This window comes from Solanum stenotomum, chromosome 1 (genome assembly GCF_019186545.1).
Source record: "Solanum stenotomum isolate F172 chromosome 1, ASM1918654v1, whole genome shotgun sequence".
Classification (NCBI taxonomy): Eukaryota; Viridiplantae; Streptophyta; class Magnoliopsida; order Solanales; family Solanaceae; genus Solanum; species Solanum stenotomum.
The window spans coordinates 13,771,526-13,902,895 of NC_064282.1; the positions used below are offsets into that span (position 1 = coordinate 13,771,526).

At 32.7% G+C, this 131,370-nt stretch overlaps 11 protein-coding genes and 1 non-coding gene across 22 annotated transcripts; 5 read left to right on the forward strand and 7 right to left on the reverse strand.

The window, feature by feature from the left end:
* Positions 1-4,336: 4,336 nt before the first annotated feature.
* LOC125851569 (U-box domain-containing protein 11) lies at positions 4,337-5,637 on the reverse strand. The gene has a single exon (XM_049531347.1). It carries the CDS (start codon positions 5,449-5,451, stop codon positions 4,516-4,518), a length of 936 nt encoding a protein of 311 aa, XP_049387304.1. The 5' UTR covers positions 5,452-5,637; the 3' UTR covers positions 4,337-4,515.
* A 3,369-nt stretch (positions 5,638-9,006) lies between these two features.
* LOC125872375 (aspartyl protease AED3-like) lies at positions 9,007-12,554 on the reverse strand. The gene is made up of 3 exons (XM_049553091.1): positions 12,021-12,554; positions 9,748-10,222; positions 9,007-9,657 (listed from the first exon to the last, which is right to left on the reverse strand). Exons 1-3 carry the CDS (start codon positions 12,510-12,512, stop codon positions 9,296-9,298), a joined length of 1,329 nt encoding a protein of 442 aa, XP_049409048.1. The 5' UTR covers positions 12,513-12,554; the 3' UTR covers positions 9,007-9,295.
* Positions 12,555-25,000: 12,446 nt separating this feature from the next.
* LOC125853448 (pentatricopeptide repeat-containing protein At2g13600-like) lies at positions 25,001-34,229 on the forward strand. 3 transcript variants are annotated; one of them, XM_049533137.1, is made up of 3 exons: positions 25,001-27,172; positions 32,842-32,955; positions 33,785-34,229. In XM_049533137.1, exon 1 carries the CDS (start codon positions 25,149-25,151, stop codon positions 26,871-26,873), a length of 1,725 nt encoding a protein of 574 aa, XP_049389094.1. In that variant the 5' UTR covers positions 25,001-25,148; the 3' UTR covers positions 26,874-27,172; positions 32,842-32,955; positions 33,785-34,229. The 3 variants fall into 3 exon arrangements, with proteins under 3 accessions (XP_049389094.1, XP_049389096.1, XP_049389095.1); XM_049533139.1 differs by having other exon boundaries at positions 33,795-34,229; XM_049533138.1 differs by having other exon boundaries at positions 25,001-27,149.
* Positions 34,230-34,798: 569 nt separating this feature from the next.
* On the forward strand, positions 34,799-37,033 carry LOC125853307 (NAD(P)H:quinone oxidoreductase). The gene is made up of 3 exons (XM_049532978.1): positions 34,799-35,055; positions 35,166-35,357; positions 36,664-37,033. Exons 1-3 carry the CDS (start codon positions 34,956-34,958, stop codon positions 36,969-36,971), a joined length of 600 nt encoding a protein of 199 aa, XP_049388935.1. The 5' UTR covers positions 34,799-34,955; the 3' UTR covers positions 36,972-37,033.
* A 1,680-nt stretch (positions 37,034-38,713) lies between these two features.
* Positions 38,714-39,765, reverse strand: LOC125853639 (NAD(P)H:quinone oxidoreductase-like). The gene is made up of 3 exons (XM_049533365.1): positions 39,607-39,765; positions 39,129-39,320; positions 38,714-39,028 (listed from the first exon to the last, which is right to left on the reverse strand). The coding sequence occupies exons 1-3, from the start codon at positions 39,689-39,691 to the stop codon at positions 38,724-38,726; spliced, it is 582 nt and encodes a 193-aa protein (XP_049389322.1). The 5' UTR covers positions 39,692-39,765; the 3' UTR covers positions 38,714-38,723.
* Positions 39,766-51,264: 11,499 nt separating this feature from the next.
* LOC125866443 (phosphatidylinositol 4-phosphate 5-kinase 6-like) lies at positions 51,265-56,006 on the forward strand. Its single transcript, XM_049546811.1, has 8 exons — positions 51,265-52,954; positions 53,327-53,494; positions 53,729-53,894; positions 54,245-54,361; positions 54,477-54,670; positions 54,882-55,027; positions 55,098-55,176; positions 55,265-56,006. Exons 1-8 carry the CDS (start codon positions 51,771-51,773, stop codon positions 55,551-55,553), a joined length of 2,343 nt encoding a protein of 780 aa, XP_049402768.1. The 5' UTR covers positions 51,265-51,770; the 3' UTR covers positions 55,554-56,006.
* A 1,469-nt stretch (positions 56,007-57,475) lies between these two features.
* Positions 57,476-63,982, reverse strand: LOC125866459 (uncharacterized). 3 transcript variants are annotated; one of them, XM_049546814.1, is made up of 8 exons: positions 63,687-63,982; positions 63,239-63,523; positions 62,064-62,123; positions 61,772-61,981; positions 60,926-61,044; positions 60,700-60,797; positions 57,940-58,026; positions 57,476-57,863 (listed from the first exon to the last, which is right to left on the reverse strand). In XM_049546814.1, the coding sequence occupies exons 1-7, from the start codon at positions 63,915-63,917 to the stop codon at positions 57,980-57,982; spliced, it is 1,050 nt and encodes a 349-aa protein (XP_049402771.1). In that variant the 5' UTR covers positions 63,918-63,982; the 3' UTR covers positions 57,476-57,863; positions 57,940-57,979. The 3 variants fall into 3 exon arrangements, with proteins under 3 accessions (XP_049402771.1, XP_049402769.1, XP_049402770.1); XM_049546812.1 differs by having other exon boundaries at positions 57,940-58,064; XM_049546813.1 differs by lacking the exon at positions 62,064-62,123 and having other exon boundaries at positions 57,940-58,064; positions 63,687-63,974.
* Positions 63,983-64,613: 631 nt separating this feature from the next.
* On the reverse strand, positions 64,614-88,457 carry LOC125853868 (DNA-directed RNA polymerase V subunit 1). 7 transcript variants are annotated; one of them, XM_049533622.1, is made up of 21 exons: positions 88,198-88,457; positions 87,302-87,399; positions 86,848-86,974; positions 86,485-86,600; positions 86,195-86,248; positions 83,834-83,998; positions 82,672-82,830; positions 82,425-82,580; positions 79,251-80,984; positions 78,980-79,155; positions 77,848-77,923; positions 77,605-77,729; positions 74,755-74,912; positions 72,899-73,173; positions 72,312-72,485; positions 72,056-72,196; positions 69,594-70,073; positions 69,348-69,419; positions 68,146-69,275; positions 67,228-67,342; positions 64,614-65,096 (listed from the first exon to the last, which is right to left on the reverse strand). In XM_049533622.1, exons 2-21 carry the CDS (start codon positions 87,380-87,382, stop codon positions 64,884-64,886), a joined length of 5,727 nt encoding a protein of 1,908 aa, XP_049389579.1. In that variant the 5' UTR covers positions 87,383-87,399; positions 88,198-88,457; the 3' UTR covers positions 64,614-64,883. The 7 variants fall into 7 exon arrangements, with proteins under 7 accessions (XP_049389579.1, XP_049389578.1, XP_049389577.1 ...); XM_049533621.1 differs by having other exon boundaries at positions 69,312-69,419; XM_049533620.1 differs by having other exon boundaries at positions 68,146-69,419.
* Positions 88,458-99,764: 11,307 nt separating this feature from the next.
* Positions 99,765-100,884, forward strand: LOC125841226 (uncharacterized). The gene has a single exon (XM_049520310.1). It carries the CDS (start codon positions 99,811-99,813, stop codon positions 100,762-100,764), a length of 954 nt encoding a protein of 317 aa, XP_049376267.1. The 5' UTR covers positions 99,765-99,810; the 3' UTR covers positions 100,765-100,884.
* Positions 100,885-110,214: 9,330 nt separating this feature from the next.
* Positions 110,215-111,666, reverse strand: LOC125852994 (transcription factor MYC1-like). Its single transcript, XM_049532688.1, has one exon. It carries the CDS (start codon positions 111,598-111,600, stop codon positions 110,227-110,229), a length of 1,374 nt encoding a protein of 457 aa, XP_049388645.1. The 5' UTR covers positions 111,601-111,666; the 3' UTR covers positions 110,215-110,226.
* A 6,428-nt stretch (positions 111,667-118,094) lies between these two features.
* LOC125878366 (rho GTPase-activating protein 5) lies at positions 118,095-121,766 on the reverse strand. Its single transcript, XM_049559610.1, has 5 exons — positions 121,048-121,766; positions 120,378-120,498; positions 120,162-120,284; positions 119,026-119,256; positions 118,095-118,832 (listed from the first exon to the last, which is right to left on the reverse strand). The coding sequence occupies exons 1-5, from the start codon at positions 121,497-121,499 to the stop codon at positions 118,263-118,265; spliced, it is 1,497 nt and encodes a 498-aa protein (XP_049415567.1). The 5' UTR covers positions 121,500-121,766; the 3' UTR covers positions 118,095-118,262.
* A 6,920-nt stretch (positions 121,767-128,686) lies between these two features.
* On the forward strand, positions 128,687-128,788 carry LOC125853985 (U6 spliceosomal RNA). The gene has a single exon (XR_007445285.1). It is a non-coding gene; the product is annotated as a U6 spliceosomal RNA (small nuclear RNA).
* The last annotated feature ends 2,582 nt before the right edge of the window (positions 128,789-131,370 follow it).

Below are 131,370 nucleotides of genomic sequence, written 5' to 3' on the forward strand. Positions count from 1 at the left end.
AGATGTGAATATAAGATGTACAAATGCCCTCGTGAGGAAACGTGAAAGGTTGGTTATGTGGGTTTGAAGTTTGGAGAGAGGTAATCAAACAAGACATAATACACTTGTAGCTTACTAAGGACATGATCATAGAAGGATGTAAAGGTTGAGGATTAGGATAGAAGGTTAGTTGATAATCAAGAATCATATAGTTTCTCTTTTCAGTATTATTATTATTACATTTTTATATTTCTTATTATGTATTGTTTCCTACGTTTCGATTATCGTATTATGTGTTGTTCCTTTGCTTTGATTACCGTATTATTTGTTGTTGTTACTGTTCACTTCTCCTTAATTTTTAGTACGGTTTCTTCAATACTATATTTCCCTTCCATACTTGTTTTTATATGTTTTACTTGAGTCAGGTTCTATATGTCTGCCTTCACAAGATAAGGGTAAAATTGTATACGCACCACTCTTTCCATATCTATTTGTGGGACTACATCACTACTTTGAGCATGTTATTATTTTTGTATGTGATGAGAATTCACATTAATCGAATTAGTATATAACATACGAAATAATAATACCAAAAAAATATTGGACCAGTAAAATAAACAAGTACCGAATATAACCTGTCGTTGTTTTTCTTTTTAAATTTTTTTGTGAAATGAGATATCTCACTTTATAGTATTGGAGTATCAATGAGCACTTGACAAAGCATATTATCATCCACTTAAGAGATGCAAAGATTTATTAACTTTGCAAAAGCATTGGTAACTATTTCAGATACGTGTCGTTTGGATTTAAAATTAACTGTTGAAAAGTATAGTTATTTTCTACCTTGAATATTGTTATGGCAAAGATGAAATATACTACTGCATAAACCTGTAGACTGAAGTGCTACAGTAATACTAAAAAAGAAAGTTGGTATCCAATGCACTAATCTCTGAGAAAACTTTTGAAGATTATTACTTATCTAATGAGAGTTTGATATCCCTTTTTCTTTCTTTCTTTTTTGTTTTGTTTTGTTTTATGATGGATTTTCTCTTGTTTTGCCCACTAGAGAATGCACTATCGTCATTCCAACTTATTTAGCTGCTCACTTTTATTCCAACTTATTTAGCTGCTCACTTTTAGGCTTTTCCACTCACTCACCTTTTCCCCTATTCTCCACATATATTGCCGACTTTTCACGTACACGTGAGGACTGACGATCAACCCAAAGATATTATGTGGGCGGAGGAGATCTTTTCTCCATCAAAAGCTTGCCTTATTATAGTGCTTGTCTGATTAGGTTTATAGTCTGGACAAAAGAGTAGAAGAAACTAAAATGAAGTTTTGATAAGTTGGAAGGGGAAGGGATCAGTCAAAGTCTTCCCTTACCTAAAAACATCTTATTCTATGAATAAGAAATAGAATCATCTAGCTGAGTAGGTGGATCAAGCACCGAGGACTGTCAAGTAAGGGTTATTTGGATGGTATCTAAACCCATGCCTTACACTACAGTTAGTCCTTACGTAGCGTAAAATAATCAAAACTGGAGGAAGCTATTATGTGGACTCAATTAGTCTAGCGTCAAAAACTAGTATAGCAAACTCATTATTACTCATTTCAATAGGACTTTTTTGCACCTGAATCAGAAAACAGAAACAATTAGAGGAAAGTCTTGATGCTTCTGATGAACTCCTTTTTAGCAAGAGGATTGAGTGACAATAACTCGTAAAATTACTCAAATAACATGCAAAAGCAGACACGGCTCCAACATTAGATGCACCAAAGAGTATTTCTTCAAGGTTACGAGGTACAAATGCATTATAAATTACCTCTGTAGCTAAGGTTACGAGGTACAAATGCATTATAAATTACCTCTGTAGCTGCAAGTCTTAAAAAAGTAAATTGTGAATAATCTGCAAAATATGTGTGAATTGTATAGAAAACTAGCCCCAGATATAAAGTACTGAGTCTACATACAACTTACCCCTATGTACACTTATCATGTCAAATCAGTTTTGTGTCAATATAGAACTGTCTCTTGTTATGTATGTGTTAAGACTGTAGAATGAACTGGAAACCCAGACCAGTGTGAACTCAAATGGAAGGAAAGGTATAGGGATGTTCATTCAACAACACACACACTCCGTCTCTCTCATAGGAGCAAACAAGAAAAGGATTGCTAAGAAGGAACAATAAGTGGAGTTTAGTTTTTAAAAATGCAGAAACCAACCAAATCTAACCACAATATATGCAAGCATGATGAATCAGCTCAGGTGTCGTTAAATTAGTCAAAGTTGGCATATGATCAATCAATTATAAAGCAAGTTACAAATCAATCTACTCTAACTGTAACATATGCAAACACAAATCAACTCAGATGGTTTTCCCCGAATTAATCTAGTTGGTATGAGATTACTCAACTACAACCTGGTAGCAGGACAATAAGGCAGAATAAATCTAATCAACCACACTTTTTTTTTGGATCAAGTTCTTGACAAATCAACTCATATACTTTTATTCTTTAATTAGTCTAGTTGGTATGTACTTAATCATTTGTAAAGCAGTAGCATTGGCCACAAGAATTCTCTTACTCCAGGGAAACCACTGAGTCAACCCAGTTTAGATTCTCAGAATTGAATGTCATCTACTATGACAGTTGATTTCATTGAACCTTTCTTGAGTATGCGTCATTTTTTTATAAGGTGGGATTTTTTGGGTAAGCAGTACTCAGGAGTCATTATCGAGCAATTCTGTCTCCTTTCCTTTTCACCTTCTATTTCCCTCTTGTCCCCTTCTAAACCGTATAAATCTTTGTTGTACCATATATTACACATGAAAAAGAATCTAGAAATAACCCCCACAAAGCCGGCCTTTTATGCTTTAAATTCAATTTTATAATTGAAAGACGAGTTTTTGGAATATGTATGAGATGGGAACGATATAGTGAGAGTACCACGGCCCTTCGGAAGAGAGAAAAATCTGATATCCATGTTCTTCTCTTCAGCAAGACCTACATTGGTTTATAAAGGTAAAATAGGCACTTTAATAGGGTAAGTATTCTTCTATGATTCTTAATCTTTCTCCAACTCCAATTCATATCCTTCCAAACTTTTAAGGTTACCACATTTTTTCCTAATTTGCCCAGTTGTATCTATTACATCTTTAGCTGACAACAATGTGAGCAGGAGCCTTGCATATGGAGATTGTAGCCATGTCACGGGCTGCACAACCCACACACTGGAAGGCTAATGCTTTGCAGTATCACCCCACAGGCTTAGCTATTCCTTGCAGCAGCGAGCAGGGGGGGGAGGTGTTCTGTGCATGTATGCATCTAACAGGATAGTCCTGCTACAACTAAGCACCTTTCTACCAGGATACAAAGGGTTCTTTCTCCTGTGGAGTTACCAGGAAACAACCGGATATAATTTAAGCTTAACAAAGATATAAAACGAGAAGAAGAAAATAAGTCTATCTCCTATGTATTTAAAATGAAAGGAAAAGTTTAATTGATATGCTAGGCTAAGTGAACATTGGTGTAAGTTGTAACACTCATGAGGAGAGAAACAAGGAAATGGAGAAGGGGAAGTCTTCTGGAAATAGTCCATTGCTTTGAGCTAACTGTATGTCAAAGTAACAGAGAATAATCAATCTTAACTTCGTCAAAATATCTAACTTCATAAAATTGGATTTGTGCAAAGTCCAACATTTATTGTGTGGCCATGTTGCAGAGAGAGGAGATAACGTTTTGTAATTGTCTGTACATTCTTATCTGCTCTAACCTACTACTTTTCAAGTTGTAACAAGTCCAAAAATATGTTCCCATTCGTAAACATAATGTGTGAATTGTCCCAAAACAATGTGGAATCACTGCCCCATCCCAAAAGGTTAAGTTTTGTTCATCTGAAGCGCCAAACTGGTTGAAGGGAAAAAATGAAAAATCGACAAATTGAACAACTAACTATTTTGAAATAAGCATGACCACATATTTGAAAAGCTAAAGAGAAAGGGAGGTTGTTTGAATCTATTGTATTTTGTGTTGTGCATAATAAATCATGAGTTAAATCTATTAAAGTTACATATCAATGAACCAAACTACTGCTATTAGTTATGAAGGATAGTAAAATGGCACACATAAGAACGGGCAAACCATATTGTATTTACAATTATTCAGGTCCTACTCTCTGGGTTTTCACCCACGGGTAATAACTACATCATCAAACAGGTAATGCAATGGCCCTTTTAACAATATCTAGCCACTGCAATACATTTCTTAATAGTCTACTAATACAAATTTCTTAAGAAACACCTAAAATCTGTCCGAAATGTTGCATCCACAAATTAGAAACAGGAAAAGCGAGGATTTAAATCAAGTGGTTATTCAATTTGTTTTAGTTAGTATTCAATCCAAACTAATTCTTACAACCACATTAACGCATTTTCACACCCCATTCACTGTTATAATACCACAAAGAGTACAAACACAAAATCTAAACGAACGGTATCTATACAAGCATAACCAAAAAGATATATTTGACATACTCATAATGAGTGGTTTGATAAGTAGTCCATATGCTCCTCTTGAAACGTACAAGAACTCACATCAAGTATCTTCAACAACGCCATTGCCTTGCTCCTCCCTTTATCCGTTCCATTTTCTGCCACTTCATTTATGCCATCCACTGCCCCTAAAACTATGCCACGAATACTATTGACTGTCTCTTCTCCGCCACATTGCACCAAATTGAGCAACGCTGAAATTGCGTTCTCTTTAGTTCGATTGCTTGATCCAGTAGAACTATCCAACATATCCACCAATACCCCAACCCCTGATATCTTCCTAAACGCTTCCCAGCTCTCCTCACAACCAGCAATTTGAGCAATCACCGCAGTAACATCCTCCAATATCCCTGCTCTACCATCATTACACAGCAACGAAAACAACGGAGGTACAGCCCCAAGCTCAACAATATGAGCACGATTCATCGGGTAAAGCGCAATACCAAAAAGAGCTTTGAGCGCATCTTTTACCGTTCTAGAATGCGAATTAGGGTTTTTTATTATGTCTATAAGACCAAAAAGGATATCACGTTTGTGCCCAATGATTGACCGATAAGACTCGACAGTCAATAAGCTGAAAATGGTGCCAGCGGCGCACTGAGCGACGGAAGGAGAAGACGGATTCCGGAGAGCGTGAGAAAGAGCATCAAGGAGCCCCCGCGTCGACATCAGCAAGTCTTTGTGAGAAATTGAGAGATTATGCAACGTCGCAGTTGCGTTCTCCTGAGACAATTTATTCGACGAGTACAGCGATTCCGATAAATACGGAACCGCACCGGCGTCGGCGATCAACGGTCTACTATCGGGATCATTCTTCGAAATCAATCTCAGCTCACAAATTGCTTCTGTTCGTGTTTGCTCCGATACAGAACTCAGCTTCGTAACGAGATTCTTCACCGCCCTTCGTTTGACCTCCATTTCCGATGATTTTTTTCTAGGGTAAATTCAGCATTACTATTCGTTGAACTAATCAGAAATTCATTTTATATAGTGGATATACATAGACATCAACAATATAAATACACCATTGTTGACTTTTGTGTTGGAGAGTTTGGTGTGCCGTGGTTTGTGTACAGACATCTTTTACAAATTAAAACATTTAAAAGATTGAAAATTGCTACCATTTGGACTTTTTAAAACCTTTTAAATGAAAATTGTGACACTTGGTAGAATTGGTAAACTTTATGATGAAGTAACAAGCAATAGCCAATAAGGTAAATTGTCACACTCAATATCGTTGTAGTAATATCTCTTTGTATATTATTTACAGAATGTAATATCAAACCATTAATCTGTGACAAGAGAAAATTGTCTGAATGGTAAGCATTATTTAACTTTCAACATGGAACAAGTCGGAGAAGGTGGATGTCTAGATGGACTAGTGGGTCATGGTGGCTGGGCAAAGAAATAATATGGGACATTGGGAATTATGGAGAGGGACAAGGAAGATATGGTCATGAAACTAGAAGGGAAAATTATTGGAGGGAGCAAATATATGTTATGTATTTATTATACATAGTTATATTTTAAACACATTACATTTTATAATTATAGTTCACCTTTCTTACCTCTTTCTGTTCTCTTTTTGAATCTCTCTCGCCCCTGTTCTTTTCCCCTCGGAATGAGCAACAACGAAATGAAAAAATAATATCAGAAATCTTTTTTGTTTGTGTGGAGACCGAAACCCCCCTGCCCCCCTCGGTTATCTTTTGTTCGCCTTTCTCCCTCTAGCTTTTTTCTCCCTTTCTTGTTCTCCTCTCTCTGTATTGTGTTATCAATTTGCATTATTCTAATGGTTGTATTAATATGCAATTTTGTATTAATCTATATCAGTTTATATGCATCAATACATTTAATATTTCATGTATTCTTGTATTGCGGATGAATATAAGTAATACAAAACCCTATAAATACAAGTAATACAATTGATGGGTGGAATAAAGAATAATTTATATATTGCATATAAAAATAGGATAGATAATCTTTCCAAGGTATAGAAATACTTGATTGGTGGAATAAAGGATAATAATATCAAAATTAAAAGGTATAGCAATAATAATAATATATTAGTACAATCTCACAAATAAAATATGAGAAAAATATAATATGATTAATTCTGATAAATCTTTGAACCGAAACTAAATGTATGATTATTTTATTTCACGTTTGATAGGATTTTGAAATTCTAAGATTGTTTGTAGAGAACTATTTTCTCAAAAAGTCACTCAACTTTGATTTTTAACTCAAAAGTCTCTCAAAATTAAGAATTTTTTTCTCAGAAAGTCACTCAACTATAGATTTTTTTTCTCATAAAGTCACTAAACTTTGAATTTTAACACAAAAGTCATTCAAGAGTGTTTTACTTACAAAGTCACTCAACCATGAGTAGGGCTGCGTATTGGTTAGTTCGGTTCGGTTTGGAAGTATACCAGTTTGACTTATTGGTTATCAATTTGTAGAGATGCAAAACCATTATAGAACCATTAAGATATTGGTTATTGGTTTATCGGTTTTTTATCGTTATTGGTTCGGTTATCGGTTTAACCGTTAAGATTTGACACAAAAATAAATTAATAAAAAATTACTTAAAAACAAGGTAACAAATTGAATGAATCATGTACATGAGTTCACAAGTTGCATCTTGTTCAAAAACAAATACTTTTACATTGTAGAATAACCAAGATTATGAGATAGCCAGAAATAAAAGTAGGAAACTAAACTCTAAGTCAAAGACTTTATATACACAATGGTATAAATAAAATTATTTAATTTACTATTGGGTTATCAGTTAACCCATTAAGAAAAAATCTCAAATCGTTAAGAACCGCGATAACCTGATAACAAAAAAAATCAAAATTGTTATCTAAATGGTTAAATCAATAACTCATTACTGATAAACCAATAACTTTTTTTGGTTTGAGTTATTGATTTTGGTTCGATTTTGAACAGCCCTAATCATGAGTGTTTTATTTACAAAGTCACTTAACCCTCAATTAATTTTTTAATTAAAATTTACTTTAATGAAATTTTTATCCCTAAGAAAAAAAAAGTATACTGTCAATTATACTTTGCTTAAAAAATATCCAATTTCATCGTCAATATACTATGCTTAATTTTTTTTTCAAACTGGAATGACGTTCCTATAAACACATATTAAACGGTGTAGAAAAAAAATCATAAAACACACGGAATGTAAAGGTTCTTAAAATAATAAATCTTAACTATTATATTTGGGAGGAAAAGGTAAAATAAAATGATCACTATTATATTTTTAGCGGATGAGTCAAGTAGGTGGGTCATCTTTTTAAAATTTTAGTTAGAAATAAAAATTTCAAGTAAATTTTAATTTTTTAAAAAAATTAATTGAATATGTTGAGTGACTTTATGAAAAAAGAATTCATAGTTGAATAACTTTCTGAGAAAAAAAAATCATAGTTGAGTNAAGTCAAAGACTTTATATACAAAATGGTATAAATATAATTATTTAATTTACTATTGGGTTATTGGTTAACCCATTAAGAAAAAATCTCAAATTGTTAAGAACCGTGATAACCTGATAACAAAAAAAAATCAAAATTGTTATCTAAATGGTTAAATCAATAACTCATTATGTTATTGATAAACCAATAACTTTTTTTGGTTTGAGTTATTGATTTTGATTCGATTTTGAACAGCCCTAATCATGAATGTTTTACTTACAAAGTCACTTAACCCTCAATTAATTTTTTAATTAAAATTTACTTTAATGAAATTTTTATCCCTGAGAAAAAAAAAGTACTGTCAATTATACTTTGCTTAAAAAATATCCAATTTCATCGTCAATATACTATGCTTAATTTTTTTTTCAAACTGGAATGACGTTCCTATAAACACATATTAAACGGTGTAGAAAAAAAATCATAAAACACACGGAATGCAAAGGTTCTTAAAATAATAAATCTTAACTATTATATTTGGAAGGAAAAGGTAAAATAAAATGGTCGCTATTATATTTTAGCGGATGAGTCAAGTAGGTGGGTCATCTTTTTAAAATTTTAATTAGAAATAAAAATTTCAAGTAAATTTTAATTTTAAAAAAAAATAATTGAATATGTTGAGTGACTTTATGAAAAAAGAACTCATAGTTGAATAACTTTCTGAGAAAAAAAAATCATAGTTGAATAACTTTTGAGTTAAAAATCAAAACTAAGTGACTTTATGGATAAAGAATTGATAGTTGAATGAACATTTAAGAAAATTAAAGCTTTTCTCAGAGTCTGTTAAAAATTAGAACTGATTTCAAACAAGTGCATATTTTGTATTAAAATCTTTAATCCAACTAACTAATCATCTACTATAAAAAATATATTCATTAAATAATATCATTATTATTTGGTACGGATTTGTTCACCAATCAAACTAACAGTAAACAGTAAATATAACCATGAGTCCTGACCAATAAATAATAAATATTTAGCAGGATTGGAATGAAGGGACCAGTAATCATTTTATTTTTTCCATTTGAAGGTAGGAAACTATAATAAACAACAAGTATCTGCAAACAGGGAAGTATTAATTTCAACCCGTGAACACATAAACATCCAAAAGAAAAAAACACGAAAATGCACCGACGACAATATTAAAGTGCCAAACCTCTAATAATAATTCATTCCCCAAACTAAAAAAATAAAACATAAAAATAAAAATAAGGTCCCATCAAATGATGATATTGATTAACTTAATTAAGAAAAATCCAAAACCCAAGTAAGTAGCCTCCATTTGTTTAGCTACAGGTTTCACGAGCAACCCCAACTCTAGAATTTGGTACATCAAAGAGAATCCGATGATTCTGTTGCTGCCAGCTGGCGATTACGTTGAGTACAGAGTTCACTGGATCGGCAGGAGAAGCAGCCATTGCTAAGCAAGTGGTGCTGCTTGAGCTGCTTTTAATCAGGAAGTTGTCTTGCGGCAGCGTCACGTTCATTCCGGCGAACATCAATGTTATTGTTGGAATTGTTATGGGGACGGTGTAGCAGGTGTCGAATCCGCCAAGTGACGTCACCGTCGTGTTCCTCCCCATTCTCCTCCTGAACTCATTCCTCACCGCCGTGTAAGCTGGCTCAACCAGTCTGGTAAACACCGTGCCTAACAATTCCACAAAAAAATGGAAATTAGTACTAGTTTTGATTGATTCACTATTAGTTTTACAAGTAATAATTTAAAATTTGATGATACCGGAATCGATTATTGTGCCGGCGCCGGTGTTAGAGTTGAAAGTGAATGCACTGGGAGGGATATCGACGATTCGTTTTCCGACTTTAACTCCGACCAAATTGACATAGTAAAACGATGATCTCCTTGGGTTTCTTAGCAATGGAGTGGTTTTAATCTTTTGGGGCTGGCCATTTGGGCCTAACCTAAGTGTGCCAGAAAAGTTGGGAGATTTGTAACTGGGCAAACAATAGGAAAATGTGGACTTGTAGAGGCTTTCAGATTGGGATATAAATGATAATAAACCACGGCCCAAAGCTAATAGACCCTGAGGTGGAGTGTTGCTGCCGGAGATTTTTTTAACACAACCAAAGAGGAATTCGGGTATCGGATCGGTGGCGAGTGCCAATGTTTCAGATGAGAGGGTTCCACCTACGCTCGAACCACCGTAGGTTAGGTTAAAGGTGCAAGTGGCCGCATCGCAGTCCCGTCTTGGTACCTGAATAAATATTTACATTGATCGATTATCTAAACTTTTACGCTATTAATAGATATTCGATTCATATCGAATCCTAATTAAGAAAAAAATAAAAATAAAAAATAATGTGTTGATCAACTCATGTGACGAAAGTCACGGGCCGGATAACACTGCGGCTGATTGCATTGTTACCGACAATGCCAGGAAGCAAGGAATAATTTCCAGGCCTCACGCGCCGTATCAAGCGCGTTACCTATTTCACCAATAATTACAAGTCTAACAGGATCTTAAAGGAATGATTAGCTTAATCTAATTTCTACCTAATTTTTCGGATATTGCTCTTTCATCGAGTAACATGGAAGCATTTCTAAAATCATACTCCCTCCGTCTCATTTTATGCACCATTTCCTTTTTGGTCAGTTTCAAAAAGAATATCACATTTTCTTATATGGTAAGTATTTAAAGGTATAATTCTTCTCTTACCCTTGTTGATTCCACTTAATTTTAAAATAGTACTCCAATACATTTATGAGGAGAGAGAAAAGTGAGTCTACTTTTTAAAGGGCAATTTGGTAAACATTTCAAAGTCTTCATTATTTCTTAAACTTCGTGCCCGGTCAAATGTTGCCACATAAAATGGGACGGAGGGAGTATTGTTTTTAATTCTGAATCAATTAATGTTAACACACAATTTAAACCCTATTTTTTAAATAAAAAAATCAATGTATTTATTGTAAAACAAAGTATGAACGGATCTAGCTAAGCTCTTATTTGACTCGAATATTATCTTTTTACGAGTCATATCTAAGAAAATTTCATCGTACACTAACGTTGCCTCTGTCATTAACTCGATTTTTTTTTAAATAGCGGTGGATCACCAAATTTAAAACGGAGAAAGGCAAGTTTTTCATCATATGGATATCAACTTATCCAAAAATAATAAATATGTGGTTAATATTCCATCGTAGAAGAAATGTATCTACAATATTAAAAGTTACAACTACTAAATCCACTCATTCTGATACTACTATAATTTATGTCTCCCATTTTAGTCTTATTTCAAAAAATGTCATTTTCAACCTGTTTACTCTGTTACAGTTTATGTCTTTTCTTTAGTCTTTCAAAATAAATGTCATTTCTATGTAATAACTTTTTAATTCCAACATACCATGACATACTTAAAATCATAAATTAAAAGTTTTTGTTAATTTTCTTGCTAAGTTAAATTAAAACACAAAGTAATCCTGTATATGTTGTATAAATGCTACTCTTGTTGACACTTTTTCTGTTTAATTTGTTGTGACAAGAATGATACATCTCAATACTTTATTAAATAATAACCTTTATATTTTAACTCAAGCTCTTATAGTTATCAATGTCATCACGTGCATCTTTATGAATAAAAACACTTTTGATGAGATCTCCACTTTTGATAAACCCAAAAGTCTCTGGTTCTTTAAACTTGGAAATGAGAAGAAGAGGATAAAATGTACTCCATATCCTTTTAATTTTTCATGAGACATGTAAAAAACGCATTTTAATACATTCTATATATCTTAAATTTCTAATCGAAGGAGTCAAATTTCTTTTTTTACTTTCTTAAATTCATCGTCAATCAAACAAATTAAAACAGCTAGAGTAGTAAGAGAGTATAATAATCTCATTTTCTCCATTTCAATTTGTTTGTATTACTTTCTTTCTCTATTCTATTCTGAAAGAAAACAACTCCTAAAATTTCAACTTTACCCCTGACATGTTTAACCGTATTAAATCAAACAAACAAATTAAAACGACGAGAGAATAGTACAAAAATAATTACCAGGCTACATGAGGCACGTTCACAGCTAACATTGCTGAAAGTGGTAGACTTGTCATAGGAAAAAACATTAGAAGAGCAACCAACACATCCACCACAAGGGAACCAAGAAAAATCATTACTATTATCCAAAGCCACCAACAAAGGTTGAGGTGGTGTCCCAATTTTAGCCCTCACAATATAAGTTGGTGTTTGTAGAATTTGTCTACCAGAAGCTATAGGGACAAAAGATCTGCCAGCAACAAGGCTAGCCAAAAATTGTAGCCTATTTGTGTCCTTATTTTGCATTTGGAGAACACTATCCACCCATGATAATGAGTGTGCATTTTGTTGTTTAAGAGGAGAACAAGGGCTGTCTACATGAATGACTTGTAGTGTTGATGAGTCTTTGTTATCTTGGTGAAACTTGGCACAATTGGGGTTTGTTAGTCCCCCTTGTGCTAGGCTCAAAATTAAGAGAAGGGATAATGAGAGAATGTTGATAGAGCCCTCCATTTGGCTTTTTTGTGTTGGGTTTTGGTGTGGTTTAAGGGTGTTTACCTACCTCTATATATAATGGAGGAGGGATGGTGTGTACTTCACTTTTTTGATTAATTTTGAGTTTGATCTTCTATGATTTTTAAATTATTTAAAATTTACAATTTTAGTCCTTCTATTTTGATGATGTTATGGTTTCTCACATATATGCATTGCACAACTTTGTAATAAGCTCTTATGTTTTTCTTTGATTACTTCTTTGAATTGCTTGAGCTAGAGGACTTTCAGAAACAATCTCTCTACCTCATAAAGACATTGATAAGGTCTGCGTATACTTACTCTTCCCATATCTCACTTTGTGCAATTTCACTAAGTTTACTATTGTTGTAATCCTTCTACTTTTGAATCTTCACAAATTTAATTGATACTAATGATCTTGTAGTATGTTAGATTTTGTATTTCTTAGTATTAGGGAGTAGAATTCTAAAATTAAGCTAAATATAACATATACATATTAAGGGATCAAAAATACATTTTAAAAAATTAATTCAAGGTTAAATGTACTTTATGAAATATTACTAGGACCAAAATTATAAGAGTGTACATAATTGAAGGGTCAAAAGTGTAATTACCCATATTTTTGGGAAAAATATCAAGATGGAGGATTTCTTTTTTTAAAAATAAAGCAAAATAGGAATCATACCATGAAGCACATACAATTGCATTAGAGTAAAAAATTCAATATTTCCTAATAGAGAGAGTACTAAAATCTCCATTTGGTAATTCTGAAAACATTTTCCTTTATATTAAGTAGGCATTTGGCTATTAAAATCAAATATTATTCATTTAATTTAAAAAATTTAAAATTGAAATTGCGTTTAATTATATTGTTTATAAAAAAATATTTATAATTTAATTTTTCTTTCTTTATTTAGTAAGAGTGAAGTGCAGGGTAGTGTGTGATGTCTAGTTTGATACAGACTGTATTCCATTTACCATCTAATACCCCTCACCTCTCTGTTCTCCACATAAAATAAAATAAATAAATATTAATTTCTTATTCAATTTCTATTGTCTTCTATTGAGGACCAATGGAATATGAAACTATGGACATACATTAAGCAACAAGCTTAGTAAACAGTAGTTAATTTTTGATAACATTCTATCTAATTTGTTTATTTCCTACAAACATCTAATCAAGTTCTTATAGTGCTATGCATAAATTAATAACACCACTTGTATGTTGGTCAAAATCAGATTTGCTTTTGGCCAGATCCAGTTTTTTTGTCTTAAATATATTGCAATTAGTGCTAACGCCTTGTTATTGGACGCTAGAGCGTTTGCTAGAATGTATAAGAATATGTATATTACTGACAGTTTAATACATTCTATTATTCTTATATACCATATCCAATGACCCCTACGAAAGAAGAAATATTTAAACAAAAAAAAAACTTGTTCTCTTAAGGGCAGTGTCATTTGGTTTAAAAGTAAAAATTAGGCAAAAATTAGTAAAAAATTTTTTGTTTTTTACGTGGTGTCTGGTATTTATATTGGAGTTTGACTAGATTTAAAATCGTATCGAAAAGTTTCACATTGAAGGTAAAGTTTCAAAGGCAGTTATGTACCGAAGAGAACTCGAACCCGAAATCTTTAGCTATAAATAAAGAAATACTTATCAGTCTACCACAATCCTTATGGGTAATCGTAAAGGTATTGTTACGTACTACCTCCGTCCACTTTAATTGTCATAGTTTCTCTTTTTAGAGTCAAACAATAAAAACTTTGACTAACATTTTACGATGCTTTTTTTTCATCATATTGATATGCAAGAAAATTGCAATTTATAGTACTTTTCATATAGTTTTTGAATATCTAATTTTTTTGTTTAAAATATCGAATTGATGTAATCTAATTTAACTTTAAAAATTAGTCAAATTGACTTTTAAAAAATACAATATGACAAATAAAAATGGGCAAAAGGAGTAGATCATAAAGAAGGATTGTTATTTGTTATACATGAATTACTTACTCTAATGAGTTATGTGGATCATTGATTTTTTAATATTACTCCTTCCGTCCCATTTTATGTGAGGTAGTTTGACTCGACACAAAATTTAAGAAAAAAAGGAGGACTTTAAACTTGTGGTCTAAAATAAATGATAGAAATTTGTGTGGCTGTAAATTATTTTATTAATGGTAAAATAGACATTTTATAGTCAAATCGTTACTTATTATAGAAATGTGTCATTCTTTTTAAGACGGACTATAAATGAAAGTAAGTCACATAAATTGGAACAAAGAGAGTACTATTTATAACCGATAAAAACGAGGAATTATTAACTATATTATTAATTGTTAGAACATTTTCTTCATCTATACATATCTCTTGCAGTCTTGCTGCAAGTACAAGTAACTAAATACTAAGAAAATGAAAATAAGTTGCATATATAATAAAGTTCCAAGAACACCAGCCCTAGCTAATTAATTAATTACTATATTATTGTCTAGCTTTCTAATCTAAAGCATATATATTATTATTCAATGCAATTAATTTTTTTTGGGTTAAAAATGAAACATGGAATGAATAATGATGATTCACTCCATGTCAAATGTTTCAACGTTTATTTCCCGTTGAACAGTACACATTAAATTTAGAGTACCGTTGTAAGTAAATAGATTTTTTTATACATATTATTATAACTATTTATAAGTTTGACTCTCTATAAAGACAGTGACATTTAACGTATATTTTTTTTTCTTGTCACTTTCTACTATGCAGATAGTCCCAACTTGACTAATTTAACTGATAACATACGATTAAATTTACTCTAGTAATATCTCAAAATCGATACATAATGTGATGGAATAGATTTCATATACGAGCTACTACATATTATTATTAAAAAAAATTACTTTATTCGAAATATTAAAGTTAGAGTTGAAATGGAGTTATGTTTGGTTATAATTTTTGTAAATAATATTTTATTGTTTGAATTTATTTTTTCCTAAAAAAACATATAGTAATATAATTTAAATGAAGTATTTTTTATAAATATAAAAAATATAGGTAAAATTTGAACAAGGAAAATATCTAATAAAAGTAAAATAAGATTTCGGGGGTTTTTCAAATTTCAAATTATAATAATTAAAAAAAAAGTGAACGAATATTGAGAATTTTTTTTTCTTATAACCAAATGGATCCCTAAAATCACACTTTATAATCCCTTTGCGAATTAATCATATGAGGCAATAGAGTAGTACATTGGGACATAGATTATGGATTTAACCCCAACAACAACAAAAATGAAAAAGCAAAAGGCAACAAGGGAGAGACCCACTCAAATAATTCGATTTATTATTCGTTTCGTTTTAATTTATCATGTAGTATTATTTGATTAGACACATACAAAAATAAGATTTTTGAATTTTATAGTCTGAATAAACCTTAAATATTTGGGTGATCATAAATCATTCCATTAAAGATTAAAAAAGAATTTTAGAATTAAGTTCTTTCTAATTATAATAATGTAACATTCTTTTTGAACAAAGACTAAATGGAAAAATGAGCGCATAAATTGAGGCAAAGAACATTTTACTTTAGAGAGTAGTGGAACCAAGTAGTATCAAAGGGATTTAATTAAAATCCTTTTGCTAAAAAATCATACTACTATATACACAAATAGTGTTATTTTTTTTTTGGTTATATAGAAGTTATTGAATCTCTGTGAAATGAAGAAAAATATCAAATGTAGCAATAATGGGGTTCAAAAATATTGATTAAGGTCATATATATGTTAAAATTACAATAATGATATCATAGAATCTTTTTTGAATTTCTTCTATAAATTTCTGATTCCGCCTGTGATTTTGAGACATGGCATCTATATAGCGGAAACATTTTTTGCGTGTGATATATCATTTGCTATTTGGATTTAACGTACCATTTGGAGAATATAACTAGTATGTAATTTAGTGAACATAGCACATGCAATGAGGAAAATAAAGACTGTCAGTCCTCAGAATGATTGAGATATTCTATCACTAATAGACAAATTAAGCGTAGGGACACTTAGAACAATAAACGAAGATTAATTATAGTAATTATTCAAATGTGGTAATTAAGATCTCGATCTGATAGACTGATACCATACTCTATGTAAAAAAGGAGAAAAAAAAAAGATCACTTAAACCCTAGAGATCAAGTGTTTAATTACATTTAATACATAATTGACTTTTAAGAATCAACAAAATTAAAATGAAAACAATGCATAGTATTACTTAGTCATGTTAAGTGTTGAAAAATGTATATGTAAATTGTACGTATATGTTTTACATTGATTGATTTGGTGTGAATACTCGATGTATTTATCCGTGCTTTTAAAGTTTATAGTTAAAGGATATATATGGTAGTTAGGAAAGATCAATATAATAATAATAATGAAGCATTAAACTAATTGAGATATATATCTTAGATAATTTTCTATAAATTCTTCAGAGGAATTATAACAGTGCAATTTCAATTATTTCTCCTTACCTTTAAGCAACTTAGAGAAGACATGCAAGTTTTCTGAATTTGGTGGAAGCTTCCTTAACAGTTTTGCCTTGAAAGATTCTTTCATAAATTAATTATTGGATTTACTACCTCTCTCGTTGATAAGTGCAAGCAAGGCTCGAATCCACAATTTCATTCTTTAGCTCTAAATTCCCACATTGAAAAAACTTAGATTTCTTAAGGAAGAAACACATTTATTTTTTGTTACTATGTATTAACTATTAGTATGTTATTATGGTGGGGTAGTAAGTTATTCCTTCATTATTAACTAGAGGTATTTGGTTTGAGTTCCCTTGGATATGGAGTCGTCTTTGTTAAGGAGCGCTTTAAAATTTTTTGACGTGAATATAAATTTAATCGAATTTCAATATAGATACCTAACACCGGGTGGAAACCAAAAATATAACTACTAATATGTTGTTATTATATCATTTGGACGTACACTTGATGGATTATTTTTATTTATAAAAAAAGAACGCCAATTGGCTTTTCCTATATCAAGTCAGGGGAAAACACAGAGGCTCATTAAGTACCCCACAATAAAAGGAATAATCTCGTAATTTTTGGTCTAAATATTATTGAGACACATTTGATGGCATTTCTCATAATGATAACGCGTATTAACCATATTTCAACTTAATTAGTTCAATATAAAATATATTTATAATCATAAAATCAACTCGATCAATCGTTAAATTATAATTTGCTGATTACCTTAGCTCGAAAAACCAAACCAAATAAAGCCAAAGGAGTTATTGAGTGTCGGTGAGGAATATGCTTTACCTTCTTCTGCATCTTTTGAGCATTGGCAATAAATATGAGTAATACACAAAAAAAAAGTTAAGAAAAGAGAGACAACAAAAATAGACAATGCCTTGACTGTGCAGTTTAGCTCATCGAGATATTTCAACTGCTCAGTTTTGTCAGTTACAGAAAATGGCGAAGTGTTGCCATGTGACTGTACTTCTTATTTTGACAGAGATAGAGAAAACAACTGCCCAGTTCATGACTAGTTCGTTTTTTTTTTCGAAAAATAAGGTGACATTTTTAAATTTTATTAGGCCAAAGTCATTTACATGTTTCTAAAATTGTTGTTTTATTTGTCAATTCATTATGTGCAGTAATTTATACACAGAAAAAAGGGTAAAAATCTATATGTACATTTAGATTGAACTAGCAAAATTGTTGCTCAAGAGTCAAGATAAACAATAAATTAATCATTATACTCAAGGGATGTGATTAAATAATAAAAGTGTGGTTTATTTTTAATAAATTTAAGCTTTTAAAATAGATGTTTACACACTTCAACTTCAATATGATATCAGAACAAACAGAAATTTCGAGATCAAATCTAAATATCATCCATATTTTGAATTTTTTTTTTACGTATTTGACTTATGAAAAAAAAATCAAATACTTAATAGTAGGAAATTTCTTTTACCGACAAAAAATATCATAGTACCATATGAGACTCGAACAGTTAAAAGGGGGGGAAACAACCAGTAAACTATAAAGGGGAAAAGGAATGGAAGGTAAAAGAAGTGAAATTGAGACATGAACTTTGACCAAAAAAAGAAGAAGAAATTGAGACATGAACAGAACGCCGGATGGAGCAACAAAAGGGGTCGATTAGAGTAGAGTCCATGCATTAATTTGTGTGCCTATTAGTACTCTCTCCGTCTTATTTTGTATGAGGTAGTTTGACTAGTACGGAGATTAAGAAAAAAACGAAGATTTTTAAAATTTATGGTCCAAAATGAATGATATAAATTAGTGTGATTATAGATCATTTCATGAAGGGTAAAATCGATATTTTATAGTTAACTTGTTACTTAATATAGAATATAGAAATGTGTCGTTCTTTTAAGGACTGACTAAAAAGAAAAATAAGTCACTTGGGACAGAAAGAGTAGTATCTTATTTGATATTTTTCCCCTTTTTATTTACTTGTCTAATATTTTTTAATTTGATGTCTCTTTTTACTTGTCATTTTTGACAAATAAAAAAAGAATTTTTTTTTTCTTTTATACCCTAAATTTACAAATATTGAATTAATGTTTTTGAAAAATATTGTGAATAAATATATTTGGGATCCTATCAATTAAGAAAAGTAAAATGGTAAACTCACTAGTCACTATATCAATTAATATTTTCTTAATAGGTGTGTCAAATCAAAATTTGACAGGTAAAAGGGGACATATAGAATATATTTATTTAGTCTATATGTATTAAGGTGTGCATTACTAATATAAACGGAAATCCATAATATTGGTAATGCAAAGAGTTTTAATGCATTTATTATAATGGTGAAGGACCAAATTGTCTCTCAAAACCCTTTTTACATCTTTTCCATCATTGTAGATGATATTTTTAGTTTCATACATAAGCTATTGAGAGTGTGAGTTTTATACATAAACAGTAAACATATCTAATTGTTTCTCAAACTAATAAGTGATAATTTAGGTATGAAACTCACATTCTCAATAATAAGGTATAAAACACACACAAAAAAAAATATATAGTTTAAGTGTATTATGATATTTATCTCAAATTTATGATACATATATACTATTTTTAATATAATAAACCAAACCGTGTATAAAAAATAGTATATTACTCTACAATTAATACTTTGTTTAACATTATTCTAGATGTTTCAGAATAGACTTCTACGAGTGAAAGGCAGATTTAAACAAAAAAGACGGGGCATTTATTAAACAATCTATTTGTGATAGTCCCCATTATATGGGGTCACTATAGGTGTCTCTATTTTCCAATCATGAATAAAGAAAAAAGAAGTAGAAATGAAAAAAGGCCATTTTCTTTATGAATTATGAATGAATAGCACGCAATATGTTTCTGGTGAGTTAGCAGCTTTTTCACATTGTGCTTTACCTGTTCACTTTTCTCCCCACTTATTTAATGGGGCAGCACCTTTCTAATTTCTTAAGTTCACGAGAAATACCCCTACTCATCTGCCGACACACTCACACCACCATTTTTTCATTATAAATAATACTCCTTCTTCCGTTTAAAAAAGAGTGGTCTAATATGATTTGATACGGAATTTAAGAAAATAAAGAAAACTTTTGAATTTTCTGGTCCTAAATTAAGTTATGTCAAATGTACAAAATTATCTTTTAATCTTGTGGCCTTAAACATGTCACGTGAAAAATTGAAATTAAAATGTTACAAAAAAAGAAAAAATGATCATTTTTTTTAAACAGACTAAAAAGGAAAGTGGTCATTTTTTTTTAAACAGACTAAAAAGTAATGTACTACTAAGCTAGTATCATAATATTCAACTATATATAGCTTCATTTTTCTTTGCTATTAAATAAAGAACGAAGAGAGAACCTTCCTTTGGAGTTTCATCGATGATCACTCAATTTTTATTTTATTGTACTATTTTCGCTAAATTATTGTGTATTTATAATTGTAAGTGCATAGGTATACATTAATTTATATGTGGGTTTTGCTTGAGTTGACTACACAATTTGAAAAATGCCTCCAATATTCCGGTTAGTGCCTTTCTTATTTCTCGTTTAGAATATAAGAAAGATCACTTTACTTTGCCTATGCAAAAATCACTCAATTTTGCCTACGTATCATATATATATAAAGCCATTATGAGAAAACAAAGGAGACATTACTTCCATCAAAGTTAAGCAACTTTTTGGATATAACTAAAATTGTTAAAGTGTTTAAATTTCTAAGAAATTTTGATAAAACTAAGTGAATTTTTTTAACTACAACAAATAGTGTAATGATCTTATATATATATATGATATCTAAATAAAGTTTGAATAATTTATTTTATAAAAAACAATAATTAATAACTTGAATTAAATAAAATAAAATAAAAGTTGACTGACCGTGAATGAAGTTATTCTTTGTGAAATTTTCGCATATTGCTACTCAAAAATAACTTAATTATGCTCTATATCTATAGTTTGTTAATTACGATTCGTAGCTACATGTTAGAAGGAGGAGAGAGGCGAGCGAGAGAGGGCAAAGAGTGGAAAGAGGCAAATTGTATATGTATATCTGTCAAATAATTATATATATGTAACTGATATACATATGTATTTGTGACGAGCGAGATTGGGAGAGGGAGGAGAGAGGAAAGCGAGATTGGGAGGGAGAGGAGAGAGGGAAGAGAGTGGAGAGGAGCGAATTATATATATATATATATATTTGTATATCTGACGAGCGAGATTGGGAAAGAGATGAGAGAAGCGAATGAGAAAGGACAGAGACTGGAGAGAGGCTAATTGTATTTGTATATCTGTCATATAATTGTATATATATATGTGTATAATTTGTATTTGTATATATATAAAAGAGGACAAGCGACATAATTTAAGCAAAAATTAAGTTGCGAGCCGTAATTAATTTAAACTATAGTTATATTAGCTAATTAACTAGTTTATGTTTGCTTTTCCGCGTAATTTTTCCTTCTTTATATTATATTAGAGAATAAAAGAGAGAAATTAAGATGATACAATTAGACATTAATATTAAGGTCAATCATCAGTACTACTCTATTATACGAATCACGATTCTATATATATATATATATACATATTCTAGTTCGATGAACTATGATATATCAATGATATAAATTAATGAATAATCGTTTTAAATCTATTGATGGAGACTTCCACTTAATGTGTTCACCTAAAACGAATGTTCTGACATAACGTATTTAAGAACTTCACATTTTTTAAAAGATTATTGGAAAGGATTTCTTTATACTTTCAACTTAAATTTTGAAAAGCATTAAAACAAGTCCTTAAAAGCACAAAGCACTTTTTTAGTTTATTCAAACATTACAAAGTCGTTTAAAGTTATTTTGAGTAAAAAACATCTAAAATAAATTAATCCAAATAAGCTCAAAGAGTAGAAACTAGTTTCAAATAAGATTTTGACTATTCTTTTTTTTTTTTTTACTTGACATAGAAATAAAGATGCTGATTTTGTATTTAACTTTAATATTTAAAGTAAAGTATTTTATTTTATCAAGAAGAAGAAGTGGGTTACATATGAAGTGTAGTTGAATATGTAAAATTAAATAATTTATGAGAGTAATGATATAATATATAAATGTGTAATGTGTCATTTAATTTAGCTTCAGTCGACATCTATATCCTCAAATTTTGAGTGTTACTACTTACTAATAGGTATTTAAACTTTTTAAAAATTGAATAAATAAATATGTGCGTCTTATATGACATAATATGAATACCATGTTAAACGTTAATTACGACGTAAGATGCCTTAAAATATATATTTATACAGTATGCCTTAACATTTTTGACAACCCACTAAAACATAACTTTATGTCTTCATCACAAAGATATTTTATTTTGGATGAAGAAACATTTCAAACTCATGGGGCCAATAGATTCTTCTTTAAAATGGCTGCCTAACCTTGGCATTGATGATGGAAGGCCAGCCCAAAAGTTCTCAATATTTTGTATGCATTTACTAATTAATCTTTGAGTTTGTGTTACATACATACTGATTTTTTTATTTTTTTTTACATTATTACATCGTCCAAATAATACTTGTAGCCTGTAGGTTAGCTGTCTTAAAATGTGCTTTATAATTTACAAATTTGAATATGTTACCTATTACAACAAATTAAAATAATCGATCATTTTTGGTTATTGGATTTAGAATGTTAAAGTTGCTTCAAAAGAAAAAGGCCCAATATTGGCAGAGTTATAATCTCACTCTTCCATTTCTCTCATCCCCAATTTTCTTCTCATTTTGTTTTAAAAAAAGGTTTATGATCATTTTTTTAGTCTATTTAAAATTTTAAAAAGTAAACAATTTCATTCTAAACTTTTCATTTACTCTAATGAAATATTTGTATAGCTATTTAATGTTATACTCCCTCCATCCCTATGTGACACCCTTTCCTTTCTAGTTTATCTAAAAAAGAATATCACCTTATTATAACTACAAACAATTAAACTTTAAAATTCATCTAAGAAATATTTTTTTAAAATAAACTATTTTTATACATAAGGTATCTTCATTTTTTTTTTCACATAATAAATTTGAAAAAAAATCATTTCTTTCCAGTCAAATTATAAAGGTGTAAGAGATATCATTTCAATTTTTAAAAAAAGTATCCTAACCACGAACGCATAATTATTTAAAATGCATATTTCAAAATTATTTATTTTTATGTTAAATTTTCATATTAAATAGAATCAGGTAAAATGAAATGAAGAATTACCAAACAACTTCTTATACATTTACTAAGAAGTTATCAAAATCAGTTTATAATTAACCTAAATTATTTTAAAATCAATTGATTTCCAAATCAAATCGACCTGTCCCAAATCAAACTCCAATCAAAAAAAATTCTACCTTCACAGCCATGATTACCTCAGCACCGGCCATTGTTATTTAATAGGGAGAATTCTACACTCCAATTGAAGTAGCCAGCAAATATATCATACAATTTTTGAATTATTTGATACATTTTATGTACAGGTGTAAAAATATTGTTTATTTAGAATAATTTTTCTTTTAATATGTTGATTTTCAAGAATAATAGAATAGTAAATTTGCATAAAAACTACGGATCAATATGACATTTTTTTCTTCTTCTTAAAATGTCTTTGATGTAGGTGATTGCTAGTGTCAAAAATCAAGATACCTCATCTATGTTATTATTGGTTGTTTATTGATAGAAAAACTTTTTCTTTTTTCTTCTTGTGAATTTCATGTTACGGGCGGTTGGAGTTCAAACAAAAACAAACAATTCAAAGCTGTTCCTTTTTTCAGAAATGAGTGGATTTTTGGGTTAGTTTAAATTAATTATGGGTTGACTATTGGATGAGCATCACTCACTGATTAATTTATTAATTGGATCTAAATTAGAGGTTGCTACAAAATAAGGATAATATAAGACATAAGAGGTATTTGGGGGCAAATAGATTAGCGAGGAATAATTTTGTACCATTCTTTTAAATAAAATATTATAAATTTAAAAGTTTTCTTTATACTTATTGCGGAATAAAACTAAGAGGAAAATTTTAATTAAGGGTGACAAAAGAGACAATGTGAACGTGGATAATCGAGTTTTTGGCTAAAATCATCTCTGAAGTATGACTTAGACCTGTGTATTTAAGTGAACAAAAAACATCCTTGTACTATCCAAAAGGTTGCAAGATTCATCCTTCTGTCTTTTTTTTTAAGAAACTCACGCTACCAACAAAAAGTTTGTCAAGTCGAATGAATATATGTACACGTAGTTAACCTAGTCAAGTTGGGTGAGTTTTCTAATTTTTAGAAATTCAGGGTTTAAATCATATTCAGACAAAATATATTCAAATTCTAAATATTCTTTGTAAAAAGTATGGCCAAATACAACTCCAACTTCAAAAATTCCAAATAAAGTAATTTTTTTTTTATTTTCATAACTAAACACCTACGTAATTTCATTAAATTTCCAATATTTCTGTACATTTTATAAAAGGTGAATTGCAGTGTCTATAATGTACATACGTACTAAATATTTTATTAAAGAAAATCTCTAAATAGTTGAACGTAATATTTTTAAAATGATTTTTTTACCTAATTTTTGTAAACATCGGAACCTAGTGTATAAATATTTCAAGACTTATGTATTGTTGCAAGTTAATTTAGTTGATGAAGTCAAAAACATATAAACTAACAACATACAAAATTTAAATTTAAATGAAAGATTCATTTCCTATCCACATCTTTATTCTTTTTAGATAACTTTGATCTTCTCGATGTGGCTAAAACATGATAAATTAAAAAATATTTTTTTTTTGGTTCAATTAGTTTGTTAACAAAAATAGACTGAAGATGATTCTTGTTATTTTTTGAATGTACATTATATTTGATTTATAGTTGACGGATCTGTATAATCCAACGGCCTGTTTTCAATTTATGGAGGGAACAAGCTCAAAACTCGGGGTGAATTAAGCTTGATCAAATATTGATGGCGAGTTTCAGCTTTGTTAGGTATTACTTAATTGGTAATTCTCTTGAGTTTCTAACAAAATCTATCCAATTTCTTTCTTAATTGGAGTTTATTGCTGTTTGCTCTAATGCAACCAATTGAAGCGATATCTTCAGACACTTCCCATAACTTGGCGAACCTCCTTTCAAAATGCATTCGAACTAATGATCTCAAGCTGGGGAGACTCATCCATTCACGGCTGATAAAGACAGCATTAAACTTTAACACATTCCTCGCCAATCGGTTGATTGACATGTATGCTAAATGTAGCTCTGTAGAATATGCGCAACAGGCATTTAATGAAGTATCAAACAAGAATGCACAATCTTGGAACACAATACTCTCAGCTTATTGTAAAAAGGGTCTTTTTGGGGAAACCTTCCAGGTGCTCGATGTAATGCCTGAACCAAATGTTGTGAGCTATAACTCGGTTATATCTAGCTTAACTCATCATGGGTTTCCAGGAAAAGCTATGGGCTTTTTCAAAAGAACGCAAAGACAATGTGGGGATGAGTTCTTGATTGACGAGTTTACAGTTGTTGGTGTGGTAAATGCTTGCGCATGTTTGGGTGTGTTGAGGTTGTTGCGCGAATTGCATGGGTTTGCGACTGTGATTGGTGTGAGGTTTAATCTTGTGGTTTGCAATGCACTGATTGATGCTTATGGGAAATGTGGCAAACCTGAGTACTCATATTCTGTTTTCTGTCAAATGCACGAGACTGATGTATTCTCCTGGACTTCGATGTTGGTTGCTTATATACGTGCATCTAGATTGGAAGATGCGTGCTCACTTTTTGATAACATGCCAGTCAGAAATGTGGTGGCTTGGACTGCTTTGATCATGGGGTTTGCTCAGAATGGAGAAGGAGAGAAGGCTTTGTGTATTTTTAAGGAAATGCTGGAAGAAGGTATTGTGCCCAGTGCATCCACTTATGTTAGTGTTCTAAGTGCTTGTGCAGACATACCTATTATAGAAAAAGGGAAGCAGGTTCATGGACACATTTTTAGATATACGTGTTTAATTGATTTGCATAATGTGTTTATAGTTAATGCTTTGATTGACATGTATTGTAAATGTGGAGACATGATATCTGCTATGACATTGTTTGGGAGGTTAGATGGGAAGGATCGAGTTACTTGGAACTCAATAATAATTGGGTTCGCTCAAAATGGGAATGGAGAGATGTCATTGATCATGTTTGACAAATTGATTGAAGCAGGTACAAAACCAAATCATGTAACTTTTCTTGGGGTTTTATCTGCCTGTAGCCACTGTGGTTTACTATCTGAAGGATTCCACTATCTTCATTCCATGGAGAGGGAATACGGTATAGTGCCCCAATTAGATCACTATGGGATCTTGATTGATTTACTTGGACGGAAGAATAGACTTTGGGAAGCTGCGGAATTAATCAAGGGAGCTCCTTGGGGAACAAACAATATTGGAATGTGGGGCGCGCTTCTGGGTGCTTGCAGGGTACATGGGAACTTAAAACTTGCTAGAAGGGCAGCAGAAGCTCTATTTGAGCTGGAACCTGATAATGCTGCCAGGTATATTATGTTATCCAACATCTATGCAGCAGCAGGAAGGTGGGATGATGCCCGCAGTCTGCGAAGGTACATGGATAACAGAGGATTGGTGAAAGAAGCAGCTTATAGTTGGATTGAGATAAAAAACATCAGACATAAGTTTGTCAGTAAAGACCAGTCCCACAGTCGGTCAGAAGAAATAAAAGAATTGCTAACTAAACTCATCGATCCAATGAAGGATGTTGGATACGTATTTCAAACTGAAAGCTCAATACTTTCTTGAAGATGATGCATTTTCTTGATATGATTGAAAGAGGTTGTAACCATGTACAAAGCTTTCTACTTTTAACGACTATGAGCTTTGGTGCAAACCAGTCCTGCTGAAATTTTGGGAAAGAAAAAGCGAGGCAGAATTTTTGTCTTTCCAGATATTATCACTTATCTTAAAGGTAAGAAACATGACCATCAGATGCTAGGCACTATAATACAGTCCTTGCTGCTTGAAGTTTCAGAGATGTTGATGTTATGAGCAGTAGATGGATCCATCATTAACGTGCAGGTATCCACCTATTTGGTGCACAGGTAATGTTTCTGTGCCTTGATTTAATGTTTTTCATTTTTGTGATAAGGTTGTGATTGTTCTTTCACATGGACCTGTTAGCTATCACAACCGTTCAGTTTTTTATGAACCACTGGCTTCAGGTTTGAAGATCCCATTTCCAGCATCCAAATGTTTCTCTAGGGTGAAGTGGTGTTGATGACATGCCTATTACGTCTCCTAAATCACGAGCTAGTTAAATTTCTTAATGTTGTTATTGTTGAATTCCTATTTTCTGTTATTACTGTATACAGTTGGTTATTGCTGGTTAGAAGTAGTTAGTATGGGATTAATCAGTTAGTGGGTTAAAAGGGTAATTAGCTGTAATTGGATAGGGAATCAAAGTTAGTTAGAGAATGTATTTCTGGTGGATTGAATCTGAAATGTAAGTATATAAAAAAGGCACAATTGTAACACTGATCAGATGATGAAATAAAACGATTCTTCTTCCTCTTTTCTAATTCAGTTTTCTTCCAGAACCTTCAATGGTGAAATGAGGTCTTTAGCTTAGAATTTTCACATGGTATCAGAGTAGGTTATGCTTGCTATCTAGTAGATCAGAGTATTGTTTCAATACAACAAAATTGCGAAGAAGACGACAATGGCGAACGTGAGAATAGATCAGAATCATCCTCTCTATATAGGTCCATCAGATGCTTCAGGTGCATCTTTGATTCCTATCAAACTCACTGGTCCTGAGAACTATGGAATTTGGAGTAGGTCAATGCGAATTGCTCTGTTAGGGAAGAGGAAATATGGATTTGTAACGGGAGCTTGCAGTAGATCTTTGTATTGAGAAGAATTGCATGAACAATGGGATACCTGTAATGCAATAGTTCTATCGTGGTTGATGAGTGCAGTTAGTGAAGATCTTCTGAGTGGAATAGTTTATGCTACCAGGGCATATACGGGTAGACTTGAAGGAGAGGTTTGATAAGGTAAATCGAATGAGGATTTATCAACTGCATAGGGAGATCAACACATTATCACAAGGTACAGACTCTGTCTCGACTTACTATACTAAATTGAAGAATCTCTGGGGTGAATTTGATGCACTTGTGCCTTCACCTAGTTGTGCTTGTCCAAAATCAAAGGAATATGCAGATCGTCTCTGTCAGCTTAGATTGATTCAGTTTCTCAGTGGTTTGAATGAGTCTTATGAGCAGGCTAGGAGACAGATTTTGTTGAAAGGTGTTACTCCATCCATTAATCAAGCTTATGCTATGATTATAGAGGATGAGATTCAGCAACAAAATACTTGTGTGGTAACTGCTAATGCAATGCCAGAAACAATTGCTATGAATGTTAACAGAGGACAAAGCTATAATCAGGGAAATCAGAATTACAAAGGATGAAGATGTGAATATTGTCACTACACTGGACATACTAAGGAGAACTGTTACAAGCTAATTGGCTATCCAGCTGACTAGAAAAACAGGAAGAAATCTGGTTTTAACAACTCAAAGGCAAGTCCATTCAATTCTCATTCTGGAGGACATGAAAATCATGGATATGGCAACTTTGGAGATCAAACAGGAAATCACCTAGCAAACAACATTTCAAAAGATCATCCAGATCAAACTCAAGTGGCATCTACCAGTCATGAAGTGAATAATGCCTTTGTCACTAAAGGACATACATTCACTGATGGAGAATACAAGCAAATAATGAATATGCTGGGCAAAGACAACAAGGACATGAAGCAGGCCAAGTTGACAGGTATGGCTAATTGTTTTTCAACAAATGCTAGCTCACATAGATGGATAATAGATTCTGGAGCTTCTCATCATATAACAGCAGATAAACACTTGTTAACAAACAGTAGATGCACAACTGATCCTCATCATGACAAGGTGAATTTGCCTACTGGTGATAAGGCCACTATATCACACATAGGAGAGATATTTCTGTTTGACAATGAAACTGTCAAAGATGTGCTATGTGTTCCTGATTTTAAGTTTAACTTACTATCAGTGTCACAGATAACCAGGGAACTTTTCATGCTTTGTTTCCTTTTACCCTGACTTCTGTGTCTTCCAGGACCTTTACAGCGGCAGGGTGAAGGGGATTGGTAGGGAGGAAGGAAGTTTATACATACTCAGAGATGAACCTGACTTACAGAACACTTGTGGAACTCAAAGTAATCAGAAAATAGTTGCAGGAGTATCACTGCAGGACTGTGATCTGTGGAGTAGAAGACTTGGCCACCCTTCTTCTCATATTTTGAAATGCTTAGATTTACTGCATAGTAATAAGGATGTTGAACTACTGAATAGTTGTTTAGTCTGCCCTCTAGCTAGGCACACTAGATTATCATTTCCTATTAGTAATTCCAAAACATCTATGTCATTTGAACTTGTACACATGGATCTATGGGGACCATATAAGATTCCTACATTTGATAAGAAACATTACTTCTTGACAATTGTTGATGATTATAGCAGATATACATGGATTCATTTACTGCAGCTTAAATCTGAAACTATTGTTGCCATAAAGAATTTCTTATTAATGATTAAGAACCAATTTAGTCACACCATAAAGACAGTAAGATCAGACAATGGGACTGAGTTCTTCAACTCTCAGTGCAAGGAGTTATTCCTGAATTTGGGTATCTCACATCAGAGTAGTTGTCCTCACACACCACAGCAAAATGGTGTGGTAGAAAGGAAACATAGGCATATTTTGAATGTAGCTAGGGCAATCAGATTTCAGGCCTGCATGCCCCTCAGATATTGGGGTCTTTGTGTCAAAGCAGCAGTATATCTCATCAACAGATTACCAACATCAGAACTTAATGGTGGCAAGAGTCCTTATGAGATGATGTTCTCAAAATCCCCTAACCTTGGTCATTTAAGAGTCATAGGATGTCTTGGCTATGCATCAGTTATTCCAAGGAATGACAAGTTATCAGAAAGGGCAAAGTCTGTTGTTCTGATGGGGTATTCAGAAACTCAAAAAGGGATATTTGTTATTGGACTTACACACAAACAAGCTTCTGGTCAGTAGAGATGTTGTTTTTCAAGAACAGATATTTCCATTTGCTTCTCCACAACTTCCTAAAGAACCTGTGAAAGTTTAGATACTGGAAAAGTATATTTTATTCATAGTGTTTCTACAGTATTTATAAGAGAACAAGTAAAGACCAAATAAACTAATCAATCCCTAATTCTTAGGAAATCCTTGAATCAAGGGATTTCCTCTAAACTATTTTCCTAGAATAATATATTCTAATCCCATATTCACAGGAGCAGATTCTAATTAAATCTGCCAGCTTTATTTGTGGAGCAGATTATAATCAAATCTGCCAGCTCAATGGTGGAGCAGATTATGACTAAATCTGCCTACTCATTCAACAGCCTGTTACAAGTGTGTCACCTTAATGTTTGAAGATCCTGCCTATCTGGAAGTGGTAGTACCAGAGGATTGCCCACCTGTTGTTCCTGTGGTTGCAGAGATTGGTGATGAGCCTGCAGAGATATTACCCAACATTGACAACTCAGTTGACACAGCTGAGTCAATAGATGCCCAACCACCTGAAACTTCTATTAGGAGGTCTACCAGGACAACTAGACCACCTATATGGATGACAGATTACTCAGCTCCTACAAAGGGACATAGTAGCAGGTATCCCATTGCTAATCATCTCAGTTATACTCATGTGTCATCAAAGTATCACAGCTATCTTGCCAAGTTTTCAACCTTAACTGAGCCTCAGACCTTTAAACAAGCTAGTACTGATGATAGATGGATTGATGCTATGAAACTTGAAATCAAGGCACTTGAAGACAACAAAACCTGGATGGTAGTTGATTTGCCTAAAGACAAACATGTAGTTGGTTCTAAGTGGATCTATAAGATAAAATATCAAGCTAATGGTGAGGTGGAAAGGTTCAAGGCCAGACTTGTAGCCAAGGGCTATAGTCAACAGGAGGGAATAGACTACCGCGACACTTTTTCTCTAGTTGCAAAAATGGTTACTGTTAGATGTGTCATTGCTTTAGCTGTTTAAAAAGGCTGGTCTCTTTATCAAATGGATGTATACAATGCATTTTTACAAGGTGACCTGGATGAGGGGGTTTATATGGAGATGCCTGAAGGTTTTAGAACTCAAGGGACCACGCAAGTTGATCATGTCCTTGTATGGCCTTAAGCAGGCCTCTAGACAGTGGAACATCAAGCTCACCAACACTTTATTATCAGCAGGCTTCATTCAAAGTTCTCATGACTACTCCTTGTTCACCTTGAAGAAGCCAGAGGGGATGGTTATTATTTTGATATATGTTAATGACTTACTCATTACTGGGGACAATGAGGCACTGATCAAAGAAGCAAAGGAGACATTGCATAAACAATTCAAACTTAAAGATTTTGGAGAGCTTAAATATTTCTTGGGAATTGAGGTGTTAAGATCCAAGAATGGCATCATTCTGAATCAAAGGAAGTACATGTTAGAGCTGATTTCTGATATTGGTTTAAGTGGTGCAAAAACAACAGCTACTCCATTAGAATCCAATTTGAGATTGACCTCAGTGGAATTTGACAAGGCTACTGGATTACATGGAGATGATGTATTAACAGATTGCTCAGCTTATCAAAGGCTGGTAGGCAAGTTAATGTATGCCAGAATTACTAGACCTGACATCAGTTATGCTGTTCAGACACTTGGTCAATTTATGCAACATTCGAAAAGGTCCCATTGGGAAGCAGCTGTCAGGGTGGTGAAGTATCTGAAAGGAACAGTTGGCCAAGGTATTTGGTTGAAGGCTCAACCTACCACAACATTGACATGTTGGTGTGATTCAGATTGGGCTGCTTCCCCTAAAACTAGAAGATCAGTTACAGGGTATATTGTAAAGTTTGGAGAGTCTATAGTGTCATGGAAATCAAAGAAGCAACAGACAGTATCTAGAAGCTCAGCTGAAGCTGAGTATAGAAGCATGACTTCAGCTGTAGCAGAAGTAACTTGGTTGATAGGGCTGTTCAAAGAGCTTAATGTGTCTATTCAGATGCCAATCACAATATTGAGTGATAGCAAGTCTGCCATTCAGCTAGCAGCAAACCCTGTGTTTCATGAAAGGACCAAACACATTGAAATCGATTGCCACTTCATTCGAGACAAAGTCAAGGCTGGTGTAATCCAAACAGTGTATGTGCACACACAACAACAAATAGCTGATTTGTTAACAAAAGGGTTGAATCATACTCAACACTTGCATTTGTTAGGCAAGCTAGGTGTGCTTAACATTCTGCACCCTTCAGCTTGAGGGGAGTGTTGAATTCCCATTTTCTGTTATTACTGTACACAGTTGGTTATAACTGTTTAGACGTAGTTAGTATGGACTTAATCAGTTAGTGGGTTAAAAGGGTAATTAGCTGTAATTGGATAGGGAATCAAAGTTAGTTAGAGAATGTATTTCTGGTGGATTGAATCTGAAATGTAAGTATATAAATAAGGCACAATTGTAACACTGATCAGATGATGAAATAAAACGATTCTTCTTCCTCTTTTCTAATTCAATTTTCTTCCAGAACCTTCAATGGTGAAATGAGGTCTTTAGCTTAGAATTTTCACAGTTATTCCTTAAATATGACAATTCCTATAGGTACCACGATTTACTAATTTTGTCTCTGCTGTTGCTATTGATCGCAGGTTATATCTGCATTCTTTGACTTAAGCACAAAACCAGTCTGCTCATAGTTCACTACAGCAGTATGAAGAAGCTGGGATAGGCCAACAGCCAAATATAAAGTCAACAGCTCTGAGGTATACTGCTCTCTCTATTTGAATTTTTACTATGGCAGTTTCTGAAACTCTGGTTGGTGTACCACTTGTACCTTATTAAAATTCAGCTCTTCTAATCCTGATCCATCTTGCCTCTAGCCTTTGCATTTAATTTTGACAGGGAATATCTATTGTGTTGGTTCACTTGCTTTTATAACACTTATATTAACTTACCTTTGAGACATGAAATTGACAAGCACTCTTTAATAATCATTCTTCAAATGTGAAAAATAATGGACTGATAAGTTCTCTTTAAGCAAGGTTAATTTGGTTCTTAGAGATTTGATATGAGGATTCTGTAATAGATAAGGGACAATTTGTTGAAGCTTAAGCAATTTAAAACTACTAGTTTACTTCTAGACACTCCAGTGGTTTAGGAATTTGGTTTCATTTGAAATGGCAGCGTTACTCAGAAACTTTCTGAGTATTAACATATTCTTCACAAGACACTCCAATGGTTTTGGAATTTGGTGTAGCTTTACTCAGAAACGTCCTGAGCATTAATATATTCTTCACAAGACACTCCAGTAGTTTAGGAATTTGGTTTGTTTTGAAATAGTAGCTTGTGAAAAAGTTTGAGTATTCAAGTCAAAATCCGAAGAACAATCAGTGAAGTAGCTCGTGAATATTTTAAATCTTGTGGAAGCTTTTACACTATCTATGTTGGATATCGTATATTTCTAACATAACCTCGCTCTAGGTTAAATAAGTATTCATTTTTTTCTTTTCTTTTTTATTGATTTTTATTTTTGTTTCTCATCTGCTTGATTTTACTGTATATGTTGTTGTTGCTCATCTGCTTGATTCTAAGGAACCCGCAGTTGCTCAGCAAGCTGAAGGTTGTCTTGGAGAGAGTAAAGCAAGAAGCTCAATGTGCATCATTGAAAGAGAGAGCCCCGGAGCGACGTAATAGGCAGAGATTATACACAAGTGGCTAAAATTGGAGAGCAAACAGTTGTGGGAACAGACTTATGGGTGAAGGAACGAGCTAAGAAACGTTTGGCTTGTGACTTACAAACGAGAAAATAAGCTTGCAAAAGTTTATCTCTGATACCATGAAAAAAATCGAGCATCCTCATCAAAATTTAAGGCTATAGGTGGAGTAGTCCGCGAGTAAAATAAATCTATTTTGGTTAACCTTTATACATCTTGGTGTGATGTTTTAATCTTAACACATCTTTTTTTTTTCTTTTTTCACATCTCATTCTAATGAATCTTAATTTTCTTAATAGCTCCTCCCGTTGTTTAAGAGTTAATGGAGTTGTTTTTCTTTATTTTCCGGCTGATTGGATTTAATTTTAACTTTAACATATGTCATGATGACATATTCTTTGATGGCATGATTGATGCCTTGATATCCTTTGAAAAAAAATCCCCAATACTATATGAAAATTTGAAAACAACAACAATAGTATAATGAACGCAATAAGCAGCCATGACTTTTAAATTTGGACTTGGACAAACAAAGTGGCGGGTGACAGACAACCTCTAGATTAGTTAAATGCGGTTCTCTATATTTGAAATTTTAGTATCACTTATTAAAAATTAAACTTATCTTTATTTGTTACAAATACTCCATTACAACACTATTCCGATAAAGACTCGTTATCATGGTTTGTTTAAAATAGTAAAATGTATTGGAATCTCTTTTTTAACTAACTTTATGTCAAAATTGACAGCTAAACCAAAATTATGTAATGATTATTAGAAGACAAAATGAAAAGAATAGAAGATAATTTATTTTTTTAATTAATTAAATTTAAATTTTTGTAATAAGTTAAAATCAGACAAATAAATTTAAACGGAGTTAAAAAATATCTGTATCGGCACAAAAAAGGTGTTAATTAAGATGACAGGATAAAAGGTTCGTCATCGCGTCCGTCAGGTCCGGCTTTCCTAATTTCAGTATATATATCTTTGTGCTGAAAACGAACAAGAAGACAGAAAAATAAAAAGAAAAAAATATATATATACTCAGGGGAATGCAAGCAGCGGCGATGGCGGCTCAACCAGTAATCAAGGTAGCTGGGCTTTGTGGTTCCCTCCGTAAAGGTTCCTACAATCGCGGTCTCCTCAATGCCGGTATACTTTTTATTTTTCCTGTTTATTTTTAAAAGTTATTGATTCAGTATATGCATTTGGTGCTTCCGTGCTTGTAATTGCAACTCATGTTGTGTGATTGTTGGGCTTAGCGATGGAGATATGCAAGGATTCTATAACGGGAATGGAGATCGAGTACGTCGACATATCGCCGTTGCCGTTTCTGAACACGGATCTTGAGGTGAACGGGACTTATCCCCCGGTCGTCGAGGCTTTTCGTAAGAAAATTGAAGAAGCTGATTGTTTCCTTTTTGCTTCTCCAGAGTACAATTACTCCATCACAGGTATCCAACTTTTTTACCTTTTTTTCATTTTTCTCTAATTGATGCTCCTTAGCTACCTTAGAGTTAATTAGACTTAAAATGATTGTTGATTTTGGAGATCTTACTGTTAGTCTAAATTTAGAATAGTTTGAAAGGTTTCTCGAATCAAAATTTTTTTGGTTATGGAGAAGGAGGATAAGAACATGACAACTATGAATTGTCATTTCCAATTTATGGTCTGAGATTTGATTACTCTAGTGCTATTTCGACTTCTATGCACGGAGAATCTGAATACTTGTTATCATGCATGATAATCTATGGTGAGCCACAGAGCTTGTTATATGAAAAAGGAACAAAGGAATTCAGGCCCATGGTCACTGCTAATTAAACACACATATTTATTTGGTGCAACTTTAGCTTTTATTTGATGGAGTTTGAACCAGGGAGATGTTTCAAATGGAAATGGTTCTTTTGTAAAAAAGGATGGCATACATAAGCTGTACTTGAAACTGTTATTGCTAAATAAAAAGTTCTGCGTTAGCACAAAATGATGATATGAAAATATATTTATTATCTGTGATATTTATCTCATTCAGGCTATTTGTAAGATGAGCTTCTTTAGAAGATCAATGAGTGCAAAATAAGAACTTGATAGGATGCCCTTTCTATATATTTTTAGAAAAAGAACTTGATAGGGATACCTAAATGTATTTGGCCGTAAATCTGTGAATAAATGAATGTGGTAACTAGCTGGAACTTAGTCCAACATCTGTAGACAGCTGAAATACTCACAAAGTGTTAAAAAGTCCCACATCGGTAGAGGGATGGGAATTTGGTCTCCTTATATGGACTTGGACAAACCTCCCCTCATGAGCTAGCTTTTGGGGTTGAGTTAGGCCCAGGTACTATATCTTTACACAAAGACTGTTCAAGTTAAGGTGCGGGAGAGATGTCTTCTCAGCTTGTCTTTCAGGTTGATATGATGAATAGTTAGTATATCTTCTCTTATGGGTTAACTTGGTTCATCTGATCTCTTATGGGTTAACTTGGTTCATCTGATTGGACGAGCGAGCTTTAAATGTTTTGTATCTGTTACTACAATGGGTGTGACCACTAGAGTTGAGATAATCATAGTCTGTACATCTTAATACAAACAGAGAATTTGGTCCCCTAGTTTAAATCAAAACAATTATAATCTGAAAGTATGGTAGATTAGGTTATGTATATGCAAGTATCTATAGGTTGCTAGACTAGTGTTGATGGATTTTTACTTCTTCTGATGACACTCTTGGTACTGATGACTATCATTTTCATGCTCCTTGGGTAGGACCATTGAAGAATGCAATTGATTGGGCCTCCCGACCTCCAAATGTTTGGGCTGATAAAGCAGCAGCAATGGTGAGTGCTGGAGGTGGCTTTGGTGGAGGACGGTCTCAATATCACCTCCGACAGATAGGAGTCTTCCTTGATCTTCATTTCATTAACAAACCTGAATTTTTCCTGAACGTGTTCCAGCAACCACCAAAGTTTGACAGTGATGGTGTGCTGACAGATGAAGAAACCAAGCAGAGACTCAGAGCAGTTCTTTTGGCTTTACAAGCACTTGCCTTGAAACTCAAAGGCAAGTGTGAATAGTTTCTACCAGTAAATGTGGTCCATTTCTTCATCCAATGTGGATGGTAAAGAATTGACATTTCACTTCACATGGGAAAAAATATCTACTTATAGATTTTTGAAACATCTGTTCAGTTGATTGAGCGTGTTAGCAGGATTTAAATTGTATTCAAAGTTTCATGGTGATTGATGTAATGGCTCCAACATGTTTCTGTGTCTTTCGTTTCTGTTCTGTGAGCAACACATTTGTTTTACAAAATATCATCAATACATATACTTCGAATAGCCTAGTGGTCCAACATGTGTTCATACCCAAGTTCAGCTCACCCCTTGATACTTTTCATGGAAAAAGAAGAAAAATGACAACTTTTACAACTGTTTTTTTTAGAAGTAAGTCACAGTGTCAAAACTAATCGAGTTTGAAATCATTTTTCATGAAAATTTTTTTATTGTGCATATTTTCTAATGTTAAGGATATAATTGGAAATAATTCTCAGCTTAAATTTTGAATTCCTTTAATAAAATAACAATTATTTTGAAATAATTTTTTTAAAACTAAAATGACAATTAGGATGGAATGAAAGGACTATACTTTTGGTATTAATAAACATGAGATGACTTGCAAGGCACGTAGCGCTTTGCGATGAACGAGTACTCCCTTTATTGCTTGACTCAAGCACGTTGATTTGACCAAATTTTTATGAAATATTTACTTATGTTGTGGAATTCTAAATTTGACTACTTCTACTTTATGTAGTTATTTAATACTATTTGAATTTAAATTTAAGCTTAATATATTAATAACTCCTTAAATTTTTGAGAAATTTTATTTAAATACTCGAATTAGGATGTTTGTTAATTGATCACCTAAATAAATGACTAAGTGTACTCATTTGAACTTTCAAGAGAAAAAAAATATTTAGTGTGTGTTTCAAGTGGCATTACGTAGATAAGTTAACCACTTAAATATGTTATTTCTTTTAATTATACACGTTTGCCTCAATAAACTGTAAAATCTCAAACATGTTTCAGTTGATGCTGATGTATATACAATTAAGGGATATGAGTGATGACATGTTTTATGTGGTTAACTTATCAACGTATTAATGGATACTTGAAAATACGTACAAACTTTTTTTTTTCAAAATTTAAATAAAAAAAAATATTTTAGCATGTGTTCACTTACTTACGTGGAATAAGTCGTAATTCGTGTTAATTTTAACCTCAGTCACGACTCATGATATACTCTATCATTGCATGTCATTTAATCAGACATGTTTACTTTGAATAGTGCAAGGTCTAAGGACAACTATATTTACTTATATATGTTGTATGGGTGTAAATTTATTTTTGATCCTTTATATACAGTGCTACACATAAAAAGTCCTTCATGTTTCAAAAAGTGGACACTTTTAGTCCTAATTAAGCTAAACATAAAACCTATAATTAACTAACCTAAAAAGGAATATTATACTGTATTTTGTATGATAGAAGAGACAAAGAGTGGAAAAACAGTCAACATTCACTGAGCTTCGTAGAATCATATCTTACGTAAAAAAGATTTCATAATTTAAAAACAACAATATAGAATAATAAACGCAGCAGCCATGACCTTTCTTTGTTTGGACAAAACAAGTGGGTGGAGATAATAACCTTTTTTTTCTTTAATCCAAAACCCTGAAAATGTTGAACAACAATCATACTACTACTAATAATAATAATAATAACTACGCTTCAATTCCAAACAGGACAATTTTCACCGGTAGAAGCTATTCAGACTTGCCTTTTGAGTCTCAAGGCAAATGCCTGTAAAGCCAAAAGGACTGCTTTGAGTTTGTGCTTGGTTTCTTCATGTATCAGCACACCGTTGCTGTCAAACTTTGGTGGTGACTCAAATGCAAACACAAAAAGTTCAGGCTTGTTAATGAAATGAAGATCAATGTAGATTCCAATTTGTCGAAGGTGATAGTGTGCTCGTCCTCCACCAAAGTTACCTCCCGCACTCACAATTGCTGCTGATTTATCCGCCCAAACATTAGGAGGTCGAGATGCCCAATCAATTGCATTTTTCAACGGTGCTAAATAAAAAAAACAGAGTAAAGAGTTAACTATATTGTTCAAATTTTGTATTCATAAATTCAAAATTCTAGCTCCGACACTAGGAAATTGACATAGTACCTGTGACGGAGTAATTGTACTCGGGAGAAGCAAAGAGGAAACAATCAGCTTCTTCAATTTTTTTACGAAAAAACTCTACATCATCTGGATAAGTTCCGTTCACCTCAAGGTCCTCGTTTGTAAACGGCAACGACGATATATCGATGTACTCAATCTCCATTCCCTTTATAGAATCCTTGCATATCTCCATTGCTATGCGCAATTACAAATCATCAATCACACAATATCATTAGAAGGTTTTATTTCTTAATTGTTTTGCTTAGAAATGTGGTGCAGTATTTATTCCTTCCTTAATTAAAATTCGAGCCTTAGCTATAAAAAAATTCTTGATTTCCGCATTACCCCTAATGAAGCCCTATTCGGCGTGAATCTAGATTAACTGGGCTCAAATATGAATACTAAACACCAGATGGAAAATAAATAAATAAAAAAAAACAGTTCTTAAAAAGAGAAACAGAGGAGGGAAAAAAAAGTGTACCGGCATTGAGGAGACCGCGATTATAGGAGGCTTCACGGAGGGAACCACAGAGTGCTACTACCTTGATTACTGCTTCAGTCGCCATCGCCACTTTGGTTATTTTTATTTTTTCTTTCTTTTTTTAGTCTTCTTCTTCTTCTCTTGTAGTAATTAATTATTTTTTAGCAGCACAAATTTATATACACGAATTAGGAAGACCTGACGGATGCCATGACGAACAGAGAAGATTTTTCCTGTCTTCTTATGAATACTTTTCATTTGTATTCATCAATCATTTGGTTGGACTAATGTATGGATTAATCACCAAGATATTTGTATATTATTTTATACCGTGATTAGTTATCCATCTTTTATCATGCTAAAATAATAAATAGAATCTCTCAATAATGTATTAATTTTAGGGAAATGAGTCTGAAAATACTTCAACTTTGATCGAAATTGTTGTTACGATATCAAACTTTATAGAGGACCTTTTATTCCTGCACTATTCAATAGTGTTTTTTAAAGGTATATATGTGTCCACGACTTCACGTGGACACGTTACTATTTATAATGATGCAATATTTATGATGTCCACGTAGACACATATATGCCTTTAAAATACCCTATTAAATAGTGCCGGTGCAAAATGTCATTTCCAATGTTCGGTATTGTTACAACAATTTCGGTTAAAGTTCAGATATATTTCAGACTTTTTCCCCTTAATTTTATAGGTTTCTTAATAGTAGGTCAAATACAATACTAATTTTATACTTGAATAATTTACTCTTAATGACTCCCTATGTCCCTAATTACTTGTCCACTTTGAATTGACACACCTATTAAGAAAATAATGATTGACATAGTGAATTTATCATTTTACTCCTATTAATTATGAAGTAGATGAATTAAAAACTTAAGATTTTCAAGAAGTGTTACCTTTTTCAAAGTAATTACAATTGAGTATATAATAGTTAAAAAAAATTGTCCTTTCTTAATTTGTCAAAATGGACAAGTAATTAGGGATAACTAAAAAAGAAAAAGGACAAGTAATTAGAAACAAAGGAAATAGTTATCAAAATTCAATCATAGGAGTAATATTAAGAATTTAATATCTGCCTAACTCATATCTACACGTGTTACCAACGACCCTTTAGTTTTCCTTTTAGCTCTCTACTCTTTTGAATTGAAATCAGGAGGGCTTTAATATTGTCATACTTTTTCATTATCCTTAGCTGGAAATATTTTGTTTGACCAAATTACATATTAATCGGAATGCGTATACAAATAGAGGTAAGATATGTCAGTTTTTTTTCCCCCTTGAATCATTAATATAGCAATTTTTCAATATAGAGAATCCCCACTCTTGACTCCCCTATAATTATAAATGTTCAATATTAATTTCAAAACGTGTTTAATAATATATTTGAAAAGTAGTCTTCTCCTTCAGCAGCAGGAACAACAACAAAACCCTTCCTCCAGGTTTGAGCGTCCAAGACCTTTGAAGATGGAAGAGTTTATGTGTCCCCTCCCCCTAGATTGATTAGAAGATACTCCAGAATTCGAAGAACTTTTGTGTTCCTTCACCATTTTCTTATCCTGTTGAATATTTTAAGTTTTGTTCATTCTAGATATTGTGTTGCTTTTTCAATTATTTTTAAAAAAAAATATATTTGAAAAGTATGTCACATGAATTATATTTATAAGCTCTAAAAATTATAAAAGTAACCAATTGAACTGAATAAACATATTTGTTAATTTCAAATCATGTAGAATCTTTATTAATGACATTCATTATCAGTATCACAAATCATAATCTGATGTATAGATAAGTTTGACACAAATTATCATTTTCAATAAAGAATGAATATTATCTTAAAGACTTTAGTCAGACACTTAAAGTTGTTCGCATAATTCACTTACATATCTTAATTAGGTATTAACACTTAAAGTTGTTCGCATAATTAACTTATATATCTTAATTAGGAATAATACCTATTGAACACTTTTATTATTCAAAACATATATTTATTAGACACTTTTCGTTAACATGACAAAGAATGGTGCAATACACCCATATTGAGCGCGTGAAAGGGGTATTTTTAGCTTTGTTTAATTATATTTTTGTAATCTCTTTCTTTCGTAACCATAACTTCTTCCACCACCAGTTCACCGCCTCCATTTCCGTCATTGCCACTGTCATCGTCCCCACCACCATCGACCCATCTCCTCCCTCTTTTTCTTCAGTCGCCTCTCCCTTTCCCAGTCTTCCTTATCAGTCGTTTTCATATGGAAAACATAATTCCCAGTCATTTTTTTTCAGATTTGTTATTATGGCAGCCAATACATCCAGTTCTTCCTCTTCTATTAAGCAATAACTACCATCACCTCTGCCATTTACATCGATAATTGGTCGTGTTTATATTTTTCATCAACGCTATATCCCTTTTCTTCTTATTATTATTTCTACCGTCACTTTACCTCCTCTATCACCATTGAATCTATATCTGCCATCAGAGACGTATCTAAGGGGGTCAACGGGTTCACGTGAACCCATGGTCCCCTCCTAAGATCATATATAGTAGTGTTATAATTTAAAAAAAATATTGAAATATAGATGCGTGAACCTATACTTCAAGTATCAAATAATGCAATTATGATTGGGTGCATCTCTCTCCGCGAGGTTAGAAAATTAAATTTTATATTTATCTTGTTTTATTTTTCTTTCTAAAATTAGATAACACTTCTCTAAGTGGTAATTGGTATATAAGAATTAATTTTAGACCTATAATTTTAAAATTTTAACGGTTTTCAATAGTAAAAACCTAAATATCGAACCGATCAAATTTATATCATAGATCAACCTTTATATAACAATGCGCCCATCATTTTAAAATCTTGGATACGCCTCTGTCTGCCATTGTTGATTTAGAAGATTGTAGTGTTCTGATAGGTAGTAGGAAAGAATTTGGGTGGGTATTGGTAATTATTAAAGTTTTTTTTTTAAAAGAAAAAAATAAAATCTGATCGATCTGCCATTGTTAATCTATGATAAAAAACCGAAAACAAAAAGAGAAAGAGCCCGTGGGGAGCTGATTCTTATGGGTTGCAGGGAAAGGTTTGGTGGGTGGGGGAATTGTGCAAATTACAAAATTTTATTTTATTTTTTATTATTTAAAATATTTTTTTCACTCATATTGAATTATATTTTTTAATAATTTTTTGGATTCACATGTCATAACTTTATTCGTCATAGTGTCATGTCATAGCGAATGTGTCTCACACACTTAATATTTTGGGCTAACCCATCAGTGGCCCCCTAAACTTGGTATGATCTTTCACTTAGACATCTTAACTAGGCTTTGTTCATTTTAGACACCTCATGTCACGCCCAACTGTGTCAATTTGACACTTTCTGCTGAGATGGCATAGCAAGTGTGATACACTACTAGACGCGCGTGAGAGCCTCATTTTACCAAATTTTAATTTTTTTTCTTCTTCTTCTTCCCCATTTTTTGGCTACCATTTTCCAAGCTTAAACTCTTTCCATGGTGAAATAAATTTGACGATGTCACAAACAAAAAGTGAATTCTAGCGCCCATAAATTTTAAGCTTAAATACTTTCACTTATTTTATTGTCCTTCTTCCTCCTCAAAATAATTTGAGAAAATCAACATAAATTTCAAGAAGAAAAAAAAACTCAGAAATGGCAAGAAATCATATTTTCAATTATCAAATCCTACATTTGGTGGGGGAGGGTCGAGGGTGGTGGTGGGTGGAGTGGGTAGTAGAGAAGACAATTTGGGGGTGGTGTGGGTATAATTTTCTTTTTATTAAAAGTGTTTTTTTTAAAAAATTATTTAGTTAAAGAAATGCCACATGTCAATGAGTCATTGGTAGTTTTTTCCTACTCAAGATTCATCATTTAATAATTTTTTTAAATATATATATGCCATGTGTCTTTATTTAATTCGTCATTTTGACACGCCATCAGCGAGTGTTTTACACACACCTTACAAATTTGGCAGATTGTCGAAAAAGTGTCAAATTGACACAGTTGGGCGTGACATGAGGTGTCTAAAATGAACAAAGCCTAGTTAAGGTGTCTAAGTGAAAGATCGTGCCAAGTTTAGGGGGCCACCGATGGATTAGCCCTAATATTTTTGGTTGATTGTCCAAAAAATGTCAAATAGGTGTCAATCCTAAGTATTAGAAGTGTTCAATAGGTACAAGACTTAGTTAAGGTATTCAGGTGAAATATGCGGACAACTTTAAGGAATTGTGTATGACTTAAGCCTGTCTTAAAAATTGCAATACGATATTTTAATAAGAACTGATATTGTCCAATTAAGTCATGGATATAATTCACATCCATAAACTGGCTCAAGGAAGATGAGTGTTCAGATTTTATTAAGAGCCCATGATTCTCATCCTATAGACCTATACCGATGTAAGATTCATTCTATTCATCCCCCTTCACATCAAGCTTGACACACACATTCTTTATCTAGAATTTTACTGCCTACCACAATTTGTCAAATTACAGTTAGTTACGAATATCTATCAGTACAAAAAAATAATTAACGGTGGTAGTTATCTATTGTTAAATATTATTTTTTTCACATAGATAGGGATTTTCTATTAAAAAATAATATAAACTTTGGGGCAAGTTTTAAACTGGGTCAAATACCAATATATACCGGCAACAAAGAAAGAAATTCAACAAAATGGTCATATTTATATGAAATGTAATGTATTAATATTGTATAAATAGTATATACCGTGTGTATATGATGTATAATTGTGTGTTAAAGACATATATACATACATATACATTATCTATACAATATTTATATAGTACATCCGTTCATTTTTCTCAATCGACAATTATATAATTTTGAATTTTGTGTTTAATTTAACATTGTCACAAAAAAGAGGAGAAAAGGAGTAATATTCCATAATAATGAAATATTATAATCAAAATAATTAGAAAAGGGATCAATAAATATTAGAATCAAAAGAAGAAAAGGAAGAAGGAAAAATCAACGAGATGGGCCGAATGCACTTCGGCAGAGATAATTCGTTCTCCTGGCAATCAGGGCCCAGCCCATTGTCAACAATTTTGAATTTGATAATGGACAAATTATTGGGGGAAGTGTGCAAATTCCTTTTTTTGAAATCGTTATTTAATTTGTATTTGTTTTTTTTTTTTGGTGGTGTAATTTTATCTCTTTTGATAACAACTTCAAACATATGCGATTGGAATCGAAAATTTATTTCAATTTTTAGATTGTCTGAAATGTGGCTCTTGTGAAGGCCAAACATCAAATATTTTTGCCTAAAATGTGGTATGACTTACTAATATCAACTTCAGATATTATTTATTGAATTTATAGACTTGACAAGATCAAACTTCGAAAATCTTTTACTAAAATTTTACCTGATTAACCAAAACTTAACTTTAAACATTTTTTAATGAAATGATAACCTTATCAAAATCAAATTTCAAACATTTTTTTAAAAAAAATAGCCAACTTTTTCATTACTCACCCCATCCACAATCAGCTTTAATCTAAAAAAATTACTACTGATAACCTTCAAGCATAACTACAATCTAATTGACAATGTAAATAACACCTAGAGACTGACAACATTACAATAGCCAAGATTAAACTAAAGCTTAAACACCTGGGTGGTGCGCGAACATAACATGAGTAATCAATAAGTACTTCTTATGATCCTATTCAAATTAGTCATGATATTATGTCAATATATAAATATCTTTTTGATAAAATTTTACATTTTATATTTTTTTTGGGATTGTAATAATTTAATCTTTAACTTTAACTATACTAATAACTTATTTAATTTTTATTAAGGTGAAATGTTTTGTCCAAGCATGCACATGATGTAATAATTTTATTAAATAAAAGAGGGTGTATTACACACACTATGAAATTCACACTCCCAATAATTTAGATATGAATAGTTTAAATGTGTTTTTAACACTTGTCTTTTATTGTAAACTTTGTTGGATTATATTTTTTCCGTTCACTTTTATTTATTTACTTTGACTTTGCATTTCCTTTAAGATCTGATTAATATGAGTATTTTATCATAATATTCATAATAATTATTGTATAATCTTATATTTTGAAAAAACAACTACTTAATATCAAAGGTAAAACATAAAAAAAATAAATAAATAAATAAATTATCTTGATATACTAAAATAAAAATATAAAAAATAAAATTATATTTTTAATATCATGAACAAATAAAAGTGAAGTGAGGAGGAGACAAGATGGTATTTGACAAAGGTGGAAATCCAGCTACGGACGAGACATTGTTAATAAATGGGGGAAGATCTTATTGAGACAAAATTGAGCAAAACATAGAGACAATTGTAAGTTGAAGTGAAGTTGCTATTCCAAATTATACAGATTCGTATTGCCTCTCGACAATGCCAGCCCCAATGTTCTTTTCATCACATGTTACTATCTTTCTTCAATTCTCTTTTATTTTATCTTTTGGTTTTCCATTCGGTCTATATTGAAGCTTCCATTAAATTTGGATCGCGCACTGCAGAGCCTATTCGGGGTGGCGCTTCCAACAAGATTTTTTTCATACTCAGGGCTCGAAATCAAAATCTATGGTAAAGGGTGAAACACTCTCACCAATGCACCACAACCCATGTTAATTTCAATTGTCTTTTAATGTAATTACACATATCTAACTTTCCTCCTCATATTGGATATTAGTTTCATTTCATGGTTCTACAAACAATCATATAACATCTTATAGGAAAAAAAGAAAAAGGAAGACACTTTAACATCCTAATTTAGAATAAAAAATCTAACATTAGCAAAATACAGAAGAGATGTTAATTTACATTCTAGTAATATATTTTATAATTGAGTGTGTCTCAGCTCAAAGCGAACGATATTACTAGTAGATTGAGCCGTCATAAAAATAAATTTGAATTATTATTTTTTCTTTTTTACGTTGTGCTATTTACTCTTGAGAGAATAATAAATTCGTTCATTAGTCCTGCATGTTTGCCATTGACTGATCAAATAAGCTCCACGTCAAAGAGCGTATTACCACAAAAGTTTTATCTATAAGAATAACTTATTACTAGTAATAATTATTAATCAAAAAATACATCATTAGCCAAAAAAAAATGCCTTTAACACAAGTGTTATCTTAAGAATTAAAGACAAAAAATAGGTATATTTTTCCAACTATACTTTATATTCCATCTTCTTATTAATAGTTTTCCATTTTCCAAAGATTTTTATGAAATAGGGATAATTTAGTAAATTATCCATTGTATTTTTGATTTCTTAATGAATAATTTTTTTTTACTAAAATAACACTTATTTTGTAACGAAAGAAATAATTATAAATTCTTGATATTAACTTGTCACACACACCAATCGCCAATATTAATATTTACCAATATATTCCCCCTTGTGTGTTGGACATCAACAATATAAACATTTGCCTAATATTATCAAAAATCGGGTATCAAGTTTCATAGGGAAATTATTTATGCAATTTTTTTGTTTAGATTACTATTAATTAGTTAATCGGACTTTAATATAAATATCGGACATTGGATTAGATTTTTTTTTAGTTAGCCTAATAAGTTGAGCTTGAGGTTTTATAACACGTGATTAAAAAAAAAGGTTCTACAACACGTCTTAATATCTTTGAAATTAATGTGGATTTAGCAAAAAATAGGATAAAATGCAAAGAAGAAGAAGATATCACATTGGCAATATATATATATACATTCGTTAGAGTTTTTCTGGTCTTGTTAGAGATTTTACATAAATATTCTCTGTACTAATATGTTGTCACTTTTCCCCCCGCCCTCCAAAAGAAAAGTTATTTCTTAAAAATTGAAAATAATTTAATTTTAATTTTTTTTATCCTTAATAAAATGATTTATAGTCATACAAATGGTCAAAAAGTGATTAAATCACAAATTTTAAAAAAAAATTATTTATTTTTTAAGAGTGAAAAGTCAAAAGCGCACTTAATGTATCCCAAAAAAAATTAATTTTATATCTAAACTATCACTATTATTGAGTGAAACACACTTAGAATATTTGATGGTCCGTGTACTGCAATCTCTTTGTTCGTCTAGTCCGGATCTAGTGTGTTTTGCCGGATCAAGTGTGTTTTACTAAACAATCAATGATCATTCAAGTATGAAACTCATACTCCTAATAGTTTGAATATAAAATTAAAAAAATTAAAAAAAAGTAACTTTCACATATAGCAAACATAAAAATCATACTGTAAATATATATTTTTCTACCTTTCACTCTTTTTAAAAATTTGTACCAAGTCAAACGATCCCTCATCAATTGATAATTGAGACCGAGGAAGTAATTATTAGTATTATTGTGTGTGTTTTGAATCTAAGGCTATACTATTATTATTTTTTGTTTATAATATTAACACAATCAACATTATTATATGTTATTGTTATTATAATTAGGTGGCTCTTGGAGAAGGCATTTACAGCAAATGAAAACTTTGAAGGGAGTCAATTGTAATGTGTATTTGGACAAGGGTAGATGGAGTAAAATAAATTGTTTGTCTTAATCATCAATTAATCGTTAATAAGTGACCTGTCTCCTCAAAAGGACAATGGTTGGGTCCTGACGATTATGATTAATAAAGGGCCGCACGTTGGAGGGACCAATTACGAAACATTAATTCAAATAATTTTATTCTTGTTTACTTCTTCTTTCATCGTAATTAGTACGACGAGCAAGGCCAAATATATAGGCTAAATTAATCGGCCTGTGAAACTTGTAACTTCTTCGTAAAATCAGATATTTTATAAATAATTTTTTTGTAATTTAGAGGTTGAGATTTTATAGGAACACTAAATGGTGCAGATTATTGGGATTAATTTTCACTAAATACATCTTCTTCTTTTTAATACTCCCTTATCATCTATTTTTCCAATATAGTTTTTCATTTTTTACTTGGCACTTTTGACATATAAAAAAGGATAATTTTTTTCATATTTACCCTAAGCATTAAATATTTATCCGGTAAAACATTTTCCAAGACTTAATCCTAACATCATGTTATAGGGATAGTTTGGTAGAATAACTTAATCAATAATTATTCTCGGGTAATGCTAAATGGCCAAAAAAGTTGGCCAGAAATTTAAAAAATCTGAAATATCCTTTTTACTTTAAAATAAACTGATCTTTTTTCTATTTTTTAATTAAAGGGTATTAATGTTAAATAGGTAAAAATGTTCAAAGAGGTAAAATAACAGTGTGAATTATGTTATTTTACCATTTTGGCCAAAAGGATTTTTCCAATTATTTTCTTAATGGGTGTGTAAAGATCAAATATTGACAAGTAAAAATGAACGGAAACAGTAACATATTCATATTTTAAAAAATTTAAATTCGCTAATTTGAGAAGCATCGATTGTCATTTGTCGGTAATGACTGGTCACTAATAATTTTGCACGACCTTTTTAATTCACTTTAAAGTTTGATTAACTACCAACTAACTTTTTTAATTGTGATTCATCAAAGATTAATGACCAACCACAACAAAATGTCAAGTATAAAAGATTAGATGAAAGCATTATTTCAACAATTCAACTCTCATTTATTATAATTTCTAATCAATCTAAGGTGCAAGTTTGTTGGGTAGTTTATAACTTAAAATTTTTTAGTTTATGAGCTTTTAAATTAAATTAATAAAAGGCAGCTTCCTAGATTACAAATGTAAGGTCTAGATCAAATTTACGAGGTTCTACCGAATTGATAAGTAAAATTATAGCTTTACCCCTGAATTTCACAATAATCAGTCAACTTCTATTTTATTGCATCAAAGCGCATAAATTATTTTTTATAACAAAAAAAAATCACTTAATTTTTTCCTTAATATCATAGAGTGTCACTAAAATCACTTATATTGTTAATTGTTGTAGACTAGTGCCGATGACCACAACCTGCGTTGCATTTCTTCATAACAAAATGAAGAACTTCACTTTAATTAAATCCAATAGATTATTAAATGAGTAGGAGACGATACTATTAATATTATTATATAATAACAAATAACGTATATTATATTCACGGTAAAACGTGGGGAAGGGAGGACAAAACTGCTTCACCACTCACTCTTCAATACAAAAATAAATAAAAATAAAAAATAGACTTATGTTGTTATCTACTAGTAATATACTATATGCTTTCATTCTGAAAATAAAATATAATACTAACATATATATGAATTGACGTAGGTTGAATTAGATTCTTAATCTTAATTAATTAAATTTCTTGATATTTTCAGTTAACCACCACATATATAGCATCTAATAGTTGCAGCCTATGTTTCAAATTAATAAGGGTTTCATGTTAAAACACTTGAAATAGAGACTTAATTTGATTTATCGCGAAAATATTGGTTTGAAAAGACAATCTTTAAACATATTTAAAATGTACTAGGATTTGAAAATGATCATTATAGACGAAGGACTATCGAAAATAACACTCAACTCATATTAACATGCACTAGTTGGCAATAGTGTATAGGTTCCCTTTGGGCATTTCAAATATTTGTCTGGTTATGAATATTTGAAAGAAAAAAAAAGTTATTTTGTATATGCAAATACTAAATCTTAATTTTTGAACTTCCAAGTAAAATATTAATTTAAAGTAAGTGAATGATCTCCACTCACGGATCTTTCCAAAAAATTATTTTTTCCAAATGAAAGTTGATGTTTAAACAAAACTTATTTATAATGTCCAAAACAAATGTTGTCCAAATAGTTGCAGAAATACTTAGAAATTACAGAAAACGATAAACCAGAACACCTTTTCAATATTATGGTAAAAAGGTCGACAAGATAATTAGGAGTTGTTTGGTTACCGGGATTTGATATAATATATATTTGGTCCTAATTACGATATAAAATATTAAAAATTACATTTATTTAATATATATTTTCTTAATTTTAATTTGTTTGCCCTATTTTAACTTCACAAAGAATTTTAAAAAGTAAAGAAGAATTTTAAATCTCGTAGTTTAAATTAAAGATGTACCAAATTTATCAAATTGTCTTTAATCTTATGGTCTTAATTATATCTCATGAAAAACTAAAATTAAAGAGTTTACCAAATTTTTTTTTTAAATAGACTGAAAAAAAATACAAGCCTCGACTAAATTCGAATTATGCACGGTAGAATGTATTGCTCCTAACAAAATTTTCTCCAAATTCATAATTCTAATTCAAATTCAAAACTTTTGATTAAGGATGAAGTAGCCTCACAACTACCTCGCAAGACAGTCGGTTACCCCAAAATCTTAATATTATCTATCCTGTATTATATGTGGGGTCCGAAGGCCCTAATTAAAACCGGAAAATAATTTGGGCAACACATAATGCCTAACATGTCTTTCATTCATCCAATTGTCAGGTGTTTTAGTGGATTTAGGAGCCAATTTCGGAGACAAAGAAGACCCTGCTGTTCACCCTTTAGTTGACAAGTTGAAAATTCATATCCAATCACAAATATACAAAATTTATTATTATTATTTTTAATTTTTTTAAAGTAAAAGAACAAGGAGAGATATTAATTTTCTTTTTTTCTTTCTTCCTTTTAATTTAAACACATAAAAAAGAAAAGAGCTTTAGCTAAATAAAAAAACAGTCATTGATTTGTTCTGCTCTTTTGCTATTCCATCAACCTAACAACTTCTGTTTCAAAGTATTCCCAATACACCAAATTCCTGAAAAGCTGAAAAAAGGAACAAAAAGATAAATCAAGTTCAGCAAATCAATCTCAGAAACATAGAGAAAAAAATGTTCTTTTATTTTTTTTAATGTGAATTTGCAAAGGCACCCTTTTTTATTTTTTCCAATACAACAGCTAGCTTCTCCATCAATTTGGTAACCAAAGAAAATCCAGACCCTTTTCAAGAAATGAGCCAAAAACATGATATAACAATAAAGATTGGATTTTTTTGTGTTTTTTGATCTTGGGTAGTTATAGAAATGATTGTTGATGTTCATGTGAAACTCACATTGGTGATTCAAATGAAGATTGATTTGGGGTAAAGGAGGAAGGAAAGGGGTTATTGGTGGAATTCAAAAGGGAAAGGAGAATTTTTAAAGGGATTACTGTTGAGAGATGAACAAAGAATTTAGTGGCATTTTGAAAGCCTGTAGGGATTTCACAGTAAAGAAAGCAACTGCAAAGAAAAGAGCCAAAAACATCATTTTTACAACAATGTCAGTGGCACATGTTGATGATGACCTTGATGCCCCTGGTGAGGTTTATTATGCAGAGAAAGTATTGAACAATGGGGATATTTATACGGGGAAATGGAGCGATAACTGCCCCAATGGACAGGGGAAGTATTTGTGGTCAGATGGTTGTATGTATGTTGGTGATTGGGTTAAAGGGAAGACAATGGGGAAGGGAAAGTTCAGTTGGCCTTCTGGTGCAACCTATGAAGGCAAGTTCAAGAATGGTTATATGGATGGTGAAGGGACTTATACAGGGTGCTCGAATGATACGTACAGAGGTTCTTGGGTGATCAATATGAAACATGGTAAAGGAACAAGGGATTATGTGAATGGAGATCATTATGAAGGAGAATGGCGTCGTGGGCAGCCAGATGGGCAAGGGAGATATCAATGGATCAATGGGAATCAATATATTGGACAATGGAGAAATGGGAAAATGAATGGTAATGGTACAATGATTTGGGCTAGTGGGAATAGGTATGATGGTTCTTGGGAAGATGGATTTCCTAAAGGGAATGGCACGTTTCGATGGGCAGATGGGAGTTTTTATGTTGGTATTTGGAGTAAGGATTCTAGGGAGCAGAGTGGGACTTATTATCCTTCAGGTTCACGAACAGGTACTTTCGATTGGGATCCTCAGGATGTGTATTCAAATGATCTACTAGGATGTCAGATTAGTCCAGGTGAAAGAATATCAGCTTACCCTTCCCAAAAGATGGTTACTTGGCCATGTGAAGGGGAATTTCTGCAGAAGTTGCCAATAGCAAAGACTCCAAAAGCAAATAATGCAAGGCCTAAGCGAAATTCTGTGGATGGGAGGTTGAGCAATGGAGATGGCAGCTACAGTTGGGGTTCAGAAACTGATGCAGCTTCAAACAGTGTATATTCAGAACAACCAAGAGAGTCAAGTGAAGAATCCAGAAGCATTCGAACTGATGATTCAGATAATTCAAGAGGATTTCAACCACATTGCATCAAAATTCAACCCAACAAGAAGCCAGGAACAACAATATCGAAAGGGCATAAAAACTATGACCTCATGCTTAATTTGCAGCTGGGAATAAGGTATTCATTTGAATTGAATAAAACCATTTTATTTTATTTTTTGGTCTAAAGTAGTTGATTTTATTGCTAACCACTGTTGTTCTTGTGGCTCTTAATCCTAATCTTCATTGTATTTGGGAAAATAAATAAGGAATAAAAGATCAAGTTGGTTAAATCTCTATTGATGGTTTTGGACCGTTACACACGAATTCCTTTTTGGGATCTTTACCTTATACTATTATTTTTGGTAGCAAGGATTCTTTACTGGATGCACAAATATAAGTTTCGAGTATCTAAGAAGGACAACTTGCATTTTCCATAGCAGTGCTTTTAGATCTTTATATCCTTTTTCAATATCTTGCTGCTTGTAGCTCATTTATGGTGCCATCTCAGACATTCTGTAGGAAGGCCTGCTCCAGCTACATCACTTGATCTCAGAGCTACAGCTTTTGACACGAAAGAAAAGGTGTGGACAAAGTTCCCTACAGAAGGATCCAAGCATACTCCTCCACACCAGTCGTGTGAGTTCAAGTGGAAGGATTACTGCCCGTTAGTTTTCAGGTTTAGTTTATACACTTTACTCTCATATATATGGACTATTTTGAATGCTCCATTAACATATCTTAATTCAAAAATGCATAACTGAGGCGAAGTTTGAGTACTTCTCAGAATGTGTTGTTGCAGGTACATTGCATTGCACATGCACAGTCAATTGACACATCAGAATAGCTTGGAGAATATTTCAACATTATAACATCAGTTGAACTTAATCTGAAAATATAACTATGTTTTCAGGACCCTTAGGAAACTGTTTAAAGTGGATCCAGCTGATTACATGATATCTATATGTGGAAATGATGCACTTCGAGAGCTCTCATCCCCGGGAAAAAGTGGAAGCTTTTTTTACTTGACCAACGATGACAAGTACATGATCAAGACCTTAAAGAAGGCAGAAGTAAAAGTAAGTAAAATTTCTGCTTGTCGATTGTTAGAATGAAAATCTTTGCTGTCTGAATCCTTTTCTCCTTTCACCTTTATACTGAATACTTATGTAGAATGCTCAGTATCATTGCTAAGCCTCTGTACTGATGCCTAGTTCTTAGTAATCAAATTTCATTTCCAGTATCTTTGTGAATTTTCTAAACATAGTTGTCATCAAAACTACAGTCTAGAACCAGACATTGTTGTCTTTCAAGTAATCAATCTAGCCAATAATCTCTTGCAAAGCATGGTGGAATCATATCTCACATATTTTCTCTGTTTACTTAAACATTTCTACGATTTAATGGGGCTTCGTTCACACAACTGCAGGTTCTTTTAGGAATGCTTCCAGCTTATTACAATCATGTTCGAGCATTTGAGAACACTCTAGTTACTAAATTTTTTGGCCTTCATTGTGTGAAATTGACTGGACCTGCCCAGAAGAAGGTATATGAGACAACTAGAACTATGTGTTTTGACGAGTTCATGCTTTTGTTGCATCGAGTTTGTCTGTCCTTTTTTTTATTAATCGAGTTTGTCCTTAATAACAACTGATGAGCAGGTTCGCTTTGTCATAATGGGGAACTTGTTCTGTACTGAGTATGCCATTCACAGACGTTTTGACTTGAAAGGTTCTTCCCATGGCCGCGTCACTGAGAAATCTGAATCTCAAATTGACTCCACTACTACTCTCAAGGACCTGGATCTCAATTTTATATTCAGGCTTCAGAAAGTTTGGTTCCAAGAGTTCTGCAGGTGGCTTTTTCTTCGCTTTCTCTGTTATTTAAAAGAATGTTTTTTCTACAATGGTGACAGACATCATAAATCTTCCCAGAAGAGCTTTATGCTTTGATGTTCGGTCATAGACATGTAGCCATTGTAGCTTAAGCCAGTGTAAACCTGAACTCCAAATTTTACCTTCAGTTTTGCTCCTTTTACAAAGTATGCTGAACATTCTATTCCACAGGCAAGTGGACCGCGACTGTGACTTCCTTGAACAGGAGAGAATTATGGACTACAGTCTTTTGGTTGGAGTTCACTTTCGAGAAGTTTCAGGTTCTGGTGAACCAGTCACAACTGAGACGCGTAATTCTGGAGTTCGGACTCCTACTGGTATACATGTCTTTCCACACTCGTTTCATGATAAATGAAGGAGGATTTTCATTTCTTCTTTCTGTTTCAGCTAATGCAGACCAGAGTGGTGATGTATCAACTCCTCGAATTTCCAGGGCTGACATGGATCTTCTTTTTGATCCTTCAGGGTAAACTACACTCATGAGGATATCATTTGTCAATTTTTTCAATGGATTTTGACTGGACAACCTATTTTTCTCCCTTGGGTGTTGGCAGGTGGGCTTCCATTAGATTGGGTATCAACATGCCAGCAAAGGCTGAATTAACAGTAAGAAGAAGCGATTTTGAGGCACAGCTAGTGGGAGAGCCTACAGGGCAGTATTATGATGTCATCGTATTCTTTAGTATAATCGATATACTACAGAATTATGACATTAGCAAGAAGCTGGAACATGCATATAAAGCATTTCAATATGATCCAACCTCAATCTCCGCAGTTGATCCCAAGCAGTATTCAAAACGTTTTCGGGACTTCATATTACAAGTTTTTGCAGAAGACACCTGAGATTTCAGAAAAGCTAGTATGCCTTCCACGGTATTCGCTGAGGTAACCATGCTAACCACACAACAGTGATGAGAACTATGAAAGCTCGGACACTTGCTCCTGGAATGAGGGGTTCTGGCTATGTGCCCCATCAAGACAAGCAGCCATGGCAAAAGAAGGGCACTGAACTTTCTTTTTCCTTTATTTTTCTATATAGTTACATGCATATAATCCATAACTCAGAAAGGCATAGATTAGTTCTGTGAGTAAATGTCCAGCCATGTAATTTTTAAGCCTGCCTGACCCAATTGTACATGAAAATAGAAGGGTGAAGCTGAGGTAGGGTGGATTTTTCTTGCAAACCAATTTTTTTTATCTAGAGTGACGAGTCTCTGGAAATCTACTTATGGAATAACCATGTATAGCGCGTCAAAGGGGAAAAAGAGGAAATTGGAAGTCTTTAATTTGGGCAAAATGTTACACTTCTCTACAATAATTGTAACAAGTCTTAAACCACCCAATCTTCATCTATCGGGTCAGGGCCTCATGCTAGCATACTTGTGTGTGAGCATGCTCGTTTAACAAATTTCTCTAGGAAAACACGAGAAAATTGTTCCCAAGTCAAAGGAGGAGACCCTGCTGGTCTGATCCGATATAAGTTCTCCACCACTGCCTGGCTGACCCAAACATCTGGAAGGCAGTGTAGTCAACTCCATGTGACTCGACTTGGAGTAATGGAGGACGACAATTTTGGATAACAATACATAGCAAGTTAGGTACGAGCCGTTTTCCACTTTCTTGATTGCAATTGTAAGATCAAGATAAAAAAACACTCTTTATCTCGAGGACATATAAAGATTACCAATTCAAGGGAAAGGTCCTTGTTTTTAACTATAGAGGGATGCACAAATGAATCTTATTTTAAGCGCTCATACTTAGCTTGGATAATGCTCTCTTACGGGGCAGCAAAAGTATGATAAGAGTATGAGCACTCCACTGAGTATTAGTCTGGCCAACTCGATTTACTTGGATGTCAATAGAGTCTTCAGAAAATGAATATAACAGATGATCTGTTGCAAGATTTTGAATAGGAAATGTTAAGTCTTGACTGAGGAGAAATTGGCCGACTTCCAAGTTTGAAATTGTCTTATATTGGTTTATAAAAATACTGATTCTATGAACATGTGTGCACGCCATATAGCTATGAATCGGTAGTGGGAGAGTGGATTACATTGAACTCTCATACTATCAATTTGATATGTTAGAAAAAGCTCTCTTAATAAAAAAGTTGACTAAACCTTGTCAAGAAGAAATTTTTTCAAATCAAAACATGAGCGAGCACAAAGTTAGCAAGCCTTGAAGTGGAGGACCACGAAAGGTTGTGGTGGGGGTATAGACTGTAGAGGCCTTGATTTCAAAACCTAAAAACAAAAAGGGGCGGTTTATCTCCAAATTTTGAAAAAAAATAATTCAACAAAATAAATACATTAGAGATAGTTTTTTCAATTATATTATAAAATCTGTAAATCAAACAAAAATCAGATACGAATCTCATATCCTGTTGTGAACCCTCTACTCTTTATAATAATTGAATATTGTAAATTATATAGTGATTTGATGCAAAGTTTGATTGATTGCAAGTCTTAATTGCTCACATGTGCTCTAGTTAATAGTACTACTGCCGACAAGCTCGATCTCTCAAGAAATTGGAACAAAGACATTTGTTTGTTGTCTTAATTCCTAATATTTTGACAGCTACATAATATATAAATCCCTAAAAATTACCAGAGCCAATAAAAAAGAGAGAAAATAGAAGAGGGCTATCAGATCAATTAGAAATAGGTGACACGACCCCTTACAGGAAAGTTAAAATTGTTAAAATTCAATCAAAGAAGAGCTAAGTAGAGTTTCGGCTTGATTTTTTTGTCATTACAGACATATTATGCCACGAATCATTTTATTATTCCATTGGTTAATTGGAATCGTTAATCATAATTTTATTAGTTACAGGACTAGCATTTCCTATACACATGACACTGAATTTTGTGTTACATTTAATCTATTCTTTGATACATTAGTTACAGTATCCTACAAAGGTTTTGTCCATTTTTAGATCCTTCGGAGGGGTAGATTCCACAAGTGAATACTTAAAATACACCCGAACCTGCTTATCATGAAGTGTTACCAGGGCTCAGAGTTGTTGCGCAGGAAACTTTTGTTATCTGTGGGGGGAGACCAACCTTCCTCCATCAAGATAAGGTTAAGGCGAATCATTAATTTCTCCAGAGCTTCTTCTTCCTCCACATTATCAATCAAATCAAGCGATTCCTTCTGCATTATGCAATTTTCCAAAGTTAGTCAATGATAAAACTGAAGACGAAACAGTCACCTAAGCAGAGAAAACTACCTGACCATCCTGGTATACTGTGAGGTACTGGAGCGCTTCCTTATAAAATCCACAATGGTAGAGTAGAGCGCCATAATCCCTCAATTCCTTTGGATCAGTTTGCAAGAGGATAAGACGTTCACATGCTGACAAGAGAACAATGATCATAACAGGCAAAGATAGACCAGACTAATTGTGAAGTTCTGACGACAAGACAACTTAGTAATAAAAAGGCTCTGGGATATCACAAGAAAACACGTTAGAACTTCAAACTGAATTGATATAGCCATACTGGGAAACATTTTGATCACTTTGAAGGAGTAATCTAAACATCCCTCAGTTCTTTAGATTAGTTTGGAAAAACATATCAACCATCAAAAAAAGGCTGAATTTGGTTTCCGGTCAGCTCACCATAATTTCTTATCAGCGGAAATATTAAAATGGAAGTGAAACATGAAGAAGTAATCGTCTTCCAGCCTATTTTTGGACCATATGAGCTGCCTTAATACACTGTCGATGGCTGCCCTAATACCCCCTCCTACCACCCTTTTTAGAAGAAATAAAATACAAAAAAAGGTGGGTGTCTTTTCCATGCAGGGAAAGTTCATCTGTATTTCTCCTCAAAAACCTTTGATCTTTCTTATCTAACATAGTCATTGAATTTAATAGGTCGGGTGGGATCAAAATACAAATGAGCTGAATTCCCTAAGGAATATCACTCATTAAACAGAACCAAAGTTTTTGCTTTTTCAGTAAGTTTTTAAACAAGATCCGGGTATGCATCCTTTTAGAGCAGTATAAGTCCAAAATAATCACCATCGGAGATTAGGATAAAGCCTGCTCCACTGGAGTCATGAAGAAGAAACTTGACAGCAGGCATAAATATACCTTCAACTATGCAATGTGGAATTTGACAGATGATCATGCACCGTGGAGGGAGGTGAAAGCGGAAAAATTTGGAATCATGGAAAAGGTTGAAGGAGTGATCCTGACAGCTGAAAATTTGAGCAAATGAAGAACTAGTTATGTTAGTTGGTGTTTTATGTGCAAAAATTCAGGCAAAGACGTGAACAACCTACTTCTGTCTTGCCGACTAGCTATGTACTTCTGGTGTGAGGGAGGTCTTGAGATGGTTCAGAACACAATGAACAATGTCAGGTACTGATCTTTCTTTTTTCAGATTCATTTACCTTTATGGGAATGCAAGCTCTTCTTCTACTTCTGGTAGGGGTTCAAAATCTTAGACCCCTTTCCCTTTAGCTTATTCTATATGGAACACTAAAGTTCCTCAAAGAAGGTTTTCCCATCCTCCTCAATTTCTAAGAACTAAGTAACTCGTCACAATGACTTCAGACTTGCAGGTTCAAATATAATAGAGTGGTTCTCTCAGTTATTGTTTGCATGCGCAGTGATATTGACGAAAATTGTGTGCATATCCTTTTGCATTGCTCATTTACTTAGGACTGCAGAAGAGATTGTTTGGAGTATCATATGAAGCAGTTGTATGCTTCCTTGTTAAACTAATGTGCTACTCAGAAGTCACTTGAAAAGGCTGATGATATGCTCATGTCACCGCCAATAAACGGCAGATATACCAGAATACATGTCACACCGGAGTCCAGGACAAACCATTGTAACAGAGTGAAGGATCAAGGAAGAGAAATGCAGGTATATTTTTACAACATCATGCTCTTTTGGCTATAACATGGTTTGTTTATTCAAAGGAAATGCACGACTACTTCAATAAAAATGTTCGCTTCACTTGGCATGGCATGTGGTCCTAGAACAATGTTATTTTTGGAGTGACATACTGGTAGAGTTGCAACACATTTGGAAGGCTCTGGTATTAGATTATCTAGTTTAATTTGCTAGTACTTTCTGTTTGCTTCAGGTGCAGCCTACTCTCCAAACAATAAATTTTATTTTTAGAAATAACAAAGATTAGCATATCTTCTCTCCAAACAATAGATTTTATTTTTTGAAATAACAAAGATTAGCATACCTTCTCTTGATGTTGTGCCGCCAAATATGGCACATAAGTACACCTGAACCTACTCCTAACTACTGTATCCCTATTCTCATCAGATAGAAATCAATACTGCAACAAAAAAAAAAAGAAATTCCAATAGTAACTATTTACAGAACATACTAAGCTGCCTTATTTTTAGCAACAAACATGTTCTTGAAAAACTCACCCCTCATATCTACAGAGTGCTATAGAAATTTACAAAGATAATATAAACGGCTAGATTTATTGGAGTGTCATCCAAGGGTGTGTTTGGTATGGAGGAAACATTTTCAATTTTCACATGTTCAGCTGGCCAAAAAAAATTCGGCAACAATTTCTCTAGGAAAATAATTCCTTAAAAATGAGGAAAATGACTTCCCTAATGGAAGTAGGCAAAACAAGTTCTACAACTGGCATCCACATTGATTGTATCCTGCTCACCCTCCAACACACCGCATCTTCAACTCCAGCCTCACTACCCTACACCCCCACCTCCCATAGTGTTTATCTAGATTATACACAAATATTTTTAGGATAATATTTTTTGCTTACATACCAAAAACAAGAAAATAAGTAAGAAACCAACTTATTTTCCTAGAAAACACTTTCCATGGAAAACATTTTCCTTCGTACCGAACACACCCCAAATGTACAACTATTACTTATCGAAATTGAAGCGTACAATGGTTATGCCTTAATGGAGCCGATAACAATTCTTAAAAATATAACACTACTTTTTCATGGGAAAGAGGGAAAAACTTGAATGCACATACCAGAGAGTGCACGTCTCATGTCCCCAAAACGAACACTGGTCCAAACACCACGCTCTAGCCGATGCAGAGCAGCCTTGACAGATGCAAGCTCGAATGCACTGCATGGAGAATGATATAAGAAGGATGGGTTGCAAAATAAGAAATGATATAAAAAGATGGGCAAACAAGTGTAGTCTTATAGTATAAGAAGGGAATTTAGGGATGGGTTTTGCAACTTCTGAAACACCTTTCATCGGAATCATTGGTACTTTCTGAACAGTTGGCAGCTCGTGCTGCTCTCAGGAAAGGACTCTTAGTATGATCAAGCTGAAATGGCCAGAAAGCATCCTTCAAATCTTTCAGCATCTGTATACGGACATGGAGCAACTATTAGAAGAATTAAACAAATGGAAGCACATACGATTTTAAGTCTATTGGAAATAGCCTCTCTACCTCACCTCTAAGGTAGAGGGAAGGTTTGCGTACACTCTACCCTCCCCAGACCTCACCCCGTGGGAATACACCAGGTATGTTGTTGTTGACAATTAGATGGAGAGCTTTTCGAAATATGACAGCAAGAAAATGCAATTACATTGAAGGCACATTGTGAAATGAAGCTTAGCTATATTGTCCAAAAGTAGTTTTACCAGGTTTCTCTTAGAATATCTTCTCAGTCGTGGAAACGGAACGAGCAGTAACAGTATACCCTTACGTAAGTAAATCAACTGTCCCAAACGACCCCAGAAAAAGGTGCCAGCGACATAAAAGCGAAGCAACCAAAAGATAACTCAGCTAATAAGGGTAGGATAAAGTAAAAGCGGTATCTAACTCTTTCAATCAGTTACAAAATCAGGTCAAATAACTATATAATGAATTTGTTGAATTGATATGTGGAACAATTAGCCATCTCTAATGAAAAATATTGACTGAAGTGTATTAGAAAACCACAAACAGCTTTGAAACATCTTCTCCTTCTCATATAAAAGGAAACAAAATTCTTTGGAAACATTAGAACACACATCTAATAAATGATAAGTCAGTGAAAGAAAATCAAATGGAAGTACATTCAATCACACTCTTCAGGGAAATTTACCTCCTCTAGCAATGATTGTGTAGTCATGACATGTGATTGATCAGATTCTTTAGTTTTTTGTTTGCAGTAGCCTCGAGGTGTGCTCGAAGAATCATGAGGGAAGAAAACCTCAATATCAAAACTTAAAAATCCCCACAAGCGCAGCATCTTCAATATCTCTGAGTATAAAAGGGAAAGTAGTGAAGCAGAACCACTGCGATGAGTTAAAACCTGAAGTAAAGCAAAAATTGTTGGTTTAACATGAAGGCTATAGTTTGTATACACAATAAATAGAAGCGGGAAAGGGGCATACTGAGTGAAGATAAAGAGCACGTGGCTCTGATTGATTTGTCGCACCAGTCCTTCGGAAACCCTGTGAATTGAACCATATCAGGATTTTGAAAGATAGTGTCAATCAACAGAGGAAGTAAGACAAACCATAAACTTCAATCAACCAAACAGTATCTCCTACCGACAAATTAAGGAAAAACATGCTAGCAAGAAGATACAATATCTAGTTGAAATATTCAACAGGTTTCCGACAACAGAATTAAAAATACAATCAAGTTCATGTTGCTCTCATGAAATATTGCACCACAATCAGATTAAATAATATTTTTGCCATAGTCATGAAAATGGATCTTCTTTAGTGTGTAACTATTTTGCAGTCTTATCTAGTTGAATGGTATAGACAGGTTATTTGTATCTGATCCCCATAGGATTCTTGTGCAAGACTTTTTCAAGTAAAATGCAAAAAATCAAAGTTCCCCTGATTCTTGTTCAAAATTGCATCCTCCCTTTGCCTAGCTGTAACTCTTTCCAGTATGTATGTCTTCTAGTTTAGGGTATATATGTCCCCTTCCCATTGACTAAAAGCAAACTGTGGAAAAAGAAGGTAATTCCCAGGAGAGCCATCTTTCAATATTTGAAGTATTTCACAAATGGTCCACCTTTCCAGCTTTATATAATAATGGGAAAGGGTGAAGTGGTGAACATAGTATCAAATTCAACCGGATAAGGTTCAGACAAAGATCACAATTGATATGTGCAGTTTCAATTGAATATTGCTTGCAACTCCAACTAACTTCTTACTCCTCACCTCTCTTATAAGAAACATCCAAGTGATGAATCGGGTCTTGAATCACTGCTGTAAATGACAAGTTCACTTAACTCAGAAATAATGGTCATTCATGGCAGTACGGAACAGAATGTTGAAGTAGAAACTTTGTACAAGATTGGAAAAAATCTGTCAAGTGCCATGCTTCTTACGCTAAAAAAAAACTCTATTAATCTCCCACTTGATGGTACCGTTCAATGAAGCAGGTAAGCTTCTTTCTTCCTATCAAATATACAATATAAGGCGGTGAAGCAGTTAACAATTGATCAATAAGCATACATTTCCTAACAGATACAGGGAACTTAACAAATCACTAAAACAGATTAACTTGATTCGAAGCAACATGATGGAAATCAAATAAACTAAATTACCTTATTAACGTACAAATACTTTTCTAAACAGTGAATGAAGTGTTCCGGAGAGGATGTAAAAGAAGAGCTATATCGCGAGCAGTATCCCATTGAAAGATGATCCAATCTCTCCAAGAAATCATCAACAGGGAGCGGAACAGAGGAATGCGAAACTAGGGAATCATCCTCAGCTGCTATATGAAGAGCAGCTTTTCCTAAATCAACCCCTCTATTTATGCAAATACTGGTTTCTCTCTCAATATTTGATAATTTTCGAACTTGTGAGCAGAAGCCTTCTCTCGCTATCTGTTAATGATCACACATTCATATAAAACTAAGTAAATCAAACAAGATATGAATCACTCGAATGTCCTTTTGACGCAAAAAAAAAAAAAAAAAAAANAAAAAAAAAAAAAAAAAAACAAGATATGAATCTAATGGAAAATTGATCGAAAACAAAAATACATACACGGGAATGGGTAGTATTGACACCAGACGCATCGAGAGCATCATGAAGAACAAATTTGAGATCATTTTTCGAGGATCCGGGGCCGAGTCCGGGAGTAAATTGAGAATTGCTGCAATATATCGTGAAGCCAGCAAGGGAGGAGGTGCTAGTGTTGGAAGATGAGAGATTGAAGAATCTTCCAGAAGGATAGACATAGGCTCCACAAAGCCATTGACAAGACAAACTACTCATAGCTTCCCACTTTCTCTGTTAGGAAGAAACTCTTCTTCTAGAAATAGAATGAATTTTGCATATCCTCTTTTTAGTCAGAAAAACAAAATGATAGATATCCAGGTAGGAGAAATATCTGCTATATGGCGGCCCTCATGCTTTTCTCGTTTAACATTATAAACAAATTTATTAAAAAATATTTTATTTAGACAATGAATTTAGCCCTATTTCAATTAAACAATTCGTAAAAATTTCATTCTGAGAGAAATGTCCACAATTAAAAGGTATGACATATTTTATGTTTGAACTTGCCAACTACAAATGAAAACACACATTAAATTATTTAAGAGGGTAACAAAAATACTCAATTAAGAGTTAAATTGTTCAATCGAAAATGGCGCTTGGTTACAAATTTAAGACTATGTATTAAGCTCTCTACTTTTTTCAGAGGCTAGTGTTTTTTTCTGAAGAGATGGAATAAAAAGTTGGGGTTAGGATTATGTTGGTCTTATTATATGTATAACTATGAATACAAAAGTCCTCCATGAAAGATTATCAGACTCGTATTTTTCATTAAGAAAAATAATGAACTGAGGTATTCACTAGATTGTTTTTCTCCATTTCTGAGAGCTGGGAAAGGTAAATGCTAGTTATGTTCTTTCTTCCCTGCCATCAACTAACCAAAGGAAAATGAGCAAACAATAAGACACAGAAATGGAAATAGTAACAAAATAGAGAAAAAGAAGAAGTTATCAATCGTCATCAATGCCAGTAGCGGTGGATTACTAGGGCTCTTCTGGGCTAAGCCTCCGTTGCCAAACAGCCTTGAAAGGGACTTTGTTGAAAATTCTAGTATAAGTTAAGGACTAAACTATATACACAAGAACCTTTCTAACTGCCAATTTGTCAACATGCACATTTTGTTTTACCATAAGTTAACACAAGGCGGCCAAGTTAACTATACAACTATCCAAACTAAGGAGAAGATCAACCAACTGATGGTGCTGGAGAAGCAATCTTGGGGACACGAGGTGGAGGCGGCTTCTTGAAGTACTTTTCATTGAAACTCTCAGCCTTATCAGGATATTTTGATCTGACAAAGTTCTCCAGACATTTCCGGGTGGAGAAATCTTGCTTGGCACCATCAGTAGAGACGACGTAGAAGCATCTAGTATCCTGGAAGTTTGTATGTTTGCTCACCTGTTTACACAGATTAAATCTTAGGTCATAGAAACTTGAAACTTAAAAGTCATAAAATGCTCAAATTAACTTTGACACATGTAAGATAAAACCGCAACTAAGATCATGCTAGCAACAAGATTAAAAATAAAGTTCCCATAGATGCAGAAGATAATGTGATTAAACACTTCCACTGAAATTTCAATGGAATACACTGTGCATTAGAAGCAAATGACATAGCAGGGGAGCACTGGGCAAGTAGGGACCAATGCATTTGACCTGGAGAGTAAAAGGAAGAAGCAAAAGAAGTAACCATCCAAATCTGAACACAATGACAACAATCATTTTCTTAGCGAATGAGACCTGTCCTCCGGAAAAAAAGATTCGCACAGGGAGGAGGAACTTGGACAAGACTAGATCCACAAAGAACATAATGTGTACTGTGGGCACACACACATGCAATAGTTCTTAGAAAAGAATACAACAGAATAATAACCTAAAATGCAAAATATGCTCATTGACTTTGCATATGAGACCTAACGGTTTGAAGTTCCTAAATTATGATGATTTTTTTTTCACCGATTTGGATGGGAAAACTCAGAAGATCTCTAACAAACCACCTGTAGCTCAGTGGATGGAGTGAGCGTCTGTTTCCTAAGCAGAAGGCATAGATTCGACCCCTAACTGTGATACATCTTATTATTTTTATGCTCAAGATGTAGGAAGGACTCAGAGAACAACATTCTTATCTTTTTTATAGTGAAATCAGTCATCACCTGTGCAAGCTTTTTCTAAACATGAAAGGAATCAAATAGACAATGCCAAGATCAACTGGGGAGCTGTTGGAATAGTCTGGGTAGCATCATGTCAAAGAAGAAGACATGGAAAATAGTTCCTGCTTGCATACGGTGTACCATATGGAAGGAAAGAAATTCAAAATGTATCGAGGACAACTACAGTTCTTTTCAGAAGATTAAAATGTTATGCTGCTTCTTTTTCTTTTTATGGGTTTGTACGTACGGCATCTAGCACTGCCTTTGTACTAATGATATATTGACAAAAATCATTGTCTTCCTCAATAACTCGGAAGATATCTATGTGATAAGTTAGAAATTTCGGTTTCGTGTAGGACCTACTTGCAACTCCCACCAACCCCAAAATTATAAAAAGTACCACATCCATTTCAAGAGGAAAGAATTTAGGTGAAAATGTTAGAACTTAGAATTAGGCGAGACAACTGTGAAAGACAAAAAAGTTGGATGAAAACATGAGAAAGTGGGTTCCAATGTATTTTTTGCTAGAGTGTTATCTGTTGATTTATATTTATGAGAGTGGGCATTACTTTGAGAACGACTATAGAAAAAGGAAGGTGGACATTCACTTGAAGACTAAATAAAACAAGTTCAGCATCCAAGTCTGTCTTTTCTACATCCCCAAAATTGTTTGTGTTACTAGTTCTCTGAACATAGCTTTTTATGAACTACTTGGTGCCTTCCACACTCTGACTGTTACTGCTTTGACGGCTAAAAGTTGTATAGATTGATGAAATGATTTACTTCCGTGAATTTGAATCCTTGAAGAGAAGTTCTCCAATAATGGAAGTGGGCAGACTCAAATTGGATAAGTAGAACATAACTGAATAACAAAAGTTACTCAAGCAAGTACTGACTAACCAAAAGCTCAAGTCTAATGGCAACCAGGAAAAAACTTAATTCTAAAGGCATAGCTAACACAAGGTTTTCAGTCTCTTCAGACCAATTGGTACAACTTCCAGTACTGAAAGCAGCAAATTCTGCAAACATGAGCAAATATACTGACGTTGCATTATTCACTTGGCCGAAACATTCTATCATGTCACAAATGCTCATACGATCAATTGGAATATGATGAGCTGACAACCACTGGTATCAATACTAATGTACAACTTGAAGAAAGCTGTACAGAAAACAATTATATCATATGCTCACACAATCCCTTTCCTGACATATTTGAGTCCACACTTTGCTGTACAATTAAAGAACTTTAACAAGTGAAGAAAATTGCTCAAAACCTTGGTACTAACAATCTGAGTAGAATATGGTCAAGAGTAAGAAAATATCTTGAAGGCACTATAAAATGCTGTAAATTTTTTTTTATAAAAAGTGTCACTTACCGTAATATAATCAAGACCGGCTCCCATCTTGACAGCTTTATCCGGGTGGTAATTGAGAACCGTGTCAATAATATATGACTGGTCATCAGCAGATAAGGGGTCACCATCATTGATCCTTCATAAAGAAAATATAACCAGAAAATGTTATCGCCGTTGGGAGAAAAAAGACCATCTAACCAGAACAGAGATGAGCGGAAGGAAAAGGAGTACTACTAGTTTTTCATTATTGATTGGCAGGGCAAATAATGGACACCATCTTTTGTGAAAACTTAAATATGTGCCTAGTCTATTTTTAATGCTACATCTTTTTCGGCATTAACAAAAGCTCCATACAAGAGGTCTAATTTCTATCTGATTTGCCCCACTTTTGGATGGAAGGAAATTGATCTTTTCTCTTTATTCATGACTTTCACCTTTCCTATCTCACTAGATGACTATAACTAATCCCCTTTCGAATGACCTTTTGCTCATACCACCACCTCTCTTTTCCGTACTCTCTTCCTATCCAAAACATCTGTCAACCTCTTTTTTTCTGTAATCCCAAAACTTGACCCTAACGAGGGAAGCTGTGATCCCTTGTTTTTCACCAACACTAAGGAGACTAACCAAGAAAATATAATGCGGGCAAAACATTTGCAGACAGAAAAGAATTGTTCAAATACTTCAGTCTGTCACAAATCTATAGATGCTGAGTACTTTCTTTGTTTTTTTTTGTGTTTTTTTGGGTTAAGAGCAGTAAAGTGCTGAGTACTTAATATGCAGACCACAAACAAATTATAACTCATGTAGCAGATAGTTTTCAGCAGAAAGAATTAAGCAGGAAACAAGACTCAATTTCTCTGCTGGAATTAATTTTTTCTTCATGTAGCTGTATCACCAAATATGTATACAGTAAATTCAGTGATGCATACTACTTACCCTGTCCCATGCATTATCTTTCTGACTTTCAGCATGATAGGATCAACATCTGAAAGTATTTCTTGTTCCTCTGCTGTGAAAAGATCAATCTTTTGCCTTGTTGCTGTAAAATGTACACCTCTATTGGAGTCATCAGCTGATCTTACAGGCCGGTTGTTCTTCCACTCTCCACCACTAGCAGAGCCCCAACCTCGCGAATTTTCCTTAAAATCTCCTTTTGCATTACGTCTGCGCTGACCCCATTGAGGTTGCTTATCGCTCTCTTCAACGCCAACCTTCTGAGAGTCCCAACCACCAACGGTTGAAGAATTCCAACCACCATTTTTTGTAGAGTCGTCATGTGTTGATTCATTTAACTGTCCATCTCTACTTACACTAGAGCTCCAATCATTAACTGACTGGTCAAGCCTTTTATTGCCTTCATCAGTCGCTGAACCTAACCCATCGCCATTAGGAGCTTTTCCCCAAGACGACTCAGAATTTGACTGTTTAGGCCCATCGCAAGAACCAGCATCTTTTTCCACCTTCTTCCCCCATGAGGACCAAGATCCTGACTGCTCTCCACTCCCAGACTGGTGCGTGTTACTCTCAGGTTCATCAACCTTTTTCCCCCAAGAAGACCCACCATCTTTTTCCACCTTTTTCCCCCATGAGGACAAAGATCCTGACTGCTCTACTTTCCCAGATAGTTGAGGGGTATTCTCAGTTTCAATTGTTTTTCCCCAAGAACCACCATCTTTATCCACCTTTTTCCCCCACGAACTAGAGTCTTTATCCACCTTTTTCCCCCAAGAAGAACCACCATCTGTTTCCACTTTTTTTCCCCATGAGGATAAAGATCCTGACTCCTCTCCCTTCCCAGATTGGTGACTCTCAATCTTTTTACCCCAAGACCCACCATCTTTTTCCACCTTCCCCCATGAGGATAAAGAACCTGACTGCTCTCCATTCCCAGACTGGTGCAGGTTTTTCTCAGGTTCATCAATCTTTTTCCCCCAAGAAGACCCACCATCTTTTTCCACCTGTTTCCCCCATGAGGACCGAGATCCTGACTGCTCTTCTTTCCCAGATAGTTGAGGGCTATTCTCAGTTTCAACCTTTTTCCCCCAAGAACCACCATCTTTATCCACCTTTTTCCCCCAAGAAGAACCACCATCTTTATCCACCTTTTTCCCCCAAGAAGAACCACCATCTTTATCCACCTTTTTCCCCCAAGAAGAACCACCATCTGTTTCCCCCTTTTTCCCCCAAGAAGAACCACCATCTGTTTCCCCCTTTTTCGCCCAGGAGGATAAAGATCCTGACTCCTCTTCCTTCCCAGATTGGTGAGTCTCAACCTTTTTACCCCAAGAACCACCGTCTTTTTCCACATTTTTACCCCAGGAGGACAAAGATCCTGACTGCACCTCGTTCCCAGATTGGCAAAGGCTTTTCCCAGCGTCATCAACCTTTTGCCCCCAAGAAGAACCACCATCTCTTTCCGATTTTTTCCCCCATGCTGACGATGATTCTGACTGCTCTGTAACCCCAGATTGCTGAGGATTACTTTCATCAACCTTTTTACCCCAAGCAGACCAGGAATCTGACTGATTGACACCCTTTTCAGCGCCATTTTGGGTTTTGCCAGCAATGTCCCAGCTACCACCAGATTTGACACTCTCAGATGAGGCCTTCTCCCATGCAGAGCCACTTGGCTTTCCTTCATCTAAGTTTTCATTATAATCAAATTCAGCTCTATCTTCAAAAGTGGGCATTTCAGAACCAGAGTCCCGATTGGGAGACAAGTATAACCCCATATCTTCATCTTCCTCTAGTTCATCAACTTCTGCACCAAGACAACTGGTACCTTCAACTTCTTGAGCAGAGGTGCTCCTCACCAAGTGTAGGAAGCTATAAACATCACGTGTATCTGGTATATTCCATTCAACCTTGCACAGAAAAGACTTTCACATGTTAGTTTCAGTCTAGACCCTTAATCAAGAAAATATGCAACTACGACGAATAAATATTCAGTTGCTTATCAGACAAAATAACCAAAGTGCACTAGACCATTAAAGTAGGAAGGATGTGATAGAAGCAAACACACATGCTAGTTGTAGCTGGTTCAAAGTTCAACTTAATTGTAAAGGTCAAGAAAGTCATTTATGATAACTACAGAACTTCCAACCAAGTAAAATGTTGTCAACCTGCTTGAAACACAAATTTGCGTCTAATGGCCATAGAGGATCCAGCAATTATAACTTCAATTTCAACATAATTGCTCATGGTCTACCAAAAAAGTGCAATGACCTTGCTCATAATTTTACAGTATTTTGGTTAATTTTTCCGGATTTTAACATAGTATTTCTTTCCCAATTTAATCATAGTATTTCACTTTTAAAATTACATCATAATCTGTATAGAAGAGTCAACTAATTCAATGAAGATTACATGTTTCATTAAATATCTTATTCCACAAATTGTCTAGACATGAGAAACTAAGCTTCTTATGCAGCGTTTGCATGCATGACACACTTTTTTGCATTTGTACATGCATACGATACACTTGGTCATTATATTTTTATTGATCATTGAAGTGTCTACTTTACTTTGGGTATAAGACAGAATGTGTTTGCCTCCACTTCAAGGAGACAAGAAGCAACTTTCAAGTCTACTGCAATATACTGCCGCAGGAAGCAAACTTAGCCAATGACAGAGATTAGATAACAGTCTCAGAACCCTCCAGGTGTTTGAGGCACATTAATCCCTATTTTTTAAAATTAAAAAAAAAAAAAACAAGAAAAATGCATCCATGTTTCCAGGTCCTGAGGAAAGTTGATTCAAACAGTTGTCCAACTTTTTCCATTTTACTCGTGTTTATACCTTAATAAACCACCTTTGCATGAAATAGGAAAATCATATTCCTCAACTAATCTACTGCTCCACGCATTTCTTTTGCACACATTACATGGTTGTTTATGTCTTCTTTTCCTTAAGGTTACATAGTTTGTCACATATTATTTTTATAGAAGTGTTTCAAGATGTGAATCTTCTATCATTATATAAACCTAAGATCTCAATATCTAGAAAATCAGATTTATTTCTTTGGCATGAAGTTTAAAGAAATATAGACCTTTTTAAAAGTCAACAAATTGTTATCATGGATGTATGGATAACGGGCACAGGTTACACTTGTGATACATAATACATTGGTAATTTTGAATTTTAATTTATACAGTCACATGAACACATTTAAACAAGCCAATCATTAAAAGGAAGGTCAACAGAACACTTTTGTGCATCCTTTGATCACAATTTTGGTTCTCACAGTGTATTATCTCAAAAGGACCATAGTAGAGGGCTGTAAACATCAAAGCATAATTTAATTATCCTAAAAGAAAAGACATAAATGTTGAACTAATCTCTAGCTAGATACTCTCTCCATTACATTTGTGCTAGTTTGACCGGCTCAGGAGTACATGTATTGAAACTAGTAAAATTGGGTCCCTCACGACTTTAAAAGTTACAATTTAGAAGTGGGCACCATTTTGGGACTGATAGAAAAGGAAAATAGGCCATATTTGGGATTGAAGGAAACAGGTAGAGCTATTACTGTAGAAGTGGAAAACAGGTGCTCCAAAACATAACATGCAAACACAATAGAGCAATCATGACAGAGAAATGACGTCACACAACTACAAAATTATTTTGAGCATGCAATGATTTGTAATTTGATTGAACTCTGTTTGGCCAATTAATGAATGAACGAGACATAAATAGAGATTGTTGTATGTGAAAAGCAGTTATCAGCCAGTGGCATGACACAATCAAATCAAAAATCAATACCGCACTCCAATACCAACTAAATATATTTTTTATTTTAAAGACAATACCAAGTAAATATTAAAAGGTGTTAAAGCAAAACACATACATTTCTTGTGTTCAAGAGGACTTCAAATCGAGATCCCGTACCAACTGCCACATGCTTTCCCCAGGAGCAAGAAGCCACAATGCTTGACAAAGAATCAACATGGCACTTTTCAGCAGCCCTCTCAAAGCATTTTCTTGGGGTCTAAGAAAGATAAAAAATAAATAAATAAATAGGACTCTGATTAAAAAGATAGCTCACCGGAGGAGTTGTCAAAATGAAGTGTTGTACAGAACAGAAGAAAATTTATGTGGCTTACAAATAGTGTTGCTTCTGTAAATGGTATCTGCACATTTAATGATCGAGATAATGCTTTTATTCCACCAGCATTGAAACCAACCAGATTTCCTGCACATGTCATGCTATTAGCCAATAGAACTAGGTGGTCTTTGAGAACACCCTTTGTGACCATTGTAACTGACGTTGATAGGCGCTGCAAAAGAAACCATATTGTAAGTACTTTGAGATTAAGAATTTAAAGGAACTCCTTTGGGTAATATTTCTTGCTTTGCACATATAAGGTTGTCAAGTACACACTAGGTAGAAAAAGTTGGTCATCAAGATGATTAAGGAAAAGAATGCAGCTGAATCAATCACCATAGTAATCTCAGGAAGGTCCACAGATATATGGATAGATCAGATTTACAATTACTATTAGAAATCTTATGCCTCATGGAAAGATGTCGTTCAACCTCCAAGTTTCAGCAAGTGGCTTTACAGATAGGTTCAGTTTTCAAGAGAGGAGATGCTGAGAGAGCCGGGATGTTTGTTCATGACAATGTTTCAGGGTGTGTCCCACAGAGCATTACCACGCAAAAGAAAGAAAGTCAAGGCATTTAATGGTACCTTAACAGCTTGCTCAAAGGCACAAGAAATTCCAATCAGTTCTTGGACTTGCTTTATTGCATATGGGATGGAACGCGTAGTGTCTATCAGATGGATGACAGGAAGACAGGAATCCATGAGAATCCTCCAAGCATCTCCCCTTTGCTTAACAGCTTCTTTCTCAAGAACAATATCCAGAGCTAATTCACCTCTTTGACTCTTGGAAGGGCTCCTAATCCAAGACATTGTGTCAGGAGAAATCCACGCTATATTTGCACTTGAAACCCTTGGATCACCTGTACATTACGGGTGTAATATATTAGAATCAAGTATTCATTTCCAAGAAAAAGTGCAGTATAACGTTCTTACAATTCTTCGTAAACTCTAGTTGTCCCAGGAAGCCATAACAGAAAATACAAATTTGTGCATTGTACTTGAATGTATATGCTTTGACACCCTAAGATGACACCAACAAGAATACAGAATCTCTTCAAAACGTTTTACCTTATTTATGACAAAACAACCATCAACTTTTTGACCTTGGCAAGGACAGACAAAATGGGAAGCTTATTAGCGTAATCTTAATTCTCAGACAGTACTAACTATTAATAACACTTGTTAGCAGTTCTTAACTACCATATTTTCTGCTTCTCCAACTTGGGTTGTTAACATTCAAAAGAGAAACCTTGAAAATCAATAACATTTACCTTCTTTTCATGATACAGAAGCCATCCAATTTTCATTTTAACTGATAAACCAGCTTCTAGACCTTTCAAGTTTCAGCACTCAATAGAAATAGATTTGGAACGTAAGTTCAGATCAAGGACAAACAAAATGGGAGGCTCACAAGTGTAATCTTCTTTCTCAGAATGTATGAACAGTGGGAATTAATTGGATGATGCCAAGGTCAAACAATGGAACTACTGCAAAGCTGGAGCTTTAAAGGGATAGGAAAGGCAAGGCTGAAAACATGGAACTCAATTAATCCAGCACTCTGGTGGGTCATCTAGAAGGAAAAGAATGCAAGAAATATTTAGAGCAACTGAATCTGTAATTAGCATTAAGTACAGCTGTATTTCTTTACTGTTTTTTGGGTACAACGTGGCTGTTGCAAATGATATAGAGGTCATGATAGAGTTTTTAGTAGTTCCAGTATTACTTCTCCTTTCTTCAACCTCTCTGTGTCTTCTGCAAACTCACAAACCCAACTAAGCACTGTAACATCCCTCGAACACTTGGCTCTTTTTCACACCAACACCATTTTCCAATGTTTCGCATGCTAAAGTAGTATGACAGAGCTTCTGCTTTAGCATGCGTTTGGGACATCAACTACGCTCTTGAGACGTGGAAATTTTAGAGGTTCCTTCCGAAACAAAACATCAAAAACACAGAGTCCTAGCCACTTCTCCCATAAGAGTGCTCTTTCAAGCCAAATTATTGTAAATTTGATACAGCATAATCAAATAACGTGACTCAATAAAAGAAAGGGAGCTCCTTCAGGTCACTATTCAGTTATCTGAGTCATGGTAACACCATCCTTATGATACCAAATCAAACCACAAAGCAGGCAAATTATCACTCCAAAATCTAGAGACCTAACCAGAGAACTTTCAGCAAAGCTGTGTTTATCAAACAGCAATGAAAGATAGGGGACACTTAGAAGAGGGACATACTCAATTAACTACAAGCTCAAAGTAGAAATTCGACATATACTATCAACCTCCTCCTTTGTCTATCTACCACAATCCCAATTTAAGGAGAAATTTAACAGTACAGTAGATGTAAAATCTGCGAAGAATTTAACTCGAAATGACCGCAAGCACACTCTTAATATTGTAACCGTAAAAATGACCACAAATACAGAGGAACAAAACTACCTTTGATAACTGTATCCAACAATATTGGACATATCATATCAGCAAGAATATGAGAAACCCTCTCCAAGTGATCATCACTCGCATCTGGCCAAGAGAACCTCAAACATGGTGCATTCAAACACTTACTTCCAGAATTGTGGCAAAACGAACAAAATTCACTGCATAAAATAAAAATTCACAATGATGTAAATGTGCAATAAGATTTATTTTCCACAGAAAATAATAATTAGGCATCCTTGGGATGTGGTTCATACAGATGGTACAAACTAACATGCAAGGGATACGAGATTGATGTCAATTTATCTTTAAATGGTTCATTCAATGGAAGAATCACCTTTTTAGTCAAAAGTATAGGCGATAAGCATGAGATCTAGAGAACCTCTAGTTTTAGAGAATCGCTAATTTGCCGAATAAATTAGAGGCAAAGTAATATTGAAATGACTTGAACTACAATGACCTAAAAGAGCAAAATGGTTTCAGAGGATTCATTTAGCCATATGCTAACATTATTTGGGCTCGAGTTTAGTTATTGATTGATACTAACACATCAAAGATAAATCGTCTTCTAGGACATGTAAATACATGAATTTAGTCCCCAAGTCCACGGATAAAAAGCCACCATCTACCTAACATGTAGAAATAGATATGAAATGAAATAGATCAGAAGAGAGCAGACTGCATATAAAGATTCATACAGCCGAAGCTGACAAGTTTCGGAATGAGGCACAGTTGATTGCTTGACATAGGTGTGGACTACTACACCTTTAAAATATTTTTTGATAAAGTAATAAAATGTTAATAATAAATGGGCAAGAAGAGACCATATATTAGTATAGGGAAAGGTAGAAAAACTACAAAAAGAGGTGGTTTTCTACAAACAACACCCAATCTTCATACACAAACAACACCCATATATCGTGGAGATCCTGCAGTATGCTATATGTATGGAGCAAGTCAATCAAATTTTAAAGCTGTCACCTTCCAATCTTGTAGATACCTATTAAAGCTACTTCTCCACTTTGACACCTTAAGGTTTGATCATTGATGTGCTGTCATATCATTTTGGCTTGAAATTTTGTATAGGTATGGGAATGTATTTCTAAAGGTATTGTACCTGCATCACCTATGTCCCAGAATTTTACTCTCCTCCCATCCCCTACCTATTTTTGTTAAGGCAAGTACAAGCAGTATACCAAAAGAAGAGAACCTACATCAAAATATGGTTCTCAACAAAAGAAATATGGTTCTCAACAAAAGAAATATGGTTCTCAACAAAAGAAGAAATCCAATCCTCTATACAAATAGGGACCTCGTAAAAACACCAAAAAGCAACTAGAGACAAAACACTACTTTGCATTTTTACAAAATCTTGTTCGAGCCCTTCAAAATCCCTCCTATTATGCGCTTTCCAAATGACCCACATGATTGCTAAAGGGGCAACTCTCCATGCCCTTGGGATTCTCTTTCCCGTCCTATGAGACCAACTTTGCAATGCCTCCTTCACTATGTCTGGCATCACCCATTGCATCCCAAACATCTTGAGAGCCACCCTCCATAACCAATTAGCCACCTTGAAGTGCAACAGAGATAGTCTGCATTTTCACCTGCACTTATGCACATAAAGCACCAACTAACGTAGTTGATCCTCCTCATCCTAAAATTTTCCATTGTTAAGATTGCACCCCTTGCCACCAACCAAATAAAGATACACACCTTCCTCGGTGCTCTAGGAATCCAAATGGAGTCGGGGGGGAAGTAAATTCCTCTCGTACTACTAGCCTCTTATAATAAGAGTTAACATTGAATAATCCATCTCCACTCTCCCCCATCTCCATACATCCGAAGAGTTGTTCAGTGTAACTAACCCATACAATAACTCAACCAAATTGTGAAATTCTTATCTCCCAACCTTGAAGATTCCTTCTGAAACTTAAGTCCCAAGTCCCGGTGAATAACCTCCTCGTGAGACTAGCAAATTGGTTGGACTGTTAACTCTTTGGACGGACACACGATAAAAATTAGGGAAGACTTCCCTCAACTCGTTCTCCCCACACCCAAAAACTAATCCAATCCCATAAAACACAAATCGCTTCTAAAATCTTCCCATCCCTTTGATATATTCCTCCATAATACAAACCCAAAAAGATAATGACAACTTTAGTCCTCCATTCCCCTTCTAAAACTCCATATTTTTCCGCTATCACCTCTCTCCAAAGAGTACGTACCTTGGACCCAAATCTCCAAAACCACTTTCCTGATAAAGCCTTATTGAAGACTCTTGGATCTTTAACCCCAAAACCACCCCAACGCTTCGAAATCATAACAGTCTCCAAAGCACCTAGTGAAGCTCCCCCACCCCTAGTGGAATCTCATAGAAAGTTTCTTTGGAGTCTCCAATTTTATTGTAACAATGGCTGCAGACAGAAACAGATACAAGGAATATGTGGGTATGCTAGAAAGAATACTCTTAATTAACACTTTCTTTCCTCTTCTGGACAAATATCTTTTTTTGCCACCCCGCTAGCCTCTTCTCTAAATTGATAAGAGTCATATCCAGGTAAGTAGGATGACTTGAAAAAAAGGTGCATGCCATGTTTACAGTTTCACAGATGTGGGATCTGTAGTGCTAACACAAATAAAGAGCTTCTAAGATTTCCTCCTCTAGAGATGCATACACACACAACAATATTTACATACTCTCATTAAAATTAAACTGTCTACTTAACCATATGGTGCATTCAGAATCTGGTTGTTGTGATGCTAAATTAACTTAAAATTTTGAACATACTGACTGATGAAATAGCAAGTTAAGTGATATATCAAAGCAATAAGTGAAAGATAGTGTTTCACCTCACTGACAAAACTATTCTCTTGAAAAGATTGCCAATTTTCTTTTTCTTCTGGAATGAACTGATATTTTCTTGGCATCTTTCATGAACCTCAAGAACACTGATTCCCAAATTTTCCAGCTGCCCCTGTCAACCCAAGCAGAAGTATCAATGACACAATACAACAATAACTACCCAGTATCAGTGACACAAAAGTTCACAAAAAATTACTCCAAAGCTTATAAGTTTGAAAAATAGGTAAAACCTGGTTGAGACGAATATGACCAATGAGGCCTGTCCCTGTTTCAGAATTCTCATATCCTGCTTGTTGGCCTGCGTATCTACAAGACAGAAACAATAAGATCACCAACTAAAGCTAATTAGATTATTTTCATTTTTCCTCTCACAGAGTTGGCTACTGTATCACACAGTTTATTGGATATGTAAAATCTAAAGTCTAAATTGAGATATAATAATGCAAACTTAAATTCCAAATTTGAGCAACAATCAATAGGTTTAGCATGACACTTGAGAAGTAAAAGTTTCAGTATCTTTGTAATGGAAAGGAATGAACTATATGTGCAAGAGGTGGTGCTATTAAATTGAAGAAAAAAAATACTACAAAGTCAAAATTACGATAATGGAACTAATGTACTTGATAGATTATGAACGGAATATATAAGCTGTTCATGTCTGATACATCTGGGGAGAACTGGCCAGATCTTTATCATGAGAAGAATAAATACTCGAAAAATAACAGTAATCGTCATTCAAATTCCGAAGAGTGTCTCCACCATCCGGTAGCTGATTCAACGCCCTTCGCTTTCAGGGAGTGAAAAAGTCTTGTTCGTATTAGAGGAACTTTTTTGGTCTTTCATACTTTTAGAGCACCTTCGATATTTCAGTAAGTAGAAACGATGGGTTCTATGTGCAGATATTCATGTTTTCTATGACGCTTTTCTACTTTGAGGATAAATCTTATACCCCGACTTCCCCAGTTTAATCAACAACATTTGTTACTTTATCCCAAATTTAAAGATTTGGAAAGAAAAGAAAAAAACTCTGCTCTGCAAGTAGTTCCAGAAATACCACTTGGCCAGCATAACAAAATGGACTTCTAAAATCTAAAAATAACAAAAGACAATTGCAGGCCTCAGCGAATTGCAGCAAAAGTTCGACTGACAATTATCAGAACCAAGCGAATTGCTAGGGCAGTCTAATGAAATAACTTTTTAACAGGCAATCCAATTCCATTAGACCAAGCAAAATATGTTTGATGCAGTAACTACGTTGGTGACAATCTGGTCATAGTATGCTCACATTACAGGTTAGCAGGTGCACACACTTTAGTAGACAAGAAAGTGGCAGCAGAAAAATTGAAAGAATAGCATGCTTACTCTATCAAGAACTCGTCAGCAGCATCCTTAAGACATACTTTACTCAAATGATTCTTGACAACGTACGCCGCTTTTTCTCTGCAGTACCCTCTACGGCATCCACAATCATTCAGATAAAGGATTACTCGACGGTCAGAAACATCATTCTTGAAGCTCACTCCACAAAGCAGTATCTCCTGAAATAAGAAAAAGGGATTGCGGAAAACAGTTAGATGAGTGCATAGCTGGTCAGAACTAAGTGTCAGACAAAAAACTTGTTTCCAAGCACTACCTTCATCATCTCCCAGGAGGAATTACTGCTTGGAGATGAATCAAGAACTGCCTTGTATGCAGGATTGGACATAGCAGTTGCAGCCAACACTCCAACTGGATCACCAGCACAAAATTCACTTGGTAAATTTGACCCACCGCTAGCCCCATATTCAAACTGAATAATTGAGTTGCTGGAAACGTTCCTAACAGTCCCGTCATAACAAATGACTACATCGCGGAGAATGGCCATCAAATTCTTGAACAATGTCCCAGGTTCGGTTAATCCCCTGGTTGAGCGGACAATCACTTCTCTACTGGAGATCGAATGAATCATCTCCTGGTAAGGGTCCAACCCGTAGAACAGACAACTTCTAACCAACCCAAATTCCTCGGAAGGGTTAGTACCAACAGAAGGATACTTCTTCTGAAACAGTCGAGCCATGTCATACACCAGTGTCTTTGTGTAAAATTTGCCCCTATCTGATATTTGCAAGCCTAAGAAACCAATTTGCTGAACCACCTTATTAAAGGCAGATTCACTCTTGGAATCAATTAGAACACCCATGCCAGACGACTTGAGCACAAAGTCAATAACTGGAAGTTTCTCGTTACGCAAGTGATGCTCCAATTGTACTTCTACGGACTCATTATAGGATGACCGCAAATTATGTAGCAACTTGGACATGCACTGAATTCTTTCCTGGATACCATCCCTAACAGCCTTTGACATGTAGAAATCTCGGAGACTAATACTAAAACCTTCTGTGCACAAATTTTCCATTAAAAGAGGCTGTAAAGAATTAAAGAACTTCAATACATCATTAGGACCCTTCATAAAATAGATAGATGTGATAACATCATTCAGAATTGATGAAATCAAGTCTCTGTTGTAATCTATTCCAAGGAACTGACTTTTTCCAATCGTGTGCGTCTCCCCACAACTATCAAAGCCATCCGGTAAAGCAGCCCCCAAGATCTGCAAGGTCGTCCACATGGCACCAGATTTACGAACATCTACTACAGCAGAATCAGGTAAGGCCATCGGAAGAAACATTGCTAACTGTTGGGCAGCTGCTTTATCAAAGAAGTAATTTGAGAACATTAACTTCAACGACAGCAATGAGTCGGTGGCAAGCTGCAAATTGAAGTTACCGGTGTGAGAACTCAGTAACTGTTTCCCTACGGCAAAAAGCTCCACAACCTCTGCTTTGGCAGAAAGGGACTGAGGGTAAAACAAATGAATGCAGTCCCCATCAAAATCAGCACTAAGGGGGCCGCACATAAGTGGGTTGATCTTCACAGTGTGATCATCATGGACATACACTGATAAGGCTTGGAGGGAGTGCTTATGTGTTGTGGGTGGCCTGTTAATGAAAACAATATCACCATCCATTATCCTCCTATGCACTATTTGCCCAGGTCGTAGAAATGTATGCCCCTTTGACCCTTCTCTCAAAGAATAAGTACTTGACCCATCTTTATAGGTTAAACAAAGCTTTTCATCTACCAATTTCTGTAAGTATGCCATATTGTGCTGACTTACTCTCTCCTCAAAAGTGATTTTCTGAGCAATTTCACATGGCAAACCAATCTCACCCACCCCTTTGTATGGGTCACCAGTTATGACACTTCGAGATGAGAAACCAGACCCCTTTCTGATAAACAAGGTCTTCATCTTCTCTAGCCAGGCTTTAGTGGTGGTATCAACTGCTTCCTTGTGTATTCCAAAACGTTTATCAACATCACGAGATGCCTAGTATTGAGAATGAAATAGACAATGAGACCATCTTCATTGCATGGATACAAAAGTATCAGTGGAAGAACATTAATTATTAATAAACTAATATCAAAGAACTAAAGTTTCGAATCAAACCCAGAAATTCTCTTTTTCCTACATTACCTGATTTGCAGAAAAACACACTTTCAGAAAGTAAATTTTTCATCCTAGATTAGGTACTTCTTAGAACATTACCCAATTTTTCAGTAACAGTTGAAATCACATAAAAGCTACATTCCTGTTCTCCACAGCAAAACAAGATCACGGCCATTCACTTGAAGCAGTGATGAATCTATCACTGGTCCCCCACCTCCACCCACCCAATTTTTTTAAAAAAAGCCCCCTATCGGCCTCTCTGAATAGGCAAGGCAATTGATATCAACCTCAGCAAGGCTGTTAGAATGCACTGTGCAGTTTAGGGTGACCAACCATCTTCGTCTTCCTTCTATGTTACATGGAACCAACAATTTTGGGAGTACAGTATAATGAGGAACTTATTTGAGCAGACGAGCTATTTCTTAAATTGTTTGGTAAAAAAAAGATACTCCCTAGCTAAAACAAATAAACACTCAATAAACTACAAAAGAAAACAGATAAACAGAAGGATCTATGATTTCTTCAGATATGAGACAGAACAGTTCGAAGTCACTACCTGAACTATGGCATCATTGACTTTCTGTTTGTTTAAAACTGTAAATTAGCCAAGTCTCATAAGTGCAGACACTTGACATATACTCAGGAATTAAAAAAGAAATAGAAAACTGTCGAAAACTCAAAAAACCAAAACTAGTCTTGCCAAGGAGACTATGCAAAAGCACAAAGTGGTGCGGTAACTAATTATTAGAAATTGCAAGTGCTACAAACTACTTCCATGATATGAAGTGACATAATATTGGAAGACTGAAACAATAAAATCACAAGCCACTCCAAGCAGATGGGAAAAGTTGATCATTGTTCAAATTCAAGTTTTAACAATAAAAGCAGACTCAGATATGGTATATGTTTCAAAGCATTATTCAAGATCCTTGGGTGGTGCCTGAGCATACTGCTGACCTACTAAACTGTTGGATGAGAAGAGGGGGCAGTAAAACACAGAAAAAATGGTGGAATCTAGTTCCATCTTGCATATGGTGGTCAATTTGGAAGGAAAGAAACAATAGGTGCTTTAAGAATATTACTAACCCAATGCAGAAAGTTAAAGAAAACTGCATTAATACTCTATATTTTTGGTGTAAAGAAGAGGGTATATATGAAGTAGATCAGTTAGTAGATTTCCAAGGCTCTTTGTAATCATGACTACTTCGCCTTGGAACTTTTTTTTGTTTGGTTGCCAGCATACCCTCATTGCTGATGAATACAACTTTACCATTCTCTAAAAAAAAAAAAAAAAAAAAAAAAAAAAAGCAGACTCAGTACCTTGCCTGTCCCCCTAAATTGGAGATACTGGACAATTGCTGCTTGTAAATCATTTGCCTCCACTTCATGAGCCTCAAAATTAGGTGTACCAGATCTTGAACTTTTAATTATGTCAATTTGCCTCAGCACCTTCCTGAGCATTGTTATAGAGTGATCCTGAAAAAGCAACATGAAATTATGAAAACTTGCAACTTGACATACACAAGTGAATGCCAATAATATATGAGATTCAATTTAAGTGTCTTACCGAAGACATGATGTTATTCCCATCAGATATATCAGGCACAGACAAACAGTTAGGAGGTACAGGTAAGTATTGCAGGATGTATCCCTCCTGTGGGAAATAGCCTTTAGCTGATAGCTTTTTTCTCGTATCTTCCCGAATTCTTCTCAAAATAGCAAGAACCTAAAGTCGTGTGTGATAACAAAAACAAGAGAAAGCAAATTGAACTGAGATATCTTTTAGCCAGAACACAAAATTGAATTTTGGCAATGAAAAATTATCAATTCAAAGAAAACTGATTGACGAACCAGAAAGGAAACTCCGGAACATTTTATAATAGGTACAACTGCCAAGAAATTGATCAAGGGGAATGATCCAATAAATCAAATCCCCAATATCATCAAAAGTTCAAATACATTATACAAGATTAACATTTCATAAAATCCCAACTTAAACATTGTCACTAGCAGAAAATACTGATTTCCAGTGAAAGAGAAATCAACCTAGTCATTCCCACTCTCCTTCTAGGGGGGTCAACTGCACTACTACAGAAAAAAAAATTGAACAAGCATAATATTAGTATCACTATCAGTTATTTTCCCCTCTTTGTTGGTTCCCCTAAAGAATATCTTTACGCTGTATGTTGTAGTGCATTTCTCAGCTGGTCTTTCTATAAGATATCTATATCTATAAAATGAGTTCAATTGTCGGGAAGGCCAGAATTCATAAATAATAGAGATCGCATCAGTATACTCTTCTGACCCAGGTCCCAGTGGCAGAATCGTGAGGCATGAACCAAAGGGCAAGGGTTATCACCTTTTTGTAATGCAGTCACACTTTTCCGAGCTGCCAATCATTTTAGTTTGCCAGGAAATGCCAAAGCTGTGACTTCACAAGCAATGGATTTGCATGGACGTCTAAGTGATCAGTGATGGAATCATGAGGCTTTGATATCAGAAGGGCAGCATAGGAAACGCAGCCAAAATCAAATACATTAACCACTAGAAATAGATCAAGAAGCACCAGAAATGTCTACTTACTTTTATGAGCAACTCAACGAGTAGAACAAATACATTTTGATCCAATTCAATTCAGCTCATTACAGAATTTAACTATTTATAAGCAGCTTTTCTTCAGTTCCTATTTTTAAGCTGTGGAGTGATTCTACAGAGACTGAGAAACTAACCTCGGAAGGAAGCAAAGGTCGAGAATAACCGTCACCGTAGCGGTAGCCATATTTCTCCAAGAAGTTCCACTCTTGAAGTTTTGCAGCATTTTTTGGTACTTTCAACTCCAAATAGGAAGCACCATCTGAGGTTTTGCCCTCATTTACTGAGACTTGTGCGACATCCTACATTACATAAGAATATATTAAACCCCTAAATCACATTACTCAAGAAGAAAGTTCAGCTTCTGGTTATAAATTCAATAAGAAAAATTACTACAAATTTAAACAGACTCCAGCTTTAAAACATTCATAGTCAAATAAAGAGCTCAATATCTTTCAGTTTAGGATTATGGCTAGGGAACAAGCCATGAACTCCTTTTCTTTTAGCTCCTACATGGAGTCTCTTCTTAACAGTCGTCGTAAGACAACAATGTTCAGATAAACACTTAAAATACATATCCCAACAAACAGATTAGCAGATAGGTGAATGTGAATGTCCAAAAGAAGGCAAATCCCTTCAAGAAGTCATGAACTAAACATAGTGATTGCTTCACCACATAAAACACCAAGGGGTCGCTTGGTACAAACATTGATAACGCAGGGATTATTTCATGTAATTGAGTCAAGGTAGATAACCGCCAGACAATATTATTCTTTTGTAGGATTTTCTATTACATTTAACTAGTTAAGTTGAATATATATATATATATATACCACTAAGGAGATCCATGATGGCACGGTGTATTTCTAATTTTTTGTTGGTCAAATATATCTTAAACTTAACATAGATTTAAGACTACTTATATTGTTCAATACCTAAAGCTTATTAAAAAAAATAGTTCAAGTGGTTAATCAATGTACTACATTGAATAAAAAAAATTCAAAAAAAAAAGGAGAAATTTTTTTTAGTGAAATCATTAAATTACACTAAACAAATTTGGAGAACTAAAAAGAACATTTATCATTATTTCAATATAAATAAAAAGAAAATCAAATTACAAAAAGAAATTTAGGAAAATGAATAAAGGGATAGTTTTGTCATTTAGGGGTCTTATCCAAGGTTTGTTAAACCTTGGATTAGTTATCCCTCCATTTTCTAGGGATAAAATAAGACCACATATGGTGTATAAGCAATTCATGGATTAAATAAAATAAAGTAACCAAACAATGTATTAGATGGACTAAATTTTAATCCATGGACTATTCTATTTAATACCGCCTACCAAACGGGTCCTAAGTACATGTATACTCCTACACGTGTTGAATTATGGGATTTAAATATGACGTTCCAATTTTAGGGCATTGACCTACTTAATCTAACCTCATTCGGAAACGGCCTCTCTACCTCCACGAGGTTGGGGTAAGGTATGTGTGCACTCTACCTTCCAATATTTTACTAGGTATGTCGTTGTTGTTGACCTACTTAATCTTACCAAATTATAAAAGACAGCATGAAATGATGCCAATTGATAGTCAAAATGATGTATCACGAAAATTTAGAAGTGTACTCTATGCCCCCAATAATACAACTTCATTGCCTCGTTGAAAGAAGTGAAGAACTAGATCATACTCAGATATGCAATCTCATATTTCAAAAGAATGTGAATATATTTCTGTATGTTTAAATATCTACACAGATGTGTACAGCAATCTCAACTCTGCACATACTGTTTCTATGACTCATTTACTTATATAGAATGCAACACATAAATTTCAAGGACAGAGACTCTTCCACAAGAAGTCAAAGAACTTAATAAAAACTAAAAGAACCATCACTATCAACATGCCCTTAGTCACTCTTAAATAGAAAAGGCACTATTTCATACAGAGGCTAACAATACTTGCATTACTAGCTAAGAGGCAGAGGGACAAGCAAAAAGGGTTGGGTAAAATCACACACTATTAGTCGAGGTGCACGCAAGCTGGCCCGGCCTCACTGTTAACAAAAAAAATGCACACTATTTATATGAAGTATAAAAGAAAATGGACACTAGCTAGAGGGAACAAAAAATAGTGATACACCCCAAAGAAGTGATGAAGGGTCTTATTAAACCTCTATGTAGTTCATATAATAATTACTATCACATCCCTGTCAATTAAATTGCTTTAAATTGCAACTTTTGGTTGGTGTCTCAGTATTTGCAATAGAAAAAATACAGAAAGAATTACATACATATAAAACGGAAACCATGCAAATCATCATACAGACAAGGAAAAGATTAAAACCTGACCTTGCTTGTTTAATATACCAATAAGAATAACTGTGTTTACACCAAATAAGAAACTCTGAACAATTTGGAGACACATAAATGCTGATACCCAACCACAATATTTTGCTTGTTAGTATGAACACAATTACATGGGTTGCTAGATACTCACCTCACAACATGAGGACAACATTCGTTCAAGAACACCAGCATTCTTGACCTGAAACTGAGTATTGTCTCAACAAGGTTAGAAGATCGCACAGATTGCTTTCACAACAAATTTGAATAATTTTACACCTATGCAGGAATCAAGAGAAACACCATGCACAAAGCACCTTCCAAATACAAGTCCATAAAATTCATCAATTTTACTGATCTTAAACTTCGTCCTGTAGAATCTTTGTAGAAACGAAAATAATTTATTTATTATGTTAAAAAGGAGGAATTAATGAGATCTAATACCTTTCTGTTTTTCATCTTTAAGCACTTCAAGCAAAGCAGGCTTAGCATCTTTTTCAACTCACTGACATGGTCAGGGTGATAAATAGGAATGGGCAACTCAATGTATCCAAAATGACCTGAAACAGACAAATTGGGGTTACTTGAGCCTTCTGAAGAAGAACACAACAATCGCATATAATTTCAACAATGCTTGAAGCCAGTATTTAATCCCTGTCAACTTCTCAACTTCAATGATCTATTGATATACGCATACCATATCAATAAGTGGAATTATTCTTGCATATACACTTCACTTGCAGCTTAGCATTACCCCTATCTCTATTAGAAACAATAAAAGTGAAATAGATGAAAATGTCTTAGTACCTTCACACTGGCCAGGCTCCGCAGTACCACAGGATTCACATCTGCCAGCTTCGAGAGGCAGACCAAGGAAAGGATTTAAAAGTAGGCTCGGATGGGTAATCGGGCAATCGCTAATAGAGGATTTACACTGCCAGACACCAGAAAGGAAAAGAATTTATAACTGACACATAGTATAAAACCAGTAGTCAACTCAGAAACTTAATTGTAAGGGTAATTGGTTCATAGTTAAACTAGGAACAGCTGGTAGAATTACTTGAAAAGTTTAGAAAATGACTAAACACTATTTTGTCTTCAAATAAGTAAAAATTTTCAAGCACTATTCATCGAGATTATGTCAGAAAGTATGAAATGCCCAGTTGTTTGATAAAATGTGTGTACAGACTAAAGCCTGGTTTACTTTTTCTAGAAAACCTTGTAACAAACAAACGCTAAAGTTGCATAAACTTGTACTCACTATTTCCTGTGGTGTAGCCAAACCAAATTTGATCCGTTTAACAATCCCATCCGATACTTTCGATGACAGACTTTCCTCCATGTTTTTCTACACTGCAGCTGAAAGAGAAGTTTAAAAATCACTAGGTGCCCCAGAAATGCAGCTTTAACAAGAATCTAATCTGACCACCATTTTGGCAAAATTTCCAACTTCCAGACAAGGAAAATAGTCAATGTAAGCCAACTTTAAATCAGATTCATCAATACAATGTTTTGCTAATCTTTTAGAAGTGTTGTAACTTCATAAATTGATCAACATGCACCTACACCTATCGGCGAAAATAACAATGTCAAGAACGGCGAAAATAACAATGTCAAGAATGGCGAAAATAACGATGTCAAGAACGGTGAAAGTAATGTCAAGAACAGCAAAAATAACTGTCAAAAACCTTTTCTACTGCTTATATCCAACCAAACATCAAAAAAAATTGGCAGAAAAACAATTTCCACCAAGATATGAATGATTCAAGCAAAAAGTACGACTAGAACAGAGTCTAACAGGGAAGTGAAACTCAAAAACAAAAAACAAGAAAACATTAACAGATTCTAAGCAGAACCCACATGCAAGAAGCATAACCCACCAAGAATCAAACCCTAGCACACACCCAGAAACCCTAGTTTTAGTTTACAAGAACAGCAAACCTCACAAAGCAGAACTACGTTAATTCGAAACAAGGGTTTCTGTCAATAAACCCCAAATTAATACACCCCAAAAAACAAGGCATAAAGCAAGTTCTAAAATGCAAATGAACAGTCAATACCCTTTTAAACAAATGGGTAACTCAAAAAGAACCACTACAAATGAATGCCATTTAAATTACCAACACAAATCATAGAAACAAGAAAAAAAGGGTATACCAAATCTGTACCACACTGTCTTTCTTGTTTTCTCCTCACAGAAAAAGTTGGGGGAAATTCTTGAATTGCATTCAAGTCTCGCCTACAGTGTGGGGAAGAAGAAAAAGAGGACAAATTTCAAAGGGTTTTACAGTGCCCAGTAGCTACAAAAGGACAGCTTCTTCTTAGTGCATGGAGCAGCAGAGTGAGTGGCACTTTGAGTGTGATTTGGAGGGCACACAAATTGGGAAAAAAGAGAAGAATGGAGAGAAAATATAAAATTTCTGTCCTTCCCCTTCTCTATAAAAAAAATAAAATATAATATAAAATGAAAAAGGAAATACGTGTATAAATTGTTGTACTATGTGCTATATTAATTGTACGTAGCTAGATGTGTAAAGATGCCATTGTCTTAAAAAAATAATGGGAATAAAATTTGTGGTCCCTTAATTATTCATAAATTTTATTTTGATCCTTATGCTATGTAAAAAAGCAAGTACATTAAATTTAAAATTAATTACGGAAAACATTAAAAATGTATTCAAACTATATGAAATTGAATTAAAATGCTCTTAGATTAATAGCTAAAATGCGCATGTCATCAATAATTTGGCCATAAAAGATTTTTGTCACTAATAATTTGATCCAATGATCCTCTTATTGTTATTTAATGGTCAAACATATTGTTTTTCTAATAAATATATTAATATTTTCTTTTTAAACACATTTATTGAGAAATATATTAGAAAAAATAGTCAAGGTGCATTAATGGATGGTTAAAAATGATCAAATTTGTGGTATTCAGTTAAATTTCTATTTAATGAAATTTTAATCAATGGAAACAAAGCTCTTGTTTTTATTCTAGATGCTTGATACATAAATATAATTTTAAGTTGTATGAGTTGAAAAGGTAAAGTTAGATATTTAATCTCCAAGAAAAAAAATGGAGTCCAATCTTTCACATTAGAGTTTTTCTTAGTACAAGAATAAATATGAAAAGTCTTGCTAATAGTAAAAAATATATAAGTATGTTTTGATCATGCACGTAATTGATGCAAAGTTTATATTTACATGAAATACACGTACAAGGCATGTGCTAGAAACTAGTATATAAATTGGTTCACAATTCATCAATTTGAATTGTATTTTGTTATAACATTAGTTAGAAAACTTAACGCACACACCCAAAAAATATATAATATAAAATGAAAAAGGAAATATGTGTATAAATTGTTGCACAATGTGTTGTATTAATTGTACGTAGCTAGAAGTGTAAAGATGCCATTGTCTTAAAAAATAATGAGAATAAAATGTGTGGTCCCTTGATTATTGATAAATTTTAGTTTTGATCCTTATGTTATGTAAAGCAAGTACATTAAATTTAAAATTAATTGTGGAAAACGTTAAAAATATATTCAAATTGTATGAAATTGAATTAAAATGCTCTTGGATTAATAGCTAAAATGCACATATCATCAATAATTTGGCCATAAAAGATTTTTGTCACTAATAATTTGATCCAATAATGTTCTTATTGTTATTTAATGGTCAAATATATTATTTTCTAATAAATATATTAATATTTTCTTTTTTAACACATTTATCGAGAAATATATTAGAAAAATAGTCAAGGTGCATTAATCAATGGTTACAAAAGTTGTTCAAAAATAGTCAAATTTGTGTTAAACAGTTAAATTTCTATTTAATGAACTTTTGACCGCTGAAAAAGATCTTGTTTTTATTCTAGCTGCTTAATACATAAATATAATTTTAGTTGTAATCGGGAATTGAAAAGGTAAAGTTAGATATTTATTCACGAAGAATACACATGGAATTCAATCTTTTTCGCATTAGAGTTTTTCTTAGTACAAGAATAAATATGAAACGTCTTGCTAACAGTAAAAAATATAAGTTTGTTTTGATCATAAACGTAATCGATGCAAAATTTATATTTACATGAAATACACATGCAAGACATGTGCTAGAAATTGGTATATAAATTGGTTCATAATTCATCAATTTGAATTGTATTTTGTAGTTTAAAATTCATGCAACCCATAACAACCATATTATAACATTAGTTATAAAACTTAACGCATACACCCAAAAAATCTAGCTTGAGCTTACATAAACAACAAACCTCACAAAACATAATTGGGTTCGAAACAAGATTTTTTGTGTCATAACTCAAAGTACACTCTAGACGTGACATGACGTATAAGACACCAAAAAGTCCTACACAAATCACTTGACATGTGTGGAAAAAATTTCACCAACCATGATTCCTTAATATGTGAGAAAATTCAGATCTCACAAGTTCATTAGTGCTTATTGTAAAAGCAACCTTAGATTATAAACACTCTTTAAACCGTAAATCATGCATGTCTTTCATAAATCATATTCATAAGTTCATAACTTTCTTCATAAACTTATATCTTCATAAATTCATAGTCAAAATCATGAATAATGCAAGAATCTTATAGAAATCAATTGAAAATTATGTAGTTTAATCAAAATATGCATAGGAAGATTGAAATTGAACAATTAAATAAAAATCAATTAAGACTCATGAAGATTGCATGAATCTCTAAGCAATTTAGGTGAAATTGAATTTGGAGAACTGAGATCTTTTAAGACTCAATGAGTGAATAAAATCCATTGATGAATTCCCACATACTTTGATGATCAATACCCAAAAGCAATGGAGGAAAAGGGAGACTGGAAGTTTGATTAAATGCATATTTGCTTGTTTAAACATGTATTACATAAGCTCATAATTCACTTGCACATACTCCATCATTGGGTCATCTTTCATTGTTGTTGCAGGTAACTTATCCTATTTTCATAATTACAAATATTACGCTATAAGGAGGTTGTCGCTTTCCTTTAACTTACTAGTGATGAAACAATTTCAGGAGGTGCGAACACAACAAGACAATGTTGATCATAGAATATGTGTATAAATCGTTGTACTATGTGCTATATCCATTATATGTAGCTAGAAGTGTAAAAAGATGTCATTATCATAAAACAATGGGATAATAAAATTTGTGGTCCCTTAATTATTGATAAATTTTATTTTTGATCTTTATGTTATGTAAAGCAAGTACATTAAATTAAAATTAATTACGAAAAACGTTAAAAATGCATTCAAACTATACGAAATTGAACAAAAATATCCTTAAATTAATAGCCAAAATGCACATATTGTCAATAATTTATCCATAAAAGATTTTTGCCACTAATAATTTGATCCACTAATGCTCTTATTGTTATTTAATGGTCAAATATATTATTTTCTTATAAATATATTAATATTTTCTTTATAAACACATTTATCGATAAATATATTAGAAAAAATAGTCAAGGTGCATTAATCGATGGTTAAAAAAGTTGTTTAAAAATGGTCAAATTTGTGCTATTCAATTAAATTTTTATTTGATGAAGTTTTGACCGCTGAAAACAAAGATCTTGTTTTTATTCTAGCTGCTTAATACATAAATATAATTTTAAGTTGTAATTAGGAGTTGAAAATGTAAAGTTAGATATTTATTCTCGAAGAATACACATGGAGTCCAGTCTTTTCACATTAGAGTTTTTCTTAGTACAAGAATAAATATAAAACATCTTGCTAACAGTAAAATTATAAGTATGTTTTGATCATAAACGTAATCAATGCAAATTTTATATTTCCATGAAATACACGTGCAAGACACGTGCTAGAAACTAGTAATCGGTTCACAATTCATCAATTTGAATTATATTTTGTTATTTAAAATTTAATGCAACCCAAAACAATCATATTATAACATTAGTTATAAAACTTACCGCACACACCCGAAAAATCTAGCTTGAGCTTACAAAAACAACAGACCTCACAAAACATAATTGAGTTCGAAACAAGAATTTGTGTCATAACTCAAAGTACACTCTAGACGTGACACGGCGTATAAGACTCCACGAAGCACTACACAAATCACTTGACATACATACAACACAACATAATAGAGAAAAGTAGAAACTCTCATATAATGAAATACTTTGACATAAAAGTAGAAGTCTACTCATAATCTTGACAAACCAATCTAATACATCAAAAAAAGTAGTCGGGACGTAACTCGTACCCCGCATATAACATACGAGGACTAAAGACATAAAAAATAGTATAGTAAATACAACATGGTCCTCGAAACATGAGGACTCAACAAGTATTCAACTATCAAGCAATGAATCACTAGCCATGAGTGGGAGGATGAAAAGCGTCAAACCCTATATTTGAAGACAATGTAGGCACAAGTTGGCATTAGTACATGAAATGTACTAAATACGAGGGATGTGCAATAAAACGTAAAACATAATCATAAGAGGACATAAAGGAAAACATGTTATGCATGACCAAACTATAACATAGTAAAAATATTTAAAGAAGAATCATGAATCATGAATATTATCAATGCATCTTAAAATCATATTGAAAGTTTTATAAGACCTTGGAAATAATCTTAATTCGTTTTGTGGGATATGCAATAAAACGTAAAACATGATCATAAGAGGACATAAAGGAAAACTTGGTATGCATGACCAAACAAAAACATAGTAAAAGCTTTTAAAGAAGAATCATGAATCACGGACATGGTCAATGCACCTTAAAATTATATTGAAAGCTTCATAAAACCTTTGAAGTAATCTTAGTTCATTTTGTAGGAGATTAGTTTTAACCGATAAGAGACCATGCGAATAACATGGAATCCGATCAACTCCCACATCGAGAAAGGAGAGTCTACTTGTCAATGTAGAACTCTATATCCTATCATATGTTATTTGTGGATCCACTAGCTAGGTTATTTAAGGCAATTTTACGGGGCACATAGTTTGGAACTAGAGGTTGCTACTAGAGACTATCCTATTTGAGCCTCCACCACAAAGTTCTCTCGGTGCAAAATTGAATCTCAATGGAGTAGTCATTTCATAAACATAACATCATATATTGAAAAGTAGGATTGAGTTACCAATCCAAGATTAAATCATCACAAAGTAGCTCATGATTAAATTATGAATCATGCATGTGTGAGAATTTTTTTCAACAACCATGATTTCTTAATATGTGAGAAAATTCTCTCACAATTTCATTGATGCTTATTGTAAAAGCAACCTTAAATTATAAACATTCTTTAAATCGTAGATCATGCATGTCTTTTATAAATCATATTCATAAGTTCATAACTTTCTTCATAAACTTATATCTTCATAAATTCATAGTCAAAATTATGAATAATGCACGGATCTTATAGAAATCAATTGAAAATCATGTAATTTAATCAAAATATGCATAGGAAGGTTGAAATTGAACAATTAAATAAAAATCAACCAAGACTCATGAAGGTCACATGAAACTCTAAGCAATTTAGGTGAAATTGAATTTGGAGAATTGAGATCTTTTAAGACTCATGAAGACCACATAAAAATTCATTGATGAATTCCCACATACTTTGATGATCAATACCCAAAAGTAATGGAGGAATGAGGAGACTTGAAGCTTGATTAAAGGCATATTTACTTGTTTAAACATGTCTTACATAAGCTCATAATTAACTTGCGTATACTCCATCATTAGGTCATCTTTCATTGTTGTTAGAGGTAACTTATCTTATTTTTATAATTACAAATATTACGCTATTAGGAGGCATAATACCTAAGTATTGCAATGCTTATTTAGTAAATTACCACCCCCACCCCGAAACTATATATAAGTTGTCGCTTTCCTTTAACTTACTAGTGATGAAACAATTTCAGGAGGTGCGAACACAACAAGGCCATGTTGATCATGGAATATGTGTATAAATTGTTGTACTATGTGTTATACCCATTGTATGTAGCTAGAAGTGTAAAATGATGTCATTGTCATAAAACAATGGGATAATAAAATTTGTGGTCCCTTAATTATTGATAAATTTTATTTTTTATCTTTATGTTATGTAAAGCAAGTACATTAAATTAAAATTAATTACGAAAAAAATTAAAAATATTTTTAAACTATACGAAATTGAACAAAAATGTCCTTGGATTAATAGTTTGATCTTAAAATGCTCATATCGTCAATAATTTGGTCATAAATATTTCTATCACTAATAACTTGGTTCAGTAATGCTATTATTGTTATATAAAAGACATAAAATCACCAATGAAGTTGATCCGAAATTTCAAAAAGACACCTTAACTTTGCGGGCGTGCTATTACCCCACAATAGCATTAAATATCATTTCAATCCATTTTATTACTTGATTTGTGAGCACACAAATAACGCACGTGAGAGTATTTTTTATCTGCAAAAAAAATTAAAAAACGTCGCGTTTCAATTGGTTTCTTTATTAATTATTTACTTCATTTAAGTACATCATCGTCCCCAAAAAAAATCAACAGAGAACTAGAAAATGGAGAACTGGAAAAAAAAGGAAAGAAATTATGTACATCATTTAAATACATCATCATTTTTAATGGAAGCATATTTGATAATAAGATTGTGCAGATGGTAAATATCCTCGATCTGATTCAATTTTAAGATTATGAGTTCGAATTATTAAAAAAAATAAAATTAAAACGTCTAAGGAGAAATGAAAAAATGAAGACAAATTTCGATCGAATCGTAAAATATAAATTGTCATCATTCATTAAAATGATGGAGATGATCTTCAACAAAAGTTGTGATGAAGTAAATGAGGAGACAAACTGAGATATGGAAAACAAAAGAAAGGATTTTTTTTTCTTTTTGAAACGAATCGGGTCGGATTAATTTAATATTTAATTTAATTAAATTAATTAAAAGGTGAGATCACGCATTTCTTACCAGGTGAAAAAATGAGTCAAAATGATTTATTTACAAAGGTATTTAATATTTTCGTGGGGTAATAGGACACTTGCAAAGACAAGGCATCTTTTTGAAAATTCGGGACAATTTCAGTGGTAACTTTATGACTTTTCTCTTACTGTTACTTAATGAGTTAAATATATTATTTTTCTAATAAGTATATTAATATTTTCTTTTTAAACACATTTATCGAGAAATATATTATAAAAATAGTTAAGACGCATTAACCGATGATTAAAAAAGTTGTTCAAAAATGGTCAAATTTGTGTTATTCAAATAAATTTTTATTTAATGAAGTTTTGACCGTTGAAAACAAAAATCTTGTTTTTGTTCTAGCTCCTTCATACATAAATATAATTTTAAGTCGTAACCAAGAGTTAAAAAGGTAAAGTTTATATTTATTCTCGAAGAATACACATGGAGTCCAATCCTTTCACATCAGAGTTTTTCTTAGTACAAGAATAACTATGAAACATCTTGCTAACAGTAAAAATATAAATACATTTTGATCATAAACGTATTCGTGCAAATTTTATATTTACATGAAATACACGTGTAAGGCATGTGCCAAAAACTAGTATATAAATTGATTCACAATTCATCAATTTGAAATTGTATTTTATTATTTAAAATTTAATGCAACTCAAATAACCATATAATAACATTAGTTATATTTATAAGACTTTAACACACACCCAAAAAACCTAGTTTAAGCTTACAAAAACAACAAATCTCACACAACAGAATTGAGTTCGAAAATAAGAATTTCTATTAGAAAAATCTCAATTTAATAAACCACATAAATAAGAGCTAAAGCAATTTCTAAAATTGCAAATGGACAGTAATGCTCTTTTCAGCAAATGGGTAACACAAAAGAATCACTATAAATGAATGCCATTGAAATTACCAACACAAATTGTAAAAAAAAAGGTATATTGAATCTGTACTACACTATATTTCTTGTTCTCTCCTCACAAGACTCTTGCCTATAGTGAGGAAAAAGAGAAAGAAGACAAATCGTAAAGATTTTTACAATGTTTAGTTACTTTTGATCTCCGATTGATGCTCGAAAGAGATTGATTGGAGTAGATAATTAATCCGATATACCTACAAAAGAACACTACTTCTTCAGTGCGTGAAATAGATAGAGTCTAAAATTCACTACATTTCTTGAAAGTTTGACCCAAAAAATGGTAAAATTTATGTTTGTTCGATAATTTTTTTTATTAAATCTACTGATTATTATGAAAAAACCTTATTTTTATTCTACATCTTTAATGGATCTACACAATAAATATAATTATACTAAAAAATAAAAAGGTAATGTTGAATATTTATTTCCGAAGAATGCACATGGAGTCCAACTTTTTCACACTAGAATTTTTCTTTAATTGCACAATAAACATGAGACATTATGCCGACAGTAAAGATTTAAGTATAATTTGACCAAAAATATAACGGATGCAATTCATGCAAATGCTTATGCCATCAATAGTTTATTCCAAAAATGCTTGTTCAATAAAAAATTGATCTAAAAATGCTTATGCCATCAATAGTTTGATTCAAAAATACCCCTACCGCTAATACTTTGATCCAAAGACAAAATGCAAAAATTGGCGCTCATCATAAACATATCATAACAATAGTTATATCATTTCAAAAAGTTTATACTTATGAGCATGAGATACACGTGCACACACGTGTTAAAAATATATACAGAGAGAGAGAGGGAGAGGGAGAGAGCGAGAGGGAGTTGACCCAAAAAATATGCAACAATTGTAAAATTTGTGTTTGTTTAATAAAATTTTTACTCAAATATGATTATAAATTATATTTAAAAAATTAAGAGGTAATGTTGAATATTTATTTCCGAAGAATACACATGGAGTAACTTTTTAACACTAGATTTTTTTTTAATTGCAAAATAAACACGAGACATTATGCGGACAATAAAGGTTTAAGTATAATTTGACAAAGTATAACGGATGCAAAAACTAGCAATTTAACATAGTATATATACTGAAATTTAAAAGCAAGAGATAAATCTTATTTAAGATTTTAAAATTTTTAACATGCTCTCTATATATTTTTTTTAATAATTTAGGCAAATCATTTTTCTTTTGATCTCACTTAACTAAATCAATATCGTTATTTTTTAATTTCAAGATTTAAAAGATACTTTTAACTCATTTTTCTGAATTTCTTTAAAAATGTATTTGTTAAAATTAAGTCTCAAGTTCTTTTTGTTGGTGTAATTGCATAAAAAATTTGTTAGAAGGAAGTCCCATTTTTCATTTTTTGTTAACCAAATTCTTTCATGTTTCCATCCTAAAACATTTTTATTAGTCGTCTAACAACAGTTATAATATCATTATCAAAAAAACATAACCCATAATATATTACACAAGATTGGTACTTTTTTTTTTATATATAATATACAAATTTAAGTCTTGACATTTAAAGAAACATACTAGATTATGACGCTTTAGCAGCTTAAGGTTGGACTTTTTATAAATATAAATAAAAGTCCAATTAGCCAAACTTTATAACATATAACTAATTTAGATCTACTTTTTTTTAACATTAACCTATCTTTTAATTAATTAAATACTTTACTGTATATCTTTTTAAAGAATTCCATTTAACCTAAAAAGATATAATCCCCTTTAAATTAACTGTTGCTATTAGAGTTCTTTCACGTGTAAAAATCGAACCAATCAATAAATTAAATCGAAAAATGCTATTGGTTTATTGCTATTGAATTATTGGGTTAACAATTTTTAATGATTTTATAAAAAAGAATATGTTGGGTTATCAATTCGATTTTAATTTTTACTATTGGGTTATTAGATAAATCGATAATCCATTGAAGTAGTAGTAATTAATTTACTCATTTATCCCTATATAAATATTAAATATTAATATCAGTATATTATTGATTACTATCTTTTACTTTAGTCTTCAATTCACATTATTATCCTAGTTCTTTTATTTGCGCTACACTTGTATAATTCTTCTCATATCACTTACTAATGTTTCTATTTTATGAGCATTATGTAAAGTTATATCATTGTCTTATTGAGTCAAATTATTGAAAAAGTCATATGTATATTTTATGAGCATTTTCTTATTCGTTAAATCGAAATCGAACCGTTAAGGATGAAAAACCGATAAACCAAAAAATATTTTATTGATTTAGTTATTGTTTTAGCTTATTTAAAAATCAATAAGTCAGATCGATAATACATAAAATTAAATCAAATCGACAGATGCACCCTATTTCTTCTCACAATCTTTCTTTTTTTTTTATTTAGTCATCAAGATCGTGAACCCCATCAAACACCCACCAAAAACATACTTCTCTTTCATTGAAAATTAACAAATTCATCTTCTTAAGCATTTATTCATTTTGCAATTTGCCATTTTTTTTGTTGTTGCTTAAACTGGATAAGTTTTGTTATATGAACAATTAAGTTATCCTAATAAAGTTATATTTTCTACTGCAGATACAATTAATGTTCAATTTAAGGTAACCTGATTTGACAAATTAAAATATTGAAAATTGTAGGCAAAGGAAGTGAAATGTGGTCTGAAAACTGGTATAAAATTATACAATTATGAGTTGTTTGGTGTGAGACATAAGGTATAATACTCCTAGGGATAAAATATTATCCTGCGTTTGGTTGGAGGTATTAAGCAATTTCGAGATTATTTATTCCACCACTTGTACTTTAGTGATGGAATAATTTATCACATATACATGGTGGAATAACTTATTTCCAGATAAGAATAACAACTAAACTCATATAAAATTAAAGGAAGTTGGACAATTATAGATGAATTATTGGTGATTCATAAAACTAGACTCTTGATGTTTATTAGTTAGTATTTCTTCTTCTAATATAATTCGGAAATGATTGGTATGATCCTAATTTGACCGGCTCTACCAGCAGTGCCAATAGTCTATGAAAATGAGAGATTAAAGGAATTATTTTTAAAAAATAAAAATAAATTTAAAAACTCAGAAAATTAATTAATCAAAAGAATATACTAGTATATAGTCCTCCCTCAATTTCAAAATAATTGAATTGTTGAACCAATACACACTTGTTAAGAAAAAAAAGTTTAGGATATAAAATAAACATCATTTTCCACTTTTGCCCTTTTAAATATTTTCAAACTATTCTTGAAAATATAATTCAAGAATAAAATCATAAATATAAACAAGTAACTCTCTTGAAAATATCACCTATAAGATGTAAATGAAGGGCAAAAATGAAAAAAATTCCAACAATTCTCTTGAACTTCGAACAATTTACTTATTTTGACCTATGAAAAAATTCTCAACATTTCACTTATTTTGAAACGGAGGAAAGTATTATAAAAGGGCAAATGAGTCAAATCTTAATTTTTTAAATTTACATTAATAATAAATTAAGTTAAAAGAAGAATTATTATAAAATAGGCAAGTTAATATTAAGAAGCTAAATCTGATGAGATCACTGAGCTAACAAATTTTTTACTATATAATATATATAATGTAAAAATGCACCTAAACTTAAGATGGCTCCCTCTGCATTTAATAATATAGTTGACTAATTCAGATATAAGAAAAAGAGAGAAAGTACAATAAGCAAGCAAACAAAAAAAATCATTAATTATTCAACCATAAGTAAAATTGTAGCAACAAAATAGGTAGAAAGCCCAAAAAATTTCCAAGCTTTTAATACTTTCATCAAATATAATTATTCACTGTAAATTTGCCTAGCATGAAACAAGAACCTCAGCATCTTCGTTACTCATCAAAGAAAATTTCATCTTTTGCTAAACCCGTTTTGTACTTCCTTTGTCTCCTTTTAGCTTATTCTCTCGGTTACCTGTCTAGCTCTACTCACAACAATAGCAAACCACCTGATCATATAAACACTGTGGTCGCCCATGTAAGCACGGTAATTAACCGTGCAACAACAGAATTAGGCGGCGACCACAGTGATTTCGGGGCGGTATGTGGTGAGGCGGTTCCACAGCAACACATCCGTCGGAAAATTCTGGAACGTGTCTTCAAGGGAACATCTCCGTGGGAGAATTTCCCGCCATCACACGTGGAGAGTCTCCTCAGGAATAAGTGGATCAAAGGATGGGGATCAAACGGCGCAGTTTTCGAGAACTTAATCCGGAAGGTCCGACCCAAGACCATAATTGAAGTAGGTACGTTTTTGGGTGCATCTGCTCTTCATATGTTCGAATTGACCCGTCGATTGGGTTTATACGACACTCAAATCGTCTGTATAGATGACTTTCGTGGATGGCCGGGTTTTTCAGATCATTTGCGGATGAAAGACATGAAGATGGTGAATGGAGACGTTTTGCTGATGTATCAGTTCATGCAGAACGTGATGCAGGCGAACGCTACGGAGTCCGTAGTGTACACGCCTTTCTCCAGCGGATCAGCGCTGGAGAAGCTGTGTGAGTGGGGTGTGTTTGGTGAGTTGATTGAGGTTGATGCCGGACATGATTTTCACTCGGCTTGGTCAGATATAAACCGGGCTTTCAAGCTGTTGAAGCCCGGTTTAGAAGGTGGAGTTATATTTGGACATGACTATTTCACCGCGGCTGATAACAGAGGAGTGAGAAGGGCTGTCAATTTGTTCGCTCGTGCTCATAATCTCACTGTTCAAGTTGATGGACAACATTGGGTTTTCTATATTAGCAATCGTTTGTGATCATACTGATATATATATTGATGGATCTTATAAGCTATTGTAAATTAATTAAACCGTTTTAGATTTAAGAGTTTCATTTATTTTGAAGCTAATTGAGAGATGTGTACATATTATATTGCTCTGTGGGAATTTGTCTTCGCTGTTTATGTCATTTTGAGATCAGAGAATGGATATATATTTGATCTTCTATGAAATCATATACTAGACTAATCTGAATTCTGTAACGCCCAAAACATCTATTTATATCTATCTAGTTGATCATATTCAATGTTCGAGCAGTGATTTTCACGGAGGGATTCAAAATATGAAAAAGTAAACACTCAAAGAAAAGGAAATTCTTAATTTAACATCTATTATATGCATATAAAAAATAATTTCAATCTTAAACATACAACGTAATTTTCTCCCAAAAAAGTTCGGATGAACTCCTTGTTCCTAACCACCACTTTTTGGCCTTTTTCCCTTTCATTTTGTCCATCAAAGTATTTTTTATTCTTTTGTTTTCCCTTTCGGCTTCCCCTACTTAAAGTCTTTCACACAGTAACTGTTCGAAACTTAAAATTAATTAAAAGAGATAACTGAGCGTTTTGGTCTGTTCATCTGGCTTTATTTTATTTTTATTATTGTTGTCTTTTCAGTTTTTGTTTTGAGTATGTAACATATATCTCACACTCTACTAATCAATTAGTAGTATACTACAACAAAAACAACTTTTAACAGTAATAAATAAACACATTAATAAGGAGTGCTAAAGTCTTCATCGTCATTAGTTAAGTGTCATTAGAACCAATGTCGCTAAAGGCAAGGACATATACAAAGAGTGCTAATTGCCACTAAAAATACATTTTATTGGTAATTAAGCTATTGGCGTTAGTTAATTGCCGCTAAAGATAATTTTTAATGTAGTATCATATATTTTCCTTCTTCATTAGTAACTTTAATAATATGATAATACCAACCGTTTCTGTCCATCTTACTTATTCCATTTGATTCTCTCTTCTTTTTTCTTTTTTTTTTTGGTGTGCATTGTGTTGGAATAAGAATTGTTTTGAACTTGTTAAAATAAATTGAGTTGTATGCTTTTCAAATTCGTGTCTTTTAACAGTGAGATTGCAGTATATAAATAAAAGCGAGGCCTCTGATTTTGCTGTGTTAATGATATTGTTATTGGAATAATGATATTACTTTCAAGATAAACACTCTATTTCTGCTGGTAGAAGTGAGGCAATGACATAGCCCTTTTTAGTTTTATGTGTTCAATATATTGTGACCGTTATTGTAGTTGTTTCATGAGCGATAAAATGTACTCTTCGGGGATGCGGACACAGGTGGTACATGGCTGTTGTCAGCTCGTGCCATAAGGTATTGGGTTAAGTCCCGCAACGAGCGCAACCCTCGTGTTTAGTTGCCATCGTTGAGTTTGGAACCCTGAACAGACTGCCGGTGATAAGCCGGAGGAAAGTGAGGATGACATCAAGTCATCATGCCCCTTATGCCCTGGGCGACACATGCGCTACAATTGCCGGGACAATAGACGAAATATTCCTATTATGTCAATGCCAATTGAATCAATGTTATTAGCTGTGAATTCGAACTTTTTGGTATTTTCTGTTTCTTCGGATGATATGATGGGTCAATCATCCATTTCACAAAGAATGACCTAGTTTGACTTGGAATGAAGTTTAAGAAAATAAAGAAGATTTTTGAATATTGTGATCCTAAATTAAAGTTATATCAAATGTACAAATTGTCCTTTAATCTTGTGGTCTTAAACATGTCATGTGAAAAACTGAAATTAAAATGTTACCAAAAAAAGAAAGAGGTCATTCTTTTTTAAACAGAATAAAAAGGAAAGTAGGTCATTCTTTTTGAAACGGAGGAAGTATTTTTTATGTAAATATATAGTAGATGTTGAACCCTTTGATTTCTTCGTATGTTTACTTTTCATCTTTTGAACCCTTTGATGTCCTCGTATATCTTTTTGGTCCTTTAAAACTTATGTGCTGCTGAATTTTTGGGCTCAAATGATGTGTTTGTGAGGAGGATCGACAGAAATTCAAACGCAACCAATCTTTTGACAAAGAAGAATGGGGCTGAGATAATGTTTTAACATATAAATGTTGTGCAGTTAATTTTCCTTTGGTAGACATGTTGCAATTATAGATGTTCAGACAATATATTTTCATCCTTCCCCTGCTATTGTTTTCGTTTCTTATATTGAGTTACAGTAGCAGTGTACCTTTTTTCACATTCTTGCATCAATATATATACGTAGGGAAAAGGCATAAATTTCCTCTTTAACTTATATCGAAAAATCAGTTACACACTTCAACTATTATAACGACCTATTACACACCTATTCTTGTTCAAAGTGTAATTAATACCACCTCAAAACTGACATGGAAATAAAATTTAAAATAAAAATAAATTAGGCGCGTCTGAGGTTGAAAATAAAATTAAAAAAAGTAACTTTTTTTAACCCCCAGACCTTGTTTTCTCCTTTTTCATGTTCCTCTTCTCTTATTTTCCTTCAAAATTTTTCTTCTTCTTATTTTTCTTTGCACAATTTTTCAATTTGTCACTTAATTTCATTTTTTCTTATCACATTTCTACATTTTTTCACTCAATTTCATCATTATACCTAGTAAAAAAATAATAATTCAAATTTCACAATGATTCTAGGAATTCGAGACTTTGTTCTCCTAATCTTTCCACTCTCACGTTCAAATTTACAGCAAAATACAAGCAAAGCCTTCAACCATAAAACCCNAAAAAAAATTAATTCAAATTTCACAATGATTCTAGGAATTCGAGACTTTGTTCTCCTAATCTTTCCACTTTCACGTTCAAATTTTTAGCAAAATACAAGCAAAGCCTTCAACCTTAAAACCCTCAAATATACTTGTAGCCTGTAGGCATGCCTATAATACACCCACTTGCCCTTTTTTTTATAGTTAAAATTGATTTCTTTTCATTTGTGTATTCATATATTTGTATGTGCATATTCACACTCCCACTTGCCTTATTTGTTGGTTGTTTAGATTTGGAAGCACAAAACTTAGTCAAACATCATGGATCTAAAAAACGAAGCTCATTGAAACATCATTAGATCCACGGTTGAAGCTTTGAGCTCGCCGAAACACCTGCAATAAAAACTAAAAGTAAGAAAATCGAAAAGGGGTAGGGTAAAGGGGTTTGATTCAGTGTTCTTCAATGACTGATTTGGAGTTTTGGGTGGCTGTTTGGTGGTTGTTCTTTGTCGGAGATGGGTTGGGTGTCGGGAAAAGAGGAGGGGATGACGTTATGGAGGTAGGTTTGTGGTGGTGATAGGTTAATTGTTCTTCGCCGGAGAAGACAAAGAGAATTGTGATATAACTTCAAATCAATAATTATTCTAGTCAGATTAGGGATAAAAGTGGGTAGGATTTAGATTGGAAGAAGATATGATTATTAGAGAATTTTAATAATTTGTTAGGGATTAATTAATGTAAAATAAAGTTAACAAAAAAAAGTTAATTAATAAAGAAAAAAATATAAAAAATTATAATTTATAAGGTGGAGCTGACGTGGCACCGAGTGTAATACACCATATACTGTAAGAGTGATGTTATGTGTCTCAAGATGGTATTAAATTCACTTTTAAATAGTAATAGTGTGTAATAGGTCGTCCTAATAGTTGAAGTGTGAAACTGACTTTTTGATACAAGTTTGAGGGGGAATTATGCCTTTTCCCTATATATGCATAATGCTAACTATGTAAATTAGTGTATCAAGATGTCAATCTGAAAATCTTGTTTCAGTTCGGTATGTCCACCTACGAGATTCACCTTTGGCTTTCGTCTTGATAGATGTATTATTATACATTTTTTCAAAAGAACATTCATTCATTTATTTGTTCCCGATTGGACACGACGACCGAAATGATACAAAAGATCCAGACCTATAAAGGAGAAGGGCTGGTGGGACAGGGGTTTAGCGAGAAAATTAGCTTACACTTATCTTTAATGAAAGAAGCCACAAGTTTAGGTACAAAGAACAACCACTGTCAGATATTACTTTAGTTGAACTCTTCCTTTTTATCAAAGGAATAAATGCCTTAATAGAATGGGTCGGGGATCCAAGTAGATTAGGTATGAGTTTAACCTTTTTCTCATCGGGCCTGGATCAATAGCCGTTTGACCTCGGGAAAGTACGATCAAATTCAGAATTTTCAATGTCTTGGTCTTTACCTTCCCTCTTCGAGGAAAAAGCATCCCATCCAGGTAAGCTAACTACATATGTAGTAGTTTGTCCAACACACACACCAAAAATTATTTTAGAAATATATTTTTAGCTTTTGTGTAGATAAACGGGTGTAAAATGTTGGAGATTTTCAAAGAACGTTCTGTTTAATGATATGAATGAGCTTAAACAAAAGTAAGAATTCATATAGGCTGCCTCAGTTCATTTAGGACTGAGGCGTAGTGATAGTTATTGTTGTTGTAAGAAAGTCTGTTGATATTAACTGATGTTTGAACAGAGAGACATAGTACACATGGTGACTTATAAGAAGCCAATTATGAGGTTCAAGACATAGAGAACAACTAAAAAATTAGTCATACTTAGGGGTGTCAAAAATGAATCCAAACAAAAGTAATCCGTCCAACCCGTCCAGAATTTTAAGGATTGAGCTCAAGATAATTTGAATTGGGTTCAATCTCAACTCATTTAACTCTAACCCATTTTAAGAGAATCCTCAATTGAGCTCAATTCAATCTCCAATTTCAACCTGTTTTAAAATTATTTACTAAGATATGTTCCTATATTAAATGTATGAATTATTATCTATTTAACATCTTTTAAGATTTATCTATCAATTTGTTACTTTAAAAAAAAAAATCTTAAGCTGAAATTCGAGTTGTGCTTACAAAAGTTAAATATAACTATGTTAAAATTATTGAGATTAATCGGATCAAATGGATGGGTCAAGACCCACCCCATTGTTTAGCCCATTTAAATCCAACCCATTTGAGCCCAAAGTAAACTTGGGCGGATCAAAACCCAACCCGATTTCTATTTCAACCCATTTTCATATCTCTAATTTCAACCCAATCCTTATATTTGACATCCCTAATCATACGCAATAAACAACAAATTCAAAAAAAGGTATCTGCAAGACAAAATCTCTAAATGTTGATTTCAAAAGATGAAATGTCTAATGGTTTTTTCACTAGAAAACTTAATTGGATTGTTGTTTAATATTTAAAAAGTACTACTATGATTTTGGAAAGTTATGGCGTTTAGAGAGTCCGGAACCTAATAAGTCACTATTTTAGTAAATAACTAAAATAGGCTTAGTGGAAGAAAAAATTTCGTTTTATGCAATATTTCAAACGTTTTCCAGTCTCATAACGTGTGTATTTTAATATATAACGGAACTATTTTTTACATCTCATAAAACGAAACTATTTCTTACACTTTGTAAAGTGTAAGTTTTTGTTACACTTTGTAAAGTGGAAGAAAAAATTTTGTTTTACAAAGAGGAATGTTTTCCAGGTTTTGTATTAAATTGTATCTCTTTATGAAACTTTTACAGTGTTTGTTATACAATTATATTGATTTGACATATCATAAAAACGAAAAAAATTATTACATTATATATTTTTATTTTAATATTCTGAAAACTCCTCCAAGCTCTATTTAAGGAAGTTCAAACATAGCACCTTCAACATCTTTAGTCTTCTATTTTTTTCTTCATTTCAATCACAAAAAAAAAATGTCTTCTAAACCAAAAGTTAGAGTTTCGATTTAATGAGATGGCGAAATTATACATGACGGACATACTATTTATTATAATTGTCTTCCCAAACACAATGCTAAATATTCAATTATATTGATTTGACATATCATAAAAACGAAAAAAATTACTACATTATATATTTTTATTTTAATATTCTGAAAACTCCTCCAAGCTCTATTTAAGGACGTTCAAACATAGCACCTTCAACATCTTTAGTCTTCTATTTTTTTCATCATTTCAATCACAAAAAAAAATTGTCTTCTAAACCAAAAGTTAGAGTTTCGATTTAATGAGATGGCGAAATTATACATGACGGACATACTATTTATTATAATTGTCTTCCCAAACACAATGCTAAATATTCCATTAATGTCTGATATCATAAATTTCTTTCATCAATTTATAAAAGAATGAGTATAAATAGTACTGATTATAATTTGATTATAGTCGGAAAACACATAATTTTTTCTTCCACTTTATAAAGTGTAAGAAAAATTTCCACTTTACAAAGTGTAAGAAATAGTTCCGTTATATATTAAAATATACACGTTATAAGACTAACGAAAAATGTTTGGAATATTGCATAAAATGAATTTTTTTCTTCCACTATCTATTTTAGTTATTTACTAAAACAGTGATTTATTTTGGTCACTTTTATCTTTTTGTGGTTTATTTAGATTCCAAATTCGTATTTAGATGGACTTTTAGAAAAATAAATAATTTTGAATAGTAGCATTTTTTATTTATTTTTTTAAATAAAAGAAATGGCAAGTAATGTACCACCATATACAGAGATACTATTGAAAGACAGAAGCGACATATTTGTCCTTTAATGGAAAGCTTTTTCCTACTGCGAGCATGTGATAATTAAAATGTGGGCCTAATTCATTGGTGACCCCTTAAAGTTAGCATGAAATTTTAGTTAGACATTTTAACTGGACGATGTTCATCTTAGACACCTCATGTAGGGTATCGCTGTGTCATTTTGACACTCTTTATCCAATCAATAAAAATATATGAGGTGTGTGTTACATTCGCGTATAACATGTAAAGTGATAAATTACACGACGACATTTGTCATTTGTGTAAAAAAACAATTCTTAAACAATAAATTTTGAGTAAAAATAAAAAGTAACCAATGAATCAATGACATGGATTTTTGCCCAAATACTTTTAAAAAAAAATTAAGCCAATAAAACTCCCCAAGACCCACCACCCCACAGTCTTCTTCTCCAAACACCCCAATCCATTTGCAGAAATACACCCCCCTCCCCCACCCACCCACCCACCCATTTGTAGAAATATCTGCACACACCCCGTTTCCATTTTCTTCTCCAAATACTTGCAATAACATTTGAGAAACATGCCCACCTGCACGCTGCTCCTTTATTAGTGTCTTCTTCAAATATCTTTTTGTTTCCTTTTTACCGTAATTAGCAGATTCACAAAAAGTTAAATTTACTCCTATGTCAATATTAAATTCTTTTGGGAAAAAATCTCATGAATTAATTTACTAAGTAAATCTTGAAATGGGTCTATTCCTAAATTTTAAAAATAATTTCCATCATTTTTCAATAGTTTATGATAACTATTTTTATTCACCATCGTTAGATGTTTAAGTTTCAAAAATTATGGCTGAAAATGGAAAAGAAGAAGAAAAAAAAAATTGAAATGTCAACTAAATAGGTTTTTCACGCACAGTCAATGAGTGTATTATACTCACTAAGTAAAAAGTGTCAAAACGACACAACAATTTTTACTATATGAGTTATCTAATATGAACATTGTCTAATTAAGATGTCTAATAAGTGAAATTTTATGCCAACTTTAAGGGCTCACCGATGAATTAAGCCTAAAATGTGAGGTCACAAGTCACTGTGGCCATGGATCACGTGGTCTTTTTAATTTTTAAATAAAATATACATATAATATGATAAAAAGACAAGTAAAAATATATACTAGTATGTTGATGATTCACCAGATAATGGACGTACTAGTTTTAGGACCACTCTGTTTTGCCTTTTTCATCATTCATGGTATAGAGATATAAATATGGAATAGAACAAATAATAATAATAATAATAATAATAATAAATCAGCCAATATCTAGGAAACACCTTGTTTTGCTTTGATATAGATTTGTAAGGGCCCGTTTGGCCATAGATTTCTCAAGTAATATTTGGGGGAAAATTTGACAAATAGTGATTGTCCATACAATTTGTCATTATTTGGCAAATACCTCAAATTCCCAAATACTAGTTTTTTCTAGTATTTGGGCCAAATCTCATTATTTGGGATCTTTTAATAATTAAAATTTTACACCAAACTTGTATCTTTTACAAAAACACTCTCTTAGTAATTGTTTGCGTTGTATTACATAATTTTTTTCGTGAACACCAAAGTAGTGATGATATATTCAATGAATATGAAAGTAATGATAAGGTTATTGATGAAAATGATGAACAATTGGTCAGGGTAACAAAGTCATGTGCTTTGTCTATTTCACGATGTATGGAATGATGCTTGTTGCACTCACTCCAAACTACCACATTGCTCCAGTGTCATGGACACTACTTGTTATTTGTTGCAACAAGATCCATTGACTTGTAATACAAACTTATGGTTAGTTTTGATAGTTTTTAAAACTTATGGATATAAGTCACATTTTTTAAAAAAAAAAGTCAAATATGCTTCCCAAATACTATAGCCAAACACATGGTGAAATTTCACTCAAATTTTCATCCAAATAATATTTGCCAAAAATATTTGAAAATCTATGATCAAACGCTAGCTTAGACATTCAATTTCACATAATAATTCAAATTATGATTTCGAATCTGAATATAAATATTTCTTGATTGGACCACAAAAGAAAATTAGGCTATTTAGGGTCCCCGACCTCTCTCCCTAGCTTATCTTTTCTTTATATATACTTGCAAATGAATATTAAATAGATAGCAATTACGCACATGCATAAATATTTGACAAAATGACAGGTGAGGTACGTTTAATGGGGGGGCTGTCTTTTGAATTAAATGTGACATTAAAAAAAATAGCGTATTCTATCTTTTGTAAGCATCACTTATTAATTAGGTTTACTATAATAGCGAAACTAAAATATTCATCAATTTTTTTTTTTTTTATTGAACTCTTGAAATTCAAATGATATCGCAGGAAAAGGAGATCGGATAAGCTTTTGTATAGTGGTAGGGGTCTGGGATATGGTAGCAAGATTCTCATGATGAAAAAAAAAAATGAACGAACTCAAGTGGAATATTATTTTACTCACGAAACAAATAGAGTAACACACGTGATAAACTGTGACATACATTTTTTTTAATACATATACATGACGATTTTGGTATACAACAAAAAAATCAAACAGACCAGACCGCACATATAAGAACACGCAACATTAATATATACACAGCAAATCCCCACCGTGTTTGTTGGATGCTCCCACACATTTAACAAATCATAGCTGGCAAATCGGAAACATGTGTTATGCATGTATAATTGTTTCGATGTTAATGATGATTATTAACTTGATGAGCATACACGAGAAATATGTAATTCAATCACATAATATATTTTTCATGAGAGATAAGCATGATTAATCGATACAACCAAGGTAATAAAATTAACTAGTGATTGTACGTACTAATAATATTACTGATTCGGAGCTAGTGATGTTCTAATCTAGTAAGGAGAGCAGTCTTTAGTTCATCTTCGGTGCTTAATCCTTGAGGAACTCTAACCACAACATCATGAAGGACGAGATGATTGACGGATGAAATGCTGGCATGGTGGACTTGCATTTGTAGATTTTGAAGCGCAATCATGAGTTTCGCTGATGGATAATCCACGTTTTCCGATTGAACTCTGATCATTGCATCTGTGCCTATTATCTTCACTTCAACCTCCGGGGCCGCTGTGGAATTAGCCTTAATTACTTGGTCGTCCGATGAAGTGGTGGTGCTCTGGTTGTCAGCTGATGATGATTCCGTTACGTTTTTGGGTTTTTTAGTGTGATCAATTAGCTGCAACTCCAGTTCATCTACCTTGGCTTTCAGTTGATTGATGTAGGACACAGCATCTGATAGCAATGACGCTTTGTCCATTCTCGATACGTTGGGAACGACGGAGCGCAACGCGTAGAACCGGTGGTTCAGCTTCTCCCTCCTCTGTCTCTCAGCTTCCACGTGGTTCAATGCCGCCATATTGGCATCCTCCTCGGCCCCCTTGGGCTTTCTCCCTCTTTTTTTTTTGGCTACAACAGGCTGCGGCTGTTTTTTGCTATTTTCTCTTAATTTATCATCATTGTCATCTTGTTGCAAGCCGGTGACGAGGCCAATATCAGCAAAACAAATTGATTTTTCTAAAAATTGAATAGGGGGACAACAGAGGAACAGAGACTTCACCTGTTGAACTAAGCTCAAATTCTGTTTGATTAATTGAGTCGACCCTAATTCGAACACGCCATTTGAAGTTGGAATACAAACCAGAGTCTGAATCCCATGGATCTGAGCTTCTTTAGCCCTTTCACAGCTGTAATGAAGCTGAAATTGGGCCGGACCTGTTATCCACAAAAAATCATCACTTCCAAAAGCTTTACCTGTAACAGATCCATCTCCGGCGGAGAAAGAACGGGCCAGCGACATCACGTAGAACCACTCAGTGTCAGTTACATCACCATCGTCCACTAGATCAGTATCTCCATTACCATCCATTAAAGCTTGAATTCCTTTAATGACTTTTTTTCTCTCGGACTGAGCCTGTGACTTTAAGCTGCTGCTACTGCTACTGCTGCTGCCGCCTTTGTTGTTATTAACCACACCGTCTCCTTGGAAATATCCGTCTCCCCAAGCTAAAAAGCTTTTTCCCTCATCGTCAGTAGAGGTCTGCCAGAAAATAGCATAAGCCCACCATTCTGGTTGGCTTTTGACAACATATTGAAGCATTTGTTGAAGGTCTAACGGCACCTGGTTAACGTCTACCGGAGGAGGAGGTAGTGAGGCTGCTGCCATGGGAGATGAGGAAACCAGTAGTTGTTCCATTTCTTCTAGTAGTTGTACGGAGTAGTATTATTTTATTGATGAAAAAGTATAATGATAATCAAACTTGAGCGGACGATTCATGAATTGTGACAGGACCATCAATAATTAATATTCGAGCCTCAAGCTAAAATAACTCGCACCCGTTGAATTTGTAACTCAGTTGATTAACTATTTTTTATTTCTTCTTTATTTTTATTATTTATTCATTTTCGAATTAATACATTTATTAAAAAATTAATAATTGATATAGTAAGTTTATCATTAACCTTTATTAATTATGAAATTGATGAAGTAAAAACTTAATATTTTCAAAAAGCTCTATCTTGTTCAAAGTAATTAATAGAGGATATAATAGATAATTTTTTTTTTATCCTTTTCTTGATTTATCAAAATAAACAAATAATTAGGAATAACTCAAAAAAAAAATATGGACAAGTAATTAAGAACAGAATAACTTTTATATTATAGTACTGATTTAATTAGTCACCGTGTATAGTTCCTTTGCCTAGCGTGCCTGGCCATTCTTGCCAACTCGCCTAGTACTATCGCTGCGCTCCTTCAATTTTCAATTTAGTTGAATTATTGAACTACAGTACGTAATTAAAAAGGTCACATAATTAAACGAGAACAGATGGAGTAGTTAAAAAATATATACCCCTTTGTTTCTTATTTATGTGACATTTTTTTTGTTTTTCGAAAGTCAAATAGTTTATGTTTGATCAAGAATTTACGCATAAAATCTTTAAGTTTTTTGAAATAAAATTTATATATTTATTAACTACGTAAAAAGTACTATAATTAACAATTTAAAATATTTTAAAAGATATATGAAAAATTTACGGTCAAAGTTTGAATCTCGAAATTCAAAAAATGTCACGTAAATTGAGACAATGAGAGTACTGACTAAGGAATTAAGATTTTTTTGATCACTTATAAAATAAATAGAAGAAAATGACAGTTTCAGATCTTTAAGGAAACTTCAAAAAATTGTAAATGTTCAAGAAATTTTGAAACATTAATAAGAAACAAATTTTAGATTTTTACCATATAGATGGAGTAAATTTCAAACCAGACTAGTTACTACTTACTAGTTATGAATATCTTAAAGCCTATATTGCCTATTATGATTAACTTTTTTCCATATAGATGGAAGAAATATTCTTAACTAGACCAGTTACGATATTAGTAGCATAAGCCTATTGGGATTAAGTTTTTTTTCAAATTGTATAATTGGATGAGAGTCATAGGAAAAGATTATCATAGAATTTGATCTATTGTATAAGTAAAATCCAAAAGAAAAAGAATATGAAATTATGAATTTTGAAAAAAGTAGATAGTACAATGGTACCCAATATTTTGTAAAACAACACCACAACTACAATATTTTTCAACAAAGTAAGATCTTGTAGCTTTTAACCTGTAGCAGTAATGGTTTTCCACTAAAGTTTTGGTAACCTTTTTAAAAAAAAGAAAATGCTATCTCATGTTTTAGAAATTGTGAATAATGTGAAGGAAAAATATTATATTCTGACAATAAGGGTAGAAAAAGTTGATACTAGGAAGAAGAACCATTGATTAAGAAGAGGTTGAGATAATGATAATAATAATAATTAATTTTATTGAGTAATGAAAAGAAAAGTCAGAAGGAGTCGTCACTAATTTCTTTTGTTTGATAAAAAAATATTACGTTGTAGTTTCTTTCTCAACTTGCCTGGTAAGATGTACTCTATTTACTAATTTATTCTTTTACTTCGAAAAATATGTAATTCTTTAGTCAATTCTCTAAACAGTCACCCAAGTTTAGGGAATTATCTTAAAATATCATTTATGTTTCATTCAAGATCACAATATCACTTAACTATTCCTATTTTCCTTCAAATATACTTGACACTTCAAAAGCTCACTCTCTCCAAGTTGGCATNATATATATATATATATATTAGTTTATTAAGAATACTTCATACAATCTTTTATTATAATTAAACTTTTTATTTTTTTATGTTATGAAGAATAGGTTTTTAAAATGTACTATTATATCATCAATTTTGAATGCTTATAAACATATACATTCAAAAAAAATTATCGATAGACATGTCACTCATTAATGCTAACTTACATCAATTAATCATAAATTTTATAATGAATCAATAATATTAAATGTCAATTAACTATTAATTGTGTATTTTGAAATTCATGCTTACAATATTTTTTTCTTGAAAAAAAATAGAAAGTGAATAATAATATTGCTGTTTTTTATCCAAAATAAATAAATACCAAATATTTCAAAAATCTCCTTCTATTTTAGTTGATATGCCATGTTATTAAATCATCATTTTAAAAAATAATAAACCTATTTAATTCATCAAACTTATGTCTCTACAAGGCAAATATATAAATTACATGAGAATTTATGAAGATTATAAAATATATATATATATATATATATATATATTTCCTTTATATTATTTTACCAAACAAGATTCAATGAAAAAAACTTTGTGTGCAATTATTACTTGGTAATTTTTAAAATCCCTAAGTAAATTATTTGAAAATTTTAAGCAATTTTTTATAAAAGTATTCAAATAAATTTGTAAGGTTGACAAAAAGTTGGTAAGAAAGAGAAAATTATTATTTAATTTTTTATTCTTATTCGTGCTATATTATATTATATTTTAACTTATCATACAATTAAACACCAATATATATTCTCATCTCATCCCAAATTCATGAAATACAAGTAATATTTAATTGAATTGCCTATTTTAATTCAATAATATGCATATTATATGAGATTAATATACTGATAAATAAAGATCAAAGTTTTATTTTCTGATATAAATATTATTCACTTTCTATTTTCTTTTCAAAAAAAGATATTGTAAGTATGGATTTCAAAGTACCCAATTAATTATTTTTAATTGTTAATTGACCTTTAATATTATTGATCCACTATATAATATATGATCAATTGATGTAAGTTGACATTCATGAGTAATTCATATATCAATTTTTTTTTTTAATATATGTGTTTATAAGTATTTAAAATTGATGACATTATAGAAAGTTTTTAAAAACTATTCTTCATAGCATAAAAAAATAAAAATGATAAAAGATTCTTAAGCATGAAAATTTTTTCTTAATAAACTAATATATACTTTTTAGAAAATAATAATAAATGAGTTTGATGAATTAAATAAGTCTATTTTTTTTTTAAAAAAAAAGCTTCAATGACATGGCATGTCAACTAGGAGAGAGTGAGGCTTTTGAAGTGTCAAGTATATTTGGAGGAAAATAGGGATAATTCAGTGATTTTTTGGTCCTAAATGAAACATAATTGATATTTCAAGGCAATTCCCTAAAGTTGGGTGACCATTTAGGGAATTGACTCTTTAAAGAAGGATATACGTTAAAGAATATTTGTAACGATCTGAACCATCGTTATGTAGAGGAAACAAAAATTCGGAAAAATTCTGGGCCATTGTCCCACCAGAGTGGCCAGTTGCCGCTAGGGCGGCGGAGCCAGGGCGGGGTAAGTTGGTGCCAGAGTGGGATAGGCGATACAGAATGCAAATAACGCAAAATCATATTTTCCCCTTCTTCTTAAATACCTAATTTAGTTGTAAAAAACCTTAGAAACCTCCAAAAAGTTGCTGCAAGCTTGGAAAGAAGGGAGAGATAGATTTCTAGCGTGAAGATGTCAATGAATTACGAATTTCCGATCAAGAACACCGTCACGAATCCCGAAAACAAGAATCAAAGACCAAACACCGTGCAACTGCTTGGCACCCAGGTAGGCTAGGTTTTTATGAACTGAGTAATTTAAATATGTGCTCACTGCGTAATATATGTAAATCGATGGTAGGATTTATGCGTAGACCTTCGTGCACAGAATGATTTATGATTTAAACCCTAGAAAAAAGTCTTAGACGACGAAGTAAGGCTGAGTATGGTCGAATTAGGGTTTGCATGATGTGCATTGATAAATAATCCATTGTAGGTGATGATTGTGATTTTATGATTGTGTGATGTATGTTTGTTCTTGCTTCATTATGATACATGTATGTATATGAATGTTGCATTATTGATCACACTTGTTGTACATAAGATAGATGAATGATGGTTACCAAGAAATCATGACTTAATTGTATGATCTTGAGGATATACTTGTGATTGTGATTGTGGTGTGTTAAATAGATCGGTTGCCACGTTCCGGCATAATTATGAGATCGGTTGCCACGTTCTGACATAATTATTGGATCGGGTACCACGTTCCAGTATGCTAATTGTTTGGGTTTGAGTTCCATGAGAGGACCAATGATTTGCATAATTATGTAGCTTGAGAAATATGAAGATGTTCGTTGTTCGTAAATGTTGATAATATTGTACATGTTTGAAGTATGCATGTGATTGTATGGTGATGTTGACTTATATATGTTGCACTTAGTGGGTATAGGTTATGACGGCTTATATTTGAATGTTCAGTGTGTTAAGCGAACTTGTTGGGTATAGTGGAAGGGTAAAGTGTTCAAGGGGCGAGAAATGGATAGTAAGAGTTGTTCGTGTGTCGTAATGGCGGGAAGTAGAGGTAGTATATATGATGAAATATGCTTAGGTGGACTTCACCTTGGGGGGGGGGGGGGGGGGGAATATTGGGTTTAATGGTAAGGAAGTTTGATGTAGTGTACTATGTGACCATGGTTGAGTAATGTGACGAGGAAATAAGGGTACGAAGTGAGTGGTTAGTTGGAATGCTTGTGGGTGTAATTGGGAATTTGCTAATGTGTTAGAACGATTAGGCTAGGATCAAGAACCTAGTAAGTAAATTGATTGAGAAGGTGGAGAAGCGAGTGGTTTTATTGCATGACTTTACTAGTTGGTTCTTATATTATGTGGTGGGCGTCGGGTTGACCGATGATGCCTACCAGTATGTGTGTTTGTACTGATACTATTCTTTTTATATCTTTTGACATAGTCTGGTTGCAGAATCAGTGAGGTTTCATTAGGTGAAGACGAAGAAAATCTCCAGCAGCTTCTATTCTTCCTTCCGCATGGTGGGAGCTGTGTCTTTTATTTATTATGTCCAGTTGTACTCTTATTAGCTCTTGTACCTGTTTACACTAGATCCTTTGGAGTGTTAATTACTTTACAAGTCTTAACTCGAAATTGTTTTAAAGGTTTTTAATTAAAAATTCCGTTAGTGTATGTTATTTCCGTTTATTTAATTTTCCGCATGTTTTAAGTTGTTGGGATATGAGGGTTCTCCTACTTAGATGGTAGTATGTAGGTGCCCGCACTTTCCGGTGGGTTGGGTCGTGACAATAACAATATCGCTTATTTTGAAATGAAGAAAATGATGAAAATCAAAATTTTGTCACGTTTCTTTTGATGTTCTTCTCGTTGGCTTTATTTTCTTTTTATTCTAATTCCCTTCTTTTTTTCTTTTTTTTTTTTACTGGTGGATTAATGGATTATGGAAAGGGAGATGGTTAGATTTTTATTCACGTATTTTTTTATGAATAACTTTCGCCAATTCCACTAGAGTATAAGCTTACGATATAAAAATAATACTTCAAGATCTATTATATGTCAAAGTACTTTTGGTTTTCTTAACATCTGTTATTTTGACACAAATCTTTTTGGTTCTTAAAAAGAAACCGTTCAAGAAGGTTCGATTGGTTCAAATGAATTTCTAAATTCACAAATTTATTGATATCAAGTATGTGAAAAGAACCAACATACATTATTTATGATAAAGAAATAAAATTATAAAAACTCCTTTGTCTTAGGTACACAATTTTTTTTATAAGCGTTGTTATTTTAAAAATAAAATATATGAATAGTTGATATAACAATATTAAATTAATAAAAAAATTCAAAGCATATTAATAAAACATAATTCAAGTAAGTTACACGATCCTCCTCAACGTGTTTTCATAGTTTGAACACTAATAATAGCCTTATTGAAGATAGTATTAAATATTTCTTTTTCAATATATAACATATCAAATATGTGGACCATATAGGCGGAAAAATAAGATAGAACATGAAGATTAACACGGATAAATATGACTTCTTTTTAAAGAGTATTTGTCCTTTTCTTTTAGAGCAAGTATTAGGACAAATTTTACTCTATAGTTTGAACGAGAAAATTAATATATTAAAAATTTCATCATTTTGTGCCATCACAGAAGGTCTAGTTATAACTTGGGCTTTCTCCAACCTTGTATGAAGACTAAAAAAAATTGCACATGTTATTTATCAATCCACACAATATTATGGAGGCCAAAATCACAGAGGTATATATATCCACCAAATACTATGAGTTTTTCAATGGAAACAATACTGCTTTCTGCTCACATTTCTAAAGTTTAAGTCTAACACCACCAATTATACATACTTCTCCTTCTTTTGCACTACTCCAGTGCTGCTGTAAAGGCACTACAGTAGGCCGGCAAATGAAGCAACAAATTTACTTTTGAGGCACACCTTTAGTTTATCAATATGTTCATCAAACTACATGTTAGTACCTGGAACACTCTATGAATAATATGCTTCTCTCACTAAATTCTGGACCAAACAGTAGTGATACCAATATTAGTACAAACTGCAGCAAATATTAAGGACAAAGTGATAACAAAGATCCCATCCTGAGGTTACCCGTTTCATGCCAATGCTTCTCTGCCTCCTCTCCTACTATTTACAATCCCGATAAGTCTGCTCTTCTTTACTGGCTTACTCAGTTGAAATACAGGATGCCTGCATAGCTTTTGCATTCCCTTCCTTAAACTAAGTCTAAACACTGTGTTCTCAGCCTCCCCAGTGTCAAATCCCTCTCTAAACCTACTCTCTAGTGTTTGTCTTTTGTGAGTAACGTCTGGAGAGGTCTTCACAACGGAATCACATTCCTCTCCAGCATCACTTGTAGTACTTCTACAGTTCCAGAATTGCTCCCCTGACTCGCATTCTGTACTGTCTAAAGTGGCACTTCTTGAGAGTTCACCAGCAGTTTGTTTTTCGTGAGAGTAGCCATCCAGAGCTGGTTCTTTAGTAAGTACTCCATTTGATTGTGTTGAGAGATAATCTACCATGCAACTGGAAATGTTAGCACGTGGTGACTGCATTTGGCATGTCACATGTGATTCTTCTCTTTCATGAAGGGTCTTTATAACAAGTGTCTTAAGGAGGTTCATTACTTGGACTGCATGAATTAGTGCAGTCAAAGGATCAACCATCTGCAAGAGATTTACTATCCCATTATTAGTATATATGAAACACAATCACCTGAAAGCATACCATATCGTTCCCAATTCAGACATCTGGGTTAAGCTAATTATAAACAACCCTTTAAACTTAGTTTCCATCAAACATGCATTCGAGAAGGAGAACATAATGTAATAGATACACTTCTGAGAAGTTCTCAAGTACCTGAGTCATGTTAGGAGCAAACACCATGGCAATATTCCTTGCATTCATCTTGTTATAACGCTCATTATGCACAATGTCTGCCATTAAATTGATTGCCCAGTCAAGCAGTGCAGCTTCGGTTGGAGGAAGTAAGTTCACTAGTTGGGTGCACTCTTCTTCAGTGTTGCAATTCATCACCTGCTCTGGGGTTAGAGAATCTAGTACACCTGTAGGCAGCTCCCTAAACCAGGCCTGAAAGCATAAAGTGTTGGCTCATCAATTATATAAGAATAGTAAAGACTATATTTCTGGGCCAAGTAGATCGTCACTGAATTAAGGGTTACATAGCTATTTAAGGGGTCCATCTGAAAACAAAAACAAAGTGTCCATAGAAAACTCTTTTGGTGTACTTTTCCAGCCCCTGAGAGACGTATATAATACAAGGGTAAAGGCAGTTCAGAGATAGATTACTAGTTTTGTAACCAAAAGACAAACACAACAACCACGAATTGAATTTACCAACCTGAGCACAGAACGACAAGCCATACTACGAAACCTCTCTATGACAGAAGTTCAATAAGCTTTAACTATCTTGACTAGTATAAACTTATATAGTATCTTGTCCCAATAGCAATACATAGTGCATTTACCCCATGTACAGAAAGAGTTGGAACTGAGAAACTAAGACCTAAGATATTCTTCTTCGGACAATAATAGCACGGAAAGCACCTTGAATGCTCATCTTTGTTGTTGACCAATTTCATAGTTTTTTCACTTTCAAAGATTGCACAAGAAGGATGCACTAAAGAAAAGGCTGAAATGCATGTTACGTTTTCAACACATTTACTTGATTTTCCATTCTTGCTCAAACCCAGAACTTGTATACCAAATCTTTGATGCTGCCAATTGTTTTTTCTAATCGATCCTGTAATGAACTCCAGAGGTAAAATGGATTTTCCATACACCATTTAACATAACATATGTGACAATAGACTGGGAAAGTACTTTGACAGGCTAGGCATAGCAAAGGTGGGTATTTGAAACTGGAATTCAGTTTAATTCAGAGCTTCAAAATCTTGCTAGCATCTATTCTAATTGTTAGTTACAACTTGTAAAACTCAGTAACAAATGGAGATGGATGAATATGTTAAAGCTACCTTAATCAATCCTGCCAAACAATGAACATCAATTCCATATGGAACTACGCCTTTACAATTCAGCTGGTTCCTCACAGTTTCTCCTTGACTATTTTCAGCATTAATCCGGAATATTCCTTCTACCTTCAACCAAATGCAGAAAAGACTGCAAGTTTCAGCATATTTAATGCCAATAGCCATATTTTAGATTTTTCAAGTACAGAGAAAGAACAATACTTGTAGGCCTCCTTCAGTATACAGACGACTCTGCAGCTCAAGAAGTATTGTTGGCACACTGTTTCCTCTTTGGTCATATGAACATTGCATTGACTGGACAGAAACTCCAAAAACACTTGCACTGCAAAATACAATTAAAATGAGAGAATTAAATGTTTTCAGCATAAAGAATCAGCACAAAAAAATGAGCAAGACGATAGAAAAAGTCAGGTGAACATGTACAACCAACAGTAGCTGAAACAATAAAAATCACCAAATAGCAGTTTCTAATGTTAATTTAAGAGCGCTGATGATAGTAGAACAATTCCTTTCCTAACAATGGACAATTCTCTATGCTGATGTAATAGATAAGAAGGAAGACAGATTCAGCATTTGATTTTCGCCCAGCATTAGATCTAAATACATCTGAACTATCACTTTTCGCGAGTAAACTCAAACAGCATTTATGTACTCAATGTCAAACTCATTGAGACTATCTATATGAATCATTTGCATCGATTCCACTCTGTTCAGTCCAAATTTCATAAACAATTTGCTGCTCGGCTGTAAGCAATGAGAATGTAGTTTTCCATAGAAGAGAAACTTCCCAGATCTGGGTAAGATAAACTCACCTCCTTGGACATTAATCTTTCAATTAAATAAGAAATTGAGGATGAAATTAAAGAGGTACCTTGCGCTAGGGACTTTACAGGGAACTTCAGGCTCAAGCTCAATAGGCAAGCCAAGGAAGCCATTGAAGCGATCAAAGGTGACATGAGAAACGTGACAGACATCGGTGGGCCATCCAATGTCCATGTTAGCTACATCATCTCTATCCACACTGCAAGTGACCAACGACTTCCGGAGCGCCGTCACCAAAACCGCCAGAATTGGTGATTGGTTATTGTCATGGCTCTGACGTCCCCGCTCATCACCGGAAACCCGACTCCGTCGCTTTGGGTCCAGACTTAAAAATCCCTCTTCCCCTTCTTCTTCTTCTTCTTCTTCTTCTTCTTCTTCTTTATTTACTTGTTCGTAATCATAGAGAGAGGAACAATGAGGAGACAAGTCTAGAACTGATGAAGAGTTGGAAGCAGAAACCCGGCCAAAAGTATACGACTTAGATCGCAAAAGACGAGTCATAATTGGGAATTACGTACCAAAATTCCTGCAAACAAGTTGATTTAACGAGGCTATATAATAATGAAATGGGAAAGAGAATAATATACATGCATTATAAATTTATGATTTTATGATGATGGAACTGACAAATGGAAATTGATTGTGAATGAGAAGAAGATAGAGTGAGGGAGGGGGAAAATAATGGACATGAAAGTGAGCGTATAGGTATAGTTGTAATGACAGCGATAGGGGTTGGGGACACAATACATTATTATAATGCTCTGTCTTTTTGGATCTTTGTGTCTTCCGCTCGTGAAGTGATTTACCTGGAAATGGCAGCTACATATTAAACCCTTTTTGCCTTGAACCGACGGTGACCGCCCTACTAAGCTGCCGGAGAAGACACGCACTATTGCTATGCTGCAAGATAATTTATTTCTTAGAAAAATAAACTAGTCTGAAATTTTCCGAATTATAATAGTTTTCACAAGTTTATATACATATATATTTATTTAATTTTTTAATATAAATATAGAATTTACGAATGTTCAAACTCATGAACCTCACCTAGCTCCGCCTCGACTCTCAGTTGCACTCCATGTATAGTTTTCGAAAGCTTGAAAAATAATTTGTAATGAGTAATTAATATTAAAAAATCAAATTAAAATATTTGATTATGTTAAATAAAAAATAAATACTATAGTAAAACAAAGTGTCGCCAGAAAATGTCAGGTGAGGTGGGGTGGGTTAATAAGGCATATACTCCCTCTATTCCTAATTACTTGTCCACTTTTTCTTTTATAGTTGTCTCTAATTATTTGTCAATTTTGATAAATCAAGAAAGAACAATTTTATTTATTTATTATATTCTCAATTAAATGATTAATTACTTTGAAAAATATAAAACTTTTCATCCACTTCATAATTAATAAGAGTAAAATGATAAATTCACTATATCATTAATTATTTTTTTAATAGGGTGTGTCAATTCAAAAGTTGATTAAGTATAATTTACATAAACCAGCTCAGATATCTAGGAAATGTGAACGCCGTGAATAATATAAATGAGTGGTGACCCATTAACTGATCATATAACCAACTGCGGTTGAACTAAATGCTTTGCACCATAAATTACTCCCGCCATTTTAATTTATCAATTTTAACTTGATATGATTATAAAAATTAAAACTTTTATATCTTATAATTTTAAATTAAAGATATGCAGAAAAAATTAATAATATTTTTTAATTTAATAATTTTTAATATATCATGTGAAAATTTGAAATTGAAAAGTTGTTAAAAATATAAAAATATTTCCCCTTCCATTCAATTTTATGTGACACTCTTTCCTTTTTAGTCGATCTCAAAAAAAATATTATAAAAACAATTCAACTTTCAATTTACTATCAAGTAGATATCTATAGATTATTTTAAACTACAAGTTTTAAAGAATTTTTATTTATAAAATACAAAAAGAATAGAGATTTTCAAATAAATTAATTAAAAAGAGAAATAAGTCAAACACATTAAAACGAAAAGAATAATTAATGAGACAGAGAGGTTAGGTGAACGAGTAGGGACTAGGGAATACTTATGGACGGAATCATAGCATTAATCGCACCTTCGAATAATTAATATACTTCATACCAAGTGCTATCATTTACTCTACTTATTAATAGTGTGTACTGTGTACTCCTCTACCATGTACTATAACAAATACATTTATTTTGTGTAATGTTTAATTACTAAGGTTTAAATAGAGGGAAATAAATTATTTTTTTAATTTTTGTCTTTATTACGTTGAATTTTGATCTTCAAGATTTGTACATTTTTATTGATGACTAGAGTCGTTTGGTAGATGAAATGAAATAACAAGAATATTTTATCTTTTTGTGTGAAATAACTAATTTAAGTAATTTATGAATTAATTAATATCCATATAAAATAGTCATGTGTTCTAGCCTAGAGATGTTATTTGTATCCCTCGTATCAAACAAATCCATCAAGGAACCTTTGATATACTACACAAGCATAAATTGTTCTAAGATAAAAATTTAATACTATCACATTTGTTTGGTTATCAACCTAAGTATAACGTAAACACCAAAGTTAGACTATTTTATACAAATCAGATTGTGGAATAATAGTATTTGAATTAGTTATTTTTGGATAAAATAATTAAAATGATAAAAATACTCTAATATTTCTCAAATCATATTTATACTAAATAAGATAGAGGATTTTTTTTTTGACAAACAACTCGGTAAATTTCATCTTTTTTATTTATTCCTGTGAGTCGTGAGATGAGTTTTAGTGACAAGGAATTATCATAGCAGCACTAGAGGGATTTATCTGCATGCACTAGGATTAATTAATTAATTATACTAGGAGAGAATAATATCAATTAAAGTTTATAAAAAGAGATGAATATTCTTAATTATCTGTAACTTCAGTTGTTGTCTGCTGTTTGCAAAAAGGACAAAAGAGTATTATGCAAAATGTCTTCTTTTTGAAGCATTTAGGCATTTGGTAATGACAATTGACAAGTGTGTTGGGACCTTCTTCTTTCATTTTCTCCTTCACATTCATTCACAATTTTCTATATTTGTAATCTATAGACTATACTTAATATTAGCTACTATAATGCCTATTAGTTTGCCAACTTGGATTCTTCCCTTTCAAATAGTAGTACTCAAAAGTTTCTCTTTTGTCCTTTTCAATCCTCACCCAAAATCTCATACAACTCAGCCAAGAATCTATCAACCTTTTTACTCCACAAGATAATAGGAAGAGGTTAGAAATGCCTTTTTTTTACCTATTGGTTCCAAAATATCATTAACGTATAGAAACAATTCATAAATACTCTATTTCCACTTATTGGATAAAAAATATCCCTAACCTATTAGAAATAGTTCAAATTTACCTCCTAATATTTTTATAATATTTTTAAAAATTCTTTTATCCTTCAAATTTGAATAAATGAATTTCAATTTTTAAATTCATTTTACTTCTATTAGCATCTTATTTATATAGTTTTTTTTCATTATCTAACAATTTTAGTCTTTTAAACTTACTTTATCCTAAGTGATATTGTATTTACATTCCGAAAACAATTCAACAAAAATTATGTTACTATGGGCATAATGAAAGTCCTCTTTCTCCATGACTAAGACAGAGTTTTTATACAACATATATTTGGGTTAATTTACACGTTAGTTCATAAAAGCAAATACTTGTATTCGTAAGACAAACATTTAGACAAACAAGCAAGAATTTTTCAAAAAAATACAATACAAACCAAAAGAAAACTAAATAATTGTTAAAGTACAGTAAAAAAAATTATTGACATGTATTATGAGAATTAGGAAATATTTTGAGTCATTTAATATGTTAAGGGAACTTTTAATCTAATAGGTAGAAGGAAGGGCAAATTTGAATCATTCTAATATATTAAGGGTATTTTGATCCAATAGGTGAAAGGAGGACATTTTTTGAACCATTTCTAAATACGTTAAGGGCGTTTTTGATCCAATAGGTGGAAGAAAGAGCAAATTTGACCCTGTAGGGAGGGCATTTTTGAACGATTTCTAAATTGTTAAGGGTATTTTTAAACTTTTTCTCTAAGATAATTAAAAATAGGAATCAAGTCTATGTACATTCCAATATCCAGACTTCATGTGAGATTATATTGTTATAGCCCAAATTCTTATACACAGAAAAACCAAAACCTAGCCATATTTGTTTGTTTGTAAATAACAATAATAACATACTCATTGAGATCACACTAAATGTGGTCGAGGGAGGATAAAGTGTATGTAAACCCGATCACTAACTTGTAGAGGTAGAGAGACTATTTCAGAAAGACTCTCACCTCTAGTACATCAAACCCAAGTAAAGAAAAAAGAAAATAATGAAAAAGCATATTAATTAATAAGAAAAGTAGTGTGGAGTCTGCAAGAGGTAGCGGGATATATATTCGAAAGAAATGGAAAAATAAAATACTCCCCGATTTCAATTTGATTAACCTATTTTAACTTGACATAAAGTTTAAGAAAGAAAAGAAGATCTTTAAATTTTGTGATCTAAAATTAAAGATATGTAGAATGGAACAAAATGTCATTTAATCTTGTGGTCTTAAACATGTCATGTGTTAAGTTGGAATTAAAAGTTATTAAAAAAAATACGTTTTCTTTTTAAATTAATTGAAAGAAAAAACTACATTTTTTTCAAATAAGCTAAGATTGGGGCTTAATCATGCATCTTTGGGGTGCCCACAATGTCGAAAAACATGTACTAAGATAAATATGTGATTCGTTTAGATCATGAGCTGAGCTGACACAAAAATAAAAACAAAAAATGAATGTTAACAATAATTTTTAACCTAAATGGCAGGTTGATTTTTTTAATTTATCTCAGATACTTCAGAAAATAGGGTCACATGAGGGCATGTGAGATGTCTCTTTGGGGACCCTTTCTTCTGTTTTTACTCTCTATATTAAGTCACAGTCCTCTTTATTTTGGGACCTCTTGTTGATTTAAGGCCTATTATATCCTCATGAATTGAATTGAATGTTTCTGAACTTGTACATCTAGTGCATGCTGTTTTAAATGAACATTATAATTTATTATATAATTACAATGGAGATCTTTTCACCAATATGTCACAACAATATATCTTTTTGTTTCACTAACACTTACTTAAAATAATGTCTGCTAGGCCTTTTTCTTTCACTCTTATGGCAATTAAAATCTTTTAACCATACTACGAGCTAATACTATCAATTAGAATACGGAAAATTGTATATAATAGCAAACTATTAATTCAAATTAAATGCTATAAATATACTTTGATTTAATTGTACCCTATAGCAAACTATTGCTATTTTCGCCACTCTCCCTGGTGGAATCTCGCTCGCCACTCTCGTTTGGTGGCACTCTCGCTCGCCCTCTCTCGCTTTTATACAAACACAAATGTATAAAATGTGTTTGTGTTTGTATAAAGCGAGAGGAAATTGTATACATACATATATTTTCATTCCCNTCTCGTTTGGTGGCAGTCTCGCTCGCCCTCTCTCGCTTTTATACAAACACAAATGTATAAAATGTGTTTGTGTTTGTATAAAGCGAGAGGAAATTGTATACATACATATATTTTCATTCCCCTCTCTCCCCTCTTCCAGATCTCGCTCGCCACTCTCCCGAATCTTGCTCGCCATCCTCGCCTCTCTCGCCTATACAAACAGAAACGAAATGTATAAATTGCGCTTCTGTTTGTATAAAGCGAGAGAAAATTGTATATACACATGCAAATACATATATCTTCGTCGTATACACTTATAATTATACAAATACAAATATTTTTCTGCCCAGTCTTCTTTTGCCTTTCTCTCTTTCTCGTATTATACATACACAGATTATATAATTGATCTTTTGTATACAACTGCTTTCTTTTGTATATGTATAGCGAATTATACAACTGTTTTTTTTGTATATGTATAGCGAATTATACATATATATATTTGCTATAGAGGCAATTATACAAACTTTGCTATAGCATACAAATATGAATTTTGTGTTTGCTATATGTGAAAGTTGCTCATTAGAATACTCNAGCGAATTATACATATATATGTTTGCTATAGAGGCAATTATACAAACTTTACTATAGCATACAAATATGAATTTTGTGTTTGCTATATGTGAAAGTTGCTCATTAGAATACTCAATGCACGTTCTGTACTCTTTTGGGCCTTTATGATTACCGAAACTTTAATTATATAATAAGCCAGGTTTCTACTATATCCAATAAATTAATTAAATAATGTTAGCACGGAAACGATTAAAAAACACAATAATTATATCGATTTGATTCAATGTTCACAGAGCGTACCTGCACTTTAAGTATGAGATGATTGATTATTTTTTATCTTATTTTATGGATTATTGAGTCATTTAAGAACCAACTAGAGATAAATATTTAGGGTAAATGTGAGTTGATAATCTCCAATAAGGGAAGAGTGACAAAGTAAACTTATTATATAATCAATTAAACTATATATTTAGAAGTGTGTATATATATGCTCTGATGGTAACAACTAACAAGGATGAAGAAACAATGATCCAGTGAATAAAACAAGCAGCAGTTAGGTAAATAGTTTGAGTCATAGGTTTAGTCAGAGTAAATATATTAGGTTGAATCCAATTTGGATAATTACATTACCTAATAGGTTCAAATTTACGTAGTTTTCCCTGATTTAAAAACCACATTGACCATTCTGACTATAAAGACCCCAAAAGTAGTAACTAGTACTAGTATGTAATCCCTCCCATAATTGTGTATATGTCGTGTATATCAAATGAGATGTTATAATTAGTGGCAGGTGTCTGTTCTTGGATATTTTAAACCAAAAAAATAAAAAATAAAAAATAAAAATTGGTCATGACGTCAATTACAATGTTATTTTTCTCCAAAAGAAGCATGTCAGTTGTCATGCTGGAAGAACAAAGTTGAAAACAATGTTGTGTAGAAGCTACTAGACTGAGATACATGTTGGCATTGACTAGTTTGCGCACACTTTAAACAATTCTGATAATATTTACGATCTCATACAAAGTATGGGTACCTATATAGTTGATTATTTTGTCCAATAAAGCTTAGATAAATAAGAATTTTGTTGTTATTATTGCGTGAAATTTGAACTCTACACTTCAATAATTCGTTTCTAACTTTATTTATTGGTGATAAGTTAGCTAGAGCAAATCTAGATTAATACCTTTTGTCCAAATATATAATACAAAATTCAACAAAAAAAAAACCTATAAAGATTTGTCGTCATCAATAAACTTCAATATGAAAATCATAAATTTCAAATCTTATATCTGTCTCGTTAATAAGTCACATCATATCATACATCACTTGCAGCAACACTTTGGTGCTGATGCATGCCTTCTTCCATAACGTTACAAACAAGTCATGAGCTTTTATTTGAAAAGAAGGAGCTAGAGAGGACACTTGGAGAAAAGTCCCTTTGAAGCTACTCTAAGTACACACCAAAAAGGAAAAACAATGCGTCAACTATATATGAATGTTGAAAATGAATTAAATGATAAAAGGAAGAAAATATTGGAGGGGTTGGGAAATTAAAGTAGGTGTGATTATTACGTAATCCCTAACAATATAGTCAATTATTAATGGGCTTCTCAACCAAATCCTTAGGGGATATTCGATAAAATTGGAACGATACAGAAAAGATTAGCATGACTCCTGCCCAAAGATAACACACACAAAATGAGAAATGGTCCAAAGATATCTATGATCTTTGTCTTAATAGGGGATTAGGGTCAAAAGAAGGGGCAAAAAGGAGATCTAGAATTGATTAAGCAAAAAATTAACTTTCAAAGATAACTTTGGAACTACGTGAACTTTTTAACTCCTTTTTCCTTTTTGGTTAATTGAAGGCACATGATGTTGATTATGTTGACTTTTGTATAAAACTCGATCGGAGAAGATTTATTTTACGAGCTAGCTGGATGAACTAATGCAAGAATGTTTTCCACTAATAATATAATATGATAAAAATAGTATGCTTTAGTCTACTTAATTATTAAAACATTATATATTCTCTAGTTCTGATCCATGAAATTATTGGAACAATTCTTAAATTAGTCAAGCCATGTGAGCCTGTTTTACAACATTCGTTTAACGTTAAAAATTTAGGTCAATGGCATGTCAGGGTTTTGGACAGAGTTTTGCGGAGTTAGTGATATAATTGCATTCCTTAACTGCGTTAATTTCTCTCTCCGAAGCATTGATTGATTATGCTTAGAGAACGTTTGAATTAGGTGATTGTAAATAGTTGATAAGCTTAAAGTATTGAAGTTAATTTTATAATTGTTACGTGTTTGAATAGAAGTATTAAATTAATTTATTTTAAGTGTTTTTAAGTCAAAATAGTTTTAAAGTACTTTTGAAATGTTTGGATAATTTAAAAGGTGCTTATAAGCACTTGGTTTAAAGCTAAAATGATAAAAATAAATCAAAAGTCATAAGTTGGAATTTCTAACTTATAACTTTTGGCTTAAATATAAGTCAAAAGTCAATCAAAACAGACTCTTGTGTATTAGATAAAAAGTGTTGATAAGTTAGTTATTCATTTGTAAGAATGACTAAAATATCCTTAATTTTTTTGCAAAAAATTACAAAGTTAAATATTTTTCTTCCAAATAAACGGATGAGCGATGAATATGGAGTGAAAAGGAAGTTAAAAGTTCTATTTAAAAAAAATATATATTTTTGAAAATTAAAAAAGAAGAAGATAAATTTAAATAGTAAAAAATACTTGGTGTTGATCAAATCAAATTTTTTTATAAACTGAAACGTCGTTAGGGATGACCAAAATACTTATACGCATTAAACTCTGGTAAAAAAAATGTATATTTTATGTATCTCTATTGTATACTCAATTTATATTCACTAACCCTATCTGAATACATGCAATATATGCCTAAGATACATTGAATATACATTTTGGCTACATCAGTTGTACTTCAAAGGCCATATTAAGTACTATACATTTTTATGGATACACAAAATATACTCTGTGAAAGTCAGATTCTATATATATTTTTGGTGATTTCTTTTGGATGAAAAAGAAGAACAGATGTACCAAAAACTCAAAACGAAGAAAAAATATGGTGATGATTCATATCCACTGGCCTATTCACTATACCAAAAAAAAAAAAAAAAAAGAGGCTATTTTTAAACAAGCTCTAGATTGATTCATGATAGTTATTCATTTATCTTAAACTAGATTTTGTTATTTTAAGAAAACTTATTAATATGTACAGTTCGATCAAACTTATTAATTAACTTGATCGAAATATATAAAATTTATATATTAATTATGTATATCACATCTGTGTACTGTATATTATATGTATAGTATATATACATTATACTTAAATATACAAAGCATATACTTTTGTTAGCTATTTTGTAAATTAGATTACCTATAGACATTGTAATATAACTATCCTTAATTTTATTCAGCCAAAAAAAAACATATTAATCACTTGACATATATTTTTGAAAGAATATTAGCACATTTAGTCCCTCAAGTATCAACAAATTCAAATTTTGGTCCTTGTAATTTTTGGTAAGCACATTCAACCTTTGATCAATTGATATTTGCACTTTTGATCCTCCAAATCACGAATTTTCACCAATGTATTAAGTATTAAATCACTCAATTATTAATGCATTATGTGAAAATATATTGTTAATCCATATTTGAGGGTGACATCTAAAGACTCTAAATATCATATATTTTCTTATATAAACGGATCAAATATACATGTTTTTTAATTAATTGAAGATAAATATGTTTATTCAAATATTATAAGGAGTAAAATAAAAAATACCAATAACTAAAGGACCAAATATAAAAAGGGAAATTATCCCTATTTTGGATGCATCACAAGATTTGCATTCTTGATCTTAATATTATGTCAATCGTGTAATTGATTTTACTACTACTACTACTATAATTATTATTAGAGATAAGTGTTAAAAACACACTTAAACTATCATCTTTTTTTGAGTTTCATACCTAAACTATTGAGAGTGTAAGTTTCATACCGAAACTATCACTTTTTAATTTGAGAAACACACCTCAGTGGTGTGTATAATACACTCTCTCTTTTATTTGAAAAAAAAACTTGACACATGGCATTCCACATGGATAAAATATTTCACCTTGACAAAAAATTAAATAATAAACTATTAATATTAATTAAAAATTAATAATTAAAGTGTTACTATTCATAAAAAAAATTATTTTAAAAAAATAAAATTTAAATTATTTTTCTTATCCCACTCCACCACCTCCTCCAC

Coding starts and splice junctions, on each gene's coding strand:
- LOC125851569 (XM_049531347.1), bottom strand. CDS start 5,451: ATGGAGGTCAAACGAAGGGCGGTGAAGAATCTCGTTACGAAGCTGAGT.
- LOC125872375 (XM_049553091.1), bottom strand. CDS start 12,512: ATGGAGGGCTCTATCAACATTCTCTCATTATCCCTTCTCTTAATTTTG. Junction 10,223..12,020: donor AACGTGCCTCATGTAGCCTG/GTAATTATTTTT, acceptor ATATTTATTCAG/GTACCAAGACGGGACTGCGA. Junction 9,658..9,747: donor CGGCACAATAATCGATTCCG/GTATCATCAAAT, acceptor TGGAATTGTTAG/GCACGGTGTTTACCAGACTG.
- LOC125853448 (XM_049533137.1), top strand. CDS start 25,149: ATGCAACCAATTGAAGCGATATCTTCAGACACTTCCCATAACTTGGCG.
- LOC125853307 (XM_049532978.1), top strand. CDS start 34,956: ATGCAAGCAGCGGCGATGGCGGCTCAACCAGTAATCAAGGTAGCTGGG. Junction 35,056..35,165: donor TCGCGGTCTCCTCAATGCCG/GTATACTTTTTA, acceptor TGTTGGGCTTAG/CGATGGAGATATGCAAGGAT. Junction 35,358..36,663: donor GTACAATTACTCCATCACAG/GTATCCAACTTT, acceptor CTCCTTGGGTAG/GACCATTGAAGAATGCAATT.
- LOC125853639 (XM_049533365.1), bottom strand. CDS start 39,691: ATGGCGACTGAAGCAGTAATCAAGGTAGTAGCACTCTGTGGTTCCCTC. Junction 39,321..39,606: donor TCGCGGTCTCCTCAATGCCG/GTACACTTTTTT, acceptor AATTGCGCATAG/CAATGGAGATATGCAAGGAT. Junction 39,029..39,128: donor GTACAATTACTCCGTCACAG/GTACTATGTCAA, acceptor TTTTTTATTTAG/CACCGTTGAAAAATGCAATT.
- LOC125866443 (XM_049546811.1), top strand. CDS start 51,771: ATGAACAAAGAATTTAGTGGCATTTTGAAAGCCTGTAGGGATTTCACA. Junction 54,671..54,881: donor TGGTTCCAAGAGTTCTGCAG/GTGGCTTTTTCT, acceptor TCTATTCCACAG/GCAAGTGGACCGCGACTGTG. Junction 55,028..55,097: donor TGGAGTTCGGACTCCTACTG/GTATACATGTCT, acceptor TTTCTGTTTCAG/CTAATGCAGACCAGAGTGGT.
- LOC125866459 (XM_049546812.1), bottom strand. CDS start 63,917: ATGAGTAGTTTGTCTTGTCAATGGCTTTGTGGAGCCTATGTCTATCCT. Junction 63,524..63,686: donor TCAATACTACCCATTCCCGT/GTATGTATTTTT, acceptor GATCATTAACAG/ATAGCGAGAGAAGGCTTCTG. Junction 57,864..57,939: donor CAGTATACCAGGATGGTCAG/GTAGTTTTCTCT, acceptor TGCATAATGCAG/AAGGAATCGCTTGATTTGAT.
- LOC125853868 (XM_049533617.1), bottom strand. CDS start 87,382: ATGGAGGAAAGTCTGTCATCGAAAGTATCGGATGGGATTGTTAAACGG. Junction 82,831..83,833: donor GACCTTTGCTTCCTTCCGAG/GTTAGTTTCTCA, acceptor ACACGACTTTAG/GTTCTTGCTATTTTGAGAAG. Junction 79,156..79,250: donor CCTCCTGGGAGATGATGAAG/GTAGTGCTTGGA, acceptor TTCTTATTTCAG/GAGATACTGCTTTGTGGAGT.
- LOC125841226 (XM_049520310.1), top strand. CDS start 99,811: ATGAAACAAGAACCTCAGCATCTTCGTTACTCATCAAAGAAAATTTCA.
- LOC125852994 (XM_049532688.1), bottom strand. CDS start 111,600: ATGGAACAACTACTGGTTTCCTCATCTCCCATGGCAGCAGCCTCACTA.
- LOC125878366 (XM_049559610.1), bottom strand. CDS start 121,499: ATGACTCGTCTTTTGCGATCTAAGTCGTATACTTTTGGCCGGGTTTCT. Junction 119,257..120,161: donor GTTTGGCAGGATTGATTAAG/GTAGCTTTAACA, acceptor TTATGCTTTCAG/GCCTGGTTTAGGGAGCTGCC. Junction 118,833..119,025: donor TTGCTCCTAACATGACTCAG/GTACTTGAGAAC, acceptor AATCTCTTGCAG/ATGGTTGATCCTTTGACTGC.